The 144,179-nt window shown below is 42.3% G+C and overlaps 1 protein-coding gene across 1 annotated transcript; it reads left to right on the top strand.

Annotated features, from left to right (window-relative positions):
• The first annotated feature begins 46,027 nt into the window (after positions 1–46,027).
• On the top strand, positions 46,028–131,714 carry LOC126095565 (carboxylesterase 4A-like). The gene is made up of 7 exons (XM_049910343.1): positions 46,028–46,177; positions 68,990–69,058; positions 83,867–84,273; positions 91,904–92,100; positions 103,660–103,841; positions 113,668–113,800; positions 131,590–131,714. Exons 1-7 carry the CDS (start codon positions 46,028–46,030, stop codon positions 131,712–131,714), a joined length of 1,263 nt encoding a protein of 420 aa, XP_049766300.1.
• Positions 131,715–144,179: the final 12,465 nt, after the last annotated feature.

Raw genomic sequence — 144,179 nt, 5'->3', positions numbered from 1 at the left:
TCGTATGCCACTTCCCTAGCTTTGTGGAAACGTGCTAACCTCTGAGAAAGCGTCTTTTATGGTTTGCGGTTCCATTCTTGCTGACAGTAACGGTTTTTTCCCTTCTGTGAAAGAGCTACAAGTAGTCGGATCACACATCGATAAGGAAATCGCAAGAAAATACTTTCGGCTCATAGTGCAATGGTGAAAGTCTTACAATGCTCACAACAGGTAACGCCTCTTTCCGATGCTGACAAGCAAATTTTGGGTTTCTAGGAATACATAACTTTATTTATGAAATTCCACCTTTGCATACCACTTGAGTATGACACAGCATACCAATCAAACACAGACCCGATCGAAATCTAAATAATTAGTATTATACTAATTCGTGCCGATAGGGGCATGCTTGTGTACAGATACTCTGTTTTATTAAAACAGGCTTTCGTCGTAAGGTTATAGTGGGTAGTTTAATTTCATTTCTTGTAATACAGTGCACAATTTTCGTAAGGTTTCTTTTAGTGTTGTTAAAACATTAGTTAACATGAGAGAGAAATCAATCATCAACGATATATGCGAATTCTCTGATGTTTTCTATAACAGTCTGCATCTGCAGCCTGGCCATCTATTAAACCTGGATTGAGAAGTGAAGAGAATTGTGTTCAAAGTTCCATTAGATCGATAACTTCAGCAGACAGCAGTATTGCGGTTTAAAAAATGTAGCAGTGAATGTGCCCGAACTCGCGACGCTTACCGTTACGATACTAGCTGACACATAGCTACGACACCTCCAGAAGTCAACTACAATTCCTCCAGAGCTTCCGCATTGCACAGTGCTGTGAGATAATGCATATGGCCGGATCTAGACTTCTGAGAGACAGACAGTTACAGCTTTTCGTTTGCACTGCATGACGTATTCAACTAACAGATAGTGCAGTAGAGTAGCTTAAGTCGAAAGGAACACTTTCTATTTAAATTTCTGCATCCTATATGTTGGCAGTTCTGTGTAGTTGTCAGTCATGTGATTTTATTTCAGTGATTACAAAATAGAGTCGAATGTATGCATTGGGTAGCCGAGGCAGCTAGTTCATGGCGACTCAGTCAACCAAGTTAATGAATGTACTGAACATACTGCAAACCACTACAGGGAGCCTGTGTGTCAGAATCCTCATCCGGTGTGGCGCAACATTGTTACGATAGAAAAATGAGTGGTAGAGAAGAGAATTTGGTGGTCTCTTGGATTGATGCTAGGTTCATATATTTATTGTCTGGGTTCGATTCCAACTCCCGCTGATGATTTTTGATAAGGAGAGACAGATTCTGTTCTCCTCTGGCTACGCCAAGGGAACAAGGTATAATGGCATTCTGGTCTGACATTCGTGGTAAACATGATATTCCTTCTCTACCAAGTAGCCGTTAAATTGAGCCACAATAAAGTCAGGAGTTGCGACACGTAGAAACTCTATCAACATTAGCCTTTCAGATACTAGTTATTTATTTCTAGTGACGAAACAAACGCTATGTAGGGTCACAGGACACTCATTACAGCTTTTATTTCAGCTTCTCTATGTCGATAAAATTGGTTCTGAACTGTGAATTCAACTCAGACCGCCCTTAACGCCGAATTTGATCCCTTCGTGACAATACAGCTACTGCAGTTTGTTGTTTGTTCAAAACTACAGATTCCTCAACATCTCCACATACTGCGCATGAAAAGGTCCTATCTGCTGGTGGATAATAATTTTGATTTTTAATGTATTTTCATTCGTTGTCAACACTAAGGATATCTGACGTTTTTGGGCCCCACTGAGACACAGAACTGTTTGCGAGATCACTGTAAGTTCAAGGATGTTATTCCGAATGCTGCTGGAGAAAAATTCGGTGTGTGACGTCTCTTTGTGTGCAGTCAACAATGATATGTGTGAGGTTCGGTTCCCAGTCAGCACTGAACTCTTCGTCATATTATTTCTAGTTCAAACATGCTCACATGTCGCTGCTGGTGTAACAAACCCATTTTTAAAGTTCGTTTTCTCTGAATATAACAGCGGTAGGTGCCAGGTTGGAGTCCTGGAAATGAAAAAATTGATGTTTCGTCTCGTCATTTCTGTTAAAACATCTAGCTACTGCCGAGAAAATGCGATATGTCACAGTTGATTGTGCTTCGATGACAATCCAGTTACGTTCTGGGTTCGAATCCATGTCCAACACAAAGCTTTACCTCACGGCATTTCAAGTAAGTTACTTGTGAAGAAGCAATATGTAACATCTCTCGTAGTTCGTTAACAAGGACAATAGATACTGGGTAGGAATTCGCGTCCGTTAAAAATGTTTACGTTATGTAATTTAAAGTTGATATTTGCTAACTGATACTGTCTAAAATCGAGGTATATCACTCTCTGTATGTCTAGTCAGGAATGACTGTTAGTTTCCGTCATTTACGAAGTCTTTGCTTAGTCTGCATGACCTGGGTTTGAATCCATATCCAGAACGAGACGGTTCGTCGTGTCATTTGAAGTTCATACATATTCTCAACTATCTGCTCGTGAATAACTTAGAATTTTTAATGTCATTTTGTGTAAAATAAAAAGTACGGTATGTTACTTTGAAGAAGAAGTCATGAATACGACGAACTTACTACGTGAATTACCTATCTGACGTAATAGTGAGAGTTGTAACATTTCAGGAATGTCGTTTATTGTAATAAATGTGAGCTTACAAGCCTTAAGGAGCGTCTTATCTGTGATAAGATGTTCCCTGATATTTGTAGTACCTTGGTATTACTTTACATCTTGAGTTATTGCGGTACAGAGCAGTGTTTTCTAGTGGTTACTTGTTGGAACCATTTTCAATAGTCAAACGACTGTACCGAGGGGCGACTAGAGGACCTGCTAGACAGCTGCGCTATGTGGGTTGCATTCGAATCAGGCGAAATGCAATTCCGGTCGTTCGGATACTTTTGAGCACGACTTTACATTACAAGCAACATATCGCAATTGAATTTCTCACTGCAGAGAAAGAAACTGTGAGGAATATTCACAAACGCTTGTATAAAGCTCTGTGGAGCATCAGCTGTCAGCAGAAGTACAGTTAGTCACTGGGCATGGAGGCTGAGGTCATCAGAAAACGGTTCGGTGGAGCTCTACGGTTTGCAGCGGCCGGGAAGACCATCCAGGGCTGTCACACTTGACATGTTGTAGCGAGCTGTTGTTGCCGTTCGCTATTAAAGGATGCCATTCGTGGAAGACATTTTGAGGACGACGAGGAGATGATTCACACAGTGAAACACTGCTCCGCCACCAAGACAAGGATTGGTACCGAGTGGGCATATGCGCCATTGTTTCGTGCTGGAGGAAGGCCATACAACGGGATGAAGATTACGTGGAAAAATAGGGTGCGTAAAAGAACACCATTCTTTCGTGTGTGTCATTCTCATTATGTTCAATAAAGAATTGTTGCAGAAAAAAATGCGTGCATTGCTTTCTGGGCAACCATCATACACACATCAACATCATCCACAGCCTGCACTAGATCATTTACGTATTTTGTAAACAGTTACTGCACCACAACACTGTCTTGGATGTCTCCCGAAGTTACGGTACTTTGTCTATCAGTTTCACCCCACTGAGAAAAATATTTCGAGTTCTGCCTGCTAGGAAGTCCTGAACCAAGTCACTAATCAGTCCCTACACTTTGTAATCTGTATTTTGTTCACTAAACAACAGTGCGGAATTGTATCGAATGCCTTTTTGGATCAAGAAACACACAATCGACCTGGGCCATGTTTCCTTCGGCACTCTGTATCTCATAGACGCAATGCGCGAATTGGCTTTAACAAGATTCCTTTTTGTGGAATCTGCATTGATTCCTACAGAACAGATTCTAGTTCTACAAAACATATGAGGGTAAAAATCCTAAACTCTACAAGAGATAAAAATAGGCCTATAATTATGGGCATCTGTTAGATCCGTCTTGAAAAGAGGTAATGTATGATCCACCTTTTTTTCAAATCGCTTAGTACCCCACTGATCCAACAATCTACGATAAATTGCTGCTTAAGGAGGAGCAAGTTCATTCACGTAATCTGTATGAATCTTGCACGCATTCACATTAATTTTTACGATTGATTGGTTTTAGTTGAAATCCCACTGTCACCTGTCTCATTATTTGCCACTCTGACATTCTTGAAATGATTGAAAGAAGAAGCAATTTCGGAAGATCGAATTCAGTATTTCAGCCTGACTTTAATTGTTTTGATCCAATTTATCGACTTCGCGTAAAATTAAAATTTCTTGTGGCCTTTTGTTTGGATCGTTGATAAAACTCGATTTTCGTATTCATAGAACGCTTCTCATATCATTATCATTCTTTCAGCTTTTGTTTGCCAGAAGGGAGATATCACGGTATAAGTGTGTATTTTCTATTTTTATAACTATATACGAGTATTTTACGATTTTGGTTGTGGTGGCTTTAAATATTGTGGGCTAGCGTGAGACTTTTAATTAACTTGTACCGCGATAACACTCGCACGGACATCGGCTGCCCCGAAGTACGTACGACATAGTATTTTTTTAAACACAACGCGCGACTCACCGCCTTCTAATAAATAGTTTGCGTGAGCGCTGCTATTTAGAAAAGAAAATATGCGTATTCTTACGCAAACTATAATTATTAATATGGGTCTCAGGGGCTACTGGTTATTTATATACCAAATTACACAAAGATTAACTGAGATATTGCGGAATTTAATGCTGTTCAATATTTCTTGTTCAATATTCGCAAGGCAAAACTGGAGACAATCTCGTCTGCCGTTAGGCGGCCAAAATGAAACATACTGAACTCACTCAGTATTCTAAATATTAATAAATCAAATCTATTTTGACTCTTTTTAACTTTGAAATTAATGAAAGATCAAAATTGAGAAGCCTCTCGCATTTACATTTAATATTATGACATGATATTTTAATTAAATAACACAGTCAGCGTAATGGCCGACTAAATCCTGCTAGGGGAGATGAACTCCCAGCACTACTAAGTTCTGTAAAAATTTTGTTAGTTATAATTAATGGTTGCAATCATGAGAGGTGACAACTAAGTCAATAATACACACTTTCTAATGACAATTTCTCTTATATTTTTCAAAATACAGATAAAACCTACGTTAATTATCAGACAGCACTACAATGGCGGTCTACCGCTAGACGAAACAAAACAGGAGAGCTAGTTCAATCAAAGCATTGCCTCTGATCTTCATGGCCTATGTTACACAGAGATTATACCAAAAAAACTGTTTTGTTAATTAGATCGATATTTGTGTTTTGATTATAATAACTTACGTTCTTTACTATTTGTTATACATCGCGCACACGTACACAATCTTGAAATAATTTATAATTCACACGTCTGATAACAAAAACTTCGAAGATGACGTGCTACAGACGCGAACTTTAACCGACAGGAAGAAGATGCTGTGATATGCAAATGATAAGCTTTTCAAAGCGTTCACTCAAGGTTGGCGCCGGTGGCGACACCTACAACATGCTGAAATGAGGAAAGTTTCCAACCGATTTCTCATACACAAACAGCAGTTGACCGCCGTTGCCTGGTGAACGTTGTTGTGATGTCTCGTGTAAGAAGGAGAAATGCGTACCATCACGTTTCCGACTTTGATAAAGGACGGATTGTAGCCTATCGCGATTGCGGTTTATCGTAACGCGACGTTGCTGTACGCGTTGGTCGAGATCCAATGACTGTTAGCAGAATATGGAATCGGTGGGTTCCGGAGGGTAATACGGAACGCCGTGCTGGATCCCAACGCCCTCGTATCACTAGCAGTCGAGATGACAGGCATCATATCCGCATGGCTGTAACGGATCGTGCAGCCACGTCTCGATCCCTGAGTCAACAAATGGGGACTTTTGCAAGACAACAACCATCTGCATGAACAGTTCGACGACGTTTGCAGCAGCATGGACTATCAGCTCGGAGACCATGGCTGGGTTACCCTTGTCACTGCATCACAGACAGGAGCGCCTGCGATGGTGTACTCAACGACGAACCTGGGTGCACGCATGGCAAAATGTCATTTTTTCGGACGAATCCAGGTTCTGTTTACAGCATCACGATGGTCACATCCGTGTTTGGCGATATCGCGATGAACGCCCATTGGAAGCGTCTATTCATCATCGCCACACTGGCGTATCACCCGGCGTGATGGTGTGGGGTGCCATTGGTTACACGTCTCGGTCACCTCTTGTTCGCAATGACGGCATTTTGCACAGTGGACGTTACATTTCAGATGTGTTACGACCCGTGGATCTACCCTTCATTCGATCTCTGCGAAACCCTACATTTCAGCAGGATAATGGACGACCGCATGTTGCAGGTCCTGTACGGGCCTTTCTGGATACAGAAAATGTTCGACTGCTGCCCTCGCCAGCACATTCTCCAGATCTCTCACCAATTGAAAACGTCTGGTGAGTGGTGGCCGAGCAACTGGCTCGTCACAATACGCCAGTCACTACTCTTGATGAACTGTGGTATCGTGTTGAAGCTGCATGGGCAGCTGTACCTGTACACGCCATTCAAACTCTGTTTGACTCAATGCCCAGGCGTATTAAGGCCGTTATTACGGCCAGAGGTGGTTGTTTCGGGTACTGATTTCTCAGGATCTATGCACCCAAATTACGTGAAAATGTAATTACATATCAGTTCTAGTATAATATATTTGTCCAATGAATACCCGTTTATCATCTGCATTTCTTCTTGGTGTAGCAATTTTACTGGCCAGTAGTGTAGTATTGCTAGTGTGTTTATTGCCGACTACTAAATATATTCATAGTTACAGATGTTTATATACAAAAAGTATGTTGTTGAATTCGGTATATAACGTTAAACGTTGGTGTAGCAATTTTACTGGCCAGTAGTGTAGCATTGCTAGTGTGTTTATTGCCCACTACTAAATATATTCATAGTTACAGATGTTTATATACAAAAAGTATGTTGTTGAATTTGGTATATAACGTTAAACAAATTGAATATACACACTACCCAAAGTAAATAACAGTTCACAGTAGTTAGTGTGTTCCTTAAGATAAGATATAAAAATGTTTCTTAAGTCTGCATCAGATCACACTGATTCCGCTGTGCCCCCTAATGGATACTGCCACATAGGAGTGGTGTTTCATAACATATATTCTAGCCATAATTGAACTATATCTGCAAAAGTTCAACTATGTCTGATATTGCTCGAACAGTCCACGGGTGTACTGCCTGTCGATAGTGTCCAACAGGCAAAATATTTCGGCGATCAGACATGTCGCCATCGCCAGGTGCGCTTACGAACTGAGCTCCTGAGGGCGGGGGCCGTATTAAATCCTCTCCCCTCATGAGGCGTTCTCTCCGCGGTCCGCGCCCGCACGTCAGCGGTCGCTGAGACGATGGCGTCGGCGTCTGTGGTGGCGTCGGTGTAACTGCCTCGTCCGCCCTAGTCGCCCGTTCGTTTCCTTTGCTGAGCGTGTCCGGCCTCAGGAGCTCAGTTCATCAGCGCACCTGTCGATGGCGACGTGTCTGATCGCCGAAACATTGTGCCTATGGACCGGCATACACCCGTGGACTGATCGAGCAATATCAGACATAGTGGAGCTCCCTCAAACGAATATGAATGCATTCAGGATATTGGATGGCATCTAACACTAGCATGCATGTCATAGCAATTAGCGAATTGGTGGCAGAGACGTCGACGTCAAGACTCATGTTTGCAGCTGAAGGGGTGACCAAGCAGCTGGCGTTTTCCCCCTGTAACTTCGATGCCCTGAGTATGGTTGGTTGACGTTTCATGGCATGGGTTCTTATCCTCAATTTGTTACGCAACACAGCCTCTATAGCCTCTTGTAGTTTGTCGCTGGAAATCAGGTTTAAACTGCAAATCACATCCAGTCATCTTAATCGATGGATTCGTCGCCTCTGTCCTTGTCACAGTTTGGATTCTTCCTCCGTCATCATTTCCGCCATAGCTCGAGCGTCACATATCCTCCTGCCATCCCCTGCACCTACCAGTCGTCTGCCTGTGTCCAGACAAATGACATTCTGGAGCCGTTTCTCATTCCCATCGGATGGTCCTACTTTTATATTGCTCCCTGTGTCCTATTCGACGAAATGTATCCCTATTATCGTTACCATTATATACGTAATGCAAAACCATGGACGTGACACCATAAACTTCAAACTGACTTGAAGTGCGCTACATGCTTGGACTTGTAAATGTGTAGCTGTTCAGTGTGCAAAGTAGGTACGAGTAATGCTGTCTACGAGGGATGTTCAATAAGTAATGCAATATTGTTTTCTGGAAGTAGGTTTGTTTTATTCTGGATTCCAATGCAACATATTGTTCCCCACTATTTTGGCTTCAAGACTCTATTTTTCAACATTATATCCGTTGAATGCGACAACTTTGCGCCACCTTACTGGGAAGGCCTGTGTACCCAAATGGTACCACTTTACTGACCAACCTCACATCCAACGTCTTACTGCACCAATAACCTCTCCATCATCCACATGTTGTTCCCAGTGGAGTGCAGCCACCATTCCATGGATGTCCTTTGCTACTCTTTATGGTCTTCTGTTAGATGGCAAGGTACCCAGCAGGCACACACCTTTGAGCATCCTAACTGTACGACGAGACTGTCAACACTACCAACAGAGACGTCCTCTTGAGCAGCGAGGTGATTGACTGATCTGTCGATCATCTCTAATAAAAGTAACGGCATGTTCCAACATTGCAATAATCACAGTTGTGTGTGTGTCTCCATCTGGCACACAAGAGATTGGACAGGTTTTAACGACCTGGTTGCGATGATGACAGACGCCTCGTCCAACGACTCATCGTGCTCTTGTTCACTGCTAGGTTTCTGTAGACATTATATAAACGCCTCTTAATATTTGCGATGCCACAGTTTTCTGTCAAAAGAAACTCAGTGACAACCCTCTGCTTAGAACGCATCTCTGTTACAGACACCACCGATCAGAACTTCATGAAACTGTAGAAGCAGAAGCAGAAACATTCCACGATGTTCCACAAGAGAATTCCTCTTTTTTCAACGGTAACTAGCCGCGAAAGAAATGTTCCATTACTTACTGAATTCCCTGATCAAGGAAAGGTTATACCGCGTATTTCTCTCCAGACACGTTGCTCGTTTGTCAAAAAACTGTACTATTCTTCATAGGACAAGGAGATACGCCTATCAGCAAATGTCGGAATTCGACAAGGTAGGGTCGTAGCCTACTTAAAGTTCAGTTTATTTATCTATGACAATGCAGCTTGGTTTCGTTATCCAACGACTGAAATGAGAATATGGAATCGATGGGTTCAGAATGGGCATATTCAACGCCATCCAGAGTTTCATTAGCCCCACAGGACTAGCTGCTGAGAGGACAGACATCATGAAAGATCAAACAGCCATGTCACATACCCTGTGTGAGGAAATGGACTTGTTTACAGCAAGACAAGTATGCACACAGACAGTTCGACGACGTCTAAAACACCATGGACTGTCAGCATGGCGACCAGCTTTACAGCTTCCCCTGTCACTGCCGCAGAGAGTGGTGCCCCGAGGGTGGTGCGTCCAACGGCATTATTGGGCATCTTAGTGACAACGTCTCCTCTTTCCAGAGGAGTCACTCTTCTGTGAACAGGATCAAGAACGACGTTACCATGTATGGAGTCTCCGTGGAGAATGGACGTTGCCGGATTGCTTCATCCTCAAAAGGGCTACCACCTGGAATGATGGTGTGGGATGTGTTCATAACGTATTCACCACTGGCTCTCATAGCCAGCAATTTTGACAGATGGCGTTACACTTTTGACATGTTGAGGTTGGTGGGTGGGTGCCATCTACTATGTCCGTGTGATGTTTTCTTTTAGCAAGATAAGGCAAGACCCCGTATTGTTCTTACTGTCTTGATCCACCACGATCTAGAGGGTGTTCGAATGTTGCATGGTCAGCATGTGCTCCAGATCTTTCACATGTTGAAAACAACTAGTGACGGGTTGCCGGAAGACTGGTACACCATTACACGTCAGCCACAACAACTAATGAACTCTGGCGTAGAGTTTACGCAGCCAGTCAGTTTGCTATCTGGTGAAATAAATAGGAGGCTCAGTGTGGTACCAGAGAAGAACAGAAGACGTTTTTATGGTGTTAAACTTACAAGTTTCTAGAGAATTTTATTCTAGCAGCGATTGTTACGATGGAAGCGTGGTAAGGGCACCTTTATAATGAGAAACTGTTCTACAGTGAATGATTCCAGGCTAGCTGCAAACAGTTTGATTAGTAGTGTTTCTTCCTTACTAGAACCTTGTTTCGGCTATAGCGCCAGTTTCCAGTAAATCTGTAGATGTTGCTGTTGGTGAGTCTTAAGTATGTGTATGAAAGTTGTACATAAAGCTCAGTATATATTTATATATAATTCCTTCTCCTTTTCCAATAATTCACCCTGCACCGGCTCAACATAACATAGAGTAACTTCCATCAAAGACAAACGCGTTCATGTCTTCACTCTCAAATACTCTCTAAATAATGAATAGCTTAAGTGTTTTAGTGACTCAGGCATTCTACAACCTAAGCTAACCGCTAACTTGGTACTGCCTGTCTCGTTCTCACTTTCTTTAAGATTCATTGCTAAATCAATTTCGACTCAATCACTATTTACATAACTCGTATTCCTGTCCTGCGGCTAGGAAGTAATGACGAATGGAGATGCTGTAGTCGGTGTCCCGGAAGCTTTATGTGGTCGATTTTGTGATTTGCAGCTTCAGTAACATTTGGATTGCAAAGTGCTCACCTGATATCTCTGATAGCAGCCAAAACTTATTTATACTGTTTTGGTGCATCTATAAGGAACTAATTTGTTTTATTTTCTACGTTCTTTCTCTCGCTTTTATTAAAAATTCTTTCCTCCTGCTTTATTGTTAGTGTTTTTAAATAAAATCGGCGAACTGTAGTATTTATTATTACATGCACTGCAGTAATACGAATGAATATTCAGAAAATACACAATAAGGCAGTACTTGCAAAGCGTTAAAAATGCCTGGGAACCTGTACTTTTGTAAGTAAAAGAACAGTTTGTAACGTTATGCTTTTACCTGTGCTAATATGCTTCCGGCAGCTGCGCCTCCGTCAAATCTGGCTGAAAAATGGTTTTCAAAGGTAGTCTGATTCAAGTGATGTTGTTCACAGCAGATTTACAGTCCAAAACACTTTAACTGCAGTTTGATATTAAATAGTCTACTGTTTGTAACCAGATCGAGTTTCATTTACTATTATTTATGTCGCAATAGTTAATGTGTGGCCATTAAATCATTAACGTGTTCGCTAACTACACTGTCTTTCAGGTATAACTGCCATATCAATACGAAGAACGACTTGCGCAGTAAGTATAAATCAGAAATTGCACAGTACACAATCAAAAACTATTGTAACAGTTTCCAAAAAGCATTTCTGAAGTTCGACACAGTTCTCGAAATTGACTGCAAATTCACCGTAACTCATTAAAAGCAGTCACTGAATTACAGAAAGATTTTCTAGATGTGAAATTTAGATAAAACTCGGCACATTGTACGAATTGTAATTTGCGCTAACTCCTCCGCTGTATATTTTTACACACAGATTTTTCTCACATTGTACTCTTCCGCAGAATGACTAAAATAATTTCTGAGGAACTTCTTACATAGATTTATAGTCATTAGAAATACTTTGAGCTATTGTTGTTTGTTGGTTTTTTTTTAACTAAAATTAAAGATTTCCATTCCTGAATAACTAAATAGAAGATGAATAAGATATGTTTGAGTAACGACTTTTAGATAAAACCATAGTTGTTGTTGAATTATGCTCTCTAGTTTGCCAAAATATGGGATTCTACTTCACCAACAATGTTTTGGATAAGAATGATAATTACTAGGAAACTAAATGACGGCAAAAGTTACTACCAAGTTTCCAACACTAGCAGTTAAATGATCATTCATCTCTCTTTTCCTCTACTCTATCCAAAAGTTAATAACTGGGTATATATTTTTACATATGAAGAACGATAAAGAAGTTTTAAATTACTGGTATTTGTAATTAGCTCGGCTTTTACGGAAAATAATCACACTCATGAATTCCAGTTAATCAGAACAATGTACTGCGTAATAAAATTGGCTAAGCCCTGAGTTAATATTCAAGATTTCTGGTACTGTGCACATGTCATATAAGTGATAAGCACGAATATATTTGCAAAAAAAAAAAAAAAAAAAAAAAAAAAAAAAGAGAAAGAAAGAAAAAAGAAAAGAAAAGAAAATGGGGGGAAGAGAAATATAACAGGGGGGAGGGGGTGGGGGAAATCACCTACTTTCTTACACATTGACGAACGACAACCGGTATCTATCACCATCAACAAGTTCATACAGGTGGACAGAAATCATCTCTAAGTCTTCAAGTGGTGCAATGTAGCTGAAGTTCAGATTTCCATAGGAATTAACGTGATGGTGGGAATTTTGGAACCTCGGTAGAGCTGCTCATATCAGCCCACATCTAGTCGTTGCCATTTCTTTCTAATCTCAATGCCATAGTTGGTGATTCTTTAGTTACTACTGGTAGCTTCCTACATTCAACTCAAGAGGGTGACCTTCTCATCTTTCTTATCAGAAATTGAAAATATTTTCAATAATCATTTTTTAAATGTTGTGGAGAAAAAAAGATCTAGATCTTCACTAGAAGAGGCAAGGATACTAATAGAAGAGACCATACCTGTGCAGTTTGGAACAACTGTAATTCCACCAACCTCTCCCTCTGAAATCAGTAAAATAATAAACTTACTGAAAAGTAAAAGCTCTTATGGAATTGATGGCATTTCCAGCAAGGTACTTGAAGCTTGTTCCCCACAGATAAGTAGGATTCTCAGCCACGTATGTAATAGCTCTTTGGAGCAGGGTGTTTTCCCTGATAGACTGAAATATTCCATTGTAAAACCATTGCATAAAAAGGGGGATACATCTGATGTCAAAAAATACCGCCCAATCGCTCTTCTGACAGCTCTATCAAAAATTTTTGAGACAGTAATGTATTCAAGAGTAGCCTCCCATATTTGTAACAATAAAGTACTAGCAAAACGTCAGTTTGGTTTTCAGAAGGGCTTTTCAACAGATAATGCTATAAACGCTTTCACTGATCAAATGTTAAATGCTCTGAATAACCGGATATCACCCATTGGTATTTTTTGTGATCTCTCAAAGGCCTTTGATTGTGTAAATCGTGGAATTCTTTTAAATGAGCTAAATCATTATGGTTTGAGGGAGGCAGTGCACAAATGATTTAATTCATACTTAACTGGAAGAATGCAGAAAGTTGAAATAAGTGGTTCATGTAATGTTAAAACAACAGCTGATACCTCAAACTGGGGGGCTATCAAGTACGGGGTCCCACAGGGTTCGGTCTTAGGTCCTTTACTGTTCCTGATATACATTAATGACTTACCATTCCACATTGATGAAAATGCAAAGTTAGTTCTTTTTGCTGATGATACAAGTATAGTAATAACATCCAAAAACCAAGCACTAAGTGATGTAATTGTAAATGATGTTTTTCACAAAATTATTAAGTGGTTCTCAGCAAACTGACTCTCTTTAAATTTTGATAAAACACAGTATATACAGTTCCATACAGTAAATGGCACAACTCCAGTAATAAATATAGACTTTCAACAGAAGTCTGTAGCTAAGGTAGAATTTTCAAAATTTTTAGGTGTGTCCGTTGATGAGAGGCTAAACTGGAAGCAACACATTGATGGTCTGCTGAAACGTCTAAGTTCAGCTACATATGCTATTAAGGTTATTGCAAATTTTGGTGATAAGAATCTCAGTAAATTAGCTTACTATGCCTACTTTCATTCACTGCTTTCGTATGGCATCATATTCTGGGGTAATTCATCGTTGAGCTTAAAAGTATTCATTGCTCAAAAACGTGTAATCAGAATAATTGCTGGAGCCCACCCACAGTCATCCTGCAGACATCTATTTAAGGATCTAGGGATCCTCACAGTAACCTCACAGTATATATATTCACTTATGAAATTTGTTGTTAGTAATCCAGCCCATTTCAAAAGTAATATCAGTGTGCATAGCTATAACACCAGGAGAAAGGATGATCTTCACTATGCAGGGTTAAATCTGATTTTGGCACAGAAAGGGGTAAATTATGCTGCCACAAAAGTCTTTGGTCACCTACCAAACAGCATCAAAAGCCTGACAGATAGCCATCTAACATTTAATAAAACATTAAAAGAATTTCTAGATGACAACTCCTTCTACTCATTGGCTGAATTTGAGATATAAATTAAAGGGGCAAAAAAAAAAGAAACTTAGTGTCATTCAATATTTTGTGTAATGTAATATCTTGTACAGACATCTGACACGTTCCACATCATTACGAAGTGTCGTATTCACGATCTGTGGAACAAGTATTAATCTAATCTGTATGAGGATAGAAGTGACTGAGTGTAGCCGAAGGCTTTATTTGTATCAGATTCTTAGTGGCTGGTACTAAACTGACGACATTTTAATGTCCAGCAAAGTAATTAGCAAGCATTTATTAGGTGCAGGTATTTTTTCAACGATTTTACAATTTTCGGTATTTTTAAAAGATCTGTGGAATTTATTTAATTCACAAGTGATTCATTAAGCAACCTATCGGATTTACCTGTGGAGCCCTTGGTCGCTGGCCATTTTTCATTAATTACATTATTCTAGTTAATTGGGTAACTTTATTTTTAGCAAAAAGTGCCACAAGTGGTTAAATAATTTCTTCACTTCTTGGTAGGTGGGTCGGAATTCAGGACAAGAATACTACTAAGTATTCACACTCTTATTAAGTACAGCCCCTCTCTTATGTGCACCGAGAGCAGTGGCGAAACGCAAGGAGCTCAAATTCCTATCCTGTCATCCAGATTGATGGTTTCAAGGTTGCCTTAAATCACTTAAAGTAAATGGTAGCACTGCTCCTTCTTAAAAGGGACACAGCCGAGTTCCTTTCCCTACCCAAACTATTTCGAACTTCTACTTCGTCTCTAAAGATCGTATCGTCGACGGGGTGTTAAACCGTACTCTTCCTCCCTTATTTTAGATTCTGCTTCTTTCACAGCCATCAATAAACTCTACAGCAAAGCAGATCAAAGCTTGACACCAGAAAGGATTAAGTGGCAAGTCCCCGGTCATGTTGTAATACAAAGGGGCATTTGGAATTTCCATCAAATAACTAGCACAGTCACCCATTTCCACTACCGACACAGAGATTGGCACGAAATCGAACAAAGTGTTATCGGACATTTACCTTGAACGATTCAAAAAGTGTGCATTGACAGTGCTGTCTCTATGCAGATACTTACCAGATTCTAAACGCCCTGCGATAGCAGGAAACGCTTTTTTTGCTCAAAAGATCTGACCACTAGTTAACCACAAATTAAATGAAAATCATTGAGTTTCGTGTAAAAGGGTCTAAGTGAAGGAACTATTAGAGATTGACTGAATTCAGTTGAAATGTAGTACTGAGAACATTCTTCATGAAAATGGATGTAGTGAGAGATGGTAAAGATTACTTACTTCGAATAATGACCTTAGAAAGATGAAAAAGAGAAAAAACTAGACCATGGTTCATGAGACGTCATGAGACTTCAGGGAATACAAAATTTAAAAGAAATCGGAGAATGAGTAGATGTTTGTAGGAAATCTGCTACAATTTGTTCTATAACGTATAAAAAAACCAAATAAGTTATGATTATACAAAATGAAATGATTATCTGAGTACTCATCAGCGAAACATCGGTTAACCAAAGCGTTCCATTAAGCGTTTGTTAACGATTCTGTGAAGAGTTACGTATTTATGTTGTATAAACCACCACACATTCCTCTTACCAAGTCAAAATCAAACTGGTGAGAGCATTTATAAAGTATGTGTTGCCATGTGATGTTTATTATTAAAATTAAACACTTTGAGTGCAGGCTCAGTAAGACAGGCTTGAAAATGAACCTGTAAGATTCGAAACTTGTCGCTAATATAACTACTGAAACAGTTGACAGAATAGTTAATAAACGCTTCAAGGAAGTTAATAATATTGCTGGTTCCCTGTCAATAAAATGTGGAAACTGCGGAAATGAAGCAAAGCGTTCCAGTTGACAATTTGCGAACTCGCCACATAGAAGTCCGACTGACGTGTTGGCCAATTCAGTGGTTTCCTCCTTCCTGCCAACCGCTGCCTTTGTTGACGTCTGAACCTTCTCTTGCGACAGGTCGTGCTCTTGTGTCGTTCTCAACGATGACTCAACGTAAACGCGTTTTTCTTAGAATCTCCGATAAACTTAAAATAGTAGACCAGTTGAAGAAAATTGGGATTAGACTAAACTTACCTTGGGAATTTGGAGTCATACATTAAAATAAACAGTGATGTCGTCACTAAATTTTCCAGGGTACTTGACTGTGAAGGTGGAAGCTTGCATACGAAAACAACGAAAAAGACAGGAAACCAGTACTGAGACAATACGATTTACACGTGGTTAATGCAGGTGCCTAGCCAAGATCAACCAATAAAAGAACCTTCAGTTTGTGAAAAAAGCTCGTGAAATGAACAAGAAACAAGAGGGTGACACATTTCAAAGCCCCTACCGGCTGGCTCGTGCATTTTAAATGTCGGCATGGTATCAGGGAATTAGACATCAAGGATAGAAACCGTCGGCTGGTGCTGAAGCAGCTGAACCTTTCAAAGTGTCTTTTAAAAACATAATTGATGAATCTCTACGAAGCGGATGTAACTGGTTTTTAATGGAAGAAAATCTGTAGTTTCTTAAAATGAAGCGTGATCACTTGGTTTTAACGCAAGTAAATCACGTATCACTGCTATATAGTGCGAAAATTTACTGTAGCACAGAAGTGTGTGTGTGTGTGTGTGTGTGTGTGTGTGTGTGTGTGTGTGTGTGTGTGTATGTGTGTGTACGTGTATGTTTAAGGAGTTTAGGGGCGTTCAACGGCGAGGTTATCAGCGCCTTTTCAAGTACTAAAAGCAACGAACGTGGTTGAAAGGGCTAAAATGTTATCACACCGTGAGGAATAAACCACAAAATGACACTCGCTCACTCACTCCCACTTCACTCGCGTTGAATCACGCCATCACTCCGACTCAAACGCCGTGAGACAGCTGAGAAAGGGTGAAAGGTGCTACACCTGGGATTAAAACATAAAGTAAACAACAGAGGATCTAAAACAACAGCTCAGGAAAATGTGACTGGTGGACCACTTACAAAAACCGGGGATAGCCGGCCTGTAAAGCTGCTAAAACTGAAAGTAAAACAAGAAATACAAGAGCTAAAACAGCAGCATAAGGAAATTTGACTGGCTGACCATTTACAAAAAAATATGACCGACACAGTCACCCCGTTAACACATTAAGAACATCTTCCTAAAATTTTATGAAACAAATTGGACATACCACAAACCCTCAAACCTCTTAGCACATTCGTTTGAATGTCACTTAATGAAGCACACGAGCTTCCTTTGCTGATCACAAGAAATCTACATATCCGGAGTGCTTTTTTTTTTGTCATCAGTCTGCTAACCTCTTCATCTCAGAGTAGCACATGCAACCTACGTCCTCAATTATTTGCTTGACGTATTCCAATCTCTGTCTTCCTCTACAGTTTTTGCCCTCTACAGCTCCCTCTAGTACCATGGAAGTCATTCCCTCATGTCTTAGCAGATGTCCTATCATCCGGTCCCTTTTCCTTATCAGTGTTTTCCACATATTCCTTTCCTCTCCGATTCTGCGTAGAACCTCCTCATTCCTTACCTTATCAGTCCACCTAATTTTCAACATTCGTCTATAGCACCACATCTCAAATGCTTCGATTCTCTTCTGTTCCGGTTTTCCCACAGTCCATGTTTCACTACCATTCAATGCTGTACTCCAGACGTACATCCTCAGAAATTTCTTCCTCAAATTAAGGCCGGTATTTGATATTAGTAGACTTCTCTTGGCCAGAAGTGCCTTTTTTGCCATAGCGAGTCTGCTTTTGATGTCCTCCTTGCTCCGTCCGTCATTGGTTATTTTACTGCCTAGGTAGCAGAATTCCTTAACTTCATTGACTTCGTGACCATCAATCCGGATGTTAAGTTTCTCGCTGGTCTCTTTTCTACTACTTCTCATTACCTTCGTCTTTTTCCGATTTACTCTCAAACCATACTGAGTGCTTTAAGGGAATAAAAAAATGTATCGGTCACCTACAATAACCAAAAAAATTCATGGACGGAGAAAATTAGAAATTCGTGTTGTTCAACAAAGTAAAAAATACTTTATTCGTCACTTCTTCCGTAATTTATCAGAGTATTTAGAATTACAGACATAAATTCTGGTCCACACTAAAGTTCATACAATACGTGATCAAAAGTATCTGGACACCTGGCTTAAAATGACTTACAAGTTCGTGGCGCCCTCAATCTGTAATGCTGGAATTCAATATGGTGTTGGCTCACCCTTAGCCTCGTGTCAGCTTCCGCTCTCGCAGACATACGTTCAATCAGGTGCTGGAAAGTTTCTTGGGGAATGGCAGTCCATTCTGCACGGAGTCTGCATCGAGGAGAAGTATCGATGTCGGTCGGTAGGCCTGGCACGAAGTCTGCGTTCCAAAACATCCCAAAGGTGTTCTGTACGATTCAGGTCAGGACTCTGTGCAGACCAGTCCATTACAGGGCTGTTATTGTCGTGTAACCGCTCCGCCACAGGCCCTGTAATGTGAACAGGTGCTCGATCGTGCTGAAAGATGCAATCGCGATCCCCAAATTGATCTTCAACAGTTGGAAGCAAGAAGGTGCTTAAAACATCATTGTAAACCTGAGCTTTGATAGTGCCACGCAAAACAACAAGGGTGCAAGCCCCCTCCATCAAAAACACGACCACACCGTAACACTACCACCTCCGAATTTTACTGTTGGCACTACACACGCTGGCAGATGACGTTCATCGGGCATTCGCCACCACCACACCCTACCATCGGACCGTCACATTTTGTACCGTGATTCGTCACTCCACACAACGTTTTCCCATTGCTAAATCGTCCAATGTTTACACTCTTTACACGAAGCGAGGCGTCGTTTGGCATTTACCGGCGTGATGTGTGGCTTATGAGCAGCCCCTCGACCATGAAATCCAAGTCTTTTCACGTCCCGCCAAACTGTCATAGATCTTGCAGTGGATCCTGATGCATTTTGGAATTTCTGTGTGGTAGTCTAGATAGATGTCTGCCTATTACACGTTACGACCCTCTTCAACTGTCGGAGGTCTCTGTCAGTCAACAGACGACGTCGGCCTGTACGATTTTGTGCTGTACGTGTCCCTTCAGGTTTCTACTTCAAAATCTCACGTGCAGACGTATGTCACAAATGACGCCCAGCCACCTGACCACATTCTAAGTCCGTGAGTTTCGCGGAGCGCCCCGTTCTGCTCTCTCACAATGTCTAATGATTACTGAGGTCACTGATATGGAGTACCTGGCACTAAGTGGGAGCACAATGCACGTAACATGAAAAACGTATGCTTTGGGGGTGTCCGGATACTTTTGAACACTAAGTGTATTTATAGCCCGTGTGTGTGTGTGTGTGTGTGTGTGTGTGTGTGTGTGGCCGTCCGGTGTGGTCGTGTGGTTTTAGACGCTCCAGTCTGGAACCGCGTGACCGCTACGGTCGCAGGTTCGAATCCTGCCTCGGGCATGGCTGTGTGTGATGTCCTTAAGTTAGTTAGATTTAAGTAGTTCTAAGTTCTAGGGGACTGATGACCACAGATGTTAAGTCCCATAGTGCTCAGAGCCATTTTGTGTGTGTGTGTGTGTGTGTGTGTGTGTGTGTGTGTGTGTGTGTGTCATCATTCCGGAATTGCTCTGCAAACAGAGGCTTCAATTTCCTTGCACAGTGGTTTCCTGCTGCAGTTTAGCCTTGAAAATGACAGGGTGGTTTCCTGCCGAAATATCGGCGGTTGTCGACAATTTCACCTTGCTGCATTCCAGTAAGTTATTTGCAAATAGTATATGCCGTTAGAAACTCAGGTCACATATTTACTATTTTTTTTTTTTTTTTACTTTTCCGTAAGATCATTGCTTATCGTCTCATAGCGATTATTACAGTGTAGCCAGGCTAGAGGTACACATAAACAAATGCTTATAACAAAATAAATCGACAATTTATGCAGTTGGGTAAATACGCAGTCGATAGAGACAGTCTCCAAAATGTCATCCTCACTATTACACGAACAGCGCTGAATCGTATGATGCACATGCGCAAATTTTGCTGTGCAGCAGACAGACGTACTCCTCGCGGTCAACATGTGGACGCGACGGCGAAAGGTGTAGAGCGTGTTATGGTTAGCAGACTTAAAATCTGTAACACGTATTCAGTGGCAGGCAAGAAGAGAATGGAACTTCGTTCCTCCCACACGTAAATGGGAATTTGATTTCACATGCTGGAGAACATCCGCCAACGCAAGTGAATGAAGAGACGGTGAACGTATGCGCGAAGCATTGTCTAAATGTCAATGTTTATCCATTAGATAAGCTATTGGGGAACTAGGAGTCCTCCATTCGACAGTCCACGACATTGTGGACAAACGTCTCCGGTTGCGTGCTCACAAACTCCAACTGTTGCATCACATTAAGCCGGAGGATCACCACAGACGAAGTGATTTTGCTGCTAAAATGTTGCATCATATAGGTGAAAACAACGACTACCTCATTACAGTGCTGTTCAGTGACGAACCTACCCACCCCCACACCATTCCATTCTGTGGCAGAGCTAACCACCATAAGTGGGGAAGTGAGACTCCAGGAGAAGTGACTGAGTACGAAAGGGACACACTAAAAGTTAACCTGTGGTTGCGATTACATAAACATCGTGCGATTCGTCAATTTTTTATGGAGTCTACAGTGACATGTCTCAACATGTCGGCGAACTGTGCAGTTCCACAGACAGTTCCACCTGGGTGGTGCCCCAACTCACTATCAAGGGGATGTTACCACATTTCTCCATGAGACGTTCCCTCGACGTAGCAAGGAAGGGAGGTCTTATTGCCTGTCCCCTCGGCCTCCTCATCTGACTCCACTGGATTTCAATGTACAGGAGTTATCAAAGACAATGTTCACAGAACAGGGGTTCGAGAGCTGGTAGATTTGAGAAATCGGATCCACTTCACAGTAGAAACTATAACACCTGTCATGCTTATGAACCTGTAGCGAGAAATGGAGTATCGTTTCGATATCCGTCGAGCTACAGAAGTTGTCCACATCTAATTGCACCAGTATGCTTAAAAATGATTGAGCTCCTGTGTTCAGTGTCGGACGAAAAAAGTCATAAACATAAATAGGCAGTGAAATATATACGATTTTTTTTGTATACTTCTAGGCCAGGCGCCCTGTATATTCATGTAGCTACAGCCGGTTAAGCTGTCACCAGCAGTCTTTAACTGCTGACAATACTTCTGGAATTATTATTGTTATAGACGTGTCGTCCACGCGCTTGGTGTAGTACGTCAGGCAGTCAGCTAGAAGCTAGATTCTGAAGTTGTCGTTGTTCAGCTGCGCTCGTTAAATGCAGACAGCTGGAAGTGGACGTTCTGATGCAATATATTCAGTCTAATTACACTGAACAACAAATTTGAAGCGAAAGTGTGTAAATTGCCTGATTTTGGGTTAGTTATGTTTATTTCAGTATAAAATGGTACAAAATCATCATCTTCATAAATATGTAGGTCTAGGTTTTTTTTAAAAGTAATCTACATTTTTGTATAAATAGCTCACTAAGTGAATATGCATTCATGTTCCAAGATTCAGCATAACAAATTTTAAGGGAATAATTACTTGAATTATGTTATGTATTATGCATTGATGAATTTCAGTGCCATTCTGGAAGCATAAAAGTAAAATATTAAGAAAAAATGAAGATAATATCACATGAATGAAAATACTTTGTAAGTCTACTTCGTACCAGAACTATGTACAGCACAAAAGGATATATATATATATATATATATATATATATATATATATATATATATATAACTGGTCACAAATGTATATAAAGGATTCAAATGTTAAATGTCCATATGTACAATATATACAGTTACATATTTTGTTCAGAGATAAATTCAGAAGATGACAGTTTTCGCTTGGCTTGACGTTTATACACATACTCGGGAACATCCCTTATCACAGTCCAGCAGTGAACTGCTAAAGTAGTAGTGCTCCACTTTCCGGCATACATCTTCTCAATTGTGGCAATGTCTTGATGAAATCGCTCCCCATGCTCATCATTTACTGCACCACAATCTTTGGAGAAGAAGTCAAGTCATTATATAAGAAATGCATATTCACTGACATGTTGCAACCAAATTTTTCATAAGATGACAACATGTTACCTACAATCTCCTTGTAATTTATTGCTCGCTGAGAACTGTAATCAGTCTGCCTTAAAACATTCCCATGATTGCTTGTCATCACCTTGTATACTACCATCAGAAGTATGGTCTCCAAAAAGCTCTCGAATCTGTGGGCCTTCAAAGATGCCCTCCTTTACTTTGGCATCACTTAAGTAAGGGAATTTTTGCCTTAGGTACTTAAACGCATCACCATCTTTGTTCATTCCCTTAACAAAGTTTTTCATGAGACCCAACCTGATGTGCAAGGACGGCAGTAGAATCTTTTTAGGGTCTACTAGAGGTTCACTCATAATGTTCTTTATACCTGGTTGAAGAGATTTTCGGGTGGGCCATTCATGTTTACTGTAATGAATTGTACGAGCTCGGCTATCCCATTCACAGAGAAAGCAGCAATATTTAGTATACCCCATCTGCATACCTAATAGCAATGCAACCACTTTCAAGTCACCACAAATCTGACATTGAGAGTCATTATACTTGACGGTTTCTAGTAAAATTTTCATGTTTTGGTATGACTCTTTCATATGCACATCATGGCCAGCTGTGATAGCACTGCTTTTAAGCTCAACTTTGACAAATCAATAATGAGTCTCCACTCATCTGGGTTGTAATTAATTCTGAGAGCCTCCATTAGACCATTTATGTCTACACGTGCCAAAAGGCTATCTTGCATGTTAAAAAAAGGAGTGAACTGTTTCTCTCTTCTGCAGTAGAATGAAACATTTACATTGCTTTTCAGAAAATTGCGCTGCTGAAATCTTGATACTAAAATCTCATCCTTAGCTTTAGAGAGCTCCAAATCTCTAATGAGTTCACTTAACTCATTTTGATACAATTTTTGCGGATCATCAGATCATGTTATATTTGGAAGAAATTCTGGATCTTGTGATGTACATGGTTCAGGACATTCAGAATCCCCATCAGATGTAATCTCGTACTCTGTCGATGGTTCAGATATTGGCAATCCTTCCCCATGTAGAACTGGATGTATGGCAGATGGAATGTTAGGATAGATCACTGTCCGCTTCTTCCTCTTAGATATTCCCTTCTTGATAGGAGGAACCATAAAAAAATAGCAGTAACTGACATGGTTGGTTGGTTCACGCCATGATGCCAGATCATGGGTACTGCAAAGGGCATTGAACGTCCTTTCCCATGCATCCGGTTCCTGAGGTTGCTGGCACAAGTATTTCAAATCACATGTGGAGCTCAGGGTTTATCTTGATCAGCTATTTTGCACCCAGCTGTAAGCTTTTTTAGTCAATGGAGTTATTTGCTGTTTTTGTGAAGCAAATGTCACTTTTCTGCACACATAGCAAAATGTGTCAGCCTTGTTAACACAAACTTGTGGCATTTTTGTTCACTTCAGTAGCAGTCAACTCGAAAAACTGGTAGTTAATCTGTAAACAAATGTGCAAAAATTATTACATGCATTAATTAAGTCACTGAAGTTGAAGAGGAGGGAGACAAAATGATCACTAAAATTGGTATCAAAATGGTCATATCCTAAATAATGCACACAAATAACACCAGGGACAATAATGTAATCCATTGTTGCTAGCTATTATGACTTTGACAAACCATTATAATATTTGATTTTAAACTTGACATAAAAATCTGTAAATAATCATCTCACCGTAATAAAACAGTGTAAAATGAAAACTAAAGCTAATTTTGAATTGTCTTCCTGATATTCGCGATCAGCACGTTAGAACTGATAGAAATTGGATGTTTTCATTATATTTACATTTTCATTTTAAGAAGACTAAGAATTATCGGTTTCAGTCATAACCAGACCATCTGATGGGATCTGGCCACAAAAAAATACCAAAATGAGGCACAACGTTTCGTCACAAAGATAATCTTGCATATAGCAAACAACGTACACAAAGTACTGGGAACTTAAGACAAAACTGAATTCATGAGAGATCCTCAGTACAAAACACATTGTCGAAGTTGGTGGACAGGTCGGAAAAGACCCTACACCATGCCAAAGAGTAGGCATATATTCTCTAAGCTCAGATAACAGTCGATATATGGCACCTGAATAGTATAAATACAATAACAAATGAATATTGGAAACCAGACGCTATATAAAATAATTGAAGAAATCACATGAAAAAGAAAGGGCCTTCCCCATCCTTCACACTCTCCCACCCAACCCTCCCCAATTTCATTTCACTTCGTACTCCGCTCCTTTCCCTCCAGCTCACTCTCCATCACAGACTAGCCACTTATGTCCACTCATCTTTGCTTCTCCCTCTCTCCCCCCACTTTTTCACAACAAAAAATATGTATCACAATTCCTTTATTAACCTTACACAATGTACAAACACACCGCAACACAATTAAATAGAATAACACACATATAATTAAATATAGAGAAAAAGGAAACAAAATACAGGTCAAATACAAACCAGTGGCAATGCTTGAAACACTACAAAATACAATACAAACTTAGAAGTATACAAATAAACAATAAACAGTGGTGTACTAAAAAGTATGCTGTGTAAAACCTAAAAAATGCATAGTTATCCAAAGCAATGAAAAGTAAAACTACAAGTATCACTGTTTAATGAAGAAAGAAACTAAAGACGTGCCAGCATACGGTATTTCCAGATGTAAGCGAAAATGCAAGAAGAAATTACGTTAAGCGAAAACCAACAAATCGTGAACAAACTGTTTTTCGATCTTAAAAACAAACAATATTGCAAATATCTTTAATTATAGATTACTGGTGATGCTTTACTTTAATAAAGCGAAAAGCGTCTGGTGAGAAATACACGCATTTCTTGTAGTCGTAATGATGAAACACAACTATTCTCCAGAACGATAACAAAATACAAAGAATAAATGGAAAAATGAAGTCGAACATTTTGTATCTGACTCAGATCATATCATGTTATAAAATTATATACAATAATTTAGAATGTTATTTTACGAGTACATCGTCATACAATATACGTATACAAAAGAACAACGGGAAACAGGAGAACAAAATTGTCTCAAAAGAGTCCAAACAACCCTTTTGTCCAAAAAATTAACAATATTTCATATAACAATTTGCCATAGAAAGGTACCACACTGTATGAACTGAAGTATTTAGAAAAATTAAAAACACACCATGATAAACCAACAAACACGCTTAGTAAATCACTTTCAGAAGCTTAAAGTTATCTCACATATCATTCTCATTACTTGTATGTGCACAAACCATCATCCCATTTCATAGTGCTATATAACTTTGCACAGCTGGTACTGCATTATGTGGTTTAGCAGTAGCGAATAAAACTATGTACGTCTTGTCAATGAGAAAATGGCCCTCAGTTATGGCCTAAATTCACAAATCAGTGGGAAGAGTCCAAGAACTGAAATGCTTTGTCCTGTGTTTAATGTAACAATAACATAAGCACTAAAACCAAAAATGGTTTTAATCTCAATTTATATAAATTAGAATTATAGTGTGCATTCAGATCATATGGTGACAAATCTCATTAAAATAAAGTACCAGTCTCCTGCACTGCATTAGGTAGTTTAGCAGTAACCAATAAAACTGTATACATCTAGTCAACTAGAAAATGCCCCTTAATTATGGCCTAAATTAAATTGTTACATCATGGTACAGTGAGTGGAATGTTCATTCAACCTGACAGCTAATTGGACAGAACCTGCAAAAATTGCATTGGCGTTATAACTACTGCATAATTCCTTAGACAATCTAACATAATCAAACATCTTATATAAGGCATTTTTTTAAGTATGGTCCGTTTGAACATAGGTACACAAGGGAAGGTTATTTCAAAAAAGTAAATTTATTTTCAGAAAGTAAATACTTCACTCTATTTTTCGACATAGTTGCCAAGTTTGTTCAAACACGTATAATACCTTTCAACCAATTTTAAAATACCGTCTTCATAAAAACTTGCCGCCTGCTCCGATAACCAAGAGTTCACTGCCGTTTTCACGTCGTCGTCATCATTGTTATGGTTACCACTGAGGTGTTGTTTGAGGTGGAGGAACAGATGGTAATAGCTCGCGCAAGATCAGGCCTGTTAGGTGGGCGGTCTAATACTTCCCAGCCAAAACTGTTCAATAAATCGCAGGTCTGACCTGCAGTGTGAGATTTTCATGGAGAAGGACAATTCCCTTTGTCAGCCGCGTGTTTTGTTCTGAATCGCTCTGCGTAGGTTTCTCAGGGTTTGGCAGTATGCTTCTGCATTGATAGTGGTTCCTCTTAGCATGAAGTTGACCAACAAAACACCATGACTATCCCAAAATACCGAAGCCATGATTTTGCGCTAGGGGCGAGTGTGTGTCCCTGCATTCCATGTTCTGTTGTTTCGATTCGGGCGATCTAACTCAAGAAGTGATAACGAGTCAAGTACTTCACTGCACACTCAAATCTTTGGTTTTTGTGGTCCTCTGTTAGGAGTTTCGGGACCCAACGGGAGCACAGTTTCCTAAGCTTAGGTGTTCAGAAACAATGTTGTAAAGCACTGATCTCGACAAGTCAGGAAATTCGTTTGAGAGACCTTTTATTGTGAATCCTCGCTTCAACTGAAGCCACCAAATCGTCTGTAGTCAATGAAGGACGACCGGAGCGGTCCTCATCATGGACGTTGTCACGGCCATCTCTGAATTCTCGTACCCACTTACAGACTTTGCTTACAGTCATAACAGTATCACTGTACATTTCGCAAATCTGTCGAATTTCTGCAGCAGACAGGTTCCTTGCTGACAAAAACCATATCACTGAGCTAACCTCACACGCGGCGGTCGAGTTGATAGTCTTAAACTTTTTGAAAGCTCTGAACAGAACCGTACAGGTTAGCTACAGAGCTGAAACTGAGCACAGTTGTTCCCGAGGCATTCCAGTACAACGCACGCGCTCGTTACGGTATGCGTGTGAACTACTAGTGTCTACAGCAAAACGGATCTCACTTTTAAAAAAAGACGGCTCGTACAAAATTTACACCACTGTGTAGTGGATGGTGCATTCACTGTATCTTCAAAGGGAATTGTGATGAACTACCTGTTGGTAAATAAGCAAAAAATCTCAAGTAGTAAATCTTAACGAATACAGAAAGCGCAGAGCTATATGCTCGGTAACCCTCCTCAGAAAGCAAATATTTTTTCCATGCTCTCGGGTAGGACACTAACTACGTCATTGCACGAACCAAAACCAATCAAGTGCTCAGTAATGAAGTGAGCAACATACCTCTTCAAATGGCGTGAAATGCGCTCTTTAGCGAATAAACACCATAACTATCTGAAAGAATTCAAACACCAGAAACCATTTCTTGAGTGAAGGAAACCCCTGGAACAAAGTCCAACAAAATCTCAATGCTGCTTATCTGTTCAAGTAGTAATTTAGACATCGTCATGTAGAAACATTATCAAAAACGACCTGCATCTGTATCGTTACAAATGTTGCTGTTGCAGATGAGTTAAAGCAAACAGACGAACTTTAGTGAGTTGAATTTTGTCAGTGTTTTCTGAGTGAATGGAATCAGGACTTTTGAATCGTTAGTTCTTTATTTCTTCAGATGAGGCCTGGTTCTGCCTCTCAGGCTATGTGAAGTGATAGAACAAGCGCTATTAAGCAGCAGAAAATCCTCATCGGTACATTGAAAAGCCATTACATAATCTCAAGTTTGGTGCGTAAAGTCTGGTGTCCACACAGTAATACGACTCTTTCAGCAAGCTATTAATGCTAACTGGGAAGTCCAGGAACGGTTTTATTCGTATGTGGATCAAATCACAGAAGATACACAACTGTGTGGCTATTCTCACCAAGATGGAGCTACAGCACACACTGCTTTGACAACCTTGTCATGTGTTCAGAAGGTTTTCGGTGAGGAGACAATAATCAGCGGAGGCAGTGCAATCTCCTGGCCACCTCTGTCGCCAGACTTCTCTCCCCACGCATTTTACCTGTGGTGCAAATTGAAGGATCGGGTGTACTCTTGTAAGCCTCGCACAAGAAAGGATACAATAGAACACTGAAAACGCTATTGCTTGCCATCCACCCGACACAGCTGACTCGCGTTTCTCATAGTTTTATAAGTAGAACACAGCGCTGCACTGACGACAATTCTTCTGTGATGTGCATCAGAAAGAGTCAATGCTGCATCAGCCATATTGTCAGTATTTTCTGGACCAGTTTTATTTTACCCACATTTCACAACGTAATATGGATATGTAGAGGCGCAGTCTTCATCTGCATTTACCTTCATACTGCCCAAGTCACCTTATGGTGTTTGGTGAAGGATACTTTGTCTACCATTGGCTCTAACCTCCTTTCCTATTCCTACTGTGAATGGTGCACAGGAGAATGATTGCTGGTAAGCGCCTGTGTGAGCTTGAATAATGACAGAGCATATTACCTTCATGTTCTTTTCGTGAGATACATGTAGTTCTAAGAAGTATATTGACTGACTAATTTAGGAATGTACACTCTCAATATTTTAACAGTCAAGTACTGCGCGACCATTTTTCCGGAAGCAGTCAAGTAACGCTCATAGCAAAAGATCCATCTGATCACAATCTTTAATCGACAGCAAGGAATATGATAAACCACAGAAGTAGTGATTGTTGGCAATTAAATAATTTAGCTATACTCTTCATTTACTCTTGATTCAGACCTGCATGCCTAAGATAAGCGAGAGGATGTTGAAAACATTCTCGACACGGCAGAAGCACTTGGGCTGCCAAGGAAAGATAGGTCCCCACACTTGGAGCCATCTTGCAGAAGGATGCCCGAGGGAGGCACAGGTCAGTTAACAACAGGCCAGACAGCTCTTCATATTGCCATTTCGGGATGCCCAAAGCAGGATGAAGACATAGGATCCCCTGCGGCGCAAGGCCCCTGCTGCCAATCATTTTACAGCCCAGGATAGTGGAAAGTGGAAGAAAGTTTTTAGCAAAAGGCACTATTGCGCAAAAAAGTAGAAAGCTGAGTTTTCTCCGTAAAGTACCAGATGCCACAGACAAATATTTCGAAAATGGAATGGTGACTCGCAGTGTTTGTGTCTTTAGAGACGTGAGACACAGTTGGATGTGATGACTCCACAAAAATGCAATGTTTATGCGATTTAAGAATCGCAGGGATTGGCGAACTTAAGTAAACACGTTAAATTGAGAAGCTCTACTGTGCCAGTGAGGATCGCAGAGAGAGACGGAAAGAGACGGAGACGACTGTTTTCTGTATAAAATGGTGGAATACGCACGCGTTACTGGTTAATCAAATAGAGAACAGCCCTGGGAAGGGGACCAGCGTTGGCAATTGGCACTCGGATGATCCGAAGCCCAGCCAATCGAAATACAGTAAGAGATGCAAACTGCAGCAGTGCGAGTTTTCCTTACAGAAAACGTTCGATCAGTAATCACTCCGACTTGGACTCCACCGGGAACCACTGATGGCCTGCTGCCACGAAAACTGATGTATCGAGGGACTTGGAAAAACCTTGAGCTGATTTGCACTTCGCCATTAATGAGTGTCGTTGGTGCCACTTCCATCTCTACCTATAACACTGTGGTAAAATCAAGCCACAACTGCGAGATGGTGCTACAGCAATTAGTCATTTCATAACATTTTGATTACCTCAAGCTTCACTTTGAAGACCTGTATTTTCATTAAATGAACAGTCTGCTTTCAACTCCAACTACAGATGTGACATATTCCTTTCTGTAGCGCTTTTTGTCTTTTAGTTATCACCACAATTGCTGTGCACTAATTCCAGATAATTCACCAATGACTGATTCAGCAGCCACTTCAATCTCTATCTATAACACTATTGCTGTGCACTGTCTAATTGCAATAAATTCACTTTTGTAATTGTTAGAATTTCCCCCCATCCCCTCCCCCCCTCGACCCTTTTGTCAGATATTCCAAGGTCTTATATGAATACTGCCGCTGTAAGTAGGCTGTTTAGGTTTTTATATCGGTGACGCCACGTAGCGCTCTGTATTAAAATCGCTGACTGCGCTGTGCGCAGTCTGTGGCTGGTTGGACTCATTGTTGTATTATTCGCTAGTGTAGTGTTGGGCTGTTGGATGTGAACAGCCCGTAGCGTTGGGCAGTTGGAGGTGAGCCGCCAGCAGTGATGAATGTGGGGAGAGAGATGCCAGAGTTTTGAGAGGTTACTATGAGCGGAAGATCTGGAAGTGTGCCCATCATAAAAAAGAAATTTGTAAGACTGGATGTCATGAACTGATATATATATTATGACTTTTGAACACTATTAAGGTAAATACATTGTTTGTTCTCTATCAAAATCTTTCATTTGCTATGCCTATCAGTTGTTAGTGCCTTTAGTAGTTAGAATCTTTAATTTAGCTGGCACTATTGGCGCTCGCAGTATTGCAGTTGTTCGAGTAACTAAGATTTTGGTTAGGTAAGTGATTCATGAAGGATAGGTTATTGTTAGTCAGGGCTATTCTTTTGTAGGGATTATTAGAAGTCAGATTGCGTTGTGCTAAAATATTGTGTGTCAGTTTAGAATTGATCAGAATAAGAAAAGAGGAAACTGTCTAAGTTCACTTTTACTCAGCTGTTTCAGTCAAATTGTAAGTAGGCTGTTTATGTTTTCTTTATTTAAGTAGGCTGTTTAGGTTCTTGGCCATCTCTACAAGGACTGCAGTGGGTCTGCACCTCTGGTGGCCCACCAATACTCTCTACCAGGACTACAGTGGGTCTACTCTGTGATGACCTACCTACCAATCTTCTTCAAAACGTCGAATGACTCTGCTGTGGGTTTGCTCTGTTGTGGCCCATTACCTGTCAGCATGTCAAGAGTCAGCACTGTCTTTCCGTTGGAAGGACAACACTACTTCTTCAAGACTGCATGGAAATCCACTACTTCTGTGTGCAATTTCTTTTACTAATGAGAAACTGTAATTACTATTATGATGAATGATCAGGACTATCTTTATGGACTGTGAGAAAATTTTAGCTTTTGACCAACATTGTATCAATAAGTGTGTGCATTTTATATCTTTGTTACTGTAATTGCGAAAAATTTTTGTCAAATCTGTATTGGCCAGTGCCCAACACCATTTGTAAAAAATTTTTGTGGGAAGCATGGGGGCTATGTAAGTAGGCTGTTTATGTTTTCTTTATGTAAGTAGGCTGTTTAGGTTCTTATATTGGTAACGCCGCCGCCACGTAGCGCTCTCTGTATGAAAATGAAATCACTGGCTGTGCTGTGTGCAGTCTGTGGCTAGTTTGCATTGTTGTCTGCCATTGTAGAGGGGGGGGCAGCTGGATGTGAACAGCGCGTAGCGTTGCGCAGTTGGAGGTGAGCCGCCAGCAGTGGTGGATGTGGGGAGAGAGATGGCGGAGTTTTGATAATTTGTAATACTGGATGTCAATTATGAATATTAAGGTAAATACATTGTTTGTTCTCTATTAAAATCTTTCATTTGCTAACTATCCCTATCAGTAGTTAGTGCCTACAGTAGTTTGAATCTTTTATTTAGCTGGCAGTAGTGGCGCTCGCTGTACTGCAGTAGTTCGAGTAACGAAGATTTTTGGTGAGGTAAGTGATTTGTGAAAGGTACAGGTTAATGTTAGTCAGGGCCATTCCTTTGTAGGGATTTTTGATAGTCAGATTGCGTTGCGCTAAAATTATTGTGTGTCAGTTTAAGCACAGTCTTGTATAAATTGTTCTAAGGGGACGTTTCAAAATAACGTAGAAGTTCACCAGCACAGTCTTTCTTTACATTCAAAGGGGAAGTTTCACCGCTGTTGGTCAACTGCTTAGCCATAACTTTACCAGAATAAATTAAATTAATTGTTATTCTTGTCTCATTTAGTTGTTTGTAGGATTCGCAATTTTTTTTTTTTTTTTTTTTTTTTTGTGGGGGGCATTAACATTTGTCAGATTCAGTGCCCACTTTCACATTATTACATAAATTAGCAACCCCAAGCAGTGTGAACCAGCAGAAGCAAACCATATTTCACAACTCCTCTCTTGCAAACTATACATCTGGAGCTAAATAAACATCTGTGTGACGCTTTCATGCTTACTAAACGAACCTACGACGTCTTCCGATGTCCATATCCTCTAGCAATCCTATCTTGTAAGCGTTTCCTATTGATGAGTAGTACTGAAGTATTGGTTGGACACGGGTTTTGTTAGCTACCCCCTTTCTAGGTGGACTATGCTTCCTGAGGATTTTGCCAATGGATCTATCGATCATCTCCCTTTTCTACAATTAGTCTTATGTCGGCGTTCCATTTTAAATCACTTGTAAAGCATGTACCCACATTTTAATGGGTGACTGAGTCCAGTGGTTGTTTGAAAATCCTGTGATCATACAATAATACGTCTTTCTTGCTATTTATGCAGAATTCGTTACGTTTCTTTATATTGACGGTCAACTGCCAATCCCTAGACCAAATGTCAATCCTCTGCAGGTCTTCTTCAGTTTGTTAAATTTTTCTAGCATTGCCATGTCGTTACAGGCAACAGCATCATCACCGAACAGCTCATGGAGCTTCTGACTCTATCCAGTTGGGAATTTATACGAGGGTGAGTCAAATGAAAACCTTAAATATTATTTATGGGCAGAAATGGTACAAAGCTGTATTACTTCTCAACATAATCTCCCCCACGCTCAATGCAAGTCCTCCAGCGCTTACAAAGTGCATAAATCCCTTTAGAAATAAATTCTTTTGGTAGTCCTCGCAACCAGTCATGCACCGTGTGGCGTACCTCTTCATCAGAATGAAACTTCTTTCCTCCCATTGCGCCTTTGAGTACTCCAAACATATGGAAATCACTTGGGGCAAGGTCTGGTGAGTATGGTGGATGAGGAAGACATTCAAAATGCAGGTCTGTGATTGTTGTAACTGTTGTACGGGCAGTGTGGGGCATTGCATTGTCATGTTGCAAAAGGACACCTGCTGACAGCAATCCACGTCTCTTTCATTTCATTGCAGGCCGCAGATGATTTTTTAGGAGATCTGTGTATGATGCACTGGTGACAGTGGTCCCTCTAGGCATGTAATGCTCCAAAATGACGCCTTTTTGGTCTCAAAAGAGAGTCATCATAACCTTCCCTGCTGATGGTTACGTTCGAAACTTCTTTGGTTTTGGTGATGAGGAATGGCCCCATTCCTTGCTCGCTCTCTTGGTTTCCGGTTGGTGGAAGTGAACCCAGGTTTCGTCCCCATTAACGATTCTTGCAAGGAAGCCATGACTTTCTCGTTCAAAGCGCCGAAGAAGTTCTTCACAAGCATCAACACGTCGTTCTCTCATTTCAGGAGTCAGCTGCCGTGGCACCCATCTTGCAGACACATTGTGAAACTGGAGCACATCATACACAATGTGGTGTGCTGACCCATGACTAATCTGTAAACATGCTGCAATGTCATTCAGTGTCACTCGGCGGTTTTCCTTCACTATGGCTTCACCTGCTGCAATGTTCTGTGGAGTCACAACTCGTTGTGGCTGACCTGGACGAGGAGCATCTTCCACTGAAGTCGCACCATTTTCGAACTTCCTACTTCATTCGTAGACTTGCTGCTGTGACAAACATGCATCACCGTACTGAACCTTCATTCGTCGACGAACTTCAATAGGTTTCACGCCTTCACTACGCAAAAACCGATTAACAGAACACTCTTCTTCCCTGGTGCAAGTCGCAAGTGGGGCGGCCATCTTTATACTGATCCTGTGACGGTATATGCGCATTTGCACTATGCTGCCACCTACAGGCCATTCTGCAGGCTGTTTGTAGCACGCTTACCAGCTTACAGGCTAACTGCGCGAAATTTCGTATGTTATTACAAATTAAAGGTTTTCATTTGACTCACCCTCGTATATACACTGTGAGCAGTAATGGTCCTATAACATCCCCTTCAGGCCCTATCAATGTTAGCATATTGCGAGAGGTAAAAATTGCAGAGGGTGACCAATGCATTGATTACAGTCAATAGGTTCGAATGAATGTAGATTGTGGTAGTTATGCAGAGATGAAGAGGCTTACACAGGCTAGACTAGCGTGGAGAGCTGCATCAAAAGAGTCTTCAGACTGAAAGCCACAAAAACAAAACGACATAAGCATCAGTTATCACAAAAAGTCAGTAAGAATTTCTCTCCTGTGACTAATAAAGCGTACAAGCATCTGTAAATATAGACTAGTTGTGAGGCAATACATGTTTTGGAGCTAAAGAGCTATCTTCATGAAGTGGAGAATTTTTTTGCTGTATATATTTAATTGATTAGACTAATAGATCTTACATTTTAATCTGTGATCGAGCCGCATAATTTATTTACAGATATTAGTCGCATCTCTTCAAACAAAAATGAAACGGCTACTTCCAAATACAGAAATCAACTTTTCAGAGGGTAAATATTCATCGATAAGTACACCTTAGCAACCAGGCAGTTAGTGCCTCTCCGAGATTATCCTCACTTTGTTCGAAAGATAAACAATATCTGCTCATCAAAAGATATGACATGCCCCAAACATACTGCAAGGTACTTGAGATTTCGATCAAGATTCAACGCTGAAGCTGAGAGAGACTACGTTATCACATCTGCTGTTGGCAGTGGATAGCTGTGATTCTTTCAAACACCAATTTGCAGCGATAATTTTTCCTTATCTTTTTACACCGTACTAGGTACTTACATATATAAAAGCTTGTGATGCGGCCTGCAGCAGCATAACAGAAATACTTCTGTTCATCACAATATCTCGACTGCACACAGTAAGACGATAAAGCTGATATTCCCAGTGAAGATGGCAGTTTGCGTTTGAGCAGTCTTTACTGCAATGATGCTCCTGACAGCCATTCTAACATTATGCACGGTAAATAAGCATTGCTTGTAAACGCCTATATTTATGTAGTCTCTCCAGCCCCCTTCCATTACAACGTAGTCCTTCACTGATTAAATTTCAGCAATGAATACTTACGAGAGGTTAAAAATATTTGCTGTCCATAGAGTCCACGTCTTTGCGTGCCAAGGTAGTCCGCAATTGCGATGAACGCAACTGCTTAGTAAGCGGGAGATCCCGGGTCGGGTCCCGATCTGGCACACATTTTCACTTGTCGCTGCTGATTCTGCATAAAGTCCCGATTCAGCTGACATCAGTAGTGCCTTCCCTTTCCTTTCCTTCTCCTACCTCCACCTTCAATTTAGATAATATGTATCACAGCTGTGGATTCCACGTCGTTTCTGTTCTTTAGGGCATGACGGATTCGCATCGATGGGCAATGAATCCACCAATTTCAGTGCGCGTGCATAATTACGTGCGACCTCGTGTGGGAATAAAGTAGCAAGCATGGATGAGATGGATGGGAACTGTGGAAAGGTGGTGTTAGGTGGGAAAGTGGAGCGGGCATGCCAAGATAGTCCACGCAGTTGCGCCAGACATTGTGTCCGCGTGGCGCAGTGGTTAATGCAATTGCCAGGTAAGCGGGAGGTCCCAGGTTCGAATCCCGGTCCTGCGTACATTTTCACTCATCGCTGCTGATTTCGCACAAAGTCCCGATGCAACTGACATCAATAATTGATTCACTTTTCTTTCGTTTCTCCCTTCTCCACCTTCAGTTTACATAATAGCTCCACTTGAAGTATCAAATGTAAGTTGTAGTCTGATGAAAACGAGACAGATGGAATAAAAGTAGGTACGTTGTTTATTGTTCCAAAACTAATTGCCATAACTGTCAACATATTTATCCCACTGTGGGGCAAAACATTCAATTCCTTCAATGCGGTTACCTACTGATTCATTATTACACAGACTGTGTACGCCTCATCCGAAGTAAAAAGACAGCCATGAATGTCTTTCTTCAGTGCTAAAAATATGCGAAAATGGGATGAAGAGAAATCTGAACAGTATGGAGGATGTGCAACGGCTACCGTACGAAACCTCTAAAACGTAGTCGAAACAACCTTTGCAACACTTGGGTGGAGAATTGTCTCTGCTGATCACTGGAATTATGAGGATGAGTCGGTTACTCTGCAACAACTAAAATCTCCTGTCTTGAAGCTTGGGCCGGAGTCCAAACACAACTTTAAAACCTTCTGTCATATATTGACGTGATGAGTTGTACATTGTTACTTTTAAGGCTGTTTAGAGCCATCAAGGGCACTCCAAGATAGGAAATCAGTGGGCAAAACCGATAGCGTTTAGGTTACCAGAGCAATGGGCAGCTCTCCCAAGGGAAAAGTGTCACTTCAGATAATTATACCTGGGCGCTGATACAGGTGTCACAGCAGAAGATGACCACGAAAAGGCACGTTTTAGTAGAGGCAGCAAGCTTCGCCTGAAGATGATGGAGACACATTCCATCGAAACGTTGCTACGAGACGACGACGCTACTCGGCTGTCAACCCGTGAAGACTTCATATGTGAAATTCGCCGAGAAAGCCTGCACGCACATAGACTGTTGTTGCTGCCCATAACAGCTGGCAGTGACGTTTAGCTTTCAGCTGAAAGCTATTGCAACCAAACTTTACTGTTAAGTCAAGAGGTAACTCTAATTACCGAGTAGAAGGGGAGGAAACTAAATGTGATTGGCGAGATGCGACCAGAGTGAGTCGTCAGATTGGCTGAAGCTTGTTAATGCCAGTGGCTCGTTGGGTCAAGTATAGGATGGGGAAAATATTGTGCCGCCACGATTCTTTAAAAACACATGTTTTTGCGTTCATATAGAGTTCTCAGTCAGATCGTTGGGACGCTAACTCCGCGTCGCTTGTGATCAACCTCGGTAAGCTCCAACATGTCTGTTTCTCTCACGTGGACTGCTGCTCTCAAATTTGTACTAAACATGCTGCTACTGTTCTCTACTTTTGTTAGCCTCAACCCTGAGGATTCATACAATGACTTCTGTGGTGCAACCAGCTGCCCCCTTTGCTTATTCTAATGTTTAGAATTAGCCTTCAATGTGGTAGTTAGTCTGATCGCTAATAACCAGTGGTATTCAGGGTCCCGGATTCCATGAGTCTCCTGGTACAAACATCCTGTCAAGTTCCAAATCCGCGCCTCTCGTAGGTACCCTGTGACACTGTTTGGGGCTGATCCAAGTCATCACCCTGCCTTCACTGGGAATTTGTCTTCCTGCATTCGCTCCTCACCGCTCAGAAATTGCAAACTGACCTCAAACCCCCGTCTGCCTATATCCTGCGTCAGGACACGGCACTTAGCCAAGCATGTCGTCACCTAAAATAGAGGACAGATTCCAACCGAAATGCGCTTCCACCTTCTCAAACAATAATGAAACGCACTCAGTTATAATGTGGAGTACAGTGATTTGTACGCAGTAGGGATCACAGACTGGGTGATCCTTTCGCTGGAGTAAGAAACCATGCCGTAGGGGAGAGTGTTCCATTTGGAGGCGGGCCAGAATCATTTCATCCAGTCTGAGTGAACGTCATGAGGAACCTCATGGCAATAATAATAATGTCGTGTGGCAAGGGCCTCCTGTTGGGTAGACCGTTCGCCTGGTGCAAGTCTTTCGAGTTGACGCCACTTCGACGACCTGCGCGTCGATGGGGATGAAATGATGATGATTAGGACAACACAACACCCAGTCCTTGAGCGGAGAAAATCTCCGACCCAGCGGGAATCGAACCCGGGCGCTTAGAATTGACATGCTGTCACGCTGACCACTTAGCTACCGGGGGCGGACAACGCCATGGTCAGATAGCTAGGTTTGGAGCAGATGAGAAACTGTTTCCCATGAAGGTGTTTCACCTCCTCCAGTGCCTTTAGAGGCGTATGGAGCTCTGCAGTAAATACAAGCCATGAGGAAGTGAACCCTGAAGACGCGGTCGGGGAAAACTATTGAAGAGGTAATGAAAAGTCCTTGTTTGGGACCAGCAGAGAACACAACCATAAACATGTGATACCTATCTACACAGATGGAAAAAAAAAATCACTACACCAAAAAAATAATTAATGTAAGGTAATGACTTTCGGAAGTATATTTGTCTCGGTAACATATTTAAGTGCTTAAAATTGCAAGATCATAAGTTAATGCAAGCGCGAGATAAGCCAATGCAGATTTGAAACACTAGTGCACTAGTAGCCGATCTAACCTCCAGGGTGTTGAACGAAATCATGCAAAAGTGCATTCGTCATGTTGTACAGGTGCTGGATGTCAGTTTGTGGGATGGAGTTCCATGCCTGTTGCAGTTAGTTGGCCGAAACAGGGACTCTTTATGCTGTTTGTGGATGACGTTGGAGTTGTTGTCAGATGATGTCCCTTATGTGCTCGACTGGAAACAGATCTGGTGATCTAGCAGCGCAAGGCAACATGCCGACATTCTGTAGAGCATGCTGGGTTACAACAGCGGTATGTGGGCGAGCGTTATCCTGTTGGAAAACACCCCCTGCAGTGATTTTCGTGAATGACAGCACAACAATTCAAATCACATGATTGTTGTGCAAATCTGTAGCCAGGGTGCATTGAATAATCACGAGAATTCTCCTGCTGTCATACGAAATCGCGCCCCATATCTTAGCTCCAGGAGTAGGTCCAGTGTTTGTAGCACAAGTTGGTTGCAGGCCCTCATTTGGCCACCTGCTAACCAACTCGCGACCATCACTGGCACCGAGGCAAGAGCAGTTTCCAATGAGCTCTCGCTTGACATCACTGAAGTCGCAAACGGGAGTGGTTTGGGATCAGTAGAATGGACGCTACAGGGCTTCTGGCTCGGAGCTGTCCTGGATGTAACCGATTTGTAACAGTTCGTTGTCTGCCCCCGGTAGCTGAGTGGTCAGTGCGACATAATGTCGATCTTAAGACCCCTGATTCGATTCCAGGCTGGGTCGGAGATTTTCTTCGCTCAGGGACTGGGTGTTGTGTTGTCCTAATCATCATCATTTCATCCCCATCGACGCGCAAATCGCCGAAGTGGCGTCAAATCGAAAGACTTGCACCCCGCGAACGGTCTAACCGACGGCAGGCCCTACTCACACAACAGTTCGTTGTATCACTGAGGTGCCAACTGCTGCTTATATTGCTGCTACACATGCAGTATGATGCGCCAGAGCATATGCCGAACACTATGGTCTTCCCTCTCAGCAGTGACACGTGGCTGTCCACTGCCCGGTCTTTTTGCGACCGTACTTTCCCACGACCACCGCTGCCAGCATTCATGTACTACGGTTACATTCCTGCCAAATCTTTCTAAAATATCGCAGAAAGAACATGCAACTTCTTGTAGCCGTATGATACGACCTAGCTCAAACTGAGCGTGGTTTTGATAATAGCGTCTTTGTCGTCTTAAAGGCATTGTCGACTAACATCAACTCATCACCTCTAATCTGAAAGTTAACTACCGTTCACGACCGATGAAGTGCAAACCTGATATGCAGAGACACAGTGATGCTACTGGTGCTGTTCTTATGTGACGGGTGCGAAATTTGACTAGGTATCATCTTTCAGTTCTAGAAACACGCCTACCAAATTTCGTTTGTCACACTATTCATTCTCGTTGAGGCGATTTTTTTCCGTCAGTGTAAAGTGTTAAAAGCATGAGACTGAAACGTAAAATCTGGAGTGCAACCCTTCTTAAAATTCCTCAAGTCTAAAAAAATACTGTTCTGTTGAATGAGCCAAGGTGGAGATCTGCTCCATTATTGGCGTAAAATTTAAAACCAGCCACAGCCAGTCATAAAAGGCAAGCCCTCACACGGGTCCCATAGAGCCTCATTACTTCTTGTCCATTATAAAAAAGCCTTTCCGCTTGGAGCGGATGTTGATTTATAGTCCTAACCCACAGTGAAGGGACGGCACCTGATACGGAGCGGCGACTAACCAGATTCAACACAGAGGCTCGATATGGAGCTGGTTCTAAAAGTTCCATTGGCCAACCGAAGTCTTTCAGGTGCACCACGTGCAACATCTTTAAAGAAAACCCTGCAGATTGGTACACCGTGCAATCATAATAAAGCCGAGATCGCACGAAGACTATGTTAAATTAAAGCAGACCTTTTCGATACGCTCCCACTAACACATTTTAAAATATTGATTGCTTTGAGGGACTTCTTTTCTGGTTCCTAAAGTGTAACGAACATGAAAGTTTATAGTCAAATGTAAGGTTCATAAACGTCATGTGTCTTTAAAATGAAGGACAGTATCTCTCACCCTCAATTCAGAAAATTTTTAAACAGAACGTGAACGGTTAAAAAGAACGCAAAGAGACTGTTCGCCTGAGAATTTAAAACCCCCCTTCTCCGCCAATTCCTCTAGCTGTCGAAATCAGATGCAAATGACGGACTGTTGTTGCAAGGCTAGAGGAGGAACAAAAGACAGAGATCCTCAAGAAACAAAGAACACTGTACAGGGCGTTCAACAGTTCCCCGAGGGACGCCATTCTCCTGTTCAGAGCGGTCAGAGTGGACGTCATTGACTCGATGTCTGAAATAGCATGATGGGAGGAAGGACCGTACAAAGATGGAAAGACATCCTCGAAACTTCCATTCGTGGACCTGCACTAGGATAATGTGCTTCCAAGTCGTATCGTAGGCCATCTCGATGTCAAAAAATCAGCGTAGAAAAGCCTGTTGTATAGCCGCCTCCAGGAAGGCCAGGTTATCAAAGAAGGAGTTATAATGTCACTCTGAAAGCATATAAGGAACTGTCTGGATTTTACTATCCAGGCAAGGTGGCGGTTGGCCATCCAGTCCAAGGTCTTTCCTGCGCATCTGGTGAAAGCAACACTGCGATATCTACTCCTTCCCAGGTTTTAAAAGTAAACTTAAAATTGGATCTCGCCACGAGTTTGGAAGACTGATTGTGAAGGAGAGAGGTGAGTAGAGGTAGGCATTGTTAAAGAAAAAATTATCACCCCTCCTTTAACTCTCTCTACACTAAGTCCGTAGTTTCTGTGGAGAATGTAGCCACGTAGCTCAAGGGAGTCAAAGAATTTACAATGTGTCTCCTGAAGACGGATGTACATTGGTCGACCCTGATCTAATAGACGTAGTTCCTTGTCATGTATTCTGAACCCATTCAAGTTCCACTGAAGATCCATGGTCTTACAAGAATATGATTAAAGCTAATGATGAGTGATAGAGTATACAGCGTAGAAATTTAGAGCACAAACGTCTAATAAAAGGTCAACAGTCGTTGGATTGTTTCTACTCAACGTATTTGCATTTGGTGCAATTTTATGTGCACTGCTCTTGTCACTGACCTAGTAGATTTGTCATATTAATCTAACATCGAAGGGGAACTTTTGTTATTACAGTGATATAAACTAAAGAAATGAATCCCAATTAGCGCAAGTGTTTCATGAGTTAACACTGTGGGAAGAACTGTTGTATAATGTGGGAATTTATGAACGGGGGCGTTCAATAATAATGCAACAAAGGCTCTGAGCACTATGGGACTCAACATCTGAGGTCATCAGTCCCCTAGAACTTAGAACTACTTAAACCTAACTAACCTAAGGACATCACACACATCCATGCCCGAGGCAGGATTCCAACCTGCGACCGTAGCATCACGCGGGTCCGGACTGAAGTGCCTAGAACCGCACGGCCACGGCGGCCGGCAATAATGCAACACATTTTTTTTTTTTATGAAAGCAGGTTGGTTTTATTTAGGATTCCAATACACCATATTATTCCCTACTCTTTTGGCTACAGACACCTACTTTTCAACATAATCTGCGCTCAATGCGACTTCACCTTACTGGGAAGGCCTGTATGCCCGCATGGGACGACTTTACTGTAAGACGTCGGAGTCTGCTTCTTGCTACATCAGTAATCTTCCCATCATCCAGCACTGTTTCCGATGAGTGCGTCATTCATTGGGCCAACAGATGGATGTCGGAAGGTGGGTGATTGGGGCTGTAGGGTAAATGAGGAAGAACTGTCCAGTGAAGTTTTCTGACCTCTTCGGCATGCGCAGACTTATGTCAGGCCTTGGGTTACATGGACAAGGAGAAGTTGGTTTGCATTTTTGTGGCTGCCAACACGCTGATGTTTCTTCAGTTTCGTGAGGGTAGTACAGTACAATCCAGAGTTGACCGTTGCACCACGAGAGAGGGCAACAAACAGAATAACCCCTTCAGAGTCCCAAAAGACGGTCGCCATTATTTTACCGACTGAGGGTGCGGCTTTGAACTTTTTTCTTCGAGGTAAGGTGGTGCGGCGCCACTCCATGGATTGCCGTTTTGTTTCCAGTTCGAAGTAATGAACCCATATTCCATCGCCCACGACGATGTACGACAAAAATACCCACGATCGGCCTCGTAACGAACAACCAGTCCCGCGCAGATGGGTCTTCGCTGAACTTGATCTTTTGTTAGGCGGCTAGGACCCCAGTGGGCACACACTTTTGAGTATCCACACTGGTGGACGAGTGTGTCAGCACTACCATCAGACGTCCAGTTCTGCAACGAGGTGGTTGATAGTGATCACCTCGTCGATCACCTCAAATGAGACTGTCCAGGAGTTCCAGCATTGCACGGGTCACAGCTCTGTGTGGCCGGAAGGCAAGCAGGAGATCAGACAGGTTTGCCCGACCTTGTTGCTATGACGACAAACGACTAGCCCAATGACTCAACGTGCTTTTGTTCACTGCCAGCTCTCCTTAGACATTCTGCAAGAGCCTATGAATATCTGCGTTGCTTTGGTTTTCCGCCAAAAGAAACTCAATGACGGTTCTCTGCTTTGAACGCACCTCCATTGCTGAAGCCATTGTGGTGGCTATGTATAGCGCCGCCACATATCGGAACTTCATGAAATTATAGAGGCTGAAGCAGGAATACTCCACGATGTCCCACAACAAATTCCACATTTTTTCAACCAGCTGGCGGAGAAAAAATTTGTGTTGCATTACTTTTTGAATGCACTTCGTAAAAATTTACGTACACCATATAAAACAGATTCAAAGCTGATTTGGACAAAAATGCTATACACACATACACATTATCTGGTTTCATAAAACATTGTCCTTAATAACATAAATGTACAAACTGAACACCAGATCAGACAAATTGCGACATGAAGCAACCGGTACCACACTGAGACAATAAATGAAAAGACTGATACCCCTTGCACCTAAAGCAAAATGGTCCATTGCCTTTCAAGCAGTGAATCGGAACTTCTCCTTGATTTTTGGGAATAAACAATACAGCTCACGACCTGTAGTGAAATGAAAACCAAACAAGAGCTAATACCATGTAAGGTGCGTTAGTGGTAAAGCGAGTAGGACAATACCACCACAGGTCACATGGTGTATGGTCACTCCCGCCCAGAACTCACTGAGCCGTGCATGGCTTGGGTTCATCCCATTTATTGTTTGTTATCTTCTACTACGTTAATGCCGCCTCGTTTTCTTATTCCAATTACTGGCGTTACTAACTTCCTGCCTTACTTGCCCGTGAGCGAGTATCGATACGTGCACAGTCGAACCATCTCTGGTGCGTCCAATAGTATTTCCCGGTCGTCGTGTGTCTGGCAGTCAGTTGGAGACGGACCAGTAGTGCAGTCAGGATGGAGCTCCAGTGAGGTTGGCACAGCCAGGACTACCATTGGTTGATCATTCGGTCGGTCGTCTCATCGACGACATGTATTTGGGTCGGTTCCTTCCTGTGCATAGATGTCAGTTGTGTTCCCTCTGCATGTTTGGGTCCAAGCCAGTGTCTCTGGGAGGTCGTCCATCCGAAGGAAGTCAGTGAGTTGGAGATCGGACCTGGGGTCATTGAGTTGGAACACAGCATAAATGCAGTTCGAGACGGACCAGCAGTGCAGTTGGGGACAGAGCCCCAGTGAGGTTGGCACAGCCAAAACCAGCGAGGACGACTGTGGGTTGGTCGACCAGTCAGTCGTCTCATAGACGACGTGCATTTGGGTCGATTCTTTCCTGTGCAGAGACGTCGGTTGTGTTATTTCTAGGCGCTACAGTTTGGAACCGCGCGACCGCTACGGTCGCAGGTTCGAATCCTGCCTCGGGCATGGATGTGTGTGATGTCCTTAGGTTAGTTAGGTTTAAGTAGTTCTAAGTTCTAGGGGACTGATGACCTCAGCAGTTAAGTCCCATAGTGCTCAGAGCCATTTGAACCATTTGCTATTTCTGCATGGTTGGGTCAGAGCCAGTGTCTCCAGAACGTCGTCCGTCCAAAGGAAGAATGTCAGTTTGAGACGGACCAGCAGAGCAGTCGAGGACAGAGCCTCAGAGAGGTCGGCACAGCCAGTACCAGCGGGGACGACTGTGGGTTGGTCATCCGGTCGGTCGTCTCATGGACGACGTACATTTGGGTCGGTTCCTTCCTGTGCAGAGATGTCGGTTGTGTTCCCTCTGCATGGTTGGGTCGGAGCCAGTGTCTCCGGGACGTCGACTGTCCGAAGGATGAAAGTCAGATGGAGACGCACCTGCATTGCAGTTGCGGCGGAGCAGCAGTCGCGGATGGACCAGCAGTCCAGTCGGTCAGTTGGCGTGGAGCAGCAAGCAAGCCCCTGTTGCGCGGAGTCGGGCTGGAGCGGCTGGCGGCATGAACGTGGGGTTGGAGTGTGAGGTGCTGCTTGCGAGTGCTTCGAAGTTCGTCCCCCACCGATCTTGGACAGTCCTCACTTAACTTGATATCAAGCCTCAACTGTTTACGTTTCTTCGCTTGATCCTGGTTGTCGCTTTCGTGTTGTTGGTCGTTGTGGGCACCAATATTCTGTGTGGTTGTATTGAAATCTTGTGGTCGTTTTAGTGGTTGCGTCGAGCGGAACTGATTTGGTTGGATGGTCGGTCGGCTGTCTGGCGGTTGGGTTGCCTTCCGATTAAGAGATTGTTGGTCAGGCTGCCTGTCTCGCCTAAACCGGCGTTAGCGTTACAATTCCAGGCCGACCTTTGCAACTTCTGAGCGCCGTTCTGTGTCTGTTACATAGTAGCTTCCCTGTTTGGGTTTTAGTTACTTGGTTGATGTGTGGCTTTCAGTCGAGTTTTATATATTCTGAATTAATGTTCTTGTCTTGCCTTTAAGACAAGAGATTGTTTTTCTTATAGAGGCCTTCAGCCGAATTTTTATATCAAATCTTTTAAGGCCTTAAGCCGTTAAATTATTGTGTTGATGTGTGGCCTGGCCCGAGTTGTAATATCTCTTAAATTAATGTTCTTGTCTTGCCCTTAAGGCATACGGTTGTGATGTTTTTGTATGGGGCCTTCAGCCGAATTTGCTTCAATTGTTTTAAGATTAGTCCTTCTGCCGTTGGATTGAAACACTTCTTATTGCTTAATATGCGGCCTCCATCCGAGTTCCATTAAAATTATAAAATTAAAGTGCTAAGGCCTTCAGACTGTTTAGATTGAAGGTTTAAAAAATATTTTTGTGTGACACCTCCAGAAGAACCTTCTATGTCAATTTCTTACTTAGGCCTTGCGTCTTGGATTTTGAGGGTGGCCTTCAGCCGATCTAAGGTTAATCAGAGGAGATCCATTACAACTTTAAGTGTTTTGCATTCTTGTGTGATATTGTGTGTGGACAAATAAAGTTTGTATGTTGAGTGCAACTGACAGGAACCTATTTTGGCCCCTATCCACAACCTGACCCACTTTGGCCTGCTAGCCCAGGCATTTCACTCCCGCTTCCTTATGGACGTTTTGCAGGCGCAGGACGTGTACGTGACGGTGCAGCAGGGCAGGCTGCGAGGCGCCGTGGAGACGAGCGCGCTGGGCCTGCCCTACGCCAGCTTCAGGGGCGTGCCCTATGCGCAGCCACCCGTCGGGGAACTACGCTTCCAGGTAAATGCTGCCAGTTCTTATCTACAGTTATGTAGACGCTTCCTGGATCATGTATTTGTACTCATACATCCAGAGCGCATAGACACATCTTCACAGAAACACGCTGCTGTTGCTGCAGCCTTCACTCTGGAAACTGGTTTGATGTGAACCTCAGTGCCAGCCTGTCCTCAGCAAACTCTCACATCTCTGCACAAGTACTGCAGCATACATTCACTTGAGCTTGCTCACTATAGTCGAACGTCGGCTTCGCTCTTGCTACGGTCGCAGGTTCGAATCCTGCCTCGGGTATGGATGTGTGTGATGTCCTTAGGTTAGTTAGGTTTAAGTAGTTCTACGTGTAGGGGACTGATGACCTCAGATGTTAAGTCCCATAGTGCTTAGAGCCATTTCAACCATTTTCGGCTTCGCTACAAAGTTTTTACCAGCCACACCCCCTTCCGTTAAATAATCCCTATTTCCTTGATGCCTGACGATCTATCCTGTCAAACTGTATCTTCTTTTACTCAGTCCGCCTGCTTAGCTGGGTGGTAACGTGCCCGCCTCCCATGCAAGCGGGCCCGGGTTATATTCCCGGCTGGGTTGGAAATTTTCTCTGTTCGAGGACTGGGTGTTGTGTTGTCCTCATCATCATTTCATCCTCATCACCGGCTCACAAGTCGCCCAATGTGGCATCAACTGAAATAAGACTTGCACTTGGCGGCCGAACTTTCCCGATCGGGCTTCCTCGCCAACGATGCCATACGCTCATTTCATTTCTTTTACTCAAGTTGTACCATACAGACATTTCTCCCTGTCACAATTCAGTTCCCGTTCCTTGGTTATCAAATCTGCATATTTAATCTTTATCATTCTTCATTAACGCCACAATTCAACAGTTTCTATAGTCTTCTTGTACTGATTGTTATCCATGTTTCACTTCCATGTAACGCTACTATCCAGACTAATATTTACAGAAGAACCTTAAATTTATACTCAATGTTGACATGTATCTCTTTTGCTGAAACTCTTTTGTTGCCATTGCATTTCACATGATTATTCGCAATTAACCTCTAGGTTTCAGAAGACGGCTGTACAATACTACGATACTTACAGAAGAATGACGCATATCAGTGGATAGACCATCTCCCCAAGTTTTAATTTGTGGCATAGTTACACTAGGGGGCTTCCGTGTCGGGACATGCAGACAAATCATCTGCTCTACATTGTCGCATGTAATTACTTATCACTTGCAGATATGCAAACAAGCGAACAGATTTCCAAAGCAGGGTGCAGTAACTGTGACTTAATGAAATGCTCGCTCTTGCACGTACGTCCTTACTGACATTTGCTTCACTACAGACAGTGCACAGAGCACATGTAAGATTAGTTAAAAACTGTGTCCACTGATATCTGTCTGTTTTATGTACGTTTAGTAGTTTACTTGCAGTCATCTCCTGAAGTACTGCAGGTACGGGGTGGTTATAATTAAAGCGCAACTACTCGCGGACGTCCAGCGTGGACTGTAATTACCGTATGACAGCAAAACTTGGTAGATATGCCAATGCATTAATGCGCAAGCGATGCTGGAAAAAATTAGTTCCAGTTTCGACCACCAGAAGCAAATCTGGGGCTGTACATAGTTTGTATGACTGTAGGACATCCACACTGTCATTGCAGTGCTGCATTGAGAGAGTATCGCCGACGGAAAGGTCTGAGGAGAGGCCCGTGTCATTCATTGGTTTAAAGAAGATGATAATGAAATTCGAAAACATGGGTGAGCCTGGTGTGGCACCTGTTGGAAGAGGAAGGCGTCCTTCGCCGGTGGAGGTTGCTGTCGCTGTAACCGACCATGCAGCAAACGCCCCGGGTAGAGCTGGCGATCGCGCAGTGCCACGACAATTGTCCATCCCGTGGTCAACAGTACGGAATGTTTTGCGGTCTGTGTTACACTGGTACCCGTACAAAATCCAGACGGTGGAGCAACTGAAACCTTATGATCTACACCAACATTCTAAATTTGCTCTTCGGCTTCTGGCACGGATCGAAGTTGATGACTTGTAGCCGGGCAATATTCTATGAAGTGACGAGGCACATTTTACACTATAAAATGCGTTGAATACACAGAACTTCCGAATTTGGGCTTTTGTGCCACTCGGCGTATGTGACTTTGTTGTGTGAATTCACAAACACCTTTATTCTAGGTCCGTTCTTCTTTGACGAGAATATACCAGAGGGTCTGACAGGGTACTGTGACGTCTACGCGTTTTCGATACCTCCTGAACAGCGTGTGATTCCTACTTTGGAAGAGCACGACTGTGTGGAAACCATTGTTTTCATGCAAGATGGGCCAACACCTCATGCCGTTAACCCACTGAAAGATCGGCTTAATGCAAACTTCCACGACTTCCAGAGATTTTTCAGTGGCATCGCCTGCAAGATCACCTTGTCTGAATCCACGTAACTTTTTCTTGTGACTTGGCAAGACAGCCAAGTCACTATGCGAGGATGCCGAAAAGCACGCGTTAAGCTCACGCAGACTGGCGTGAGGTCTGGAACAGTAAAGTAGTTGAGTCTAGTAAGGAAAGAACGTAGTTGCTGAAATACTTAACTTTAATCCATAATTGGTGTACATCGCTCTTGATGATACATAAGTGCAATCTCAATATTAACTGTTAATGGCGCCTTGCTAGGTCGTAGCAAATGACGTAGCTGAAGGCTATGCTAACTATCGTCTCGGCAAATGAGAGCGTATTTGTCAGTGTAGCTTCGCTAGCAAAGTCGGCTGTACAACTGGGGCGAGTGCTAGGAAGTGTCTCTAGACCTGCCGTGTGGCGGCGCTCGGTCTGCAATCACTGATAGTGGCGACACGCGGGTCCGTCGTATACTAGCGGACCGCGGCCGATTTAAAGGCTACCACCTAGCAAGTGTGCAGCTCTACTGTATGATTAAATGATGATGGCGTCCTCTCGGGTAGAATATTCCGGAGGTAAAATAGTCCCCCATTCGGATCTCCGGGCGGGGGCTACTCAGGAGGACATCGTTATCAGGAGAAAGAAAACTGGCGTTCTACGGATCGGAGCGTGGAATGTCAGATCCCTTAATCAGGCAGGTAGGTTAGAAAATTTAAAAAGGGAAATGGATAGGTTAAAGTTAGATATAGTGGGAATTAGTGAAGTTCGGTGGCAGAAGGAACAAGACTTTTGGTCAGGTGATTACAGGGTTATAAATACAAAATCAAATAGGGGTAATGCAGGAGTAGGTTTAATAATGAATAAGAAAATAGGAGTGCGGGTTAGCTACTACAAACAGCATAGTGAACGCATTATTGTGGCCAAGATAGACACAAAGCCCATGCCTACTACAGTAGTACAAGTTTATATGCCAACTACCTCTGCAGATGATGATGAAATAGATGAAATATATGACGAGATAAAAGAAATTATTCAGGTAGTGAAGGGAGACGAAAATTTAATAGTTATGGGTGACTGGAATTCGTCAGTAGGAAAAGGGAGAGAAGGAAACATAGTAGGTGAATATGGATTGGGGGGAAGGAATGAAAGAGGAAGCCACCTTGTAGAATTTTGCACAGAGCATAACTTAATCATAGCCAACACTTGGTTCAAGAATCATAAAAGAAGGTTGTATACCTGGAAGAATCCTGGAGATACTAAAAGGTATCAGATAGATTATATAATGGTAAGACAGAGATTTAGGAACCAGGTTTTAAATTGTAAGACATTTCCTGGGGCAGATGTGGATTCTGACCACAATCTATTGGTTATGAACTGCAGATTGAAACTGAAGAAACTGCAAAAAGGTGGGAATTTATGGAGATGGGACCTGGATAAACTGAAAGAACCAGAGGTTGTAGAGAGTTTCAGGGAGAGCATAAGGGAACAATTGACAGGAATGGGGGAAAGTAATACAGTAGAAGAAGAATGGGTAGCTCTGAGGGATGAAGTAGTGAAGGCAGCAGAGGATCAAGTAGGTAAAAAGACGAGGGCTAATAGAAATGCTTGGGTAACAGAAGAAATATTGAATTTAATTGATGAAAGGAGAAAATATAAAAATGCAGTAAATGAAGCAGGTAAAAAGGAATACAAACGTCTCAAAAATGATATCGACAGGAAGTGCAAAATGGCTAAGCAGGGATGGCTAGAGGACAAATGTAAGGATGTAGAGGCTTGTCTCACTAGGAGTAAGATAGATACTGCCTACAGGAAAATTAAAGAGACCTTTGGAGAAAAGAGAACCACTTGTATGAATATCAAGAGCTCAGATGGAAACACAGTTCTAAGCAAAGAAGTGAAGGCAGAAAGGTGGAAGGAGTATATAGAGGGTTTATACAAGGGCGATGTACTTGAGGACAATATTATGGAAATGGAAGAGGATGTAGATGAAGACGAAATGGGAGATAAGATACTGCGTGAAGAGTTTGACAGAGCACTGAAAGACCTGAGTCGAAACAAGGCCCCGGGAGTAGACAACATTCCATTTGAACTACTGATGGCCTCGGGAGAGCCAGTCATGACAAAACTCTACCATCTGGTGAGCACGATGTATGAGACAGGCGAAATACCCTCAGACTTCAAGAAGAATATAATAATTCCAATCCCAAAGAAAGCAGGTGTTGACATATGTGAAAATTACCGAACAATCAGTTTAATAAGCCACAGCTGCAAAATACTAACACGAATTCTTTACAGACGAATGGAAAAACTGGTAGAAGCCGACCTCGGGGAAGATCAGTTTGGATTCCGTAGAAATGTTGGAACACGTGAGGCAATACTGACCTTACGACTTATCTTAGAAGAAAGATTAAGAAAAGGCAAACCTACGTTTCTAGCATTTGTAGACTTAGAGAAAGCTTTTGACAATGTTAACTGGAATACTCTCTTTCAAATTCTGAAGGTGGCAGGGGTAAAATACAGGGAGCGAAAGGCTATTTACAGTTTGTACAGAAACCAGATGGCAGTTATAAGAGTCGAGGGGCATGAAAGGGAAGCAGTGGTTGGGAAAGGAGTAAGACAGGGTTGTAGCCTCTCCCCGATGTTATTCAATCTGTATATTGAGCAAGCAGTGAAGGAAACAAAAGAAAAATTCGGAGTAGGTATTAAAATTCATGGAGAAGAAGTAAAAACTTTGAGGTTCGCCGATGACATTGTAATTCTGTCAGAGACAGCAAAGGACTTGGAAGAGCAGTTGAACGGAATGGACAGTGTCTTGAAAGGAGGATATAAGATGAACATCAACAAAAGTAAAACGAGGATAATGGAATGTAGTCAAATTAAGTCGGGTGATGCTGAGGGAATTAGATTAGGAAATGAGACACTTAAAGTAGTAAAGGAGTTTTGCTATTTAGGGAGTAAAATAACCGATGATGGTCGAAGTAGAGAGGATATAAAATGTTGACTGGCAATGGCAAGGAAAGCGTTTCTCAAGAAGAGGAATTTGTTAACATCGAGTATAGATTTAAGTGTCAAGAAGTCGTTTCTGAAAGTATTTGTATGGAGTGTAGCCATGTATGGAAGTGAAACATGGACGATAACTAGTTTGGACAAGAAGAGAATAGAAGCTTTCGAAATGTGGTGCTACAGAAGAATGCTGAAGATAAGGTGGGTAGATCACGTAACTAATGAGGAGGTATTGAATAGGATTGGGGAGAAGAGAAGTTTGTGGCACAACTTGACTAGAAGAAGGGATCGGTTGGTAGGACATGTTTTGAGGCATCAAGGGCTCACAAATTTAGCATTGGAGGGCAGTGTGGAGGGTAAAAATCGTAGAGGGAGACCAAGAGATGAATACACTAAGCAGATTCAGAAGGATGTAGCTTGCAGTAGATACTGGGAGATGAAGAAGCTTGCACAGGATAGAGTAGCATGGAGAGCTGCATCAAACCAGTCTCAGGACTGAAGACCACAACAACAACAACCTAGCAAGTGTGGTGTCTGGCGGTGACACCACATTCCTCCCCCGCAAATCGGCGAACGGTTGTGTTATAAGGCTTCCGCCCGCCGTGGGGAGGACCCCATGTTGACGTATGCGACGAGGTGGGGAGCCTAACAACAGGCGAGGCTGTGCCACCCGCACCCGGCCATTCGGTCCGAGGGGAGCTAGGAAACGCCTGAAAACCTAGTCCAGGGTGCACGCCAACATGCGGTGTATGCGCCCGTAGATAGTCAGGAGGGGCCGAAGGGTCGACCTCCATCGAGTCGGAGCACCCGAATGGCGAAGACGACAGAGGGTCCGGAGCGGGCAAGAGTTCCATGGCGGAGGACAACTGGTCATGGGAAGCGATCGGCGACGCGTGACCCAGGGAGGCGCCCGGCGGTTGCAGCGACGCGTCCACTGCGGGCGTCGCCGGCGGGAGAACAGGCGGCGGCGGCGGCGGCGCGTCACCATGGGGCAAAATGGAAGGCAGCGTCGGTAACACCTGTGGATGAGGCGAGCCAGTAGATGGGTCCCCAGGGCGCTGACCGCACGGCACCGTCGCTGAAAGCAGACGGGGAGCGGCAGATCCCGTGCGACGACAGAGGCGCAGCTGATTGAGATGCCGACGCACCTCACCAGAGGCCCCCAAAATCAGATACATAGCGCGGCCGAGGCAGCGAAGAATGCGCCCTGCGAGCCAACGCCGTGAACCGCGATAGTTGCGATAATAGACAACGTCGCCTGGGGCAAAAGCCGGTGGCTGCCGCTGCACAGGAACCTGATGCGGCGGATGTAGCAAAGACATCAAGGTGCGATGAGGGCGACCATGAAGCAACTCAGCCGGCGAGCGACCATCTCGGGGCTGAGAGCGATACGAGGACAAAAAGAGCAATAACGCGTCCTTCCGAGAATGCGACTCTTTCAACTTCAACATCTGTGACTTGAAAGTCCGGACCAATCGTTCAGCAGCACCGTTTGACTGAGGCGAAAACGGCGCGGATGTCAGATGTTGAATACCATTGGCCTTGCAGAATGACTGAAATTCTGCGGTCACGAATTGTGGGCCATTGTCGGAAACAATAGTCTGTGAAAGACCTTCAAAGCAAAAGATAGCAGATAACGCTTGGATGGTGGCAGAAGACGTCGTGGAAGACATCTGGACAACAAAAGGAAAATTACTGAATGAATCGACCAGAACCAACCATCGAGCATTCCAGAATGGACCAGCAAAATCGATGTGTGAGCGTTGCCAAGGGGAAGTGGCTTTCGGCCATGCAAACAATTTCCGTGGTGGTGCGGATTGTCGTTCGGCACACGCCATGCAAGAAGAGCACATATTCGTAATCGCAGCATCGATTCCGAACCAAGTACAGTGCTGACGAGCAAGGTGTTTCGTTCGCACTATACCCCAATGTCCTTGGTGGAGAAGCTGTAAGACTGAGGACTGTAACGAACGTGAGACCACGACCCTGGACTGATCATTATCAGAACGCAACAGCAAAACACCACGTCGTACAAAAAGTCTCTCCTTGTGAGCAAAAAATCGGCGAACCAACGGATCCTCGATCCGTGACTTTGACAAGGGCCATTGCGTAGCAACAAAACGCAAAACGGTAGCAAGGACAGGGTCAGCAGCTGTGGCTGTAGCTACACGACGAAAATCAATCGGAAACAATTCGACCACGTCATCGGTTTCCGAATCAATGAACATGCGAGCAAGTTCGGAGGAATCGAATTTTTGTGAGGTAAGTGATTTGTGAAGCGTATAGGTTAATGTTAGTCAGGGCCATTCTTTTGTAGGGATTTTTGAAACACAAATCACTTACCTCACAAAAATCTTGGGTACTCAAACTATTGCAATACAGCGAGCGCCACTACTGCCAGCTAAATAAAAGGTTCAAACTACTGAAGGCACTAACTACTGACAGGCATAGTTGGCAAATGAAAGGTTTTGATACAGAACAAACAATGTATTTACCTTAATAGTGTTGAAAAATCATAATATACATAGCAGTTCATGACATCCAGTCTTACAAATTTCAGAACTCAGCCATTTCTCTCCCCACATCCACCACTGCTGGCGGCTCACCTCCAACTGCGCAACGCTACACGCTGTTCACATCCAGCTGCCCAACACTACAATGGCAGACAACAATGCAAACTAGCCACAGACTGCACACAGTACAGCCAGTCATTTTTCATACAGAGCGCTATGTGGCGTTACCAATATAAGAACCTAAACAGCTTACTTACATAGCCCCCATGCTCCCCACAAAAAATTTTACAAATTGTTTTGGGCACTGGCCAATACAGATTTGAAAAAATTTTTCATAATTACTGTAAGAAAGATATCAAAAGCACACACTTATTAATACAATGTTGGTCAAAAGCTAAAATTTTCTCACAGTCCATAAAGACAGTCCTGATCATTCATCACAGTGAAACTGCCGTTTCTTTTCTCAAAGTCTGAACAGTAAAAGACAATGCACACGGAAGTAGTAGATTTCCATGCAGTCTTGAAGAAGTAGTGTTGTCCTACCGACGGAAAGACAGTGCTGACTCTTGACATGCTGACAGGTAATGGGCCACAACAGAGCAAACCCACAGCAGAGTCATTCGACGTTTTGAAGAATATTGGTAGGTAGGTCATCACAGAGCAGACCCACTGTAGTCCTGGTAGAGATTACGGTATTGGTGGGCCACCAGAGGTGCAGACCCACTGCAGTCCTTGTAGAAATAATGGCACTGGTGGGTCAGCAAAGGTGTAGACCCACTGTAGTCCTTGTAGAAATAATGGTATTGGTGGGTCATCAAAGATGCAGACCCACTGTAGTCCTTGTAGAGATGGCCAGCAGCCATCTGTTGTGACTGTGCGGGTGCACAATCACCATTGAAGAGTCCATAACCACCACTTGTGCACTCGCAAACTTTTTGGAGTTGTCCTTAGAACCAGCAATGCTGTTATCCAGTGCCTTGCTGAATTATTAACACACGTGCAAACACTAACAGTCCCTACTTCTCACATATTGTCCATATACTATGACCAACAGAAATGTGTGCAGTGAAAAATGGAACTTACAAGTTAATAATATGATGAACTGGTGTCAATTACAATTTTATAACATAAGAATACAATTACAAAGGTACAAAATACATCATTAAAGAACATAACAATACAGATAACATTTGTAGTACAGGCTTTACAAAAGAATCGAAATAACATATACATCACTGTTACAGGAATTATGACATAAGTTCATACATAAAAGATCAGAATAACTTTTGAAACATCAGCTTCACACATGAGCATTAAAACAGAACAGAATTAATAATGTCTAACATCTTTATAAAGTAAATAACATATTATTAATGCAAATTATATTTGAGGATAACAGTATTCCTCATCATAGTTCATGTAGCTGAGTATTAGAAAAATTCTACAACATAAGTCTTATCAGATAAACATATAAAGACAGGAAGAACATAAATAAACAAGGGTACACAAACACATAGTGGGATAACACAAAAGGAAAGGACAGGGTTTGTTTTCAGTGCAACATTTGGTACTGCAGTTCAACCCAAAACTTCATTCCATAGATCTTTCGTCTTATTTCAACCTTTGCTTCCACCAAAAAATCCTATCCAAGCATGCTTTCTGTATTTATTTCACATATTTCTTACCTAATTATTTATTTCCAAGAAAATCCTACCTAAACACGTTGTCCCTAAACCCTACTTTTTTTGTTCATATCCTCTTTCAAAATACTTTTTTGGCCAAATCATTTTCTTATAGCTTCTCAATGCATTTCTTCCAATTCATCACAACTCGTTCACTTATATAGCCTACCCCATCATAAGCTAACTTAAATCTACTGAGCTCAGATGCTAAACTAAGGGACGAGGCAATGCAGCAGCATAAAACAATTAATACAAACAGCAATGAAAAAAATGGAAATTGTCAAAGCAAGCTGCAATAAATCTAAATTACAAAGCAATGCAACATTACAACTAATAAGAGCCAATGTGCAGCAACAAGAAAAATAAATCAGTAGTAAAACTAGCTTAACAGAGTAATACAAAGTGAAATTTAGTAGCACTATGCCTGGCACACAGCAGCAGCAAATGTAATAACTTATATCTAAACATGACAAAGCTCAAGCAAAAAAAATATTACACTAAAGATGGCCATGTCTAATACCTATGTCACATCTTAATACTAGAGTGATGCATCACAATTTATTCTACAAAAGAAATTACCAAGTACTTGAAAAGAAAATTCTGTATGCAATTCCTGTGAAGGGAAATGTCTTTTTGTGCTCCTTCGTTTTTTTAAAGTACATCATAAAGTTAGTCTTTACTTGGTCTGTAGGCATAAAATATTTATATTAGTACATCTATAAAATTTTATTTTAACCATTGCTGCAGTGCAGCTTGAAACTAGATATTAAACAAATGAGCAAATATATATAGCCTATATAGAGCAATGCATGAAACGTCATTCACTGGGCAAATGTCGTCTCCAAAGGCAAAAGAATCTCTCAACTAGAAAGACAATAAATGTAAAATGTTTCTCATCATTTCATTAGGCATTTCAGTAAATATCATAAATTAAGAGCTCCACAGTGTAATCATATGTTTTCAAGTTTGAGTGTGTCGTATTTGCGATGCTTTCTACAAAGGAATGTCAATAGCGAGGATAATGGCCTCCCTTTTTTTTTCTACCTGTGCCTCTGAAAAGGCACACACTAATGGCTTTTTCTCCAGGCATCTGACACAGTTGGGTGCCCATGACGCATTACGTGCAGGTGGTCACTTAACTTTCTTACGGAAATATTTACGACAGTAGTTTCCGCTACAGTGACAGTCTCATATAAAAATATTTCACAGGTCAAGAATTTTCGTTACAAATCTGTAGAAACAAAATCCTATTGGTATAACAGTGTCCAAAAATTTTCGTCGGCATTGTAATACATGCACGCATTTACATACATTTCATAACTCTTAAAGTACGATTCTTGGTTTCCAACATCCTTTTTCACAAACCAGAGTCCCTAACCACTACTCATTATTCCTTACCTTATTCGTCGACACTTCTTCAATATTTCATCATAACAGATACGTAGCATAATCAAATAACTCATATAGCATCAGCCTATTAATCATAAACATACCTCAGCAGCATAATACACATCGTCGTCGTAATAATAACATCATAACACCTCAGTCAAATCTCAAAAACGTCGTAGCTTTCTGCAATAATTTCAAAACCTAAAGAAAATTCTCTGCTCATTTCAGTAGTGTCATCTACCTCAAACGTACTTTAAAAATCGCGATCCCATACCAAATACATCATTCAAAGCTCTTATAGTATCACAATGGTTCCGAAAAAATATGAAGAGTTCACACAGTACAGACAAAATACAATTTCTTAAGTGTGAAGTCACCCAACTGTGTAACTGCGTAAACATCTGTCACTGACGTAGTAAAAAAAAGTTTATCTCTCAGTTAAATGATCAGATAGCTGTGTAATTTATGTGTTAGAGGAATATGGTACCGATGTGTAAAGTTGTATAAGCAAATACCATATTAGATAGGGCTCCTTGTGCTTGCCAAACACATGGTACACAAAGTAGGCGTGTACCAAAAAATGGTTCAAATGGCTCTGAGCACTATGGGACTCAACATCTTAGGTCATAAGTCCCCTGGAACTTAGAACTACTTAAACCTAACCAACCTAAGGACATCACACACAACCAGGCCCGAGGCAGGATTCGAACCTGCGACCGTAGCAGTCCCGCGGTTCCGGACTGCAGCGCCAGAACCGCTAGACCACTGCGGCCGGCAGGCGTGTACCCCCCTGAGGATTAATGTAATTATACCCTCAGGTGTTACAGATTACAGCAATGGAATGAAATGTATCATGGAAAACCTTTGTATCATTGCTCTTCAAATATCTTTAAAAATAAATGTTTTAAGTACAAAATTAATCACTCAAATACGTGTACTGTAGCGCTAAACTGTGTGTCATGTTGTAAGATAATCTCTGTGGAAGTCTCGTAGTTATCGTCCTCCGAAAGCTAAGTTCTACAGAAGTCAATGTACTTACCTCATGATAAACAAAAGTGAAATGCTTTGCGTATAGATATCTTAGTTATTACACTTATTGTTGTGATGAAGATAGTACTGTGCTGTAACGTATTGTTGTGCTATGGAAAAGGCTGTCTCCTTGTAGCTATACCACAAAAGTTACTACTAAAACATGTTTTACTTTACAGAAGAATTCAGAAAAACTGTGCAGATATAAAACAGATACACCGCAAAAGCAACATTGTAAATTGTCACTCATTAGTAACGTCGTGATATAATTGTGTAGCTGTCACATAAACTAACCACTGTGTCATCTGGTATCTCTCAGAAAGTACTTTAAATCCAGAATGTATTTTCAAGTAAACCAAAATGTTGCATTAAAATCTCATTAGCAGTACCAGTATATGTTCTAAGAATGTGAGCCTTATAGTCGTTACGTAATCGTGCAACTAACAAGCAAGAATGTACACACACAATAACACTGTGTCGTCTGTTCACAATAACAATGCATTCGTAATTTCTGTTTAAATAAGTTCTCTTGGTTCTTGACTGGATATTTAACTTCAAACATTGTTGCATGGTAACAGTTTCTAAGTCTGACAGTGCATACTAGAAATGTGAAGTGAAAAGTTTTATGGCAAAGACAAAGTTAAAAAGCAGATTATCTTTCAATAAACGGTTTTACATATGAAATGTGGTGCAATCCTTTACTCTTCCTACTATGCAGAGCTCCAGCTTCAACGGAATTATTATGTGGTATATGGTACATCGGTAAAGAACGCTCAAATTTTTCTCAAGGTTAGCGTCTATGTTATTTTTCTCTGCGACAGCCGGCGCACGTGGCTGCCTGCGGTGCGAGTCATTGTCTGCTATCTCTTTGTTGGCATGCGTCGTTATTGGGATCAGGAAACCTAACTTCTACAAATTCACCTTGCCGAGAGGGCCCTGCCCTGTTTGAACCCCGCCAGTTCTGATGAAATTCAGGTCTGTCGTTATGATTATATCGTCTGTCATCATGTCGGTAGTTCCTGTAGTTTCTTTCTTGTCAGTCACATGGTGGAGAATTTCTCCCTGAATCGTAACTGCGCGCTGGACCGTTGCGTCTGAAGTTATTCTGTCTCCCGTGATAATAATTGTTTTTGTTCCCATATTGTCTGTTTCTCTGATTGTCTCTGTGATAGTCACTACCGCAGAGAGGCGACCTTTCCCTGTAAATATTACTACTCTGCCAACGGTTGTCATACGGGTGGTGTCTGTTTTGGTCACGATTTGTGTTGTGAGAATAGCCTTGTCATGTCCAGTTATTATTTCTTTCATCGCGGAATTGCGACGGATGTGACCTGTAATGGTTGTGTTCCTGTTTTCGCGTCCCGCGATTGTCAGTGTCAATTTCCAATTCTTGTAAGAGTCCCTGAAAAGCTTCCTGCCAAAATAATATGTCGTAAATGTTCAGGCAATTTGATTAAGCAAATGCGGATGAGTTCTGAAGGGCTGTATGGGTTTGACAGGTACTGATTCTTGTGCAACATGTCTTCAAAATATTTCACAAGACTGGAAAATTCAGATTGTTCGAAATGTTTCATCAATATGATGCTATGTTTTACTCGGTCTTGTGTGGCTTGAGACCAATATGTTGAGAGGAAGGCATGGTAAAATTCTCCTTCACTGTGGCAATCGTGAATGACCGATCGCATTCTTACAGCTGGTTCATTCTCTAAGTAGCCACACATAAATTCTAATCTGTGCTCTAATGACCAGTTGGGAGGAAAACAATGAGAGAATTGATGAAGCCATGCTTGTGGATGAATGTCGTTGTCAGAATTCTTAAATGTTTTGAATTTACGTGTAGTAATGAACAGCTTATAGTCAAAATCATCATGTCGGCAAGTCGAACGTCGGTCATTGTTACGTCGTTTCGGCGGTTCCATCTCAAAATTCGGTGTACCTTGCCAATTTCTTTCATAATTTCCAAAGTGTCCTGTGTTATTATTTTGTGGTTGCTCCGTATTTCTGTCCCTGTTCCCGTACTGGAGCGCGAGTGTCCTCTGAAATATGTAATTCTTGTATTACTTGTGCCAACTGATCTTGTACTTCCCGGATTTCTCTTTTGTACAGTGTATTGATTTGATTTTGATTTTGTTTGAATTTTCTAATTTGTGCATACTCTTCAGTTTCAGTAAAGGCTACAGGTCTTGTGTCATTCAGATCATCATCTACCTTTGTAGATAAATTATTTAGCTGATCCGAAAGTTCAACTACTTTCTCTGATAATGAACTAATTTCCTCCATGTGTCTTTCTGAACCAATTTTCAGAGTATCTACTGTGTCCTTTAAGTTTTCTTGAGTTTTTGCAAGTTGTGTAACCGAATCGGTAGATGCAACTGAGTCAATTTTAGCTTGCAAGGTCTCATGATTTTCATGAACAATAGTTTGCAGTTAATTTATGGCTGCTTCGTGATTCTGTAAAGCATTTTCATGCGGCGTAAAAATAGGTTGGAAATGCTCACAAGTTTGTGTTTTTACGTCATTACAGACTTTTTGACATTTCGATTCAATGTTATGTAACTCAGTAGTTAAATCTTCACGTGTTTGTTGACGTGTGGTGTGAAGATTTTGTTCCATTGCGTCTAACTGTTGTTGTGTTTGTCACTGGTGTTGTTCCATTGTGCCTAACTTTTGAAGATTTTGTTCCATTGTGTCTAATTTTTGAAGATTTTATGCGACCTCTGCCTGATCTGAAGGTCTGTATACAGGAAAAGGTTTCTCTGATTCCGCCGGAACTGCTGCAAGCAGCTGTTGATCACTTCGTTTTACGGATACAGCATCGCGTCGTCGTCTCCAGTGCTCATACTGAACAAACTGTGTAAGCATCGGTTAATAATAAAATTGATGTTATGCCTTTCTCACTCATTTGACCTATTCTGCCCACGACCCGTTCCTAATCCATTATATATGGAAACATTTCTATACATCTTTCTTGCATTAACAGGCCAGATTTGCACCTAGTGGCCAAATTTGAAGCAATTCTTTTCCACCGTAAACTGATTCTACATTAACGCATTAGATTCGCTGTCGTACCATAACTACAGCCCATACTGGACCTCTGTCAGTAGCTATCATTACAACCATCCGGTACTTAAGAATAACCTGTACATCCTCTTTACTTCGGTAATGGTCAGCTATTTTCACAGAGGTGTAATAAGGGTTATTCTCATGGTGTCACAAACTCGAATCGCCATGTTAGCTGACCCACACATTAGCTTCTGATGGAAGCGTTTCGATAAAAAAAATGCCAACTTGCATCATTTGCGGATGTACTAGACATTCTCATTATAGCCTGAAGTCTAAAGGAATCACATTTCATTCGGAAGTGGACTCGTCCAGACGATGTTGTCTTTTATCTACATGAAGTCTGTTTGCAGTATTTACTTTTACAGTAGTGCTTTTATTTCTACTATTTGACTTTAGATTTCCTATCTATCAAAGTCGGAAAAGCTTTCTGGGAGAACGCTATGAGAAGGAAAGATTGGAAACCAAGCAAACATAGGTTCTCAGCATTTTCGAGAAGAGATCATAGACCCAACATCAGTTTTGCCAGTCCGAATTTTGAGAAGGTTACAAAAACAGCCAAAAACAAAGTTACATTAATGAGGCGAAATGCGTCGTATTGCTTTATCAAATATGCATTTCAGACCGTAAAAAATTCTGAAAATTGCTTCCAGGCACTCTATTATTCATGAAAGCACTGTAATATTTTCTGTTTAAAACAACTGTTACGCAAATACGGAAATTAAGAACAAGATGCAATCGTAAAAAGTAGTCTGATAATGTTTTGGGGCATCTAACATGGTGGCAGAGGCTTCATAGCAATGTACAGCGTAAATCTTTAGCAACATCTCTACGTATAATACAAATAGCCCCGTGGGTATTTAAATCGACTAATCTTCATCATCTTCGTTTTAGTTTTGTTGATGTTCATCTTATAACCACTTTTCAAGCCACTATCAATTACACTCAACTAATCTTCCAAGTCATTTGCCGTCTGTGTCATAATTACAAATCATGGGCAGCCTTAGAGTTTTTATTTTTTATCACTACGTCAGGATCCATGTTTAGATGAGCGAGAGAAGCATAAAGAAGCTACAATAAGATAAGAACCATCTGTCCGACAACACCTCAGTTGTATGTCACAACTATCAGAGGCACAAGGAGGTAGTAGGAGATTGTACATACATTAAGAATAGCTGTGTAAAATTGCAAACCTAAATTTCAGTACAGGCGTGAGAGCACAGCAGTGGGCCCCACCGCATCCATCCTAACAACGTTATACTCTGATTAACGACGCTGTGTGTTTTTCCATCTCTAAATTAAGCGAAAATCAGTCCTGTTCCGTTTGTATATAATTTACAATTTTGTAGTTTATGACAGATAATGTAGAATAATTTCTCAACAATTTTAAATTCCTTTCATCAATTTAGGACTGTTGATGTTCATAAAAAATAGTAATTATAGAAATTGTGTACAAGATTTTCTACAACGCTTCTTGAAATTCAGGTACTATTTCATGCCATGATGCACATTTAAAGGAAACCAAATTTTTACCATGTATGTACGACATGATTGCGAAGATACTACACCTATTAAATACCGCATACTAAGTATTTTAACCAGAAAAATTCTATTGCATGTTGTATTTTAAGTTTTAGCATATTTTTAATAATTAAAAATTGTACTTCTCCGTAAATCAGTTGAATAGCAATAAAGTTTAGGTCTGTTAGACAGGCAGGGACAACTGCAGATTACATAAAAAAGTATTTAACTGCTTTATACAGATCTGTGTATATAAATTCTGAAAAACAATAGTTGTGAGAAATTGAGGGTGAAGATTTTAGTCACATTACATTCTGTCTCACAACATTCCTGTCGGATAATATTCATCCTGCTTCATTTCTGAGTTTTCAAGCTTTTTCTTGACTCCCTCTTAGCAGTTTTTCGTGCTTTGGTAAACGTACATTAATTATATTTATCTCCAAATATTTCAGCAAAAATAACTATTAATTTTACTGTTTGCACCATTACGTTACTCTTTTATACAAATGAATTTGTAATGGCTTAAAATCAATATAAAACTGCAGTTGATTCATAATTAAGCGTAAAAACAGTGGAGAGGGTATTCTAATATAATTTCGTAATTGATTACCGAAGCTTCTTTTTTGATAATGGAAATTGCGTAGTGTAGAAAATGTAACTGTATAGATTTTCTGGAAGTAACAAAAAGATATTAGCAAGAGTTTGTGTCGACTAGAAACAGCATCACAATTAAAATTAAAATTTCAACCATCAGATAGACTGGCTATGTGAGAGTTTCCTCCTTGAGGAACTGGTTCAATAATTCCTCTCACTAGTATGGACTGGTCTGTTTGTAAATTGGTTACACCTGAATTTCCTTTTATCGGATTTCTTGATGTGTGACACTGTTAATATTTATTGCACACTAATGAATATCTACACGAACAAAAATCTGTACCACTTAGGCAACAAACTTTCAGTAGGATGTAAAACAAAACACTTCACCAGACGCAAAATAAACAGGAGCAAAGATGATCATTTACAATTCTTGGAAACCAGCAGTATTACCAACATATGCAATATATCCCAAACAGAATCGGTGAAAACAAAAATGTTGCGTTTGCTTTGTGAAGTAATGATGATTTTCTGTAACTGAAATATGGGGAGCGAGGCAGCGTAGATGAGTATAGCTCTAAAATTTAGTACATAACGTCATTTTTTCATTCTAGACCCAATAAAATATATATCAACGTAATCAGTAGATACTAAAGAAGTTAATGAATTTATAAAACATATAAGTTTCTCTCATCATTTAAAATGTACAGTGTCCTTCAAGCGCCTTGTTCTTCGTCAAGCAGCGCTACAGCATTGCCCCAGCGCCTGCCAGCAGCCTTTCGGCTAAGGCTTGGACAACAGGTAGCCGGCTGCAAAAACTGGGAGTAAACTTGCCGTGGCAGTTGACAGTTAAGCTGGAGAGCTTGATTAAAAGACCGAAAAAAGGCTAAGGAAAAGGTACACAAACCACAGTACGTAATTAATGCAAGAGAACTGACACGCCGCTGTGGAACATTGGAAACAGTGGGCACCTCAGGTGCGATTCTGACAGCTCTGATTAGAGAAACTAAATGCCAGTTAACAAGCAATTATCTTCACATGAAATATGTAACAGCCCAAAGGCAGTATTTGGATTTTCCTCCATTTTCAGCAGGTGTCTCACAGATCACCGTTTCATATGCCCAATTTGAAAAAAAAAAATCAAGTGGCGTTAGCCTGGATGAACGTGCTGGCACATAATAATAACCTCATATTCCGATCTACCTTTTTCAGAGGACTCACGAGTGCCATATACAACCAGGTCACTGCACACATGCAGGGTGATTGAAGAAGATATGCAAATATTTTAATATGTTATTTTACAAGGAATAATGAAGAAAAAATATAATATAAACATAGGTCCGCAAATTTTTTGTTACGGAGTTACGACTAATAAAAGATTTTGCCTGAAATTTAGCAACTTCGCTAATATGCAACCACCGGAAAACTGTACGAGGTTGAAGTAAAGCACAATTTCCGTTTATTTGGTTGTTATTGATCAGGTGAATCTAATAAAGCATGCCCCAGACGTATACCTGCAGTAATTTTCCAGAACATCCAGAGAAGCAAAGAAGTAATTTCGTAAAATTTTTAATTTGTTAACTACTTGGCCCAAATTGTTTTTTTAAATTCCAGACATGTATATGTGAATGAGCAGCTAGTAACTCAGGAGGTTTGTTTCTGACCTATGCCAACGTCAGTGAGATTACGTGGCTATATTAAGTAATCGCTCACTATGCTACTTCAAATGCTCTCATGCTATTTCTTGATGACTAATCCCAACAATCACGGTGGAAGCTACTCTGGCCCGCACATGATAATTCCTACTACTAACTATGTTATTTATGTTGAAACAGTTCACACATTGTTTCCGTAAGTACAGATTAAACACAATGGCAAGGCTGAAGTCGGTTCAAGGTAGAGCTCTGTGGACTGTTGACGTACAACAGTTTTTTCTGGGAGTAATTTCCAAACATAAATGTTTCATGGTTACATAGCACTGTTATGCAGGCTCCTCAACAAGTGAATGCGGAGTGCTGTAAACCACACAGTCTAATGCGCTGAGTTGGAACTGAGATTCGCCTGTCCTTATACACCACAATGGTTGCTTAATTTCGGTCGATTAAGTGGATTGCCTCAGCCTGGCTGCCTGCGATTCGGACTAGAAAGTGTACCGATATTTCTAGATTGATAAGTGTCCAAATTCATTTGTCATTCATAAGTTGAATTGTGTGGAAAGTGTGAAGGTATTCTCATGAGTACTAAAAGAAATCAGCTAAATTTCGATTACGCGATAGGTCACACTAAATACTTAGGGATTACAATGACAACTAACCGAAATTGGAACCATCACATAGATAATATTGTGAGTAGAGCAAACCAAAGACTGCGATTCATTGGCAGAACACTTACAAGGTGCAACAGGTCTACTAAAGAGACTGCTTACACCATGATTGTCCGCCCTATTCTGGAGTATTGCTGTGCGGTGTGGGATCCGCAGCATGTGGGACTGACGGATGACATCGAAAAAGTACAAAGAAGGGCAGCGCGTTTTATATTATCGCGAAATAGGGGAGATAGTGTCACAGACATGATACGTGAATTGGTGTGGCAATCATTAAAACAGAGGCGTTTTTCGTTGCGACGGGATCTTCTCATGAAATTTCAGTCACCAGTTTTCTCCTCTGATTGCGAAAACATTCTGCTGGCACCCACCTACATAGGGAGAAATGATCATCACGATAAAATAAGACAAATCAGGGCTCGCACAGAAAAATTTTAAGTGCTCTTTTTCCTGCGTGCCGTTCGAGAGTGAAACGGTAGAGAGACAGCTTGAAGGTGGTTCATTCAACCCTCTGCCAGACACTTTATTGTGAATAGCAGAGTAATCACGTAGATTTGTAGATGTAGAAGACATACTGAGTACTACACTCTTGCTATAAGCAACAAAGGAAGGTTTTCCTCGAAATACTGCAGAGATTTATTAACTGTAATATCCCTTCGTTTAAAAACATCTGTTGGCGGTGAACAGCATTCAGAAAGAACTTGAAGAATGTTTCTCAAAGCCACTTATTACACTGCCAGTTCTGATTACCATTACCTACTATTAGTAGATTTTTACATGATATTGGCCACACCTTGCTTGTTGGAGTGTGATACTGAAATACTCTACGAGTCTACACTATCGTAGCATATATCCCCAGAGTAGTGAAGCAGCTTAAATCACTTAACAAGAGCAAGTCTTCCGATCCAGACTGTATACCAATTAGGTTCTTTTCAGAGTATGCTGATGCAAAGCCCGCCCGGCTAGCCGCGCGGTCTAACGCGGTGCTCCCCGAGCGGGAAGACGTGCTAGTTCCCAGCACGAATCCAACCGGCGGATTAGTGTCAAGGTTCGGTGTGCCGGCCAGCCTGTGGATAGTTTGTAAGACGGTTTTTCCATCTGCCTCGGTGAATGCGGGCTGGTTCCCCCTTATTCCGCCTCAGTTACACTGTGTCGGCGATTGCTGCGCAAACACTGTCTCCACGAACGCGTACACCATAATTACTCTACCACGCAAACATTCGGGGCTACAAAAAATGGTTCAAATGGCTCTGAGCACTATGGGACTTAACATCTTAGGTCATCAGTCCCCTAGAACTTAGAACTACTTAAACCTAACTAACCTATGGACATCACACACATCCATGCCCGAGGCAGGATTCGAACCTGCGACCGTAGCAGTCCCGCGGTTCCGGACTGAAGCGCCTAGAACCGCACGGCCACCGCGGCCGGCCTCGGGGCTACACTCGATACTCGTCTGTTATGAGACTTTTCCAGGGGAGGGGTGGGGGGGTCTACATTGGGCCGAACCGCACAATAACGCTGGGTTCGGTGTGGGGCGGCTGTGGGCTTGTGAACCACTGACGGCCACGGCGGGGACGAAGCCTCTCCGTCGTTTCTAGGTCCCCAGTTCAGTGCACAGACCGGACACAATACACAGTGGTGATGCAATAGCTCCATGCTTAACAATCACATACGACCACTAACTCGTCGTACCCAAAGACTGGAGAGTTGCACAGGTCACATCAATATGCAAGAAAGACAATAGGAGTAATCCACTGAATTACAGGCCCATATCCCTAACGTTGATGTGCAGCAGGATTCTGGAACATATATTGTGATCGAACATTTTAAATTACTTTGAAGAGAACGATCTGTTGATACATAGTCAATGCAGATTTAGAAAACATCTTTCCTGTGACAAACAACTAGCTCTTTACTCACATGAAGTGTCGACAAAGAATTTTAAATTGATTCGATATTTCTAGATTTCCAGAAAGCTTTTGACACCGCACCTAACAAGCGGCTTGTAATCAGATTGCGTGCTTATGGAATATCGTCTAAGTTATGCGTCTGAATTCGTGATTTCCTGTCAGAGATGTCACAATTCGTAGTAACTGACGGGAAGTCAACGAGTAAAACAGAAGTATGCAAATGATACTGTCGTTTATAGCCTAGTAAAGTCATCAGAAGATCAAATTGCAAAACCATGTAGATAAGTTATCTGTAATGGTGCCAACATTGACCACTGACGCTAAATAATGAAAAGTGTGAGGTCATCCAGATGAGTGCTAAAAGGAATCCGTTGAACTTCGGTTACACGATAATTCAATCAAATCTAAAGGCCGTAAATTCAAATAAATTTCTAAGAGTTACAATTACGAATAATTTGGGACAGGCGAACCAAAGCCTGCGTTTTATTGGCAGAACAGTTAGAAGATGCGACAGATCTACTAAAGAGCCTGCCTACACTACTCTTGTCCATCTTCTTTTGGAGTATTTCTGTGCAGTGTGGGATGCTTATTAGATAGGATTAACAGAGTACATCGACAACGTTCAGAGAAGGGCAACACGTTTTGTTTTATCGAGAAATAAGGGAGAGAGTATCACAGACATCGTACAGGATTTGGGGTGGACATCACTAAAACCAGGGCACTTCTCGTTGCAGCGGGTTCTTCTCACGACGTTTCAATCACCAACTTTCTCCTCCGAATACAAAAATATTTTGTTAATTCCGACCTACATTGGGAGAAACGAGCATCATAATAAAATAAGGGAAATCAGAGCTCGCATGGAAAGATATAGGTGTTCGTTTTTTCCGCGCTATGTTCGAGAGTGGAATAACAGAAAATTATTGCGAAGGTGGTTCGATGCACCCTCTGCCAGGCACTTAAGTATGATTTTCAGAGCAAAATGGTTCAAATGGCTCTGAGCACCATGGGACTCAACTGCTGAGGTCATTAGTCCCCTAGAACTTGGAACTAGTTAACCTAACTAACCTAAGGACATCACAAACATCCATGCCCGAGGCAGGATTCGAACCTGCGACCGTAGCGGTCTTGCGCTTCCAGACTGCAGCGCCTTTAACCGCACGGCCACTTCGGTCGGCTTTTCAGAGCAGCCATGTAGATGTAGATGTAGACAGTGGTCGCCTTCATCGACTTTTTTGATGCCTTTGTAGTCCATATATATCTAGAGGAAGTCGCTCTGTCCTTCCGAGCAGACGAGAGGTTTCTGACAGCAGGTAGTTATCGGATACATGTAGGATTCTGTATTAGGCCTATACTCTAGTGTGTACCTGTCTAGTAACATAATGAATCTCTTGGCAGGCACCGCAACCCCCGGCCAGCTGGGAGGGTGATCGCGATGCGTTGGAGGACCCTGACCCCTGCCCACAGGTAGGCTTTCTGGAGGCTTTCAAGGCAATGAGGACTGCCTATACGTCAACATATACGTGCCTCTCAATGCATCGGGCCCTTTCCCGGTGCTCACGTGGTTTCCTGTAGGTGCCTTCAAGAGTGGGTCTGCGGCAGACACAGGTGCAGACATTTTCCTGTCACTAGACATCATTGTAGTCGCTGTCCAGCCTCGAATCAGTGCCATGGGTAAGTAGTTTTGATATGTTCCTTGTGATCTATACATAAGAGGTGTCGTGACGGTAGATTATTCTAATGACAAATCAAAATTAGCACGAGAGACGATATCAGAGGTTGTAAATATTCAGGCGGTATCCCTTAGCAGGTACAGCCGCGAGCGTCACTTACAAGAGGACCGTACCAACGTGCCCTCGCCGGTTTGATTGAGATTGATTAGATGTGCAGGGAACGATTAGGATTTCAACGTATGTAAAGACGAAGACTCATATCTCGACCGTTTTGGCGAAGTCGAGTTGCAAAATTTTAGGCCTGCTTAAACACTTTGAATGGTCGTTCGAATTCAAGGAGCCCGCAGCTGGGTAAGTAAGTGCAAGGTCGCTGGATCGAATTGACCGACCGGTAGGTTTTTCTTATCATTCCACCTTTGTTCTGCTTGAAAAGCAGCTACAATCGCTTAGTAGTGGAAAGGCGTCAGGACCAGATGAGACACCTATAAGAATCTATTAATATTATGCGAAAGAAATTTCTCCCTTTCTAGCAGTAATTTAACGTAGATCGCTTGAGCAACAAAAGGTACCCCAACGACTGGAAAAAAGTGCACGTCATTACCGTTTTTAAGAAAGGACATAAGACAGATCCACACAATTACAGACCTATATCGTTGACGTCAATCTATTGTAGAATTACAGAACACGTTTTATGCTCAAGAATTATGACGGTTTTGGACAATGAACATCTCCTCTATAAAGATCAACACGGGTTCCGCAAACAGAGTTCCTGCGAAATTCAGCTCGCTCTGTTCCATGAGATTCACAGTGCAACAGTCAACGGTGCTCAGGTTGATGCCGTGTTCCTTGATTTCAGTAAGGCATTTGACACCGTCTCGCATTGCCATTTAATGAAAAACATACGAGCTTACAGAATATCGGAACAGACTTGTGATTGAAGTAACATATCAGGCATACATAGGAAAAGAAATCCACTACTGTACAACTACACTATTGATGACAAACAGCTGGAGACAGCGTCTGCCGTAAAATATCTAGGGGTAACTATCCAGAGCGACCTTAAATGAAATGACCACATAAAACAGATAGTGGGAAAAGCAGACACCAGACTCAGATTCATCGGAAGAATCTTAAAGAAATGTAACTCATCCACGAAAGAAGCTGCTTGTTCGCCCAGTTCATGAGTATTGCTCATCTGTCTGGAATCCCTATCAGGCAGGACTCATAGAGGAGACAGAGAAGATCCAGCGAAGAGCGGCGCGTTTCGTCATGGGATCGTTTAGCTGGCGAGAGAGCATTATAGAGATGCTAAAGAAACGCTATTGGCAGGCGTTACGAGAGAGGCGTTGTGCATCGCGAAGATATTTACTATTGAAATTTCGAGACAGCACTTTTCAGGAGGAATCGGACAACATATTGCTCCCCCCCCCCCCCCCTTGCTCCCCCCCCCCCCCCCCCCACATACATCTCGCGTATTTACCACAAGGAGAAAATTCAAGAAATTAGAGCCAATACAGAGGCTTACCGACAATCATTCTTCACACGCACTCTTCGCGCGTGGGACAGGATTGGAGGGATCAAATAGTGGTACCGAAAGTACCCTCCGCCACAAACCATTAGGTGGCTTGCGGAGTATGATGTAGATGTAGATGCAGATCTTCTGCCAACGATCAGTATTAAAGTTCAGTCATGGAGAGAAACATTAGACCATCTACTTAATAGCTTTTTTTGTCCACCTTTGGAACGAAATACGTCACTGATTCTGTGGATCGGGTATCCGACAGTTTGTTGGCAGGTTTGTGGAGGTATGTGGCACTAGATGTCCGCCCACAGATCATGTAATTCGCGTAATTAATGTGTCGCTGTTCTGCATACGCCGTGATGCGGCCGATAGCGACCCAGATGAGTTCTATCGGATTTACATCAGACAAATTTGATCGACATCAACGTGAGTTCACTATCACGCTCCTCAGACCACTGTAGCACGGTTCTAGCTCAGAGACACGGACAATTATGCTGCTGAAAAGTGACATCGCCGCCGGGGAAGACATCAAGCATGAAAGGATGCAGGTGGTTCGCAGCTGTCAGCTTGTCTTCGATTACTGCCACAGTTTCCATGCAAGCGCAGTAGAATGTCTGCCATAGCATAATAACGGTACCACCAGTCAAAAGCGGTGGCGTGCTGCAGATTTCGAGCGCCCGTTCTGATTGATGACGGCGTTTGTGGAGACGACCATAGGCTTAGTGTAGCGAAAATGAGATTCACCCGAAGAGACGATACGTTTCCATTGATCGACGGTCGAATCCCGGGGGCCAGCGACCACTGCAATCGCAATTGATAATGTCGTTGGGTCAACATGTGCACACGTAGGGGTGGTCTGCTGCCGAGCTCCATGTTCAACAATGTACGATGAACGAGGTGCTCCGAAACACTTGTTCGTACACCAGCATTGAGCTCTCTCGGCAGGTAACCATCTATCCACTTTACAGAGCAGACAAGCCTCCGAACCCCACGTTCTGTGAAGAGCCGTGGACGTCCAACCATTTAATGTTTAGCGATAGTTTTACCGTCCTCTTACATCTTTCTGTAGATGATCACGACAGTAGCGCGTGATCATTCGACGAGCTTCGCCGCTTTATAGACACTAGTTCACAGGCTTTGCGTGGTAGGAATCTGCCCTTTGTCAAAGTCGCTTATCTCTCTTGATTTCATTGGAATAGCACTGTCTCTGTCTCAAATAGTGACCGTTTAGTATTTTTCAGTAAATAGTAGGAACAAGACACTGGTTGTCTCCTTTCATTTCGGCCAAGGGGCCGTAGGGTATTAATTAAATAGTTCATGGGGCCAGTGATGAGTGATGAAATAATTAGGCGAAGGGGCCAGAGATTAATTATTTAGGCCAAGGAGCCAGTGATTCAGTAGTTAGCAGAACAAATGATACCAAAGGCCCTTGTCTATGATAAAGGTTATAGACTGCGTGTGTTCAGAGGGGTATCCTCAGGAGAGTTGCTGACTGACTCTGTAGGAGATTACTGGGTTTCATATGTATCAAGGTGTAATTGGTCCGACAACCTCACATTTAACTTTGTTTACATCGAATAAATGCTGTTAAAAGAAGACTAATAACTTGCTACTTCGACAGAGCATTTCTGCCAAACACAAGCCCTGTTCCCAGTCGCAACCGAGGAGGTTCTTCTCTCTCTCATCTCCGTTATTAAGGGAAGACTAACAACTTGCTACTTCGACAGAGCATTTCTGCCAAACACAAGCCCTGTTCCCAGTCGCAACCGAGGAGGTTCTTCTCTCTCTCATCTCCGTTATTAAGGTTAATTGGAGCAGCACAACGAACTCCCGTTGTCACCAACGTTCTGATTGCGCCACGCGACCACACCGACCCTATATCGATTAAATGGACTTTTCCCAGCACGTGGGAGAGGTGCATTCTATTTCTAAGGTCTCCGATTTTCGTTTCTACAAAATAATCACATAACAAATATGAATCGTCTCAAAATTTTCCCTCTGCAGCCATAGACATCGTTCACAATGTCGCCGGTGTGAACGCTCCTTTAGGAGTCTGTTTTGATGACTGGAAATAGCTGACGACTAGAAAATGTGTGACCATGGAGTGCGTCTTTCATCTTTGAAAATAGATAGGAGGTAGGTCAAAGCAGATTTCACAAAGACACTCCTGCGTCGTATTCGCCCTGTGCACCGGTGCATTTCCTTGATGAAAGAGCATACGTGGGGTCTTTTCCGTCCCTTTTTTTCAAAACACAGCTCTCAACTGTCACTGTAGACCCATATGACGCAGTGGGTAAGGACTACGCTTTGCAGTCCCTACGTACGGCCACATTTGTTTCTCTATTGCTAACTCTGTATGCGTCCACTGAGCTGCTGGCACCTCAGTTCAGTACTGAAAAATGGCAACCATGCCCTACACATTGTCACAGTTGTTGAAAAAATTAAGCTTCCTGCTGCTATCATCACTTGTCAACATCACGTGGCCAATTGCTCCACGGAGCCTTACGACCGCCTTTCGGTATTTGAGATACGCACCTGGTTTCACTTTCCGCATTATCAGGTCATCATGCATGATTGGGCGCCCATAAGCCATTGAAATGCCAACGATCCTCCAAAATAACTGTCTCGAGGCCGAGACTGTTTGGTTCGCTGTCACTTGACGTTTGGCCTTCTTTGGATGTACGTTCTTCACATTCACCACCACCACACGTTTCACTCAACCGACTGAGTTTCAGTGAGAGTCACCAGAACCCGTTCTAGTTACACGAGCGACATATCATTTGCCCACCTCCCTCCCTACACTTACCCCCCCCCCCTACACACACACACCTCGTACTGTGGAGAAATCACGCCCGTAAGCTTGAGATTAGTTTTTATGAGAAAGACGAAAGCTTAAAGGTAAACGGATCCTTGATTCCCTTGCTGCAACGAACGACCTTTGCAAGAAGCTACAGCGATAACGACCAAGGTAACAACCCCCCCTCTCCCCCCCCCAACTTCCACCCCATCCCCATTCCGCGGTCTTTATTACTTCCGGCCACGTGCTTGACTTCAGTCCGCTGGCAGCAATGGAGGGAGGATGTTTGAGAGCGCCAGCCACTCGTCTTCGCGAAACAAGAGAAAAGTAATAAAGAAACGTCGACTGAAGATCCCGAGATGAAAGTCGGCAGATAATACATCGCCGGTTCAGCTCTCGTAGCTGTGGGGAGGACCAGCACCTAATCTCACAGTATTTCTATTAGAGGAAACAACATATTTACAAGATTTTTCTCTGCTTGTAGAAGGCGAAGTAAAACAACATTCACAGCCTTAGCTTGATTTTCATTTTCCTTCTTTCCAAGCCCTTCTCTTTTTCGATAACATGTGCCACATAGTTCCTTTTCTAGACGTATTTTTGTCAGTTGGATCTTCACTATGAAGGCAGTAAAATCACAGACTAACTTCACAAAAGTGCTGGACATGGGGACACAACACAGTGTACTTGCATGGCTCAGTATTACACTACGAGACCAACTGAACACTACGATCAGGAAAGAAATGTTGCTAACTGCATTGTTTGGATGCCATTATCTGGTATGCAGTGGGGAAGGAGAGAAGGGAGGCATCGCATAGCTGTCTAGGATGAGTGATTCTGTGTCTTTAAATGGTTTAATCCTCATCACTGAGCATTGGCGAGGCGTCCGGTATTTTTCTGTGAAGAGCAGTTACAATTTATTAGTCGAAATGTCCTGAGGTTAATAAGCATTCACAAATACAGTAATCGCTGCGAATGGTAGCGTTCATGCTTTTCACCCTGTGGATCTGGTTCAAAATGGTTCAAATGGCTCTGAGCACTATGGGACTCAACTGCTGAGGTCATTAGTCCCCTAGAACTGAGAACTAGTTAAACCTAATTAACCTAAGGACATCACAAACATCCCTGCCCGGGGCAGGATTCGAACCTGCGACCGTAGCGGTCTTGCGGTTCCAGACTGCAGCGCCTTTAACCGCACGGCCACTTCGGCCGGCTGTGGATCTGGGTTCGATCACAGGGGCAGGAACAGGACTGACACATCTGTCACTGAAATGGCATCCAACGAAAATATGAGAGTAATTCCAAATGTAATGTCTCCTTTTTTTTATAGTACACAGACCAGTTTATTTCTACAATGGTTTACATCAGTTTACAGCTTGAACATTTAGCTATTTTTCGACATAATCACCATGCATTTTTGTATACGCTGTGGCAGTTTTTGTATGCCCATGTCATATCAGCTCGCCGCCATGCTGTTCAGAAAGTTATGAACCTCTTCTTTCACCTCCTCGTTGGAGCTGAATCGCTTTCCGGCCAAAAGTTCTTTCAACCTAGGGAACAGGTGATAGTCACTGGGCGCCAAGTCAGGACTGTAGGGTGGGTGGGTGATTATGTTGCACTGGAACTGTTGCAGGAGAGCAACGGTTTGCCGAGCGATGTGTGGGCGAGCGTTGTCATGGAGAATGTGTACGCCCTTGCTCAATATTCTTCTTCTCCTGTTCTGAATTGCCCGTTTGAGTTTTTTCAGAGTCTCACAGTATCTGTCAGCGTTAATTGTGGTCCCAGCGATTCACCTCCGACGACGAGGTGAAAGAAGAGGTTCATAACTTTCTGAACAGCATGGCGGCGAGCTGATATGACATGGGCATACAAAAACTGCCACAGCGTATACAAAAATGCATCGACAGAAATGGGGATTATGTCGAAAAATAGCTAAATGTTCAATCTGTAAACTGATGTAAACCATTGTAGTAATAAACATGTCAATGTACTTATAAAAAAAATAGGAGACCTTACTTTTGGGATTACCCTCGTATTTGTACAAGCTGTGAGCCATAGGAGATTTATAATTTATTTACCTATAAATATTGTAATCAAACTTTCGTTATTATATAAGGGACGATAAGAAGCTTCCGTCCGAAGGCCATAGAGTTCAGAATCGGTATGCCAATCACACGAGAGTGTTGACGCAATCATCCCACCCACGCGTTAGGGTGAAGATACCTGTTTGTAAAACACCGTGTCGAAAGAGCCGTACTAGAGTGGCTCCCAACTGAGTTGGCGTAACTTCTGCGTAACGACATTTGCAATATAGGGACGTGTGTTATCACGACACAGTAGCACATCTTGTCTCACTATTCAACAACGGAGTTTTCGACGGACATGCTGCGCCTTACGCACTGTTCATTCTCCGATGGATGCCGCCTACCGGTGTTTGTCCTTCAGCAACCAAGAAAATTACAACCACACGTTGGTCCAGTTTAGAAGCATTTGGTAATAAAGTCGCCACAGTTCACGTTCCTGCATTTACCATACGCACGCAGGAAACATGCAAATGGAACACACCTCCTTTGCCTATACAGGGTGAAGCGAAATTCGCGCACTCGGGCTTCGCAGCGCGACTCCTCTCATGCCAGCGATAAAAAAATGTCTCTCACAAAATTTCGTCCAGCGAGTACATCTGGCAGAAAAAGGATGTTAAATAGTGGCAATCTGGCAACACTGTAACCACATGAATGCTAACTACCTCTGACAGCGAATTTTACTTGTGCTGTGCAGTTGGTCCAGTGGATAGAGTTTTAGGTTAGTATGCAGGAGGTCGAGGTTTCAGCCCTGGGTTGGGGAGCATTTTTTTATTTTTTTATTTGCTAATTTCATTCTGACATTTCATAGTGTAATATATACCGTTTCGTATGTCACATGTATTCTAAATTTACAACATTTTGTAATGCTGAATACAACAGATACGTGGTTAGACAAATAAGAAACAGACAGTCGAAACAATTAAGCGGACCATGGTGATAACACATAGAAACAGTAACCGCATTTGGACATTATTTGCAAAGCATGTTGCTAGTCCTGCTGATAACGTAAGGCACAAACGAAATGTAATGGATCTAAACGAGCCAAGAACAATAGTTGGTACTAATCTATGTGACCATTAGATGATGATGACGTCCCATACTCTGAGGAGCGTAGGGAACGATGCGGGAGAACCGCACCGCCGACTAGGCAAGGTCATAGAGGAGGTGGTTTGCCATTGACTTCCTCCGACCATAATGGGGATGAATGATGATGATGAAAACAACACCCTGCCGGGAATCGAACCCCCGATCCCGTGTACGGGAAGCGAGAACACTACCGCAAGACCATAATCTGCGGACATGTGTGTGGCCATTAGATGAAGGTACAACGAAAATACGTTTAATATCTATTAAACGAAGTGCGAATAAATTAGTCCCACGACGTGGAACGGGCTTCATTCAAAGCTGACCAATCTTCCATTTCTACGATTGTAGTACGTAAGTGCAAATGTTTTCCAGAGGACCCGCTGCAATCGCTGTTGACGATTAAGATGCCAGAAACCGCACCACTTGGACTACATTTACCCAATACAAAACATATGCTTGAACCCAGGATCGAACCCTCGACCTCCTGCATGCTAACCCAAAACACTATCCACTGCACCAACAGTACAGCACAAGTGCTGTTCTGTATGTGTGTGTGTGTGTGTGTTGACAGAGATAATTGGCTCTGAGCACTATGGGACTCAACTTCTGAGGTCATCAGTCCCATAGAACTTAGAACTACTTAAACCTAACTAACCTAAGGACATCACGCACATCCATGCCCGAGGCAGGAGTCGAACCTGCGACCGCAGCAGTCGCGCGGTTCCATACTGTAGCGCCTAGAACCGCTCGGCCACTCCGGCCGGCCAGAGATTGTTACTGTACATGTGGTTACAGTGTTGCCAGATTGCCACTCTTTAACGTACTTTTCTGCCTGATGCACTCGCTGGACGAAATTTTGCGAGACACATTTTTTTTATTGCTGGCATGACAGCAGTCGCGCTGCGAAGCCCGAGTGCGCGAATTTCGCTTCACCCTGTATGTCGCTGCTTATACGAGGTGTCCCAGAGATGTTGCGACAAATTTCGAGGAGTTGTAGAGTGTGTCTTGAGGAATAGTCGAGAATAGGAATCCATGTCCGAAAACGTCATCCAACGACGCTACAGAGCGTCGAAATTACGTATAGGCGGCGGCGCTTGCCACTAGGCCACCCCTTTGGCAGCAAACGTGACCTTGTACGCTGACAGACCGTAGACAGAATGTCTCGCAATGTTGTTTGTTACTCTGTGATAGTGACTGATGGCCATGATCGCCAGTGGCGTGTACATACTTTACGTCCCATGAACGCGATGCTCTGTTGCCTTGGTCAATGACAGTTTCAGACACAGGTTTCCATTTGAAGTTTACTTTTCTCCTGTGTACCGAAAAATAGTGGAGATTTTGGAAGGTTTTTGCTGCTGATACAAGACAACATCCAACTATGTAACAGGTCCCAAGACGGAAACGTCGAACAGGGTCTATACCTTGGTCTCGAAGGTCATTTTACCTCATTCCTCGATATTTCTGTCTGATGTCATCCGAAAAGTTAAGTGTACAGCACTTCCGTCGACGTAACTGAAGAACTGGAGCTGCGAGTTGTACAGTCTTGTCAAGATTTACGAAATAATGCGGGGGTGTTTGAAATAATTCTTCATTCACTGCAAATTCCAGAGTAGTATTGCATTCAAATGTGATGATGACACGTGGAACACCTCGTTTAACCGATAAAGTGTAACGTTAATTGTCACTTAGTATGTGAGTTTTCGCTACGAATTATAATGCACCCTGTACACAGATCTGGGTACTAAACCGATTGTGTGTGCTACCCAACGCAAGTACAGAAAATGAATGAATAATCACTGTTCTTGCAGTGGGAGATCACCATTTCTACAATCAAAATCAGTCCTCAGTCTCGACGCTGCCTCTAGCGTTCTGTGTGTGCCATAGAGTGCTGGCATCTGTGTCACCTATATAGAAACGGCGCCTGTGTGGTTAATATGAAAACACGCAAAGGACAATAAGAAAACAGATCATGTTTTGCTGGACGTATGCCAGTCTTTTCGAAATTGATCAGCACAATCTCAATTTGTTTCTTGGCAGCGAAAGACGACGGTCATGAAAGATACATCATTGTTGTATTATGAGATGGTTCTTCTCCTCAGGTACAGTGTATAAGTCTTCCAGACCTTTTACAAAAATGAGTGTTCCGCCAACTTAACCTGACTGGCGGCAGTCATGCACACGCCTCAACTCCACCCTCCCTGTCAACTCCTCCAGGTACTGCTCAGCCATCCACCGCCTTACTGGTAGCCATCCCACCCCGCATTACCCTATCCTCCACGACGATCGCCCCTTTCCTTACAACCTCAGTAAGGCTAACCATATGGCTTCCCACCCTTTCCGAGGTCTTCTTCATTCCTGATAATCCCCACTTTGACTACTCCCCCTTCCCCACCATCCTTGACTGGACTGATACCTCTGTCCCACCACTCGCCCCTCGCCCCTACCTTTCAGTACTTGGCTCAGTCACCCCCCTCAGACATCAACACTCCCATCACCGCACACGACATCACACTCCTCCGCTCCAAATGCAACACCGCCGCTGGTCATGATGGCGTCACCTACCGCCACCTCAAGGAATCCACCCCCGTCCTTCCTGGCTGTCCTTGCTAACCCGTACAGTGTCCTCCTCTCCACTGGCTTGTACCCCAACCTGTGGAAGACTTCTCATATCCTCATGTTCCCTAAGCCCAACAAACCCCCCTCTGATACCTCTTCCTATCGTCCCATGTGCCTTACCTCCATGTCCAGTAAGGTCTTCGAGACCATCCTCTCCTGCCATATTCACCGCCATCTTAACCAACACCACCTCCTTCCTCTTACCCAGTGTAGCTTCTGGCCTTCCTTCTCAGCCAACGACAAGCTCCTTAACCTTACCAATCTTCTTTCCCTCAAACTTAGCTCCCATTGCTCCACTATCTTTATTTCCCTTGACCTCCAGAACACGCCTACGACCGTCTCTGACATCCCAGGCTCCTCTTCAAACTCCAGATCTATGCTCTCTCTATCAATTTCGTCCATCTCGTTGCTTCCTTCCTCTCCCGTCGTCCCTCCTATGTCACTATCCACAATTCCAACTCCCACACCTTCTATCCCTCCGCTGTCTTGGTCCAAGGCTCTGTCCTTTCCCGTCTCCTCTATCTCCTGTACACGGCTGATATGCCCAAACCTCCACCACCTGTTCATCTCCTCCAATTTGCTGATGACACCGCCTTCCTAGCCCTTTATCCTACCCTTCAAGGGTCCTAACATACCCTCCAAATCCACCTTGACCAGTTCAACACTTGGAGCAACCAGTGGTTTCCTTCATAAAAACCCCTCCGAGACCCAAGCATTCATCATAGGCCACACCATCCATTCCTTCCATCTCCATGATTTCTACTTAACCATTTATGGCCATCCTATCCACCTCACTCCTACCCGCAAATACCTTGTTCTCACCCTCAACTACCACCTCATCTGGACTCCCCATCTCCTTACAATCCAACACAAAGCTCACAACAGACTCCACCTCTTGAAACTCCTGTCTGGCTGGACATGGGGACTGCATTCTTCCACCAGCCTTTTCACCTACAAATCCTTGATCTGCCCCATCCTTTGTTATGCCAGCATTGCTTGGATTTCTGCCCCTCCCAGGTTCTATAAAGCCCTCCAAATCCTTGAACACCATGCACTCCATCTCGCCTTCTGTATCTGCCTTCCATCCCCCATGCGCATCCTCTATGATCTCATCCTTTTCCCCCACCTTCTCCCTTTCTTTGAACACATCCGCACCCTGTATATTGCACACCGACTCCAACCCCTTGTGTCCCCCTTCCTCTCCACCCCCACCCCATTGCTGTGCCTTTACTGTGTCTCCATCTCCACACCCTCCACCTCCTTTCCCAATGCAGCTTCCAGCACCTACCCCTCCCAGATGATGAGTTTCGCCCTGACGTCTGCCCCTCCTACCAACTCTAAGCTCACCTTCCTCCTGCCTCCTCCTCAGGGCTCCCTCTCCTCCCCCTCCCTTCTCCTGAGTGGCTTTCCCCCTCCTGCACTCCCTCCCTCTCCTGTGCTCCCCTTCAGTGTCTCTGCACTCCCTCTTGCCTTGTCTTCCCTCTTCATCTCCCATCCTATCCATCTCCTGCCTCTTGGCATGCCTCCTGCCCCCTTTTTTCCCTCTTCCTCCCCTCCCCCCAACCGCCCCCTTCCCACTGCACCTTCCTCCCCTCTTTTTCCCTCTCCAGCCTCCAGTCCCTCAGCAGGCCCCTATCAGAGGTTTTTCTTATTCTTCATGTGTGCTCTGTAGTTTCCAGTTTTTTTAAAGGGTCGCTCTGTGTGATTTTTATCCTGTGGCCGACTTTTAAGTTGTGTTTGCCTCCATCTTTTTTAAGTACACTTTTTAACTGTCTCTCATTGCATGTTCCTATCTTAGTGTATATTTTAACTCCAATCATTTCCGTTTACTGTGTTTTTTATGACCCTCTTTTTATTCCCCCCTTTTTATTCCCCCCTTTTTATGTAATCACCCTTATGTATTCTTGTAAAGCCAATTGGCTGAAGAATGGTGGACTGAGCCATTGCCAGTCCTCCCCTACCCACACAGGGTAGGAAATTGAAATTACAATAAAGAAAAAAGAAAAACAAGTTAATCTATGCTGCTTCAGATGAGAGCCATTTCGGTATGGAAGATCTGTTTCATGTTCACTTATTTTCCTCCAGACAATCAGTGACTCATATCGCCAACTTACGAATATTTCCTGATCTGTTTGATGACATTTATTCCTTGATTATTTCCGCAGTTCGTTTTGGAAAAAAACTTATTCAGAGGGACAAAACTGGTTTATTTCACTGCTTTTTCCATAACTCTAAAAAATACAGACAGTTCTCAAAACCAGCCTGTGCTTTGACGAAACGTGATAGACAGCTACGCTAAACATTCACCAAGAAAATTCCAGTCAGTCGCCAAGTAAAACAGGAGGAATAAACACAGAGAAGTCGTAAATCGTAGCCAGGCATAACGGGGTACAGTGGCAGCAAGAGTTGTCTGTGAAGCACAGAACGGTCTGGTAGTTATGCTCCACTGGACACGGAGCTATATTAGCTGCCTGACGTCAACAACTCCGACGTGTGATCCATTTATTTCACCGTCTCGAGGCGGTCACTAAATTCTGTGCAACGATGAATTCAGGCTATTGAAGGTAGACTTTTAGCAGGTTCTAAGGTACCTCTACAGCGATATTTTGTGTTAATTGTCTGTACAACGGATCCATTTGTTCAATGCGGCATTTCAGTTACTTGTTTTGTGCTAGTAGCTGAGTTCCTCATAGTGTTTCCTAATTCACACTTGCCTGCATATGCCTATGGTACACATAGATATCAGGCATTACAACTTATCTTAACCTACTCCCACTCCAACGGCAACTAGGTGGTAGTTACCCCAACAATGTTTCTTTCCAGACAATCAGTAATACATGTACCATATTTGGTTGAAATTCCATCCAGTGGTTTGAGAGAAGATGTGGAATGTGCACACACACACACACACACATCACACACAAAATGGCTCTGAGCACTATGGGACTTAACTTCTAAGGTCATCAGTCCCCTAGAACTTAGAACTACTTAAACCTAACTAACCTAAGGACATCACACACATATCCATGCCCGAGGCTGGATTCGAACTGTAGCACCTAGAACCGCTCGGCCATCACAAACACACAGACATATAAGGTACCAAACTGGACAAATTTTTCAGTAGAGCAGAAAAATTTCCTGTAGCCACAATGGTTCTCATATACAAACCATAGTTCAATTCAATTGGCTCTGAGCACTATGGGACTTAACATCGATGGTCATCAGTCCCCTAGAACTTAGAACTACTTAAACCTAAGGACAGCACACAACACCCAGCCATCACGAGGCAGAGAAAATCCCTGACCCCACCAGGAATCGAACCCGGGAACCCGGGCGTGGGAAGCGAGAACAAACCATAGTTGATATGCACAAACCATAGTTGATATGCAACTTGTCTGTGACTCACTGATATGTCTCTTAGAAAAATTTAAAATATTCCTCACTATTATTGTACAGTTATTGGGAATTAAATTTTGTAATTGGTACTTTTAGTCATAAAAATTATTTTCAAAGTGTACAAACAACGCTTCATGAACAAATAACACTCAATACTAATATATTTTGTGTTATTTATTGCAAATGACTTTAGAGGACATGTTTATCAATCAAAACTTTAGAACATAACTTTATCTTTCTCTTACTTAGAGCATAACTTGTCATATATTAATTCTCTACAGTACCTTCTGGAATGGGAGTTACTTCAAGTCTTACAGAATTGTAAGAATTGTTAACAGGTACTAATCTCGATAATGATTATACATATTGGAACTAATTGTTTCTAGTGCTACCATTATTTGGTTCAAAACAACAGTCATCATTACGAATATCTATCTTGCCACTGTCTCCATCCTCATTAACTAATAATACTTCATTATCCTCTACCACAAACTTTTTTAGAAAGGTATTTGGTTCAATTCAAACCCCACTACAAAAAATCATTTTTCTTTGCCTATTGTACATGTGTACTGTTTGGTATATATTTTACTTGAGGCAAAATACGACCGCACCTTACCCTGCCTCTGAACATTTTGTGTTTACACTTTGGTGTCATTGCGTAGCTAGCATGCAGGCCAGTGGATGGATGACGACCAGTGAGACGTTCAGCTTCATTAGTTTGGAACTAATGTTTAACTGATTTCTTACCAACTGTTTGAGGAAAAACCATAATTCAGGAGTAAAGTGTTCCTGCTGTCTCAAATACATTGTGATGTTCTTCTGGGAGCATTACAGTTTCAAGTTATCAGGGTTTCTTTTCTACAATACCAAAAGACCTAACTGCAGGCCTTTATTAATGACCATATACAGGGAAGAACCACAACAACTGGATGTAACATGTGACAAAGAGTGAACACATAAAACGTTAATTATAACCATTTAAAAAACTGAGATTCTGCATTTCACATACTGTATCATTTTTTACGTTGTTCTTGGCCTTTTATCTGTACCGATTTTTTGTAAAGTTCGATGGACTGTATAATTACTCTGTATTACATGATGCAGGCCGCTACAGAATATGGCTGCCACCGAACTAACATTTGTTGGTTGATTTTGACTGAAACTCGTGGCAGCAGTATGTTTGTTTTCCTCACAGGCCTCCTCCGTGGTGCCATAATCCACAGTGGAGAGGCGGCCAGCCCCTGGGGAATAATGGCCGACCCTGCGGCCAAGGCGTTCCGTCTGGCAGAGGTCCTGGGTTTTACGGCGAACAACACTCAGGAACTGCGAGACTTCCTCCTGACGGTTGATCCACAGGATCTCGTATCCTACGATGACGACATCATCACTCCAGAGGTAACTCCAGCAGTTTTGTACAATAAACATCCGTATCGACATCTACAAGGACTGTTATCCATCTCTATGAAGGTGTCAGACAACTCCTTAAAGAACATGATGGACTATATACTCAGGTCAGTGTGTCTTCGTCGGAAGCACAGGTGCACAGTGACAGTGTGTCTGGATGGCGTAGTAGATTAGAGCCAGGCTACAAATCAAAGTTCTGGGCTTCAATCCCCTATTCGATACTCGAAATTCTTTCGGTCATTCACATCACCTCTTTCGATTGTGACAATGATTTGTTAGTGTGAAAGATGCCAAGTTGTATCGTGGTTCAGATTCTGCATGAAACTGCAGGCTCTCCTATAAAAGACTAGGAAAATAAGTTCAAAATTTGGAGGAAGACGAGGGTATACCACATCCAGTAGTATGATGTCTAGCAATGCACTATAGTGCTCAAACTAGTTTCAGGTTGACAATTTTATCTGCACTACAAAGAAGACAGACAGAACTGCTCATATACTGAAACGTTTTGTAGTAAATATCATCATAAAGTAACTGAAAGGAACTGTAAATGACTCACAGAACATTTTGTTTTGGATAGTAAGTGACAGCAGACTGAGCGACATGGCACAGTAGTTAAGAGATTGAGCTCCCATTCAGGATAGCAGTTAAAATCCTCCTCTGGCCATCCAGTTTTACCTTGACTGATGTTTCCTAAGTTTATTAAAGCAAATGTTGGAAATGTTGTATTGAAAGGGACATGACCGAATCCCTTACCGAATGTAAATTTGTTCTCCATTTACAATAGCTTTGTCATTGACAGAACACTAAGCCTCAGTCTTCCAATTCCTTCTAGTTGTTAACAGCTTCTCTTGCACACGACTAAGTGAAAGATAATATGTAGAAACGAAGTCATGTTTGCAGTGACTAGACCATTGAAAAAAAGTATTTGGACACTGTCCCATCGATTACATAGCTAAGGATATATTAAAATGCTATTCGAAATGAAACAAACATTTAAAGTTACTTATAGAGTGGATGATGGTACACTTCATAATCTGAAATGTTTGTCAGCGAAATACTGTGAGAATACAACAGATAGCGCATAAAGGATTCTTGTGAGAAGTTTCCTCGTGTGCTCTTATATTACTGAAGTTTCATGATACATTAAGAACGTGTGCTTAATTATCTCTTGCATCCATATCTTTCCCTTTTAACTGACACACCCAAAGGGTGGGTTATATGCTGTCAGATACTGTTCTCACACATTGAAACTTTTCTACGCCTTAAAAAATTCTTTCTATTTATAAATGTCACTGCTCGTTATCATGAAACAAGAAACTGCTCGACTGCAAGCTGTTTATAAAATAACGCTCTCACTGAATCTCATGTCTCCACAACAAACCTTTTGGGCATGTGGTTTCCTTAAACTGGTCCAGGCAAATCCTGAATCATTCCCTATTCTAGCGCAATTAGAACTTTCCTCCATCTGTAATGATCTCGTCATTGACAGGACGTTTCTTCTTTTGCTAGTAAAGAAAACTAAGACAGGACTGGTGGTACTGTTTAATGGACGTAAGTCTCATTTTCCTCAAAGGTTTCGTCATGTCAATGTAATTTGGAACCAGTTGATTATAAATAATACAATAACATTATCAAATCTCATTTCTTTTGGTGAACGAAGATCTGAATAAATTATTGATAACGAAGTGGTGGAAGAGTGGATTCCCAATAAATCTTAATCATTTGCTTTATATCAGTTGCTTGAAAGAAAGGATGCTTGAAAAATAGGATTAATGAGAATGCGAGCAATTTGGCATTAACGACTATCAGAAAGGTTCATCTCACTGAAAGAGTCCCGTGGTGCCCCAAGGCAAGTTGCGAACGGTATTGTATTTTCTTTCTATCATTTCAGTGTAGATGTTTGCAAGAAAAATGTGATGATATTTATAAGGTAGATAGGAATTTTTAAGCAATGAACGAGCAATAAATGTATTATCAAAAACCACACGTTCACTAGTAACACAAAGAGTTGATATTCATCCGTATGTTATCAACATGAAACCATGGCGAATCAACCGCATAATAAAACGAAGCGATGCACAGAGTATGGTAAATAAATGCAGGAATAAAATTTTGTCAGAAGTTGACTGAGGCGTCACTAAGCGAGGCACGTCTGCCGGCTATGAAACAGCGTCATAACCGAATGTCAACACGGGTGGACCAAAGTACAAACAACCTGGGAGCTCGTTTCATCAGTCTACGTGAAAGTAAAGCCAATAATAAATGATTCAGCACATTGACAACAGTGCGGAACAGACAGAACGCTCTACTGTAATGAGGCTAAATACAGTAACTTCACCTAGAGATTCATAATAACACCTTTCAGGAGGCAAACACCCTCATACTCTGAAATGAAACTAGAACAGCTGAGAGCGTTGACAGGCTCACGAAAATAAGAGCACGTTCTGTTACCAGTATACGGGTGGTGAGCGGTGGAGTGGGAGGGGAAGGGAACCATGTCATCCCGTGCTATAAAATCTCTGCCCTCCTCAAGCTTATTCTCAGAGAAAGGCTATTCCTTCTCCATCACCGATACCAATGCCAGACCAGCTCTATAAGTTGCAGAATGCTCTGGTGAATTCAACAAGTATCTACAAGCTGCCGTTAATTTGAAGCCCACTGCTACAAGTCCACAGCCATCTGACAGTGGGAGGGACTTCTGAACGGTAAGCCGCGGTCATTCCCGTTGTAATAGCACTGACAGAGGTTGGGAGCCTGACCGATCTTCCGTTGATGAAGAACCGACCTGCCCATCTACAAACTGTTCAACTTGGGCACTGCGTGCCTGTGTCACCACAACCGGGACTCAGGCTGTCCTTCGTGTTGCTGCTCGGTTTTTTTGCCTTCGCACCATCTCGAAAACCGACTACAGGGGGATGAAGTATTCTGGGAACAGGCCTAAGTACAGCTTCACTCACAGAGGGTGCTGAGGCTCTGACGACGTCCACAGCCACGCTGCGATGCGCAGGAGCACAGCCGCCACACCCTCCTACAGGTCACGTTATGTCAGGCTCAAATGGCTCTGAGCACTATGCGACTTAACTTCTGAGGTCATCAGTCGCCTAGAACTTAGAACTAATTAAACCTAATTAACCTAAGGACAGCAAACACATCCATGCCCGAGGCAGGATTCGAACCTGCGACCGTAGTAGTCGCTCGGTTCCAGAATGTAGCACCTAGAACCGCACGGCCACTCCGGCCGGCCCGTAATGTCAGGGCCTGCATTCTGCAAGTTCCTAGCAGGACATTGATTTGCCACCTCGACCTTCTAAGCAGCGGATTCGGTATTCAGCAGGGTCGTTCCTGGGCAACGCCGGCAAGAAGACAGTGATTGTAGAACTCTCACCAATAAATGATTGTTAATTGAGTGATGTTTCATTGGCACCCTAGTACTCCACAGTGTAACGAGCATTGCGCTCTCATTTAAATATATGGCCGAAAGAGCCAGCCTACAGGAATTGTGAAACGAACCCTGTCGCCCAGGACCGCGTGCCACAAAGATCGCAGATTCACCACGAGATGGGGAAACTCACAACCGTCTATTGTATATTGCGGCCTAAGCGGTGTAGTGTGCGAGTGAGACAGTCGAGAACCTATGTAATAGGGAAACCCAGTAGAAGGCTTTTGTGCCCGAGGAGACGTAGCAATGTTAAATATGGCGGACCTAAGATCGGCTATAAAGGGAAACATTAATGGAAACTATTTAATTCTATAGTAATGCAGGAAATGAAGCCACAGTAATTTTAATCTGCCATCGTCGATAAATTTTCGTGGTGATCTCAATAAAACTTGAATATTGATCATATCTACACTACTGGCCATTAAAATTGCTACACCAAGAAGAAATGCATATGATAAAAGGGTATTCATTGGACAAATATATTACACTAGAACCGACATGTGATTACATTTTCACGCAATTTGGGTGCATAGATCCTGAGAAATCAGTACACAGAACAAACACCTCTGGCCGTAATAACGGCCTTGATACGCCTGGGCATTGAGTCAAACAGAACTTAGATGGCGTGTACAGGTACAGCTTCCCATGCAGCTTCAACACGATACCACAGTTCATCAAGAGTTGTGAGTGCCGTATTGTGACGAGCCAGCTGCTCGGCCACCATTGACCAGACGTTTTCAATTGCTGAGAGATCTGGAGAATGTGCTGGCCACGACAGCAGTCCAACATTTTCTGTATCCAGAAAGGCCCGTACAGGACCTGCAACATGCGGTCGTGCATTATCCTACTGAACTGTAGGGTTTCGCAGTGATCGAATGAAGGGTAGAGTCACTGGCCGTTACACATCTGGAATGTAACGTCCACTGTTCAAAGTGCTGTCAATGCGAACAAGAAGTGACCGAGACGTGTAACCAATGGCACCCCATACCATCACGCCGGGTGATACGCCATTATGGCGATGACGAATACACGCTTGGAATGTGCGTTCACCACGATGTCGCCAAACACGGATGCGACCATCATGATGCTGTAAACAGAACCTGGATTCATTAGAAAAAATGACGTTTTGCCATTCGTGCACCCAGGTTCGTCGTTGAGTACACCATCGCAGGCGCTCCTGTTTGTGATGCAGCGTCAACGGTACCCGCAGCCATGGTCTCCGAGCTGATAGTTCATGCTGCTGCAAACGTCGTCGAACTGTTCGTGCAGATGGTTGATGTGCTGCAAACGTCCCCATCTGTTGGCTCAGGGATCGAGACGTGGCTGCACGATCCGTTACAGCCATGCGGATAAGATGCCTGTCATCTCGACTGATACTGATATGCGGCCCTTGGGATCCAGCACGGCGTTCCGTATTACCCTCCTGAACCCACCGATTCCATATTCTGCTAACAGTCATTGGATCTCGAACAATGCGAGCAGCAACGTCGCGATACAGTAAACCGCAATCACGATACGCTAGAATCCGACCTTTATCAAAATCGGAAACGTGATGGTACGCATTTCTCCTCCTTACACGAGGCATCACAAGAATGTTTCACCAGGCAACGCCGGTCAACTACTGTTTGTGTATGAGAAATCGGTTGGAAACTGTCGTCATGTCAGCACGTTGTAGACGTCGCCAACCTTGTGTGAATGCTCTGAAAAGCTAATCATTTGCATATCACAGCGTCTTCTTCCTGTCGGTTAAATTCCGCGTCTGTAGCACGTCATCTTCGTGGTGTTGCAATTTTAATGGCCAGTAGTGTATAATAGTTTAGGATTTACTGTTAAAGTGAAATTAACAAGTTTTGTAACAGAGAACTGAATGCTAAAATCTGAACGCTTCGGTCAATCTTAACGATCGACATTTCATGTAGAAGCGCATCATTAAAATAACAGACGTGTTAAATATCAACTCTGTAACTTTATTTGTTTAAAAGATATAGTAAATTTAAATTATCAGTATTTTCAGTTAAGCATCAGATCATCATTTCCTCCATTGAACGATGACAGCATGAAACCTTATTGAATCTTTAGGTAATAGAATATTTGTTGTAAAATTTAGTGCATAATAATTACTTTTGTTCTTTATTTATTTATAAGAAAGTACATTGGTGCAAGGCTACTGGCCGTGACATTCAAAGTTAGGAAGGAAATTGTTTTGGTTTTCTGTATAAGAATATAACGTTTATTATGTAATGGATATTATTGTTGCTTTATTTAGAACGTGAAAGTGGTCAGGCTTTGATCATTTAAATATATTAAAAAGTAAAATAATGTAGAATAAGCTGTTGCCAATCAGATGGACGGCTTCAGGAAAGGGAACTGCGCTAGGCAGTTGAGCGAGTATGTCCGGCGCGCGGGAGACGCGGCCTGGGATGGGCTGAGGGACGGTGCTGGTTCAGACGCGAAAGCGGACAGTTCGGCTGGAGGCACCAGAGGGTACAGTCCCGAATGAGACGCGAAAGTGGACAGTCGGTCTTTATGCAGCGAGGAAGTGAAACGAATTAGAAAACTTGGCGTTGTGTGGTATCACGGGACTTAGTCTGTGAGCTGTGAGCAGCCGCGCGCCTGGTGTAAACTCTGACTTTTCGCGTAGCTAACTAGATGGAGCACTGGACTCGTTATTCGCGATGAGATTTTGAATGATCTAACTGTGTCAAATGGATATGCACTCGAGTTTAACATTAATCTTAAATACGACTACTTTCGCTATTAGTTGTCTTCCGAATAACCATTATTCTAACCAGATCGCAACTGTGTGGCCTACATTATTTATGGATCGTTAATTTAGTCCCGGTATTATTATTACTGCTATTATATGTTACGTTAACTTTGTATTTCGCAAACTTGCCATCAGCCAGACAATTTAACCAAACGGTCACAAGTGTCTAATTTATGGCGTGTAATGCGATATGTGCGGTTCAACCCCTAGACGAGTTTGAGCCAAGACATTTCGACGAAGAGGAACCGCATGTGAGCCCGAACATCTTCGGGATGTTATCTCGGAACAGGATCACTCTCCCTCACTCTTCGCTCAATCTTCTTATAATAACACGATCTCGGATCGGAACTTTACAGAAGTACTAGTCGAGCTTTTGCTACCTTTTACATTATTGCAGCACTACAGTTATAGAGGCCTCCAGCGCTAAAAATGTAATGGAAAACAAACTGATACCGCAATAAAATATCGTTTAACTGACTGATAATTTTTATTACTTAGGAGATACATCTGGTCGTGCAGTCAACAGCATCTAAAACAACTAGGCGAGACACAAATACGTTATAGATAAACTTAAGGGTTTCTGTCGTTGGGGGAAATGTACCACTCTGGGTAATTTCCTAACAGTACGTCATTAATCCTTCATAGTTATAGACGTACTGCTAACTCCTTATCTATTTCTCAAATTCTGTCCAGTTCCAGAAAATCTGCTGTCTGCTTCATTCATTAGTGAATCACATTGAGTTATGCACTATCTCCTGTGTCTGCCGTCATTGAATCCAACTAGCTATATACAGGGTGTTCTGGTATATCGCATTTATCTTGATCCCTCCAAATACGTTTTTTATTTATGGGAAAAAGTTATTAGGCAAATGCCGTTTAGATATGTGACACAAAGTGGTAGTACACGATGAAGGTACCCAAGGTAAACTAGTCCACTTGCTGGAGTTGACTGTTAACAACTGGAAACACAGGTAAACTGCACACCATTCATTCATTCAATTGACATCAGTTGATGGTTTGTATGAATACCACATACTTGAAGAAAGACAATGTCGAATTGTTACTCATCGACGGACAATGCAAGTTAGCAGAACAGTAATGACTTGTGTGCATTTTCCTTGTGCTACAATTTGTTTACTATCAACTCCAGCAACTGGACGAAATACGTTACTCCAGAGAAATGCATGTGACTAATACAGGAGAGCCACAGTTGAAACTCTTTTAGGGTTTTAGTGTCATGTTTACCTGAATGGTACACTGTGATACGTATCTGAACAAATGTTGAGGAGAGGACGTGTATTACAGAAAATAACGTAGCCTGCTATTTTAAAAGGCGTATAGCTGTTCATACTTTCGATAACTCGGAAAGTTACGTTAGGCGCACTCATACTTGTTAATGTTCCCCTGGCAGCTGAACAACATTTAGTTGATACATTTTTTTTATTTTGCTTAATGACAAGAAGTTACTGGTGTGATCAAGATAAACGGGACACCCTGTGTAATCAGCTACCTGTATCTTTTATTCTTACAGCCTACTAATTCTGCTGCTGCCGCCTTTGCAGGAGGAGATCCGCATCCAGCACCTTGTCTGGCTCCCCGTGCTTGAACAGGACGTGGAGGGCGCCTTCGTTACCGAGTGGCCGGCCGAAAGCCTGAAGGCAGGTCGCTTCAACAAGGTCCCCGTCATCACGGGTTTCACGTCCGGAGACGGACTCGAGCTGATTCTACGTGAGTTTCAACCTGCCCATCCGACTCTGACTACCATAGTTTTCGATCCGTTAAACTGACAATCTGCTATTTATCATGCTAATAAAGTTCTGTCAGTTCTAAAAGACACAGTCAAATGCAGATAGGTTGTAATGAATGACATAAAAAGTTTATTAATTTTGAGTTCTCAACACTACTTTTAATACAACGGCTTGCATTCTAATGGCGCATCGAGCAACTGTCTCCTATTCGCCTTGACAGTATTCCAGTACTGTATCAGAAGACAGTTGTTAACTCAGTTGTAAGTTTGCATGATCATTTCAACTGCTGACTGTTTCTTTGTTGGAGCTTCAGGGTGCAAAACAGCTGAGCACATAAGCGCCCAAATAACGATTTAAAATGTGACATTTTCCAGGGAATTCATTCCTTGGTTGGGTGAAGTTAAATGACACATTGGTGCCGAAATATCATTAGCAGGAGGATGAAACCTTAATGAATAATAATAGTGAGCCTAGAAAGCTAGTTACAAACTAACAAATGTAGTGAAAAGGTAAAATGAGCAATTACAACGTTCCTCCTTTTTTAACGGGCCGTTCGGTAAGAGATGCTAGAACAGCCAGGCCTACAGTTGAGGAGTTCCTAGATAACAGGACGCAGCATGTCATTCTCAATGGAGAGAAGTCTTCCGAAGTAAGAGTGATTTCAGGTGTGCCGCAGGGGAGTGTCATAGGACCGTTGCTATTCACAATATACATAAATGACCTTGTGGATGACATCGGAAGTTCACTGAGGCTTTTTGCAGATGATGCTGTGGTGTATCGAGAGGTTGTAACAATGGAAAATTGTACTGAAATGGAGGAGGATCTGCAGCGAAATGACGCATGGTGCAGGGAATGGCAATTGAATCTCAATGTAGACAAGTGTAAAGTGCTGCGAATACACAGAAAGATAGATCCTTTATCATTTAGCTACAAAATAGCAGGTCAGCAACTGGAAGCAGTTAATACCATAAATTATCTGGGAATACGCATTAGGAGTGGTTTAAAATGGAATGATCATATAATGTTGATCGTCGGTAAAGCAGATGCCAGACTGAGATTCATTGGAAGAATCCTAAGGAAATGCAATCCGAAAACAAAGCAAGTTGGTTACAGTACGCTTGTTCGCCCACTGCTTGAATACTGCTCAGCAGTGTGGGATCCGTACCAGATAGGGTTGATAGAAGATATAGAGAAGACCCAACGGAGAGCAGCGCGCTTCGTTACAGGATCATTTAGTAATCGCGAAAGCGTTACGGAGATGATAGATAAACTCCAGTGGAAGACTCTGCAGGAGAGACGCTCAGTAGCTCGGTACGGGCTTTTGTTAAAGTTTCGAGAACATACCTTCACCGAAGAGTCAAGCAGTATATTACTCCCTCCTACGTATATCTCGCGAAGAGCCCATGAGGATAAAATCAGAGAGATTAGAGCCCACACAGCAGCATACCGACAATCCTTCTTTCCACGAACAATACGAGACTGGAATAGAAGGGAGAACCGATAGAGGTACTCAAGGTACCCTCCGCCACACACCGTCAGGTGTCTTGCGGAGTATGGATGTAGATGTAGATGTAAAAAAAATTAATATTGTTTCTCCACGTTGTTACGGCGAGTAAATACTATAACGCATACTACCGGCTATTCTTTACCTGCTAAAACTTCGGGTAGCTCAGACAGTGACCTGTATATAGTCCAGTAACAGTGATCTGCTTGCAACGAGATGGGCGAGAGGAAGTGACGCAAGCGATAGGGAGGGGGTTTAATCCCCCAAAGTTTGTTCCCACCGAGATATGACCAGCGTTCGTGTCTGGGTGAAGAAATATCCCTACGTATAGCAACGCTGAGATCGTCCGAAGCAACAGAACTGCTAATAGGCCAGGGCAGTAAAGCTGCGGCCGTGACATCAGGAGCCTCGTCCCTCGAGATGCCAACATATTAAGGCGACGCAAACGAACGTTACGTTGGTAACAGCATCAGCGAGCGATGAGGGCATTCCTAGATCCGATGTACTAACGTGTGGTACGTGTTCATCGCACCCGGGCTCTGGAGCGCATTGAGCACATCAGAGTATACGACAGCTCTAGAGATTCCGCGCCGCCGGATAAACGCAAAACCGAGCACTAGTCTAAAAGGCGATATTCAAATATCTCTCAAAGGCGCAGCCGGTACCACGGGCAGAAAACACTGTTGCCACATTTAGGAAGATTCCCACTTGCCTGAATGCACTCGAAAAATTTCGGAACTTATTTGCAAAGGATGGAAACGTAAACTTCTGCAGTCATTCGTTGTAGTAAACCTTCATTATTGCGAAATAATTCTATATATCACGAATAGTGAGAATGCTAGATGGTTACAACTAACGAAGAATTCTTGTGCGCGGTACATCTGCAACATACGTTCGTTTGACGACCTGAGTACTCCATATGCCCATTAAGGTTGGCTGCGGACAGACAAGTCACATGACCACCATACACTCCGTTTACTTCACTGGCCACTCAATGCGCATCCACCCCAGCACCTAGCATCACATTTTATGTGCATGTAATCTCATCATAATCGAAGCACAAGGCCTAACTTATCTAATATCCTAGTTGTGCCCATCGTGAAAGAAAACGTTCTCAGACCCTTTTCTGTTGGTACGATCCTCCTTTGAAATAAGCTACCCTGTTCTCTGCACAAAATTCAATTTCCTATTGCTTTTAGCAAGAAGCCTAAGCACTTTTTCTGACATTCTCATAACACTGTCAAACAGTGTAGCAAATGCCCCCACCTTATCGCAGCTACACTTCTTTCTCTCTTCGTTTCTCGATCAGTCGCAACCCTTTCTAGCCCCTCCTTTTTCTTCTTTCCCCTACCACGTTCAAACTTCTGATTTTCCACGCCCCGACTTGTAGAACGTTATCGTTCCGTTAGTTATTCAATTTTTTTCTTATGGTCATCTCCTCCTTCGCAGTCCCTTCTTAGACATTCCAATGGGGGACTATACCGGAATCTTTTGCAATGGAGAGACCATGATAACACTCTTTCAATTATAGGCCACATTTCCTGTGGATACAGATAGTATCTTTAATGCAGTAGTTTCCTTTGCCTCCTGCATCCTGATGCCGTTGATCACTGCTGACTCTGCCTTTAGCAGCTGTTTCCCAACCCCAGGGGTAAGAGAGTGCCCTTAACCTCTATTTGCTCCTCCGCCCTCTCTGACAAAGCCATTCGCAGAATGATGGTGACTTCTCATGCCGGAAGCCTTCGGCCGTTGCTGCTGATGATTTTTATTCAAAATTTAAACAGTCACGGCGTTCGAACTCAGGACCGAGGACGATTTGACTCCTAATCAAAGACACTACCCTTAGATGAAGCTCTCTTTTCCCTTATCTTCATTAATTGTGTTTTATAACTTTCCTCTTTCTCTCTCTCATCCCCCACTCTGTTACGTCCATTGCTGGCAGCTCTCATAAAGTGCTGAGCCAAAACATTATTACCACGTCTTAATAACATGCTAATCCACCTATGGAACGCAATACAACAGCAATTCTTCGTCGTATGGATTCATCAAGTCCCTGGCAGCTTTCCTGAGGTATGTCCCACCACATGTCAAGGTACAGGTCACACAGTTCCCGTAAACTGCGAGCCGGTGGTTTGCGGGATCGGTGCTCGCGCCCGATAGCGGTCGCGAATATGGCGGCAAAACATGAAGTGTACTGTCATACTCCAAAGACCACTCTAGCGTCGTTCTGGCTTTCTGACATGGACATTTATCACACTGGATAAAGGCTTCACCATCAGAGAAGACATTATCAAGAATGGGTGCAGGCAGTCCACAGTAGTGTTCACGTAGACACAGCTGACATGTTTCCACCAATTACTACCAGAGATCCCATGGAAACACAAGTGAATGTCCCCACAGCGTAATGCCCCAGCGTCCAAGGCGCAGTGCGCCTTTGGAGCAGCCGTTCGCCTAGATCTGAACACGCCCATCGACCTGGCTTAACAGGACACGAGGTTCTTTCCATTAGGCGATACCTTTCCACTGAAGAGTAGGCTGAAGTTCAAGACATTAGTCAGGAAGAATCAATACGCAAAGAAGTGGGATACGGAAGTACTAAGGAACGACGAGATACGTTTGAAGTTCTCTGACGCTATAGATACAGTAATAAGGAATAGCGCAGTAGGCAGTACAGTTGAAGAGGAATGGACATCGCTAAAAAGGGCCATCACAGAAGTTGGGAAGGAAAACATAGGTACAAAGAAGGTAGCTGCGAAGAAACCATGGGTAACAGAAGAAACACTTCAGTTGATTGATGAAAGGAGGAAATACACACATGTTCCGGGAAAATCAGCAATACAGAAATAAAAGTCGCTGAGGAATGAAATAAATAGGAAGTGCAGGGAAGCTAAGACGAAATGGCTGCAGGAAAAATGTGAAGACAGCGAAAAAGATATGATTGTCGGAAGGACAGACTCAGCATACAGGAAAGTCAAAACAACCTTTGGTGACATTAAAAGCAACGGTGGTAACATTAAGAGTGCAACGGGAATTCCACTGTTAAATGCAGAGGAGAGAGCAGATAGGTGGAAAGAATACATTGAAAGCCTCTATGAGGGTGAAGATTTGTCTGTTGTGATAGAAGAAGAAACAGGAGTCGATTTAGAAGAGATAGGGGATCCAGTATTAGAATCGGACTTTAAAAGAGCTTTGGAGGACTTACGGTCAAATAAGGCGGAAGGGATAGATAGCATTCCATCAGAATTTCTAAAATCATTGGGGGAAGTGGCAACAAAACGACTATTCACGTTGGTGTGTAGAATATATGAGTCTGGCGATATACCATTTGACTTTCGGAAAAGCATCATCCACACAATTCCGAAGACGGCAAGAGCTGACAAGTGCGAGAATTATCGCACAATCAGCATAGCAGCTCATGCATCGAAGCTGCTTACAAGAATAATATACAGAAGAATGAAAAAGAAAATTGAGAATGCGCTAGGTGACGATCAGTTTGGCTTTAGGAAAAGTAAAGGGACGAGGGAGGCAATTCTGACGTTACGGCTAATAATGGAAGCAAGGCTAAAGAAAAATCAAGACACTTTCATAGGATTTGTCGACCTGGAAAAAGCGTTCGACAATATAAAATGGTGCAAGGTGTTCGAGATTCTGAAAAAAGCAGGGATAAGCTATAGGGAGAGACGGGTCATATACAATATGTACAACAACCAAGAGGGAATCATATGAGTGGACGATCAAGAACGAAGTGCTCGTATTAAGAAGGATTTAAGACAAGGCTGTAGCCTTTCGCCCCTATTCTTCAATCTGTACATCGAGGAAGCAATGATGGAAATAAAAGAAAGGTCCAGGTGTGGAATTAAAATACAAGGTGAAAGGATATCAATGATACGATTCGCTGATGACATTGCTATCCTGTGTAAAAGTGAAGAAGAATTAAATGATCTGCTGAACGGAACGAACAGTCTAATGAGTACACAGTATGGTTTGAGAGTAAATCAGAGAAAGACGAAGGTAATGAGAAGTAGTAGAAATGAGAACAGCGAGAAACTTAACATCAGGATTGATGGTCACGAAGTCAATGAAGTTAAGGAATTCTGCTACCTAGGCAGTAAAAGAACCAATGACGGACGGAGCAAGGAGGACATCAAAAGCAGACTCGCTATGGCAAAAAAGGCATTTCTGGCCAAGAGAAGTCTACTAATATCAAATACCGGCTTTAATTTGAGGAAGAAATTTCTGAGGATGTACGTCTGGAGTACAGCATTGTATGGTAGTGAAACATGGACTGTGGGAAAACCGGAACAGAAGAGAATCGAAGCATTTGAGATGTGGTGCTATAGACGAATGTTGAAAATTAGGTGGACTGATAAGGTAAGGAATGAGGAGGTTCTACGCAGAATCGGAGAGGAAAGGAATATGTGGAAAACACTGATAAGGAGAAGGGACAGGATGATAGGACATCTGCTAAGACTTCCATGGTACTAGAGGGAGCTGTAGAGGGCAAAAACTGTAGAGGAAGACTGAGATTGGAATACGTCAAGCAAATAATTGAGGACGTAGGTTGCAATTGCTACTCTGAGATGAAGAAGTTAGCACAGGAAAGGAATTCGTGGCGGGCCGCATCAAACCAGTCAGTAGACTGATGACCAAAAAAAAAAAAAAAAAATAGCCCCTTCTCGATGATCTCGCGCTCACTGCAGTCGTAACTGACGAGGTCTTTGTGTCAGCTTAGGAGCATGTAGCGATCGTCTAATATGGAGATGTTTGTATGCAGACTGATGCGACTAATAAAAATTTGTAGCAAGATCGTGTTACGAACCTGGATCTACTGCTCACGAGGTGGATGCGTTAACCACTGCGCCACCCTGGCACAGCTGCTTTGCACAACTGCGCGGACTACTCTAGCACACCTCCCTCCTCAGTCCAATTTCCCGTTCACGCCTCAGCCCACTTGGTATCTACGTTCAATACCGAACGCTGAATGGTCTTCTCGGAAACACTATTACTTGCATCAGCGTTGTACTCTGTCTCCCACAGATCGCTAGCTATCCTGCCTTACAGGCCGGACATACCTCCACGTCCTGTAATGAGGCTTAGACGTGCAACATCTGGTCATCTGGTTTCATCTTCGATCAACATTTTTCCATCGACGCTCAAGACAGTAACAAGCGAACAGCCGACCAGCTTCGCCCTTTCACAGATGCTCGTTCACAGGTGCTGGGCCATAATAATCTGCCCTGTGTCAAAGTATCATGTTTTAGTAGATTCCACCATCTGCGATCCGTATCGTAACTAAAATGATTTGTCCTTGTGTCTCTGCTCCGCTTACATATTTTCCTTACTGCGTCACGCGCCTGCAACGTTTTCTGGCGGTTTACAATCTCACGGTGGGCAGTAGTAAAACTGATTTGGTATATCATTGTTGTTTAAAGCTGTCTTCATTGTTGTAACTCTCATTAACTAATGTTATCTCTGCCTTTTTTTCTCTGCTCTGGGGTAATTTCTAAATGTTATGTTCTATTATTAGATGAAGCTTATAACGTGGTTATAGTTATTGTTGTTGTTGTTGTGGTCTTTAGCCCGAAGACTGGTTTGTTGCAGTTCTCCATGCTATTCTATCCTGTGCAAGCCTCTGCATCTCCGAATAACTACTGCAACCTACATCCTTCTGAATCTGCTTCTGTATTCATCTCTTGGTCTCCCTCTACGATTTATACCCTCTCCCCTTCGCACTCCACACATACACACATCCTTCCAACAACAAGTTGGTACTCCCTTGATGTCTCAGATCGTGTCCTATTAACCAATCCCTTCTTTCAGACAAGTTGCACCACAAATTTCTTGTCTCTCCAAATTCTACTTAGTACCTCCTCATTACTTACTTGATCTAACGTTTAATCTTCAGCATTCTTCTGTAGCACGACATTTCAAAAGCTTTTATTCTCTTCTTGTCTAAACTATTGTTGAAAAATGTACGTTTGAAATATGATTTAAACTACGTAACTGACAGCAGTCTGAAACACAACTGTCAGAATGGAAATATGTGTTTTGTCTCGTCGCTTATGTGCTTGGCCCTGTAGCGAACTCTTCTGAGTGCGAGAATGTAATTTTAATTTAGCTGTCAGAATATGAAACATCAATAACTTTAAACCAAACCACAACTTCATGAATTTACTTAACACAAAAACACAAATCTGGTGCAACAGTGCCGGTCGGAGTGGCCGAGCGTTTCTAGGCGCTACAGTCTGGAACCGCGCGACCACTACGATCACAGGTTGGAATCCCGCCTCGGGCATGGATGTGTGTGATGTCCTTAGGTTAGCTAGGTTTAAGTAGTTCTAAGTCTAGGGGACTGATGACCTCAGATGTTAAGTCCCATAGTGCTCAGAGCCATTTGAACCATTTTTTTGGTGCAACGGTATTGATTTGAAATTGGCCCTGTTAATAAAACAAAACTTGATCAGTTTGAAAATAATGATCCTTGTGCTTAATGAAAGCTATCCCTGTAATACTAAAATTTCTTACCTTTATCTGCGCTATGGTAATGCTCTTCGCACTGCTCTCTGTTAATACTTAAAATTGGATAGTTAGCAAACAGCTATTGCGCAAGGCTGTTACTTAGCACACATTTTAATTAAATAAAATATGACTGAGACAATAACTTCTTGAGAAAAATAGTTAATCAAAATGACATAGATCTGTGAACTCGTATAGACTTGGGTAAGTAACAATATGGCACCAACTTTAAAACTTGTACTTTGACTTTTTGAAAATTAATAATGCTCACAATTAACACATTTAATAAACTGTATATACATTAACAATTACCTTTACAAAATCATTGGATGTGAGAGCTATACACTGTATCAATCGTCACTTATGAATACGCGCTTTGCATTAGTAACAAAACAACTTCCTTTACCTTAATTTTTTCCGACTTCTGTTGAGTTTCATTTTACAATTAGCAAACATCATAGTATGTTGCAAATGAAAAAATCATTACTGCCCGTAGCGAGTAAGTATATATCCAGCACACACCAGATACAACACATCTTTACACTTGGGAGTCCTCCATACATCACTCCATCTATCAGCGATCGCTGTTGAGCAGCGACGCTACTACACAATCGATACTACATTTGACCATCTCTGATTGAATACAATATTTTCTTTCAAAACTTGAATTAATTTACCCTGTGTATGTCCATGTTTCACTTTAATACATGGCTACAGTCCAGACAAATGCCTTCAGAAAAGACTTCATAATACACTCCTGGAAATTGAAATAAGAACACCGTGAATTCATTGTCCCAGGAAGGGGAAACTTTATTGACACATTCCTGGGGTCAGATACATCACATGATCACACTGACAGAACCACAGGCACATAGACACAGGCAACAGAGCATGCACAATGTCGGCACTAGTACAGTGTATATCCACCTTTCGCAGCAATGCAGGCTGCTATTCTCCCATGGAGACGATCGTAGAGATGCTGGATGTAGTCCTGTGGAACGGCTTGCCATGCCATTTCCACCTGGCGCCTCAGTTGGACCAGCGTTCGTGCTGGACGTGCAGACCGCGTGAGACGACGCTTCATCCAGTCCCAAACATGCTCAATGGGGGACAGATCCGGAGATCTTGCTGGCCAGGGTGGTTGACTTACGCCTTCTAGAGCACGTTGGGTGGCACGGGATACATGCGGACGTGCATTGTCCTGTTGGAACAGCAAGTTCCCTTGCCGGTCTAGGAATGGTAGAACGATGGGTTCGATGACGGTTTGGATGTACCGTGCACTATTCAGTGTCCCCTCGACGATCACCAGTGGTGTACGGCCAGTGTAGGAGATCGCTCCCCACACCATGATGCCGGGTGTTGGCCCTGTGTGCCTCGGTCGTATGCAGTCCTGATTGTGGCGCTCACCTGCACGGCGCCAAACACGCATACGACCATCATTGGCACCAAGGCAGAAGCGACTCTCATCGCTGAAGACGACACGTCTCCATTCGTCCCTCCATTCACGCCTGTCGCGACACCACTGGAGGCGGGCTGCACGATGTTGGGGCGTGAGCGGAAGACGGCCTAACGGTGTGCGGGACCGTAGCCCAGCTCCATGGAGACAGTTGCGAATGGTCCTCGCCGATACCCCAGGAGCAACAGTGTCCCTAATTTGCTGGGAAGTGGCGGTGCGGTCCCCTACGGCACTTCGTAGGATCCTACGGTCTTGGCGTGCATCCGTGCGTCGCTGCGGTCCGGTCCCAGGTCGACGGGCACGTGCACCTTCCGCCGAGCACTGGCGACAACATCGATGTACTGTGGAGACCTCACGCCCCACGTGTTGAACAATTCGGCGGTACGTCCACCCGGCCTCCCGCATGCCCACTATACGCCCTCGCTCAAAGTCCGTCAACTGCACATACGGTTCACGTCCACGCTGTCGCGGCATGCTACCAGTGTTAAAGACTGCGATGGAGCTCCGTATGCCACGGCAAACTGGCTGACACTGACGGCGGCGGTGCACAAATGCTGCGCAGCTAGCACCATTCGACGGCCAACACCGCGGTTCCTGGTGTGTCCGCTGTCCCGTGCGTGTGATCATTGCTTGTACAGCCCTCTGGCTGTGTCCGGAGCAAGTATGGTGGGTCTGACACACCGGTGTCAATGTGTTCTTTTTTCCATTTCCAGGAGTGTATTTAAGCTCATATTCCATGCAAGCAAATTTCTCATCTTCAGAAACTCTTTTCTTGCCATTGCCAGTCCAAATATTACATTCTCTCTACTTCGCCCACCATCAGTTATAGAGGGACTACGATCTTTATGGAAGTACGAAAACTTTATACAACAATACTTGTCCACATTCTGTGTTATTTTTATGTACTAAATAATTTCTATCCATTTCCCAATGACGTTAGCTGCATTTTGGCATTGAAATGAATCAGTGGTAACAGGCGAAAATTTGTGATAGAGCGGGACTCGAATCCGAATCTGCCACTTGACAAAAGCGGTCGCCTTATCGGCCTCGATCATCCGTGCACGCCCCACAGTCGTCCCAAATTCCCACCTTGCCACCCTCTTAATAGCGTAGCCCGACTTGCCCGTGAACGCTTACTCGCCATTTCGGATTCCCGCAAGAGGTCGGGCTTGGTTTGCATTCACATTTTTGTGATCTTAGTTGGAACAAATACTGCAGCAAGAAATGAAACAAAAGTGCTAGCAGTCTCACTCAAAAGAAGACTACACATGCTGAAAAGCACCAGTGTGATCAGCTTCCCATCTCCACATCACCACCACTTATCAAATTTGATGTACGTAAATAAAGAAATGGAAAGTGCAAATAAAAAGATACAAAGTATGTGCATGAGACTTAAAATGTAACATTTATTAACACAAGATGTATAGGAAGAAGATTCTATTCAATGCACAATCTATATTTCAATGGGTTAGGGAAAGAATGTAACAATATGGAAAGGATAGATTACCACTCACCACATAGAGGAGGCACTGAGTCACAGACAGATGCAGTGTAAAGAATGCTAGAAATATTGAGCTTTAAGGCAAAGCTTTTTATAAGAACTAGAAAACACACACACATACACACAAGCGCAATGCACATACACAGATGGCCACGGTCGCACTCACAGGGCCCAACTGGCAGGCATTCGGACATGATGGTTGTTGTGTGTGTGTGTGTGTGTGTGTGTGTGTGTGAGAGAGAGAGAGAGAGAGAGTGAGTGAGTGAGTGGTGTCTGTTCTTTAGGACACAACATATATCATTTAAACTCTTCATCTTGTTTTCGTGGCATGGTGCATCATTATGTGGCTTTATTATGAACGATTGAACAGTTACAACTGCCTCTTGGAATGCTTTTCTGACATTAGATCGCTTATTTTCGATAAACATGGTTGCTACCAAAGTCTCCTCTACTCCAGTGATTGTACAGCGAATTACAACTGCTCTTGCGCTGTTCGCGCTATGTTTAAGCGTCCGCTAGCGATTTGTCTTTTGGAATAATTGATGAACATTTTTTCCCACAGAGAAGCTGTACCTCTCTGACCCGGCAGCAGTGCAGGAGCTCAGCGACAACTTCGTGCTAGCCGTGTCTCCAATCCTGCACCTGCCGACGGCCGAAGAACGCGAGGAGGCGGCACTCAAGATGCGGGACTTTTACTTTGGCCACGAGAACATCACCATCGACGATGCTCAAGCCATCACCGATGTAAGTGTCAACAGCACTGGACAGTCTGGGTGTGGAAGAGCTACTTCCTGCGAATTAATCGATTTTTTATCAGTCTCCCTGCTTGTGGTAGGCTGAAATTCCGCTGTAATACTGGAGGAGAATTCTTTGAGTAGGTCTGTATTTGATAGATAGGTCATGGCTTTATGAATATACCATTAGAAGACTACTGCTTTATCTGCACACTGAATTAATGAATTGTTTGAAAGGAAACAGAAAATTTAGTAATGCTTGGAAATATCTTTAGCAAGGTGAAACGAGCCCTTGCAAACGGGATGGACACTGCAAACCTTACTGCTAACGACAGAACGATATTGATCGACTGATATACGAGGACTGTTCGGAAAGTAAGGTCCGCCCCAAAATGGAAACGTCAGCGAAAATCCAATGACGCTTTGCACAGATGTGCTGGGCAGTGTCTCTAGAATGCCTGTCGATCGCATCACGTCGCCCCTTCCAGTTGTGAGACCACATTTGAATATGTAAAGACGCCTGGAACAATAGCGTCTCCCGCCAAGTGTGGGTACCCACTGCGAGATTTCGCCTGATTTCACGCAACCCCAGATAACATACCTGTCATACATTCTCTTCTTCATGGCAGTTCTCAGGCGCTCACTGCAGGGTCAATGAAGACACCCCTGCAGTGCTTCCGATGGGAAGTGTTTGATCACCCAACATACAGCCCGGACTTGGTCCCTCTGATGTTCACCTCTGCTCACATGAACCGCTAGCAGTGAAGACAACAGTTTGGCACAGACAACGAACTGCAGATCAGCTCAGAAAAGTGGCGGAAAGCACAGGTGGCTGCATTCTATGACAATGGTATTATGAAAGTTGGTACAACGCTGCGACGTAAGTCGGAGCGGCCACTTTGTAGAGAAGCAGCTGAAAGGCTAGCTAACTAACACAAACAAAACATTTTTGATTTTCACTGTGGTTTCCATTTTGCGGCCGATCGGACCTTACTTTCTAAATGGCTCCCGTACCGTCATTGACATCCAAAATTCCCTAACACCAAACAGGCAAGACAAACGCTTTTGGGATAGATACTCAAAATAAACACTGTTTTGCTGTTGTGTAGTCTCTTACAATAACTGTGGAACAAAATCTGATGTTAGGTTACATTCAAATTCCCTTGTTCAGCCACGCAGATTCTAAACCTTCACGTTGTTGTGATCTTCAGTCCCACAACTGGTTCCAAGTAGCTGTCCACATACCATGTTAATCGCTCAAAAAAGGTTTTGCACCATCGTCACTTATTGGATAGTTTGCACGTATTTTAATATACAGCATCTTTCTTAATAACTTTTTTGGTCGTAGGAAATCGCTCTGTACAGCCCCCTGGGAAGAAGTGATGCAAGTAAACCCGCATTCTCGGTGCACCTCACCAGAACTCGTTGTGTCTCTAATCCTGAATTGTTCAGAACTGTCATCATGTTTAGAAGCATTATTATCATCCTAGGCCGTACCTTCATTGTACAGCAAGAAAGTTTGTCAGGATGGGAAGATGTTCGCCGAATTGGCGCACACCACAGATCACAGCTGCGTCATCCGAACAGTCAGCCTCTATCATTCTTCTTCTTCACTTAATGGATTAACCACTCTTGCTCGTTCTAGCTTCACAGCTGTCTCCAGCGCGGCCCGGGTCTTTAATGACCTCTTCTTCCCCCTCGGTATGTAATCTAACACTCTCTTGTGAAGCCTGGTATTTTCCACTGGTTGTTAGTGATCGCTCCAGTACTATCTGCTACTTAGTATTTTGTTATGTACTGATTCTATATTTCTTTCTTTCTTAATATCCCCATTTCGTGGCCTATCCATCGATATACATCCTTTAACACTTCTTAAATACCTCAGTTCTGCCGATTGTATTTTGCTAACTTGTTTTTGAGTCGGCAGCAAGGCTTCACTGCCATAAAGCAATCTGGGTAAATCCATTACATTACAAAATTTAGTTTTTGTTTCTTTCCTAACTTTATTTTCAAAAAATTTTTGATTTGTCCCACATACAGCTTTAAATTAGCTAACCTTTTTCTGAATGTCCTCATGATAAAAACTTATGGCACAAACAAGATATTTTAAAATTCGATACTTGTTCTAAAACGTTATTTCCTGGCAAAATTTTTATGTGACTAGATCTTTTACTCTGAAAGCCATAACTTTCGTTTTATTAAATGAGACTTTAGAATTATAGGATTTATATTGATTAATTAAATGATACGTGGATGTCTGTAACTTTCTCTCATTTACTTGAGTCATTGTTTAATCACCTGCAAATAAGAGTGTTTGAACAGATACCGTTTGATAATGTAATACCTAAGTCTGGCACCAATTGCCTTTTCTTTAAAATGTCGTCAATTATAATTATTATCGTTAATTCCCCATTAAGGAGAGCGTTAAAACACAATCAATATTCACAATGACAATATGATACATAAATTGGTACGTTTCAAATTCATGGCACTTTTTTTCTGTCTCTTTCTTTTCTCTTCCCAAAAACCTCTCATAAATTCACTGTGTTTCTTCTTCCTCTCTTCTGTCACTTCTTTCCTGATTTCTTCTCTTTTGGTGTTTCTTCGAATTTTTGTTTGTTGATTTTTTCTCTGTATTTTCCTCTGTTTGATATTTCTTCTGTGGAGATGTTTAGATTTTTGAGGTCTTCCATGGTTTCCTTTACCCAGTTAGTTTTCACCTTATTCGTCACCACTATGTTAAAAATCTTCTTGGTCAGCCTATTTTCATTCATTCTATGAATGTGCCCATAGAATTTTGCCCTTCTTTTTCTGAAATTGTCTGTGATTGTCTCTGCCTGTTTGTACAATTCCTTTGTTGGTCTCTTTATCCAGATCCCCTATCTCTGAACTGGCCCATAGATTTTTCTCAGAATTTTCCTCTCTTGCTTTTTCATTTCCTTGATTTTAGTTCTTCCTCTGATTACTGTTGTTTCTGAGGCATACAAGGCCTCAGGTAAGACTACTGTTTTGTAGTGTCTTAATTTGGCATTGACGGAAACATTTCTTTTATTGTAATGGTTGCATGTAAGTCTGTATGCTTTTTGTAGTTTTGTAACGCTTTCTTCATTGGCTGTTGAATTAAGTCCTGTTTTCTGTATAATCTCTCCCAGGTATTTGAAACTTTCTACTTGTGTTATCTTTCTGTACTTTGTTATCAATGGGCTTCTGCCTGTAGATTTTGTGTCCACGTACTAGGTTTTTTCATATGATATTTGTAGTCCTGTTCTGGCTGCGATTTCATGCAATATCTCTAGGGCTTCTCTGGCTTCTTTTCTGTCATTTGTAATGATGGCTATATCGTCGGCAAAGGCCAGACATTTTATGTTGACGGTTCTATCTTTCTCTCTCCCCATCTTTACCCCATTGACTCCTTTGTCCCACGTCCTGATTATTTTCTCTAAAACAGCATTAAATAAAATGGGTGACAGGCCATCTCCCTGTCTCACTCCTGTCTTGATTTCGAAAGATTCTGAGATCTCACCCATGAACTTCACTTTTGACTTTGTATTTGTTAATGTTTCCTGAATTAGTTTTCTGGTCTTATTGTCTACCTTCATTTCTTCTAGTGTATTAAAAAGTGTTTCTCTCTCTATGGAATCGTAAGCCTTCTTGAAATCAACAAATGTTACTGTGGTGTTTCTGGACTTTCTCGTTGTTAATAATGTTCTCAGACACCAGATCTGCTCACTGCATGATCTTCCCTTCCTGAACCCTCCTTGGTATTCTCCGATCTGTGGATCTATCTGAGGTTCTAGATGACTTAACGGAGCTTTTGATAGAATTTTGTACGCCACTGGCAGTAACGAAATTCCTCTATAGTTATTAGGGTCTGTTTTGTCTCCTTCCTTGTGGAGGGGGTGTATTAGGGCTGACTTCCATTCTTCTGGTATCTTTTCTGTTTCCCAGATGTTTTTGATTATACTATGAATTTTGGGTGTAATGTTTTCATGGTCTAATTTCCAGATTTCTGCAATCAGTCCATCTTCACCTGGTGCTCTGTTATTTTTCAATGATTTTATTATTTTCACGATTTCTTCATATGTTGGGGGTTCGAAGTCCCGGTTGGGATCTGGTTTTGTAAACTGTAATCTCTGTTTTGGTTTATCACAGTTAAGTAACGTGTCAAAGTATCTGGCTAATATTTCACAGTTTTTCTTCGGATTTGTCTCCAGTGTTCCATCTTGTATTTTGAAGCATAAGCTTGGTGGCTGATATCCTGTCATATTTTCTCGGAATACTCTGTAAAAATTTCGTGTGTTGTTTCTGGTGAAGTCTTCTTCTATCTCCTTCAACCTGCTGTTTTCGTATCCTCTTTTTTCTATTCGGATTATTTTTGAGGTGTTTTTCTGTATCCTGTTGAAGTCCTCCCATTTTTCTTGTGTTTTATGGCTGTTAAACTTTTTCCAGGCTTGTATTCTGTCTTCTATAGCCCTGTCGCATGTCATGTTCCACCATCGGTGTTTCCTTTTTCTTGGTGGCTGCCCCAATTTTATCAGTTCTTTTATTTTTTCTGACAGCTCTGTCCAGTTGTTGCTACTGATTTTCGTAATTTCTTCTATTATTTCTTTCTTGTTTATTTGTAGGTACTCTGGATCTGTTCTGAATGTCTGTTGGTATTCTCTTGATTTGTCTATTGGGTATAAATTTTACTTTAATTTGGAGAAGGTGATGATCAGATTCGAAAACTCCTTTCCTTGTTCTTACGTTCATTATTTCTCTGGTGTTTTTTGTGGATATTGCTACGTGGTCTATCTGAAATTCTCCTAGAGCATGGTTGGGGGATTTCCAAGTTACAAGTTTTCTGTGTGGTTTCTGGAATTGCGTTGACATGATTTTCAGATCAAAATTTCTGCAGAAGTGTATCAAGTTCTCTCCATTTTTGTTTGTTCTCATGTGGGCCGTGTGTTTCCCTGTCGTGTCTCGGAATTTTCTTTCCTTGCCTAACTGGGCATTGAAGTCTCCTAGTAACACTTTTATGTGATTCTTGGGTATTTTGCTGGTAGTTTCTTCCAGATCTTCCCAGAATTCCTCTATCATCTCTGGGTTCTTCTTGTTATAATTGTTTGTGGGGACATGTCCATTGATTAATGTATAGGCTTTGTTTCCAGATCTTATCGTGAGTGTCGACATTTTTTCTGATTTTGAGGTGAAATCTATTACGGAGTCCAGTATCGATTTATGTACTACAAAACCAGTTCCGAAGAGTTTGAGATTTCTTCCTGGGATGGTTATGGCTGGTTTCCCCTTATATATTCTGTAATTTTCAGAATCAAAGTGGTTCTCATCTGCAAATCGTGTTTTCTGTATTTCCATAACTTTGATGTTGTATTTATCCATGGCGTTTGTTAATTGTTTCAGTTTACCTGGCCTCAGTAGTGTGTTGGTGTCGAGTGTCCCCATGTAAAATACTTTCGTCACCTTGAGGGTTTTTGAGAGGCTCCGATTCTTCTCTTCATGACATGCCTGATCCCCTGGAATCCGATGATCAGGTCTATTACTCAGTCTTACTGACTGGGGCCCAGGGTAGTGGATTCTTTCCCGTTGTTCTGTCATGATTATTGGTTTGTGTTGAGGTATTGGTGGTGAAATCACGAAGGATCTCACATAATTTCGACTGGAGTTTTGAGTTTCAGAAGATTAACTTACAGCCGAGCTCACAGAGCCAACACACGCTGACCAGAATACCGGTGGCTGCCACGCAGACGTGTCTGGATTTTGGGGCTTCGCATGTAACCCCATGCAGGGGCCCTCACAGGATGCTACCATCCGGAGCCAGATGGACCCAGGTTTTTTTTTTTTGTTTTTTTTTTACGAGGTGTTATTCCTCCCCCTCCTCCTTCCTCATCACTTGCGAGATGAGGCCCCGGGCTTGAGACCGGCAGTGGCGGAGTTGAGCCGTAAGCTACACCCTTGTCTAAGTAATATATTTGTTAAAATCCGTTCACTTCTTATAATTCCAGGGTCTATGGCAAAATTAACATTTGTATACAGGCTCCTACACCAAAAGTAGGTGTGGTGGATAGTCTTCATTTTCTAATATTTGTCATAATTCTATTCGATTTATTCTATCAAAAATCTTCTCAAAATCTATAAAGGTGAAATGTGTTTCCGAGCTATTTTCTCTTCTTTCTTCTGTCATTTGTCTAAATGCGAAGACATTATCCACGCACGATATCCTATTCCAAAATCCACTTCGCTCTTTTCCTAACAGACAATATGTACTACCTTTTAATCCTTTAATTATTATTTTGGTATAGATGTTGTATTTCACAGTTTTGAACATGGCTGTTACTAAGCAAGCGTATACTAGTTTCAACATAGGATTCAAGAGCCAACCGGTTGCATAGAAACGGTACGTACATTGACCTAGGTTTCGACACTTACTAGGGGTGTCTTCATAAGAATGAAATGTTGCTAAATCGTAAAATTACATTCCAAAAAACCAATATTCAGAATCTGGAACAGCTATACATTTGATTTGAGCATAGATGCTCCATATTCTGAGTATTGCTTTTTAGAAATGTAATTTTACGATTTAACAACATTTCATTTCTGATGAAGATACCCCTATTAGGTGTCGAAACCTAGGTCAATGTACCTGCCGTTTCTGTGCAACCGGTTGACTGTTTAATCTTCTGTTGCTGTTATATTTTGTATTCATGAAACTATCTACTTTACAATTTTCACGATTTTTGCAGTCTCCTCTTTTGAATATATATTTTAACTACAGATGTTGACCAAGAGAGAGGTATTTGCCAATTTTCTCAGCATTTATTGACTACATGTAAAGTTCTTAATTTGTGTATTATACAACCCTGTTTAATAAGGTCCATATTCACTCTGTCAAATCCAGGTGCCTTCTTACTTTTTTCAGATTTTAACAGTCTATTTAATTCTTGTAACGTTGTGGGGTCTGGATCTGGACCTTTCTTTTCACGGGAGCTGCCTGTTTCGTTCAACTTTATACTATAAAAGCTCTATCATGAGACAGAAAACTTTGAGGATCTACCCCATAGCGGCCGCCTGCGGTTCAGAACAGCATCGACGTAAAAACTATGGCTTTCACCACGAGTAGGATCTGACAGAAACGTTCACTGTCATTTTGGAGGCAACTGGGAGAGCTGCGTTGACGTAGACAGTAGGTGCTCTTCTCCATACAATCTGTTTTGTCTCTAGGCGTCAATTACTAAAACAGTACGAAGCTTTCAGAATAACAGTGAGAAAAGAAGGTGGGCGAAAGAACTCTTAGAAAAGAACCTTGATCAGTTATTTTTAGTTCTCTTCATTGACGAGTGCAGGACTTTTCTGATACCTTACAATCGTTGCAGAATAGTGTGAAGAAGGCCAAAAACCACTTCACGACTCAGGCCTGCAGTCCCATGGCTCCAGGGAAGGTGTCTTGGGCTGGTATCATGTACGAACGTAGGCCACTTCTCACCATCATCGAGGATAATTTGGGCGTTCTGAATTAACATAAAAAGTTTCTGGGTATGATGTCCCGTCATACTGTAAAGTAACTGTCACTAATAAATTCAACGTTTCGGCCGCGGTTGCAGTCGCCTTCCTCTCGGTCTGTTGAAGCACTATAACCAGAAAACTTCTATGTTGTCAGATTAGAACTGTGGAAACATACCCAACAGAGCGCTGAGGAGTATCGCTACAAGATACTCCCCACCTATTGTCCAACCTTACTGTAAGCATTTCGGCGAAGGGTTCGTCTTTGAAGACGATAACAGACGAACTCTCATCATGCCCATGTTCAGAACAGCTTCCTCCGGGCGGCAAGAATCAACCAAACATAATGGTCTGCGGTATTTTAGTCATCAACGTGACTGAACATGCATCTGAAACATGCAGTCTGTGGTCACAGGAGCCATCCTCACACGCTGAGTGACTTCAATACGGCCACCATCGTAGTGTGAGACGAACTTGAGCAGCAGAACCTCTGCTAACTTGCTGACAGACTCGGAAAGCGGGTCCAGGAATATTATAACGCGCGGGTGTAGCATAATGGTAACGAATAATACCCAGCAGTAGATTATATATTTCCCCTGTATTGGTGAATTGTTTTTACATCATAATTGTCGCATTTCCTGCTCCCCTTGAATCTCTGTTTTGATGTTTTATGTCACACTAACATTTTAGAGTCATAAGTCGTTTCTTTCGTGACCGTGGTGATCTAGTTGGTGAAGCTCTAAGCTGGGGGCCTGGAGGTCCAAGTTCAGTCCTGGATAGGAGTGGGGATTTTTGCTCATTCTAGTTCCTCCAGGATTGACCAAGTTCACTCAGCCCGTTATCAAATGCGTACCAGAAATCATTCCCAGGAGTACGAGGCGGCTGGGACGATAGGCCTGTCATCCTTCCCTTCCTAGCATCGACGTCAAAAAAGGTTGCACTCGACCTACAGTCAGGGAAATATTTGTGTCACGGGCTTATGCCACAGTCTTCACCATATTTTTAAGTTAATTGCTTTATTCTCAGCTTCCCTTGGCTCTAAGTCCATACACCTTCATAGATGATACATTTACGTCATTTGCAGACTAATATTTATAGCTATTACAAGTTGTATTTTATGTGTTGGTTAGCACTACCAAGTTCATGCGGCAAGAGCAAGCCATCTTGGCAGCAGGTCAGGTGCTGAAGTCTGGACACATGGACACTAAATGGTTGGTCTACACTGAGAGGTGTAGTCCACTTACCGGCGCATTTACGACTGTGCAGAAAACATCAGGTCCTAAGTTTGTGACGTGTTCGTGGTAAGACTGTTCTACGCAGAGAAAAAACAGTCATCACACAGATGAATGTTCATATTAGGGTGCCATGTATAAAAATATCTCCATTTATATCCATACACAGGGTGTCATGGATATAAATGCAGATATTTTTATATGTGGAACACGAGGAACACACTTAAAGGAAACTACTCAACAAAACTATATAGCTACACACAGGAGATACAGCAGCAACTATACACAGTTTCTGTTAATCAATAATAGAATAGTTCTTGTGATACGGTACATTACATATATACAGGGTGTTACAAAAAGGTACGGCCAAACTTTCAGGAAACATTCCTCACACACAGATAAAGAAAAGATGTTATGTGGACATGTGTCCGGAAACGCTTAATTTCCATGTTAGAGCTCATTTAATTTCGTTCTTCCTCCTACGCTCAATGGAGCACGTTACCATGATTTCATACGGGATACTCTACCTGTGCTGCTAGAACATGTGCCTTTGCAAGTACGACACAACATGTGGTTCATGCACGATGGAGCTCCTGCACATTTCAGTCGAAGTGTTCGTACGCTTCTCAACAACAGATTCGGTGACCGATGGATTGGTAGAGGCGGACCAATTCCATGGCCTCCACGCTCTCCTGACCTCAACCCTCTTGACTTTCATTTATGGGGGCATTTGAAAGCTCTTGTCTACGCAACCCCGGTACCAAATGTAGAGACTCTTCGTGCTCGTATTGTGGACGGCTGTGATACAATACGCCATTCTCCAGGGCTGCATCAGCGCATCAGGGATTCCATGCGACGGAGGACATTTTGAACATTTCCTGTAACAAAGTGTTTGAAGTCACGCTGGTACGTTCTGTTGCTATGTGTTTCGATTCCATGATTAATGTGATTTGAAAGGAAGTAATAAAATGAGCTCTTACATGGAAAGTAAGCGTTTCCGGACACATGTCCACATAACATATTTTCTTTCTTTGTGTGTGAGGAATGTTTCCTGAAAGTTTGGCCGTACCTTTTTGTAACACCCTGTACATATTTCACGCGTCCCAGATGTGTACCGATATATACTGGGGCGAGCCAGCTGACGCCACCGTGAGGGCGGCATCCAACCATTCCGATGCCGGGCCTATCTACTACCACCTGTTCGATTACCGAGGACCGGAGCTTGGCAACGGCACGTATGGTACGTCTCTTCTACAACAACTAAAAACAAAAAAGTTTTTGTGATGATTCATAGTGACACAATTTTCCCACGAGCCTCTTCTTATCTGTTGCCGTGCAGTCGTTTCTTTTTTTATTTTATCTTTTTAATCAAAAAACTTATCTCTCATTCACATTCACCACAATGCTAGGGCCTGATTAGAAGTTCATTGATAAGAATAAAAACTATTGCTTGATAAGTTAATAATGCGTGTCCTGAATGGTGGTTGACAACACATGCTAGCTGAAGCGCGAATAAGATATTTTGATTTAGATGTCTTTGAGGCTGTCAGATTAGTCGAATGCTAGTTCCCTCCTTTTACATCCCTAACTCTGGCTAGTACATATTCGCCTTTTTAGTGCTACTGTATGAGCATTTTATTCTAGTTCCCAACTTTTACTCTAATGTAATTTTGACATTAAACCGCCGTAACTTGGCAAACAATGTATATTTTTGTTGACTCGGGAGACGACTGATCCGGTATATGTTTTTTATTGACTTTCGAATCATGTTGCTTGAGTTGGGCATAGTTAGTCTGGTCCCTTTATGGTAACCTGCCTGGGATGGTTGAACATGTACAAGCCTCACCATCACGTCACACGCCAACAGGAGGAGCCTTGTTTTATTTTTAATTTTTTTAATTTTTCATAATTTTCGTTTTTATTATTTTGTTATTTTGTATTATATTTTAATTTTTTAATTTTGTTTAATTTTTTATTGTTTTTGAAAGTGTTTTTATTTTATAGCTACACACATTTTATTCATATACACATGAGACCATATATACAAACGCACAAAATAACAGCAAACATAAACAGGATACCGAACGAAATATCAAATACTGTGCGAAATTTAAGATAATAATGTATGTAAATAGTTTATATTACGTAGATAAATTTACGATACGACCATATCACTTAAATAACCTTACTTAACAGCTTACTATATCGCACGCTGAGTAATAATAACTACTGAAAAGCGTAAATCTTATCTCTTATCTTAAAATCCTTGTCATTGTTTATTTAAAGTATTCAACAATAAAAATTCAAAATTAAGTAACCGCCGCTAGAAAAACTCGCGTGAATAATTTTGGCGAGAAATGTTGCAACAACGAATGCAATTTAAGTATGAGTATGATTGGTTGAAATAAGTAGAAGAACGGTGAAACATTGTATACACCACAAAATACGTTCAACTTTTCAATCCTTACTAAAATTGTCGAAATTAAGCTTGTTTTAACCGAAAATAAATTTTCTACCATATAGCATAGAAGTTTTCGAAGGAAATGCAGTAAAGCATTTTATATTGGTTATAAATGAGGTGACCTTTTTCTGACAGTTATTTTCATAGTAGTTTTTGCATTAGTTTAATTTTCTGTGTGGTCATCGACAAGGCTTTAAATGTTCGTGCAAACAATGTATCTTTTTGTACAGGGCTGGGCATACTTCTGGATTGGTACATGCAATGTTTAGCAAGTCCAAAGATTTCTCGGTTTTAAGGCACTGGTGAATAGAATGTTTAATACAAGAACAACGAAACGATGATGATTAGTAAAAACCAGGTTTTTAGGGTTCCCTGCCTCAATCGGTAAAAACGGAACCTTTATAGGATCACTTCGTGACCGTCTGTCTGTCTGTTTGTCTGTCCGACTGTTGAAAACCCCTTTTCTGAGGAATGGGCACATTTATCAAATTGAAATTTATGTCGCATATTACGGTCAACGGTCCGTTGGTGTTGTAAAACTTTAAGCTCCTAAGCCAATGCATCAAAAGATACGGCAGTTTATGTCACTTATTTTGATACAAACTGATTCATCAAAACCTAAAGGTTACTTCTTGTTGACGCAGAATCATGATATTTTGCAAGATGCGAGGTTTCACAGTACAAGCAACGGAAAAAAATCCGAAAACTGTTACTCTGTAATTATAAAACAAAAAACATTTTTGGTCCTTTGTTATCGGATTGTCTGTCTGTCCGACTGTCTGTTAAGAACCCTTTTTCTCAGGAATGGGTAGACGTACATTTTGCATATATCGACATCGATAACAGATAAAATCGTCGCGATTCTCGATTCCTAGGATGCATGAACTATATGCATACATAATTAGATTCGCACAGAACCCTCTGTGCACTAGTCCTGCGCGCAGTTATCCGGATGTTTTTAAATTATATTCAAATGCTCAGCTTAAAATGCAACACATGTCTAAGAAACACAGTTTCATATGCAAATGCGTAATTTTTCGTACTTAAAGCTCGAATGATAAAAGAGTTTGGCAAACACTTCTTATAATTACAGTATAAATATTTTTTTATCATCCGTATGACTTTAAAATGTCTCAGCATGTGCGATTCGCCTAACAGGATTTTACGTGCATTTTATGGGCACATTTAGACCGCCATATCGTGGCAGAGGATAAAGCTTTCACAAAAGAACAGAAAGACTGTTAACTACGTGTATGTGTTGACATAAAAGTTGAAACTATTCTCGCAAGAGTGAAACACAGAAGTGGCGCGTGTAAAAAAACCTCACAAAAAACGTGTTTTTTGCGAGTAAAATCCGAATAAGACTAGATTTTTGAATCTGTTCTCAATTTATAGCGCACTAACGCATTTTCTATTTATTTGAATCAGTTTAAACCGTTTCCGCGCATTGAGTTCAGGTAAGAACGAATATTACGTGCTACAGTATATTTAGCTAGACTTTAAACCGTCGTCTCTTGACAGCGAATAAAGACTAGAAGATAAAAAACAACTTTTTGACTTTATCCATTTATCTATCTTCGTGCAAAGTTTGCACCGATCCGTTTAAAGTATAGAACTAGAGTTTTCTTTCTTTTTTTTTCAAAGGGTTAAAACTTATCAGATCAAGGTCCGATATACCGGTGAACCAAGTTTGAACCATCAGTCTCGCTCCAGACCGGTATCACTGAAGGGTGGCTGATTTTACATGCAAAATCCGAACATCGAACATACAAATGGTGCCATTAGTTGAGCTATAATTTCAGCCAAACTAAAAATTTTGGAAGATTTCGTCATTCAAACCTTGCTTAATATACTGTAATATAGCTACAGTAAGACCTGATGTTCGAATGGCTATAGGAATGGCCGCTGGGCCGGGCTAAACCAAAAACTATTTACCTCTTGCTTCTACCTCAAACAGGAACCGAACACCGAGACTTACAGCGCTCCCGCGCTGTAACGATACAGAAGCCTTATTTGCAGAAAGCATTTGAATTAACTATCCTAGCTAAAGCATCCTTCAGACTACCTGCGTGGCAACTGACACTGTGGCTTGTCCAAGAACGCAAGGTTGGCACTGCAGGTAGAGGTTTTCAGAGCTTCTCCCTGAGAAAACTGGAACTTTTCTGCGAAATAGCGCGCAAAGTATTTAACTTGCAAATGCCCTAAAGTGTAGTTTTGTTACCTTCTTCATCATGCAAACGTAGTTTCGTTGATGACCATTGACTTCGAAGACCTTTATTACGTACTCGTTATTTCATGCACATTTTTGTCAGATGAGCGTATCTGCTCTGTAATGACTTTACCAGAGCTCAGTAAACTGGCTTTATCTGAATCATCACAACCATTTATCAGCACTTTCTTCCGAGAGGAAAACTCTTTTGAAGTTCCTATGCATCTTCCACGGATCTCACGTGCTGTCATCTGCAGATGACATGATGTTCGCTAAGTAAAAGACGGCAACAGAAACAAAAAGCGAACAGAAAATATGTCGCAGACAGCGACGATAATTGCTTAAAACATGGTGTAACATACAATAAAGAAGGTAGTATAAAAGTGTCCACAGAAAACTATATTTTTAGAAAACGAATAGTAAAAATGTAATAACGTGCTACTGTGTTTGTACAACCATGCAATTTTCTGAATGTTTTAGATTTTAAAAAAACCACTGATGATGGTGATATTTGTCGCTGAAACTAGTTTGGGAGAATAAAGAAATAAACGAATAACAAGGCGTTTTGCATCAAGGCGGACTCACTTTTCTGATATTACTGTTTTTCTACGCAAACACGCACAAAATGGAAGAGTTCCAATATAAAATCATTGTTAAAAACGGTATAACCGAAAACCGGTTGTTTCAGTCATAACCACCATCCCTAACAACAACTTGATTGGGAGAACTCAGATCAGAGTTCTCAAGGATGGAGAATACAGTGTCGTGATGAAATGTAGTTTTGCGGACATACGATTGACAATGGTATTCCTAGTGTTTGACGATATGTGAGAACTTTATCAGCCGGTACAGCATACGGATAATGGGATAAAGCCCATACGGATTGTGAAGCGGAGATAGATCCATCCAACATCTGCGTGCGCTTGCTTCATGCAATCTTGAGCACTTGTCGTGGACGACAGTAGAGTCAGGTAGGCTTAAAATTGTGGAAAACCTGAGCTTTCACGAGGAGAACACGATAAGTTCCATGACCCGATTTCCCAGAAACTTCGCTCAGTGGAAGAGGAGCCATAAAAAAGGGAACACGTCTTATCCATAGATACTCGCCTGTTTCTGAGAGAAGTACCGTCAAAGTTTTCGACCAAATGTAGATGTCTTTTAACGTGCAACCTGCCCGACTCAGCTGGTGGGCTATTGGCTAGCGTCAATGCCTCTCATTGAAGCGTCCAGTGTTCGAAACCCAACCATCGCCATTATCTATTTTTTTCGTTTTTCTACTCATATTCGTAGAAGATTACTACACGAATGTCTGTTACCAAGTTAGGTTACACAAAGGCATTATATTAATTGTAAGATCGCAGTGTCATACATTTATTATACATCATATATTGTGTATGGTATTTTCAAGGGTTACAATCTCTTTTAAATCTCATATTCTTATATTTCATTCTTAAATCAGTTCTTAATTCTCATATTTTATTCTTATTTTTATTCTTCTGGAATATTTGGAGCATTCCCCCAGATGATACCGACCGTAGAAACATTCGAAACATAGAACTTCTGAGGGGCAAGAGCATCACGCGAAGGCAGTTTTGCCACAGCGATATTTCTTCGTTTGAATCTCACTCGGGAAAGAAACGTCGTTAACATTGCTGAAGGTTTCAAGCCTTGACAATAATTTCGCTAACGCTAACGCTAGAGAACCATTCAAGATTTAGTGGCATCACAACATTCATTAGTTCCTTCATTGATATGTAGTTTCGCCTGCGTAAAATGGTGTCTGCTTGCTCTTCTTCGAAGGTGTTTACGGAATTTGGAATGTTCACTCAGTTATTTTCAGTACATTTTGTAGCATTTGTTAATGGGGAGCTATACTTTTCATTATTATAAGGTTAGAGAGTGTTTATAATTACGTATTATAACTAGAAAAAATGATATGAAATGATACAGCTAAGGAATTACAAACCAAATCTTACTGGCTCCGTTTCAGTTTTTGCGCTGGTGAACTAAGTACGTGCAGACAGCAACGAAACAGAACGGTTGATGCACGACATGGTTTGCTGATAAGGTCTAGTTGCCCCGAACTCACCCAGAATATCGAAATCTTCAGTTCACTTTTCCCGTTCAGAAATCACCTGTTAATTTCACTCCATACTGATTGTCTTTAAATGTATGGGACGTGGTTGCTACATCTATGAATTTCACGCTGTGCTGGCTTCAATAGCGCGAAAGCAAATTGACCATTGACTCCCAGTTCCATTACCAACGCATGTGAGTTTACATTCTTATCCGTTGCCGCATTTATTTCATTCGCGACTGAAACGACGGGAAATGAAGTTAACACGGGTCCTGAAAACTCGAAAAATGAGCAAGGAGGCGTCCTATAAGTGTTTTATACGCGGCAACGTCAGCTTTTAGTAAGCCCTACGTCCCCCGAACTCACCCAGAATATCTCATTCTGCAGATCATCTTTACGGTTGCCGTTAGTTTCGTTCCACATTGCATCGGCGTACTACTGATTCTGCGTCAGCGTACAAGAATGCGGGAGGTGAATAGTGCAGAACTTTTTCCTCTCGCCTATTACATTCATTTTACATTTTTGATCAGCTAAGGCCAGCTGTCATTCATTACGTGTAGCGAAAGGGTTTTTCTTGCACCGTCTCAGGGATGAGACTTCTGCCAAAGGCAGTATCATTATCAGCAGACACATCTTCGCTGTTACTCAGATTATTTTGTGCACTGACGGGAACACGGCTAATCCATCTCCCGAGTTCCCAGAAACTTCGCTCGGTGAAAGAGGGGTCAAAAAAGCGAACACGTATCTCGGCTTATCCGTAGATGTTTAACAGTTTCTGAGAAGACGATGGTCAAGGTTTTCGAGGTAATTCATGTGTATTTTATCCATTAAACAATCCAAACAAAGCGGTGGCGCAGTCGCCAGCGTCGCGGCTTTACTTTTGGGCCCCGAGGTCGAAACCCGATTATTATGTTTATTTCTGTTTTTCGTTTATGAGTATCTACCCATGCCCGTAGAACATTACTACATTAATATTTTCCAATGTATACTGAAATAACGATGTCCTTATTCGTCTACTAATTGGATGTCTAGCGATTGAATTAAAAAAGGGAACAATAAATGAAAGAAAAATTGTTTGAAATTGTTTTCGGTGGATATCATGTACTGTAATAATCAATTGTAGGCGCCAGTTTTCGGAAAGGTTATCCGTCTTTAATTTGGGAATCAGTCATTTCATATTATTCAAGACTGGTCATTGCATTTTGTCTCACCATAACCACTTTTATTATAATGTGCTCTTGCAAATCACGTTCAGCTAACGGAAATAGTACACAGAGTTTCACAGGCAAGACAATGTACTGAAATGACAAACTTTAAAAGGAAAGAGAATATTAACTGTGAATGGCACTTGAGATTTAAGTTATTTTTTCCGTCTTAATAGTACAGACTCTATACTATAGAGCACCGCCTGATGTCAGCAAAATGGTGGACACCAAGCTTACGGAACAGATGATGATATAGAATCAGACTCACTCATAAGACCTGTTAGTAGCCTCGTTGATTTGTTCTAATCATCCATCCCATTCTTCGTTTGTTATTATGGTGGGCGTACGTCTAGTTTTCACTTATTTGTAATCCTGGTATCAGTTGTTAATTGATTCAAAAATGTACATTATTAAAGCTTCGTGTCTGAGTTTTTGAAATCATTAGAAACGGTGATATACTTCAATTAGACAAGCATATGGTGTTGAAACTGGTAATGGATTTCAAAGAACTGTCCCAGTGATTACCTGGAGCAGTTCAGACAGTGATGCCGAAATATTGTTTTGAACCCCACTTCCCTCTGAAACACTTTACATTTTCAAATTTAGTTATATCCTAATTGTTTTACGATAAAACTGCAGCCAGAGTTTCTCTTACTTAGGTACAAGCCACGCCTCGCAGGGCTTCATGATGTTCTACAACGAACGTATGGGCCTGCCGGATCGCAATACGACGTTTGGTCAGTTGAGACTGGCCATGATACGGCTGTGGAGCAACTTCATTAAGTACGGGTAAGTGGAGGACACGTGCTGCGTTTTATGTACTGCAACAGCTAAGGGAGTTTGTTCCTTTCTTCTTTTGTCATTATCACCCCAGCATCTCTCCCCTAATAGTGTAAAGGGCCCTAATACTGTAGATGATGGATGGCGGGGGAAGGTGATAAGAGCGGGAAAAGTGGCCTCTGCATATTTATTGCCGAGAAGAGGTCAATCTAGTTCTTGTCAGTGAGTTTGACAGAGGAGGCTTGTTTCGTTACTTTTTAGTTAAAACTTTCCTGATTTTCTGTCGTCTCGTGTATGGTAAGTCATTTGTTTTATTCTTGTTACCTCACTTAGTTGCACAGTAATAGTATTTTATAATTTCAATGTTTAAACAACATCTTTTGATTTACAAATATAGTATCTTGTTTCTTTCTACTTGATAGTTTCGTATGTGAACCACTAATGCCGGCATGGTGTCCGAACGTGGGAAAGTGGGCTGGAAGTGGATAAAAACCGCTCTTCTGCCAAAAGTTACATAAACTTTATTTAAGGATGGTTAAAATATATGAAAGGTGACATAACAAGAGATTTTGTGAAAAACACATATGTGGATTATATTTGCGGTTTTTACGTCAAAACGAGTGACAAAAGGGCAGACAGGGGAGGAGAATCGAAATAAAACTGTATTTGAGTGACGCACATCAGTTATACACAGTCTACATCTGCATCTACATCGATATCCACAATCCAATGTAGGGCGCGTGGCGGAGGTTACCCCGTACCACTACTTGTTATTTCCTTACCTGTTCCATTCTCAAATACACTTATCAGCTGGAACATTCTCACCACCTACCTAACAGCCAGTATACCCATTTTCGGCAAGGATAACAGCGGTGACGCGTCGTGGCATGGAAGCAATGAGGCCTTGGTAGGTCTCTGGAGGAAGTTGGCAACACATCTGCACACAAAAGTCACCTAATTCCCGTAAATTCCAGAGAGGGTTGCGATGAGCTCTGACGCCACGTTCAATCACATCCCAGATGTGTTTGATCGGATTCAGATCAAGCGAGTTGTGAAGCCAACCCATCAATTGGAACAGGCCACTGTGTTCCTTGAACCACTCCATTACACTCCTGACCTTGTGACATGGCGCATTATCTTTTCACTGCCATCGGGAAACATGATCGTCATGAAGGTGTGTACTGGTCTGCAACCAGTGTACGATACTCCTTGGTCATTATTGTGCCTTGCGCGACCTCCGCTGTACCCATGGATGCCCACGTGAATATTCCCCAAAACATAATGGAGCCGCCGCAAGTTGTCTCCCTCCCACAGCACAGGTGTCAAGGAGCTGTTCCCCTGGAAGACGACGGATTCGCTCCCATCGGCATGATGAGGAAGATATCGGGATTCATCAGACCGTGCAACGCTCTGGCACTGCGCCAACGTCTAGTGCTGAGGGTCACGTACCCATTTCAGTCACAGTTGGCGATGTCATGGTGTTAACACTGACACATACATGGGGCGTCGGCCATGGAGGCTCATTGTTAGGAGTGTTCAGTGCACTGTATTTTCAGGCACACTTGTACTCTACCCACCATTAAAGTTTGATGTTAGTTCTGTCACAGTTCGCCGCCTGTCCTGCTTTACCGGTCAGCCCAGCCTCCGACGTCCGACATCTGTAATGAGAGGCGGCCACTCAGCTCCACGACATCTGGACAAGATTTCACCTTGGTTTCACCACTTGTTGAAGACACTTACCACACCACTCCTCCAACACCAGACACATCGTGCAGTTTCCGAAATGCTCGTGTCGAGCCCTAAGGTCATCAAAATCTGCCCTCAGTCAAACTCAAATAGTTCGTGCGCCTTCCCAACTCTACACACGGACAGCACGCTGATACTACATGCACTATTATTGTGTCTGACTAGCAGTCATTCCTCGCCAGGTGATGCTGCTGTCGGCTGGACGGGTTTCTATAGATGGAACGAGGGAAAAACGACTCTCAGTACGCCTCCATATGAATCCTAATTTCTAGTATCTTATCTTCGTGGTCCTTACGTGCAATTTATGTGAGAGGCAACATAACCGCTCTGCAGTCAGTTTCAAACGCCGGTTCTCTAAATTTTCTCAATAGAGTTCCTCGAAAAGAACGTCGCCTTCCTTCCAGCGATTCCCATTTGAGTTCCCTAACCAACTCTGCAACATTTGTATGCTGTCGAACCCACCAGTAACAAGTCTAGCAGCTCACCCCTGAATTGCTTCGACGCCTTCCTTTAATCTGTCCTGGTATGGATCCCAAACACACGAGCAGTACTCAAGAATAAGTCGCACTAGCGTATCCTTTACAGATGAACCGTACTTTTCTAGAATTATCCCAATGAACCGAAGTCGACCATTCGCTTTTCCTACAACAGTCCTCCCATATTCGTTCCATTTCACACCGACTTGTAAGAGATATTTCAACGACGTGACTGTGCCAAACAGTATCCGAACGTTACGGATTTGTTTTTCCTATTCACGCACATTAACTTACGTTTTTCTACACATTAATGTGACCATCAAGTGTGTTCGAAGTTAGTGTGCAATACCTAGTCATAGACGGAAGGTGGCAACCCTAGCAGTGGGGAGTATATAAAACTTTTCCGGGCGAACGCGGAAAACAGTGCAGTCGTTGTCGCAATGAGAAAACAGAGCCATTTATCTTATGTCCAAAAGGGTATGATCATTTGGTTTCGTGCCAAGGGTGAAAACATTTCTGAAACGGCTAAGTTTGTAAACTTTTCGCGTGCCGCAATGTTTAAAGTGTGGCGTGCAGGGCAAAGTGGAGCTATCCAAAACCAGCGCCAAGGCAACTATTGTGCACCACGGGTCATAGATGACTGGGATAAACTACAGCTGCAGATATGAGTGTGGGTCAATATATGTGCAACTGTTTAGCAAGTGATCGCCCAGATGAACCAAGGGGCTACAAACAGTGCCTCTTCAACGACCACTCTGCGAAAGTTGTTGCGTAAGGGCCTCTGTAACAGGCACCTGGTTCATGTACCCATGCTGACTGCTGTTCATGCGTGACGAAGGGCGTAATTTACTTTCCATAACCGCAACTGGACGTGTACTAAATGGCGGCAGGTGGCTTTTTCAGATGAAACACGTCTTATGCTCCACTGGACAGGTGGCCTCTTGTGTGTACAGCCCTGCAACAATCGTCGGAAGGGTCCAGGCCAGAGAAGCGAGCGTTATGATTTGTGGAATACTTTCATGACATACCCTGGAAGGCACAATTGATTAAAATAAACTTGCATCCATCCCTGGAGACCATGTCCACCCATATATGCAGTTTGTTTTTCCTCAGCACTTTGCATCTACCAGCAGAACAATGCAACGTATCAAGCAGCTCACAGTGTATGTGTGTGATTCGAAGAGCACCAGAATGAGTCTATCGTCCTCCTCCGGTCATTAAAACCCCCAGATTTACGAGGAGGTACCCAATAAAACCGGAATTACTTCTTAGAAGCTATACAGGGTGAGTCACGTAACGTTACTAATGGATATATTTCGTAAACCACATCAAATACTGACGAACCGATTCCACAGACCGAACGTGAGGAGAGGGGCTAGTGTAACTGTTTAATACAAACCATACAAAAATGCACGGAAGTATGTTTTTTAACACAAACCTACGTTTTTTTTAATGGAACCCCGTTAGTTTTGTTAGCACATCTGAACATATAAAAAAATACGTAATCAGTGCCGTTTGTTGCATTGTAAAATGTTAATTACACCCGGAGATATTGTAACCTAAAGTTGACGCTTGAGTACCACTCCTCCGCTGTTCGATCGTGTGTATCGGAGAGCACCGAATTACGTAGGGATCCAGAGGGAACGGTGATGGACCTTAGGTACAGAAGAGACTGGAACAGCACATTAGGTCCACATCCTAACACCTTTTTATTGGTCTTTTTCACTGACGCACATGTACATTACCATGAGGGGTGAGGTACACGTACACACGTGGTTTCCGTTTTCAATTACGGAGTGGAATAGAGTGTGTCCCGACATGATGTTCAATGTGGTGGCCATCATTTGCTGCACACAACTGCAATCCCTGGCGTAATGAATGTCGTACACGCCGCAGTACATCTGGTGTAATGTCGCCGCAGGCTGCCACAATACGTTGTTTCACATCCTCTGGTGTTGTGGGTACATCACGGTACACATTCTCCTTTAACGCACCCCAGAGAAAGAAGTCAAGAGGTGTAAGATCAGGAGAACGGGCTGGCCAATTTATGCGTCCTCCACGTCCTATGAAACGCCCGTCGAACATCCTGTCAAGGGTCAGCCTAGTGTTAATTGCGGAATGTGCAGGTGCACCATCACGCTGATACGACATACGTCGACGCGTCTCCAGTGGACATTTTCGAGCAACGTTGGCAGATCATTCTGTAGAAACGTGATGTATGTTGCAGTGCTCTCCGATACACACGATCGAACAGCGGAGGAGTGGTACTCAAGCGTCAACTTTAGGTTACAATATCTCCGGATGTAATTAACATTTTACAATGCAACAAACGGCACTGATTACGTATTTGTTTATATGTTCAGATGTGCTAACAAAACTAACGGGGTTCCATTTAAAAAAACGTAGGTTTTGTTTTAAAAAACATACTTCCGTGCATTTTTGTATTGTTTGTATTAAACAATTACATTAGCCCCTCTCCTCACGTTCGGTCTGTGGAATCGGTTCGTCAGTATTTGATGTGGTTTACGAAATATATCCAGCGGTAACGTTAGGTGACTCACCCTGTATATTTTCAAACTGTTTACTGTCTCCATTACAACTAGAACACCAGTCCCGCTGGTGCTTTCACATTTCGAAACGTTTTTTGTAGCCATCTTTAGAAATGGATGACAGCTCCTCCCTCGTTTTATTCTTGACTTCTTCAATGTTGTCAAATCGATGTCCTTTCATACCCCTTTTCACGTGTGGAAATAAGAAAAAGTCGCCCAGAGGCTGGTCAGGCTAGTAAGATGCGTGGGACAGCAAAACCATGCCATTTTTAGCTAAAAACTGTCTAAAAGAGAGAGCCGGCCGGAGTGGCCGAGCGGTTAAAGGCGCTACAGTCTGGAACCGCACGACCGCTACGGTCGCAGGTTCGAATCCTGCCTCGGGCATGGATGTGTGTGATGTCCTTAGGTTAGTTAGGTTTAAGTAGTTCTAAGTTCTAGGGGACTTATGACCACAGCAGTTGAGTCCCATAGTGCTCAGAGCCATTTGAACCATTTTTGTCTAAAAGAGACGGCTGTGTGTGCAGGTGGGTTGTCGTAGTGGAAGAAGCAGTCTCCTTGTAACACACCCATGGGTATAAATGGCGGGGGTGCCTTTAAACTGCTTCACGTTTCTTGACCGTGCGCCGTGTCCACACCACGTACTTGATACTCCCGGGGCTGCTGTATTGTTCTGCTCCACACTGCTGCCAGCTTGCGTGAAATTATGAATCTAAACATGCAAGCAGATTAAGAGGAGCCACTCAACATTTAACACAATATTGTCATACGGCTGGTATGAACAACCATATTCTGAGAGATGGGAAAATCGCACATTGCACTGTTTAAACTCTACATCCCAAGTTTTGATGCCTACTTCTTGATGATTATCTGTTCACAATATCACTTGGACGAGCGTACGCATATCCGAAGCAACGCGGGTGATTGTTGATGATGCGGAAGCTGAATGATCAAACGAAAGCTGTTACACTCGTCACACATGCACAGATATCTGGAAGAAGTCCTTGTTGACACTAGTAATAATATTACACTGTTTGTAAAGTTAAATTTTCAGTTCTAAGGTCTCACTTGTATGAGTGTGCACATAACTGTCATGACGCAGCTGATTGTTGAGGTGCAGAGCGCAATGACCGAACGCACATACTCACTCTCGCTACAAGACACTGGCACTTGAATGCTCTCTTTTGTGGTAAACAGTATTCCTGATTCACATTAGTTCATTCTGGGAGACCGAACACGATGCGGACGATTGATGATGTACAGTATGACACGCAACGAGCGCACACACAAATACGTTATCAGCGGCACTGCTCATATTTAATTACTTCTTGCAAACCTTTTCACTGAATTAACCTCCATATCTCATTACTTCACTGTAATAGCAGTTGTAGCAACACTTGAACTTCCACAATAATGTCTACCACATGTAGAGCTACCCACAGCACAACATAACAGCTTCTTGTCCCGTGCTTGACTCAGCAGAAAAGCGGCCACCCGCAAAGATACTCCGCAACCAAGTCAGCGATATGACAATACGTTTACATTCCCGCGTGAAAAAGTTTTCAAATTGTCGAAGAGAACAATAAGTAAACAGTTGTCAAATAGGAAAAATAAAATACATAACAAAAGATCCATATCTACAGTGCAACCTGTATAGCAAAACTCAGTTACAATACAGTGGATAAATGAACAGTTAATACAATAAGACACAAAATATTAAGTCCCTGAAATAGAAAAATCTACAAATACAAAAGGTTAGATTTGATGAACAGGTGTCTAAAAGAAAGAGATAAAAGAGAATAGTAGAAAAACACGTGCTTTCACTACTTCTCTTGGTGGACAATATCAATGATGACACTTTTCAGCATTAAAAACTAGAGAACCTCCATCAGCACTAGGCCGTCAAAATCCAGCAAAATAAAATTATTTCACTACTCATAACACTGCGTCACAAGGGAGCATTCTTTGCACTGAAAGGGGGTGGTGAGTGGCTGTAGTGTCGATGCTGCATACACAGGCAGATGTGCAGTATATTCATCTGCTCGCCACTCTCGCCTCGCGGTAATCCGTCCATTGGCGTACATGAAACAGGTTAATGACGCTCTCAGTGTTGTCCTAGCAATGCCTATTCAACCTACTCATAGTCTATTACTACTACGGTAGACATTACAATGTTCTATATGACGTAATAAACACATAATCTAATAACAAAAGAATATATGGATCTCCTCTAAGTTAAATTTAGCTACTAAGTGAATAATACAAAAATAATAGCAATCATTAAGCAGGAGTAGTAAGAAATTTTCTAATTGAGAAACCTTTTGGATCGCACAACCTACAGACAATAGTAATAACTCAAACCATATCACTGTACGGGCAAGAAGGAACGTAATACATATAATCTAGCCTGAAGAGATAGAAAGTGAAAAGAAGGAAAAATTATAATGCATATGGTGGAAACACATCCTAGATAAATCTCATTCGATTAGAATGTCCTCATCAAACGTCATAATAATCAGAAATGAATGTTTGAAATTAAGGACAATAACAGCTGACATATATACAGATTCAGACACATCACATATAACAATCAGTCATTAATCTTGCTCACTATGGTATGGTTTAATGTTTTCCACGTGGTGTTTTCCCTCATGGCATGAGGTATGCTGATGATTACAACCTCAAAATATGTTATATACTCTTTCCACTTGCTATGTTTCCAGTTAGGCACCTGGTCATCTGATGTGTCATGCCCTGAGTTCTGATATCCATAGTCATCACGGTGTCCTGTGTGACCCCCATGGCCATGGAAACCACCGTCATATCTCCTGCCATTATTATTATTCCAGTGTCGTCCATTATGTCTATTGTTATGGTTTGAATGGGTATTGGTACTGGGTTCATTGTTCTCTGATGCTCTTTTGTCATCTTCTCTTCCTCCTGTTCCTCATGACTCATACATGTCTAATTGTCCTAAAGCTGACTTCATTGCCTCTATGTCATCTTTAAGGATTGCTAGCAACTTATCCTGAACTCCCACTATTACTTCTGTCGTCATTGGTTCATCTAAATACAAATTTCTCTCATAATAATCTTGAAAAAATTAAGTTCTGGTCATGCCCTCTCTCAAACCTTTTACCCTGGTATAGACTGTTACGTGCTTCATTTTGCTTCCATTGTGACCAATATTGCTGAAAAAATTGCTTTTCAAATTCAGCGAAGGTTGTACACTTATGTCCTATTCTCACACCCCAGGTACCAGGTTCACCTTCCAATCTTGCTGCAACACAGTGTCCCTTTCTCTGCTCATCCCATAATTGGGGTAACACACGCCTAAATTGATTTAGAAAATCTCTAGGATGCTATCTTCCATTTGGTTCGAAGTTCTTAAAATGCCTTATACCAAGGAAGACCTCATCATTTTGTATACCAATTAAGTTACCTCTAACAATGCTTCCATCACGTAATAGTGATTTCACTTCGCTCTTTACCTGTTGACCAACCTGTTCCTTAGTCTTGCCGACCTCACTGTACACCTCTTCTACTCGCCGTGCATAAGCATCCTGGTTCAGCGTAACAGCTGATATCCTGTGTTCACAGTGTTTCACTTCCTCATCCAGTTGTTCGAAATGCTCGTCGTAAACCTCAACCTATTAGTAAGTTCTTCCTCCACTTCTTTGACATCCGATTCTACCTTTTCAAAACGTTTAGTATTGCCTGCAACATTCTCCTCAAACCGAACGGTAAGTTCATCTACCCTTTGATGATTCAGCCCGCTTCCTTAGAGCCTCTTTAGTCTTGTTGATCTTTTTAATGGGTTATTCGTGTATCTGCTCTACCAATCGCGGATGCGGACACGATTGATGTATGGTATGACACGCAACGAGCACACATGCAAATACGTTATCGGCGGCACTGCTCGTATTTAATTACTTCTTTGCGGTTCTTTTCACTGAATTTACCTCCATATCTCATTACTTCACTGTAATAGCACTTGTAGCAACACTTGAACTTCCATAATAATGCCTTCGACATGTATAGCTACCCACAGCACAACATTACAGCCCCATGTCCCGTGCTCGACTCTGCACAAACGCGGCCACCCGCAAAGATACTCCGCAACCAAGCCAGTGATACGACAATATGCTTACGTCCTGTTGGCCACAAATCTGATCTTTTTGGACGAAAGCTATTGCACAGTCTTCTTAAAACTTCCAAATAAAAGGTTTAATTGACGGTCTGACCTGATGGAACAAACTCTGAATGAACTACACCCTTAGCATCAAAAAAGCAAATCAACATTGTTTTGATGTGTGATTTGACTGGACGACATTTTTTGGGAAGGGTGACGATAACGTCTTCCACTGTTGGCTTGATTGTTACTTTGTTTCTGCATCACTAATGACCTCCGACAGAAAATCTGGATCAGTTTCAAGCTGTTGTTTCAAAGCACGGCAAGTTTAAACTCCACGTTCCTTTTGATTTTCAGTCGCCCTAGGAACAAATTTGGCAGCAACCCTTTTCATTCCGAAATCTTCGGTTACAATTCGCTGAACCTAGCTCCAAGATAATCACTAATCTCTAACAGTTGATCAACTGTCTGTCGACGGTCTGTGAGTACAAGCTCTAGAATTTTTTCAATATTTTCGTCGATTCGGGTAGTTGATGGACGTGCAGAACGAGGTTTGTCACCAACCGACATGTCGCCATTTTTAAATCGATCAAATCACTCGTACACTTTATTTTTTCCATATCTTCCTCTTGGTAAGCTATTTTCAACAGTAAAACAGTTACAACAGCATTTTTTACCGAGTGGAAAACAACATTTCGCAGCTGCACTTTGTTCATTTAAACTTTCCATCATAAGAAACGAAACAAGAACAAAACAGCACTAACAAAAACAATAACTGCAGATGAACAGATCAATCCAAGTCGACAACACAGGTAGTACTGAACCGGCAATCAGTTGCGCTATACACGCATAGCGGCAGAAATGGGTACTACACAAGCTCCGCCCACTCCAATGTTAATCCGTTTCCTTTTTTTTATAGTACCCAGTCGAGAATCTGTGGGACCACCTCGATCAGGCGGCTAGCACCATGGATTACTACTCTAAAACCTAGCACAGCTGACCACAGCACTGGAGTCCGAATGGCTCCACAACCCTGTCTGTACCCTCCAGAACCTCACTGGCTGTCTTCCTGCACGTCCGAGCTGAAGGAGATGGGATATCCAGGCTACTGACGGGTGGTCACATTGATGTGACTGTACGGTGTTCTAAGCATAATGCCTTCTTCATTATCTGTGATTTCATATTTTGGCGCTTTCAATGTGAGAAGCTTGTATGAAGGAGTACAAATTTTTAATTTAGCCAGGCGACCAGACTACTGCACAGAAAAAAAGCGCAGTTCTGGTAGTGGCATACGGCCAACCTCCCACTACACAGTTTTAATAAACTTACTGGAAGCAGCCTCGCACAACGCAACGTTTCTGAACTATAAATAACTGTGACTTTTGTTTCTTTTACAGAGATCATCTGGGGGCCTTTCGACAACACAAATCTTTACTATGCGCACATCACAGACACCGTCAATCTGGAGCAAGCCTTGTTCAAGGAACGCATGGAATTCTGGCAACAGAATATCCCCCTCTGAACTTTAAGTAATCGTTGACATGCGCCATTTCTATACTTCCAGCGCACGACTGATATTATGTTTGTACATTGTTGTTCACTCAGCACGTTTATCACGCAATGTTTCGTAACATGGCGTGTCGATATGGACTCATGTGCTTCACGGGAAGTCACAGTGCTGTGTACTGATTTGACAACTCCAAACAGAACATTTTAATAAAGAAAACAAGTAGAAAGGTACTGACTCATTTTATATCTGAGCGTCTCGGCTGTGAAAAGATTCGACATGCAAATGGTGACTTTACTCAGGGTTATTTTGGCATGTGATGGTGCTTAACACTTCAGCAAGAACTGCTACACATCTGCATCGTGAAGGAAAAATACAGTAGTAGCAATTCAAAAACGACTGCTCCAAAGCGTTATTTTCACATTAATGCTGTATATGTTTATACACCTATGTGCTTAGATGTGTCTCTTAATGTGTTTGCCCGAAGAGAATATTGTTGAGCTATTTTGCATATTTTCACTCCTTGTTGTCTTTAGTAAATTACCTTCTCGTGCAGTGGATTTATGGTGAACAAAGTTTTTATTCGGCTTAAGCGAGTAAGAATAACATGTAAAGTAAATAACAGCACATCCATGCAGAGGGATATGCACTATGAGGGTCTTAAGAACCCACACGTTCACTCACGAATACGGTTATATCATAACAGTTTTTGTTGCTGACAAATTCTCATGTATACTTTGCCTGCTTTTCTACGAGTAGCAGAATGGAGTTATTTACACTGGTGAAAAGATAATTAACAAGTTCCACCCGTCTAACATCAGGCAAGAAATTTTGAATGCCGACCACTTCACATCAAAAGAACATCAGCTTCTGGTATCATGTCGTCTCAGTTGCGTATAATATTACGTATGTTGATAATTATTACTTTCTGCCTGTACACATATCAACATCCATGCCATCTGTGAGCATACAGAAATGAAAAGTGTTAGAACTGTTTGTAGCCTTACATACAACGCTCTAAATTTAAATTAAATAGCGAAAAAAAATGTACGTAGTCCAGGCCACTAAATGTACCTTCCAAAGAATAAAGGCGAATCGTATACGGTACAAAACTTGTGTTTTATTCAGTCGTGATTAGACGGCCCCAAAGTAATAATTATCAACATACTTTAACGATAAACAGATAATTAAAAACATTACTCATAGGTATTTTTCCTTGATGAGCAGATTCAAATGGTTGCGCATTAAACCTCATCACGACACTCTAGGAGCTACTTGAACGAGAAGAAGAGGCTCGAAGTTCAAGAAATAAGACAATGGCCAGGAAATCTTTTTGTTTCATGCCTGTTCTTACTACGTCCAAACGACGCCATAAGGCAGAGGATGACTCAGGATTCAGTCGGCATTACATGGGTCTCTAGACCAAATATTGAAACGAAGTGTGAACTACAAGGCAGGTAACAGTGTTCTTTTTAAAACTACTAGACAAGCAGTGAAATACTATAAATAGGACTTAATATTGTAAGTTGGCTGTTTAGGTTTTCTTATTGGCAACGTTACGTAGCGCTCTGTATGAAAATCACTGGCTGTGCTGTGTGCAGTCTGTGGCTAGTTTGCATTGTTGTCTGCCATTGTAGTGTTGGGCAGCTGGATGTGAACAACGCGTAGCGTTGCGCAGTTGGAGGTGAGCCGCCAGCAGTGTTGGATGTGGGGAGACAAATGGCGGAGATTTGAAATTTGTAAGACTGGATGGCATGAACTGCTATGTGTATTATGATTATTAAGGTAAATACATTGTTTGTTCTCTATTAAAATCTTTCATTTGCTAACTATGCCTATCAGTAGTTAGTGCCTTCCGTAGTTTGAATCTTTTATTTAGCTGGCAGTAGTGGCGCTCGCTGTATTGCAGTAGTTCGAGTAACGAAGAATTTTGGTGAGGTAAGTGATTTGTGAAAGGTATAGGTTAATGTTAGTCAGGGCCATTCTTTTGTAGGGATTTCTGAAAGTCAGATTGCGTTGCGCTAAAAATATTGTGTGTCAGTTTAAGCATAGTCTTGTACGATTTTTCAAAGGGGACGTTTCAATATTTACAGATGTAAGAAACTATTTACTACGAAAAATATCTATGTAAACAAGTAAATACTACGCTGCCATTAGAAGATAAAACGATAGCTATGTAGCGTAACTGACGAGGCAGTAGATTTTTTTTTTTATTTGATGAAGCCACTTTCTTTGTAGCTCACTTGGTTAAATTTAGCTGACATACGCATTTTACAAAGGAATTGAACTACAGTATAATATTATGGAAGGAAAAGAGTGTGTAGATGAACAGGCAATGGCAGATGCGATACTTCAAAAAAGAGTTTGACAGAGCACTCAAGATCTGTGTAATATCAAGACATTTGGAATACCTTCAAAATTAATGAGATCATTAGAAAAAAAATACCAGGACATAACAACCCCACCTGAAATGCAGATTCTACGAGATGGGCGAAATACCTTCAGACTTGAAGAAAAATGTAATAATTCCAGTTCGAAAGAAAGCAGCTGTTCACAGGCGTGAATGTTACAGTTGCAAAATCACTGACAAGAATCACTTACAGAAAAATAGGAACAATAGTACAAGCTGATCTCGGGCAATATCAGTATTTCGGCTCCAGAGAAGTGTAGGAACGTGCGAGGCAATACTGGTCCTATAATTTACCTTATACGAACCAGAAAGTAATGCACCGCATTTTTTTCTTCGACAATTATTTATTGAACACAATGAGAATTACACACACGAAAGAAAGGTGTTTTATCTACACACACTATTTTTCAACGTATCTCCTTCCCCCAGAGCGAAACAAGGGTGTGTATGCCATGTTGGTACCAATCCTTGTCCTGGTGGCGGAGTCAACGCTTCACTGTGTGAATCATCTCCTCATCGTCCTCAAAATGTCTTTCACGAATAACATCCTTTAATGAATCTTTTTGCACAACGCAAGCATAAACATGACAGCCACTAAATACGGCATTGTAGCTTCGCACACACAAACGTCAACACAAGGCCTGCTCCGTTTGCTTCTATCAGCCAATCACGGCACAGGATAAGTGATGTCTCACAAACATCAATGCATCACAATTGATAGAACAAAGGCTTTAAATCATGTTGCACGAGTACTATGATAGCTTCTCATGGAATCACGTTTACTGGCTTTTTCCACCTCACAGCCAAATCACCGCCCTGCAGTCTAACCTAGTTGGCAGCTTCCCCTATACAAGAAACTTTACTTACGAAATAGTAAAAACGATACTGAATAAACGATGAAACAAACATTTTCAGCTGCAAAAATCAGAAAGCAACATTGAAACCCACTGCGCTGCATTTGCAAACTAGGCTGATGACTCTTCTTAACTGGCCAAAGACTCATGTAAGTCTGTGTTCTAAGCCATAGGTTCTTGTTTCATCCACTTGATGATAATTATGACTTCTGTTAATCCTGAGGTGGCAAAGAATTCTTGGAATGGCAGATCCGCGCAAAGTAGGTGTTCTAAAAAGGTACACATCCCTTCACAATTTAGTGGAAGACATCTTTCCATGCCAGCAGGGAACGGTAAATTGTCACTTATCTATAGTTGTGTTTAAGGCAATTTGTCTTCCATGTTTAGATATAGACTTGGAGCAACAGTTTTCACACAATAGTGACGTGTTGATTGACCGGCGACAGAAAAAAACTTTGAAGCTATGACAGTGCTTTCATTCGAAAACCTGTCAATATTGTATGGTTGCTTTATTTTTTCTTTAACCGATTATGTTCAATGAATTTAATTTAAATGTTTCTTTCTGTTTTAAAATGGAAATAAATGTGATATATGATGTCATTAATTACAGGGCTAATCATAAGAGCCTCCAGGGTTTCAAAAGACGACTGCGCCATATCTACAAGACATACAGAAAAATTACCCAAATTAAAGGATAGAATATTCCTCCAAGTTTCGATACAAAATGTGCGCCGTAGCATAGTTGCAGAGCGCACAATAGGAGTCAGGGGTGTCAAAAAATGGCATATAATGGAGCGATGTGTTCGTTTTGTATCCTTGATTCTGCAAAATTAACATCTCTTGTGCCTCGTCCTCTCCAAAAGTTGACTGGCCATTTTTCTTTCCGGGAAAAACCGTGACTGGTCTCGTGCACATGGACGTGCTGCAGCAATGTCTTATTTCACAGTTAGAGCAAGATTTTGTTTTACAATAATATGATGCTCCACTCCTCTTTCTTTCAGACGTTTGTGATTACTTCTGTGACGAACTGCCTCAGCATTGGATTGAATGTGCTTCCAGTCTTGACTTCCCTCTTCTTCAGTGACCACCATAGTCACCTGACTTAACTCCATGTGATATCTTCTTTTGGGGTTACGCCAAAGGTCGTGTGTTCCTGCCTCCACAGTCACTTCATCTGGAAGAGTTGCAGATGAGGATAATTAATGTGGTCGCTGACTTTGACTATGACGTCTTGGAACATGTACAGCAAGAGGATGACTATTGTATTGACATTAGCCGTGTCACAAATGGTACCTATATTGAGCATCTGTAAAGTGAGTTAAAAACTAAGACACATGTTCTATTTTCTAAATATCTAGTAGTTTTCACGAGATCATCTTCTGATATCAAGGAGGTACTTCCGAATAACTCAGCATTATATAATCGACAGCTATATTTTCAATATAACACTGAAACACACTGAAATTAGACAACAATAAAGAACATATGGGACATAAAAAATAATCTGGTATAAAATATCACCTAAATTGATGAGAAATAACAAAATATTGGGAGAAACAAAAAGAAAATGGGGAAAAAACGTTAATATATGCAAGAAATAAAACCAAAGGTAGCAAAACACATAGACCTTAATTAATCATGAAACAAAATGATTTTTTCCTGTTCTTTCACGTGACATTGTAGTTCTGTCAGACTGAAAATGACTTCGAAGATCAGCTGGAAATAGTGGACAGTATCTTAAGAAGAGGTTGTAAGATTAATATCAACAAAAAGTCAAACACAAATAATTGAACATAATCACATTACATCAGCGATTGTGAAGAAATTAGATTAGGAAATACGACATTAAATGCAGTAGATTAGTTGTGTTGTTTGGGGAGTAAAACAACTGACAATGGCTGAAGTAGAGAACACACAAAACGCAGACTGTCAACAGCAAGAAAAGCGTTTCTGAAAATGAGAAATGTGCTAATGCTGAATATAAATTTAAATGTTAGGATGTATTTTCTGGAAGCATTAGTCTGGCTTGCAGCCTTGTATAAAAGTGAACCTTGGATGGAAAACACTATATACAGGAAGGGAGTAGAATACTTTGAAATCTGGTGCTACATAAGAACGTTGAAGAATATATGGACAGATAGTGCGTCCAATGCAGAGATGCTGAATTCAATTGGGCTGAGCGATAGATTTATGGCGTAACTTGACTAAACTGAGGCGTGAAACGATAGGATACATTCTGAGGCACCAAGGAATCTTCAGTTTGATAATGGATCGAAACGTGGGGAGTAAAAATCACTGAAAAATACCAAGGCTTGGTTTCCGTGAGCAGATTCAAATGGATGTAGGTTGCAGTACCTAATACACTCCTGGAAATGGAAAAAAGAACACATTGACACCGGTGTGTCAGACCCACCATACTTGCTCCGGACACTGCGAGAGGGCTGTACAAGCAATGATCACACGCACGGCACAGCGGACACACCAGGAACCGCGGTGTTGGCCGTCGAATGGCGCTAGCTGCGCAGCATTTGTGCACCGCCGCCGTCAGTGTCAGCCAGTTTGCCGTGGCATACGGAGCTCCATCGCAGTCTTTAACACTGGTAGCATGCCGCGACAGCGTGGACGTGAACCGTATGTGCAGTTGACAGACTTTGAGCGAGGGCGTATAGTGGGCATGCGGGAGGCCGGGTGGACGTACCGCCGAATTGCTCAACACGTGGGGCGTGAGGTCTCCACAGTACATCGATGTTGTCGCCAGTGGTCGGCGGAAGGTGCACGTGCCCGTCGACCTGGGACCGGACCGCAGCGACGCACGGATGCACGCTAAGACCGTAGGATCCTACGCAGTGCCGTAGGGGACCGCACCGCCACTTCCCAGCAAATTAGGGACACTGTTGCTCCTGGGGTATCGGCGAGGACCATTCGGAACCGTCTCCATGAAGCTGGGCTACGGTCCCGCACACCGTTAGGCCGTCTTCCGCTCACGCCCCAGCATCGTGCAGCCCGCCTCCAGTGGTGTCGCGACCGGCGTGAATGGAGGGACGAATGGAGACGTGTCGTCTTCAGCGATGAGAGTCGCTTCTGTCTTGGTGCCAATGATGGTCGTATGCGTGTTTGGCGCCGTGCAGGTGAGCGCCACAATCAGGACTGCATACGACCGAGGTACACAGGGCCAACACCCGGCATCATGGTGTGGGGAGCGATCTCCTACACTGGCCGTACACCACTGGTGATCGTCGAGGGGACACTGAATAGTGCACGGTACATCCAAACCGTCATCGAATCCATCGTTCTACCATTCCTAGACCGGCAAGGGAACTTGCTGTTCCAACAGGACAATGCACGTCCGCATGTATCCCGTGCCACCCAACGTGCTCTAGAAGGTGTAAGTCAACTACCCTGGCCAGCAAGATCTCCGGATCTGTCCCCCATTGAGCATGTTTGGGACTGGATGAAGCGTCGTCTCACGCGGTCTGCACGTCCAGCACGAACGCTGGTCCAACTGAGGCGCCAGGTGGAAATGGCATGGCAAGCCGTTCCACAGGGCTACATCCAGCATCTCTACGATCGTCTCCATGGGAGAATAGCAGCCTGCATTGCTGCGAAAGGTGGATATACACTGTACTAGTGCCGACATTGTGCATGCTCTGTTGCCTGTGTCTATGTGCTTGTGGTTCTGTCAGTGTGATCATGTGATGTATCTGACCCCAGGAATGTGTCAATAAAGTTTCCCCTTCCTGGGACAATGAATTCACGGTGTTCTTATTTCAATTTCCAGGGGTGTATAAAGATGAAGAGGCTTCCATAAGATAGACTAGCGTCGAAATCTGCATCAAACCAGTCTTCTTCAGACTGGGGTTTATCTAGCTCTCGTCCGTAGTGGAATACTACACGTGCACCCTGGGTAATGTTCAATGAGCTGGAAATCAAAATCAAAAAGCTTTAAAAATGGACCTTTTCAGGACCAATTGATTAAAAGACTTGGCCCTTCAATCCGAGTATGCCATCTGAACATAAAAGGTATTAGCCGAGCTAGAAGTGAGTACCTATCTAAACTCCTTGTAGATATTGATATTGATGTAGTTCTAATCCAGGAGACACATGCTCCAGCTATGGAAGACCAGCGTAGAAAAGGTAGGAGTGATGGTTACTATCTTATGGGTGCAACGTATCACAATGTGTATGGTGTTGCCACCTACGTAAGGAGCAATATCGAGCATGCTCGCCGGCCGGAGTGGCCGTGCGGTTCTAGGCGCTACAGTCTGGAACCGAGCGACCGCTACGGTCGCAGGTTCGAATCCTGCCTCGGGCATGGATGTGTGTGATGTCCTTAGGTTAGTTAGGTTTAATTAGTTCTAAGTTATAGGCGACTGATGACCTCAGAAGTTAAGTCGCATAGTGCTCAATGCCATTTGAACCATTTTTTGAACATGCTCGTCTCATTTCAACGAATACAGGAAATGAGATCCATTATGTCTCTACGCAAGTGGAGGAGCCCACTATGAACAATATTTACAAGCCACCAAATGTGCCATGGCCACTGGATGTTCTGCCAGTTACTGCCAACCCATCGATTTATGCTGGAGATTTTAACAGTCACCACGGTCACTGTAACTATGCACGTGACAATGAGTGTGGTATTGCACTCAACGACTGGGCTGAAAAGGAAAATCTGTACCTGGTTTATAATGCAAAGGTTTGGAAACTTTCCGATCGACCGGAGGCGAAGAGATTACAACCCGGATCTCTGCTTTGTGTCCCTGGACTGCAGAGGGCACCCAGTGCCTAAATCCAGAGAGATCATACCTAATTTCCCACACAGCCAGTAATCCTCAATGTTGTTGTTGTTGTGGTCTACAGTCCTGAGACTGGTTTGATGCAGCTCTCCATGCTACTCTATCCTGTGCAAGCTTCTTCATCTCCCAGTACTTACTGCAACCTACATCCTTCTGAATCTGCTTAGTGTATTCATCTCTTGGTCTCCATCTACGATTTTTACCCTCCACGCTGCCATCCAATGCTAAATTGGTGATCCCTTGATGCCTCAGAACATGTCCTACCAACCGATCCCTTCTTCTAGTCAAGTTGTGCCATAAGCTTCTCTTCTCCCCAATCCTATTCAACACCTCCTCATTAGTTATGTGATCTATCCATCTAATCTTCAGCATTCTTCTGTAACACCACATTTCGAAAGCTTCTATTCTCTTCTTGTCTAAACTATTTATCGTCCATGTTTCACTTCCATACATGGCTACACTCCATACAAATACTTTCAGAAACGACTTCCTGAGACTTAAATCTATACTCGATGTTAACAAATTTCTCTTCTTCAGAAACGCTTTCCTTCCCATTGCCAGTCGCCATTTTATATCTTCTCTACTTCGACCATCATCAGTTATTTTGCTCCCCAAATAGCAAAACTCCTTTACTATTTTAAGTCTCTCATTTCCTAATCTAATTCCCTCAGCATCACCCAACTTAATTCGACTACATTCCATTATCCTCGTTTTGCTTTTGTTGATGTTCATCTTATATCCTCCCTTCAAGACACTATCCATTCCGTTCAACTGCTCTTCCAAGTCCTTTGCTGTCTCTGACAGAATTACAGTGTCATCGGCGAACCTCAAAGTTTTTATTTCTTCTCCATGGATTTCAATACCTACTCCGAATTTTTCTTTTATTTCCTTCACTGCTTGCTCAATATACAGATTGAATAACATCGGGGAGAGGCTACAACCCTGTCTCACTCCCTTCCCAACCACTGTTTCCCTTTCATGCCCCTCAACTCTTATAACTGCCGTTTGGTTTCTATACAAATTGTAAATAGCCTTTCGCTCTCTGTATTTTACCCCTGCCACCTTCAGAATTTGAAAGGAAGTATTCCAGTCAACATTCTCAAAAGCTTTCTCTAAGTCTACAAATGCTAGAAATGTAGATTTGCCTTTCCTTAATCTAGCTTCTAAGATAAGCCTTAGGGTCAGTATTGCCTCACGTGTTCCAATATTTTTACAGAATCCAAACTGATCTTCCCTGAGGTTGGCTTCTACTAGTTTTTCCATTCGTCTGTAAAGAATTCGTGTTAGTATTTTGCAGCCGTGACTTATTATTCCTCAATATGGGGCTCTTTGTCCCAATAGCGATATCTGTACCACGACCCAACCACACCGGGCTGATTGGCGGAGTTTCGCTGCCCACCTATGTAAATATATCTGTTTTATTCCACCAGAACCTAAAAGGTACCTTCGATTTGTTGGGGCTGTTCTTACTGCTGCTAAAGTTTATTCCTCGTGGGTACAGAAAGGAATATATACCAGGGTGGAATGAACATTGTGAACAACTTTATGAACAGCATAGCGAAACTGGCGACAGCGATATTGCAGATGATCTGCTCCAAAGCCTTCACGCTGCTTGAAGAGTACAATGGTGTGAGATGGAAAAAAAAGTAAACTTCAGATATCCAAGTAGAAAGGCATGGAGCCTTCTGGCGTAAGCTCAGCGGAGCCTCCAATAAACCTGGGCAGAAACCTGGTATTTCAGGTAACCAAATCGCTAACCATATAGTTTAAACATCTAGATCATCCCGTGGAAAACAACATACTTCTAAAAATAAAACAACAACTCATCTCTCTAAATGCTCATCGCCCAAACGAATCCAATTTCTCTTCTCCATTCTCACTGACTGAACCGGATAAAGCCATGAAACAAACGAAACATGGTAAGGTACCTGGTCTGGATAATATACACCTGGAATTTCTGATAAACATGGGTAATGGTGGGAAAAAAATGGCTAGTCCGCTTCTTCTACAACATCCTAGATGGTGGATCACAGCCCAGCGAGCTAAGGAGAACAAAAATAGTGGCAATTTTGAAACCATGTAAATCAGCTGACCAACCTCAAAGTTTGAGACCAATTCCCCTTTTGAGCTGTACTTGTAAACTCTTGGAGAGGCTCATCTATAAGAGAATCAGCGGCTTCATTCTGGAACATATCCTAGCTGACCAAGCGGGTTTCGGGCCACAGAGAAGTTGCTGTGACAAGGTACTGGCCCTAAAAACTTTCACTGAGGCTGGTTTTTAAGAAAACGGTAAGACATCTGTTGCGTTCGTAGATCTAACCACAGCACAGTCTGGAGAGAAGGAATGATATTCAAATTACTAAAAACAACCCGATGCCAAAAAAAACTGTCACTCTCATCCACACCATGATAAACAATAGATATTTCTGTGTTTACTTGGAAGAAAATGCGAGCAAGGAGAGGAAATCAAGTAATGGTCTACCACAGGGCTCCGTCTTAGCACCCCTATTATTCTACATATATGTTCATATCTCCCCAATACCAGGTCCACAAAATTCTACTACGCGGACGAAATTGCTTTTGCTCGTTGAACCAAGGATCTTGGACGAGCGGAGACAATTCTCACAGAAGATCTAGCCGTTATGAGTGCCTATTTTAAAAAGTGGCGACTTAAATGCAGTACAAGTAAAACTAAAGTATGTACATTCCATCTGACCAATAAACAAGCAAATGCACAGCTCAGAGTGAAACTTAACGGAAAGACTCTTTGCCATAACTAGTACCCTAAGTACCTTACTGTCACCCTTGACCGCACCCTTTTGTATAGGAAAAATCTTGAAAATATTGCTGCCAAGATAAAATATTATTTAAAAATTGTGTGGAATTACATGGGGAGCTTCAGCAGATACCTTGCGCATATCACCCATTGCATTGGTCTTCTCAGCAGCCGAGTATTGTGCCCTGGTGTGCTAAACAGCTGCCACACCAACTTGATCGGCCGGCCGGTGTGGCCGTGCGGTTAAAGGCGCTTCAGTCTGGAACCGCGTGACCGCTACGGTCGCAGGCTCGAATCCTGCCTCGGGCATGGATGTGTGTGGTGTCCTTAGGTTAGTTAGGTTTAATTAGTTCTAAGTTCTAGGCGACTGATGACCTCAGAAGTTAAGTCGCATAGTGCTCAGAGCCATTTTGAACTTGATCGACATCCGGTTGAACCACACTATGCGGTTAATAACGGGGAAAATCCGATCAACGTCGATTTATTGGCTTCCTGCTGAGCAACATCTACCCACCCACAATGCGCAGAACCGAGGCCTTGTTTAGGAAATACCGCAAGCTAAAGGAGAACCTGGAATTACCCATACAGGAAGGCATACCAAGTTTATGACAAGACAGACTCCGTTCAAGAAAGACAACTTTACGGCAAGCAGAAGAGTTAGATGCCAGTAATACTGGGGTGGGAGACCTGTAGAACCAGAGCTGTCAACTTACTGAAAATCCTGAAGAGTGTGAGTGGTTTCGAAAGGATAATTGTGATACTGCTGGCTCAGAGCTCGACAGGAGACTGTGGGTCAAATTGAACAGAGCTCGCACTGGCCATGGACGATGCGCAGACTCTATTTACAAAAGTGGTGATACAGAGTCTCCAGTTTGTGACTATGGGGCTCGAAAATAGCACATTAGAGATGAATGCCCCTTGCGTTCCTACCAGGGGAGTTGGAGCGCCTTCATGCAAGCTGACGATACGGCTTTTACTTGGATTATATACCTAGATATTAACATTTAGTTAGTTTTGTATGTAGTTTTGTATTTTCATATTCCTGTTATGTATAGTATTACTAATGTTATATACCTGCAATTTTAAGCTGCATGTGAGCCATACGAATAAATAAACAAAATAAATCGGACTGGAACACAACGACATCAACAAGCATAAATAGTATTTAGCAGTGTAGTGACTGTTATTTGCTAATACAGTGTACGGATTGAGACTGTATGACTTGCTTGTATTTTATTAATGAATACCACGTATCGATCGTCATCGGTAAAGGATGTCCTCGTTGATGGGGTCTCTGGATGAATTTATAAATAGACGAATCGTCTCTGATATCAATTTTCATAGTTTTTTTATTGTATCCTTTAGCTACTAAATATTTTTGTAGTTATGCTTACAAATATTCAAAGAAGTACCAGATATCATCTCGAGAGACCGTCTTCTGCACCACCACAACTTGATTTAACTTATCAAGGGACACTGTAGCTAATAGGAATTGGTCCAGACACTGTCCACTGTCCAGTCATACCCAAACCATGGCCACAGAAAGAAAGAAGTTTATTATTTTTTCCTTTCCCATCCAGGGATCATCTCAGAATGACATAGGATTGTCACCATAATACAATGAAAATAAATAGTTAAAAATGT

Source organism: Schistocerca cancellata, chromosome 8 (assembly GCF_023864275.1).
Source record: "Schistocerca cancellata isolate TAMUIC-IGC-003103 chromosome 8, iqSchCanc2.1, whole genome shotgun sequence".
In the NCBI taxonomy this organism is placed as follows: Eukaryota; Metazoa; Arthropoda; class Insecta; order Orthoptera; family Acrididae; genus Schistocerca; species Schistocerca cancellata.
This window is presented reverse-complemented; position numbering and strand designations above follow the sequence as displayed.

Coding starts and splice junctions, on each gene's coding strand:
- LOC126095565 (XM_049910343.1), top strand. CDS start 46,028: ATGGACGTTTTGCAGGCGCAGGACGTGTACGTGACGGTGCAGCAGGGC. Junction 46,178..68,989: donor TCGGGGAACTACGCTTCCAG/GTAAATGCTGCC, acceptor ATCTCTTGGCAG/GCACCGCAACCCCCGGCCAG. Junction 113,801..131,589: donor GCTTGGCAACGGCACGTATG/GTACGTCTCTTC, acceptor TTTCTTTTACAG/AGATCATCTGGGGGCCTTTC.